General features: G+C 32.5%; 1 protein-coding gene across 1 annotated transcript; it reads right to left on the bottom strand.

The window, feature by feature from the left end:
* Positions 1-16,289: 16,289 nt before the first annotated feature.
* Positions 16,290-16,907, bottom strand: LOC142317738 (uncharacterized). The gene has a single exon (XM_075354286.1). The coding sequence runs from the start codon at positions 16,905-16,907 to the stop codon at positions 16,290-16,292; it is 618 nt and encodes a 205-aa protein (XP_075210401.1).
* Between the last annotated feature and the right edge of the window lie 127,272 nt (positions 16,908-144,179).

Below are 144,179 nucleotides of genomic sequence, written 5' to 3'. Positions count from 1 at the left end.
CAGAACCTGGACAGAGTCCCTTGCTGCTGGATCATTCTAATCGGGCTTTTTTTTTTTAAAAGGGTTAATTTTAAATAGCGGGTCTAATTTTTTCTAGTTTTGTTTATTATTATTTAGTGTTTTAAGGACGGATTTAATTGCATTCCAATCCGTTGTTAAACCAGCGTTATCGAACCCATTTTACGGGCCGACCGCGGAAGGCTAGGCTTATAAAGCCTGTCCTCCCGACGTAATTCCCCTTCAGACCGTCCACTGAAGTCCTTTCGGTGCTAACTCTTTAATAGGCTAGCAGGAATACGCCACAACAGGGCACTACCTGTAAGGAGGGAGCAATGCGTCCCCTTTTCCGGAGGAGTCGCAATTGCTGGGTTATTTTATCTTACTGTAAGTTTTGAAAAGGAGAGGTTGTGTAGAAGCTCTTCATCCGCTTCTGGTATGGCTGCCCTTCAGGACGCATCTCTGCTGGGCTCTGTTCCGAACTCCAGTCCGTGATGTTGAGACGAGTGGCTGGTCTTCCTTCTTCTTCATCTTCATCTTCTCCCTGTTCTTCTTCCGAAGACCTCTTCGTTCTTCTTTGGCCTGCACTTTCCAAGAATTGGTAGTAACCGAAGTTACATACCATTAACCTTGGAATTCCCGAAGCCCCGAAGGGCTGAACGGGGGAAAGTGCAGGTTTCTTCGTTCTTCTGTGCTGTCAGTGGCTGCTGGGCAGGTGTCTGCTGGGCAGGTGGCTGCTGGGCTTGTGACTGCTGGGCTGATGGCTGCTGGGCTCGTTCCCTCTTTCTTCTTTCTTGAAAGGAAGGGAAGGTACTTAAAGGAAGTACTTAAAGGAAGGTTTCTTAAAGGAAGGGAAGGGAACTTACAAATGGTGATACCTATTCGCGATCGCGGTTTTGGGGCGGCGATTTTCTGGAAAGAAGTAAACAGAAATTATTCACTCCACGTAATTATTAACCTTCAGACACACGTGTGTCTGAGAAGGGGTTGGACCTTTTTTTTTAAAAAAGTGTTTTTAAAAAAGTTGTGGTGGCTGTTGGTATCTGCAACAAAAAAAGCAGAACACACACACGAAAAAAAAAAAAAATAATAATTTTTAATTTTTACTTTTCTTTGGACTGGCAGGATGAGAAGAAGGAAAGGCCGTTTCCCAAGACGGCACGACGAGTCGTTCCACATCCACGTTTCTCCCGTTTCTGAAACAAGAGAAACAGAACAAAACACACGCGGAGAAAAAAAAAAAAAAAAAGTTTTGACCGCGTTTTTGTTTTATGCGCGACTTACCGTATCTGACGTCTTCAAACTATATAACTCGCGAAAACCATTCACTCGCGACCCCGGAAACGCGTCCGACGCACTAGTCCGTTTATGGCTCATGCGATATGGAGGCCCCTAAGCCTGGTTTGTCGATTTTCGGCTACCGCACCGCACCATCACGGTGGTTCGTCCAGTACGGCGTGAGGCCGCTTCCTTACAACTGTCGGAGTTGGGTCCTCTCGGCAGATCCCGAAGATGACTGTGTTTGGACACAGCCGCTCTCCCGAACAGTCTGCACGCCTGCGCCACCCCCACCTCGGACACGGACTGAAATCTCGCATCAGATCGGAGAGTGGCGTTCCTGACGAACCACGGAGCTCCAAAGATCGTCCGCAACGCGATGTTTTGGACGGCCTCGATCTTCTTTTGAAGCGAGGAGCTCAACATTGCCCCCCATGCCGGGTAAGCATATGTTAGAATCGGCAGTACGTACAGCCGAAAAATGCGAAGCTTAGTTGCCAGTGGGTAAGGGCTGGCACTGTTCAGCACTGGGTATAGCGAGGCTCTGGCGGCCTTAGCCCTCCGGGTCGCATAACTTACATGTTCGCCGAAGGTAAGCCGCCTGTCAAACACCACCCCCAGGTACTTAACTGTTTTCTCAAAAGGGATTTTCTCCCCTGAGATTTCCAGCTCTCTGGTCGGTTTTCGTGTCTTGCATGTGAACATCACGGCCACCGATTTTTCACCGTTGACCCTGATTCTCCACATGTCGAGCCACGGTTCCACTAAGTCCAGCTGCCTTTGGAGCCTCCAGACCGCGTAATCCACATTTGCGGATTCGTAGAAATATGCCGTGTCTTCTGCGTAAAGGACCGTTTTGACCCCTTCCGACAGCGGCATATCGTTCACGTACAAAGTGTACAAGAACGGGGAAAGTACTGCTCCTTGGGGAACCCCAGCGGCTATTTCTCTGGTAGAGGAAATCGTTTCCCCCACGCGCACGACAAAATGTCGGTCTAGCAGATATGACCGCATCAATCTGACATAGCGGTAAGGGATCGCCGATCGCGCTAGCTTATAAAGCAGCCCGCTATGCCAAACTTTGTCAAAGGCCTTGGCCACATCCAGAAAAACGGCTGCAGTCACCCGTTTCCTGTTCAGGCCTCCGACAAGGTCGTCTATTATTTTTACCAGTTGGAGGGTAGTTGAGTGACCCTCCCTGAACCCAAATTGCTCGGGCCGCACTTCTCCCTCCATGTATCGCCTCAGTTTTTCGAGAAAAATCCTCTCGAACAACTTAGACAATACCGGTAACAGGGAGATTGGTCTATAATTCCGTGGGAAAAGTAAACTTTTCCCCGGTTTGGGTAAACATACGACTTTGGCCGTTTTCCAACAATTCGGGAAATATCCAACGTACAAAATGGACGTGAATATCACCGAAATTGCTGTAATCACGGAGGCCGGTATGTTCCGGAATGCACGGGCGCTGATCCCGTCGACACCCGGGGCCTTGTCGGGGCTTGTGGCCTTAATGGCTGCGGAAACTTCCGGTTCAGTGACTTGGTCAATCTCTAGAGGGGCGTCCTCCACCTGTGAGAAATAATCTACAAGAAAGGATTCCACCTCGGTTGTGTGCTCTTCGTTCGGGGATGGAGGGGGTTTGGAGTGAACTGCTCCTCCAAGGTATCGGCGAAAACCTCGGCCCTCTCCGCCTCCGAATATGCAAGAAAACCTCGCTGCCCCACAACCGGATGGCGAGGCTTCTTCCCTTCTCGCAGTCTCCTGTTCAACCTGAACACCGAGGAGATGTCGTCAAAGACCGAGGCGAGGTATTCGTTCCACGAATCCTCTCGATGGCTTGTGAGCAGTTGTTTTACCCTGTCCGTTTGATTATAAAAGGCCCGCTTATCAGCGGGGGATAGGGTGATTCGATATCTCCTCCTCAGTCGTCGTTTCTCCGTTATGGCCTCGGAGATATGAGGACGGAGGTCGTTTCGAACAACTGCTCGAGTTTTGGCCGATGAGCTGCCTGCCAGGGCCTCCATCATTGACGACGTGACGCGCCCGACAGTGTCGTCGATTTCCTCCGGGGTGTTCAGGAGCTCAGGAGCTCAGGATTTACCGGCCTGTACTCCCGCTGGAGGGTCTCGTAGAACCTTTTCCAGTTAACTGACCTTCGGGGTATAGGCGGGGGATCTCGGCCACCCCCTGCCTGACCTAGTTCCAACAGGACAGGGGAATGATCCGAGCTGAGGTCTTCTATCGTTTCAATCATGACTGGGAGGGTACCCCCCTTCATGACTGCGATATCCAGCACGTCAGGCCTAAATCTGCCTGAGCGATGAACGAACGTGGGCACCTCAGGGCCTACGACGACCAAGCGGCGGGCTCTCGCCCTTTCGTACAGCAATCTGCCATTCGAATTTGTCAGACTGCTATTCCATGACACGTGTTTGGCATTGAGGTCGTCCATGAGTATCATGGGCCCATCCCAATTTTCCAGCACGGCATCCAGATCTGCGCCGGTTACCGCGTCGTTCGGCTTGCTATAAGCCGAAACCAGCCGATACACCGTCCCCAGATGCTCCACATGCACACACGTTTGCTCCATCACGTTTGTATGAAGAACAACGCGCGTATGCATGTGGCGTCTGTGGACTAAAACCGCAGTTCCACCAGAGGTGCGAATTCCGGGTCGAACTGGCCTATCCGTCCTATATGTAAAATAGTTCCGAAGGGTCAGTTGCTTGTTTGGGTTCAAGCACGTCTCAGACAACAGTATCACGTCTATCAGTAGATCCTCGGCCAGACGGCATAGTTCCTCCGTCCGGCCTACTACTGAGTTGGCGTTCCACTGCAAGAGTCTGAGGGTGGGCCTAACCATACCTAGACAGTACAGCCATGAGGCACTCTATTAAGGACTGAATACAGTCCTTGAGAGATTTTGCCTGGAGCAGGTGTGGCAAAACCATCATGATATCTGGCAGGATATCCTTCACTGTCATCTTGACAGGAAGTCCATGCCAGTGGTCTCCAACGGGGTAGCCGGTTTCGGATTGCCGCTGGAGGTGCCTTTTGGCGCGGCCGCCCTTTTGGTGGGGCGCGGGGCCACAGGGGCCGCGGTGTTTTTAACAGCCTGCTTGGCCTTCCCAGCCGGAGCAGGCTTTGCCTTTCCCGTTGAGGAAGGCTTGGCCTTCTTCGCCGGGGCCGGCTTTGTCGCCGCCTTTTGTTTCACCACCTTCTTGGTGGTTGCCGCCGGTTTTGGCTTGGCGGGTGTTGGGGAGGGTACCTCCCCTTTTTTCACGACCGCCTTGGCCACAGGTGCCGGCACCTCCGGTTTGGGGGCTGATATTCCCCCACCGGCAACACGGGCCCAGCTGCGGCCGTCAACAGTCGCGGGCTTTTTAATACCCTTGACCCTGTTGATTTGCTCCTTATAATAGGGGCAGCCCCGGTAATTGGCCGGATGAGGCCCCTTGCAGTTTACGCATGAGGCTGGTTCCTCACGCGGCTTAACGCATGTGGCAGTGTCGTGGTCCCCACCACACTTGACACATTGCTGGGCCCTCTGGCAGTAATTGGACGAGTGTCCAAATTTCTGGCATCTGTGGCACTGGGGTGGCCCCCCTCGTGACATAAATGCAGTCACTGCGACCTTGCAATAAAAAATATTGCTGAGGTCATAAATTTTTCTCGCGCTTGTGGTCCTTTTCAGGGCCACTAGGCAGGTCGGGGTTTCCCGACCGTCCCTGGTGAGGAGCTTCTTGACCGAAGTCACCTCAAAACCAAGGGAGGTCAGTTCCTCCCTTATCTCCTCCGGGATAGCCCCATAGGGGATCCCCCGTATGACAACCTTCAGCTCCCTGTCCTTCGGGAGCTGAAAGGAGTGGAAGGCGATTCCCTTCGAGTGCAGGAAACTCTGCACCGCCCGGTAATCCGCCTCGCTGCCCAGCTGCAGCCTGATCGACAGCCCGGTGCTTTTTGCCACCAGGCGCCCCCCGATCCGCGACTTAATGTCGCGCGCTAATGCTGGCCAATCCTTCGGGCAGTCCAGCATTATCGGCGGGATTTTCTCCCGCCTGACGGTTGGAGGCTGTGATGGGGCCCCATCATCAGCCTGCGGGTTGGCGGCTGCTGCAGCCTTGCTGCAGCCCGCTACGGGCTCCGTCTCCATAGGAGGCGCGGAGTCCCGGCGTTTCTGGCGCTTCCTAGCGCCAGACCCGCTTTCCTCTCCACCATCGGACAGTTCCGGGGTGGGAGAACGGGGTGGGGGAGGCCTTATTTTTCCTTCCATTGAGGAAAAATAAAACAGAAAAATTAAAAATTAAAATTAAAGTTAAATTAGCACTTCTTAATCTACATTTGCTGCAAAATAAAATCACTGACAAGAAAAATCAATTTAAAATAAAATTATTTTAAAAGTAGCACAATAGTCCTATAATAATAGGCTATTAACTTAATGTATTCGTAATGACTACAAGAGTTCACTTTACATTATTAGAAATATTGAATGATAATAAAAATAAAATCAAGAAAAGGATTACCCTTTTCTTAATGTAACTGGCCTGTAATCCAGGTAGCTGGCCACCCGGCTGATGTCCTAGCAGACCCTTCTCACATTGTCTGGCGACGCAGGTAGAAGCACTGTTGAACACCTGGCTGGACTGGTTACAACTGACAATTTACAGAGCACAATAAAAAAAAAAGAGAGAAAAGCTGAAACGTGGTCTTTGACGTATTCACTGTCATTGCGTTTTGCTTCGCCCATAGTTCCAATTTTATTACAGCCTTGTTTAAACAGACATCGAGTAAAGAGATGTATCCAGTGGTTCACCAGGAAAGTAGGTCGTCAGCATAAAGGAGTGCCTGGACGGTAGGTACGCTTCTTACCGTATCCAGGATATCATTTATCATGATAGTAAATACCGAACAGCTCAAGATGGCTCCCTTTGCTAGTCCGTGACGTTGAATGCGAAATTTCGATGTCCAGTTGGAAAACCGTACCCAGATCTTTCTTTGGGACAGGAACGACTTTACCCACCTAAATATGTTTCCAGAGATTCCCTGTCCGGCAAGTTTATGTATTACCATGTGGCGCCAGACTGTGTCATAAGCGGCCTTCAGGTCCACCAGTACTGCCAATGTTGACATTTTCCTGTGTAATCCGTCCTTAACATGTTGTGTAAAATTGGTTACGAGGTCCATTGTACTGCGATGCTTGCGGAATCCCGCCTGAGCATAGTCAATGAGTTTTCGTACTTCAACCAACTGATTCAGACGATTTGCAATTATCCTTTCCACCAGTTTACAGAAAGCACTCGTCAACGATATTGGCCGATAACTCTCCGCCTTACTGACTTCTTTGCCTTTTTTCAGTATAGGAATGATTTCGGCCTTTCTCCATTGTTGTGGCACGTGCCTTTTCCAAGTCAAATTTATGGCGGCTAGAACTGTTTTCTTAGTGGCATCGCCAATGTTAATTAAAAGCACGGGGAAAATGCCATCAATTCCTGCTGATTTCTTCTTTTTGCCCGCAAGAGAACACTCTCCAGCTCAGCTCATCAATATTAAAGTGAGCACCAGACAGCTCCTGAATTCTCTTGTCCAAGCACGAGATCAATGAATGTTTGGTCAGTGTCCTGGCGATAGCGATGGCTTTATCTCCATGGACACACCTCACATTCGCATAGTGATTGCATAAGGTATTGGCTATATTTATTGGGTCCGCAAAAAAGTGATTGGCACACTGCAAGGGTTGCTACGGCATTGGAGGGTTGTTGTTAAGCCGGCAGATATATTTGTGAGCTTGGGTACCGTTCTTCCTGAAATCCAATGTAGCAATAAAATTTCTGAAAGCAGAGTGCTTGGCTTTTTTTATTTCAGCGTGAAGCTCAGCTTGCTGTTTCCTAAGTAACCTGAGGTCCTCGGGTGTTTTGGTTCTTTCGGCTGTGCGGTGGCTTTGTCGCATATACATTTTAGCATAAGGTTTTAAATATTGTAAGTTAAAAGAATAAAAGTAAAATTAATTAAACCGAAATAATTATAAAGACTGCATAACGGTCGGTTGCTACACCGAACATCCTGGGCTTGATTCCCGGCTAGTATCTGTAAATTTTATAACGCTGTAATTGTTAACATCATCGTTAATGATCGTAGAAGTTGATGTTTGATATTATTGATTTTTAAACCTTTAATTATATGCATATTTTCATTTAACATATTCGACCATAACAAAGTTAAAATTTATTTTACTCGTAATATTTTCAACAGTTGTTAATTCTACAATTTTGCTATTTTGAAAATATTTTTCTATAGCCTAAAAAGTTTGTTTATTCATTTTATTAATAACTTCAAATTATTATTACGCAATGTTTTAAGTGGCTTTGTAAAATTCATTTCACGTACTTAATAAAATCATTATAAACCCGTGATAAAGACTTATTAAAATAAAAACGTAATGCCAAGACACGCAATAAGAGAATACTATTATCTAGAAATACTTATTTGTTTTGTTTACTTAGATAACGAATACATAGAATTTCCTTTTATCTTTACTGAAATTTTATGTAAAATGTATTGTTAAATTTATCATTTCCGTAATCTCACACACGCGCGCGTTCTCTTTTACTGACTATTTTACAAACATGGGCAAGCTTGGAATATTTCGTAAAAATTTTGCTAATATGCATTGCTACATATGTAAGGAGACCGCTTCTTCAATCCAAAGAAAGAATTAAAGAAGATGTCTTCATTTTATTACAAACATTGTTTATGATAAACTACAAAACAATTTTTTTATGAGTCTCTATTTTTTATTAAAATTTTAATTTAGTAAAAATGAAAGAATTGGTAATACTCATTACATGAACATTCATTTATTACCTAGTTATCATTTACAAAAAAAAAATATTTTATGATGTGAGTAAAATTCTATTTAATTATTTTATTTTCCCAGCTGTTCTTATTTCTGTCTTCCTGGAGTCCAATCAATACAAATACTTAACTCCTCAGTTACTCCCCCTTCTAAGATCGTTTCCTCTCCAATGCATCTATCCCTACTCATTTTTTATCGGTATAATCATCTACTATATACTCTCAGATGTGTTTCCAATTTTTGTAGCTAAATTTATTTATTTATAACAGGGATAAAATAAACATCATTAAAAAATATTATAGCATATTCATCAATTACAAATTCACCAATCTGACTAATCTGAGCAAGCAGATCGGCCTGAAAGATGCTGGTTCGCAGCATTGCCTCCTCTCCTTTCTGAGAAGCACAAGCCGGGCAGACTTCCATTCCTGTTACCATTCCTGTTAGTTGAATGCATCAACCACGCACAACGGAGCGAGTTTTACAACAAACTCGGCCGCCTCCAAGGGCACGCCCTCCAAGCCAGGACTATTACCGCGCTTGATATTACAACAGGCCACCAGTAGCTCTTTTGTGGTGATGAGTGGGATGTCAACGGCAGCTACTTCCTCGCAGTTTCTCATCGCATCTAGGAAAGAGAGGATCCGCACAGAATAGAGTAGCCCTGTCGAGTACGGGAAGATGCCTACTAAATTTTCTGGTAACAATTTCGCACCCGTTTCCTCAAATATCTACGTCGAGAGCATCGTAGAGTTCTCTCCACTTCTCCCACTTGATCCTCGAGATCTCGTGCTTCAGATTCTGTCTATTCCTTTTGAGCTTGTCCCGCTAATAATTACGGAGTTCGGAATCATTTCTCCAATTGGCCCTCTGTAGTTTTCGTCTGGCGTTCATCCAAGATCGTCTTGACCTATTTACCTCGGCAGTCCACCAATAGGCCCGTTTTCTATGGTGGATTGCCTGACCGCTCGGTTGAGTCTCCTTGATGGTATCAACTACAATGCACGAGAGACTTTTAGGGTCCGTGAGGTTGATATCGCCGCGATGCGCCAAGAATTTGGCCTGAAAGGAAGCCTAAACTTTCTGACTGACTACAGGACGAGAGGCCTTCTGCTGCCACCTTTCGAAACGACTGATAGCATACGGAATCGTATTGTGACCTGACAGCGTCTCGTTCTCCAGAACTTTCCATTCGTGGTTAGTACTCGGTCACCTGGGTCTCACGAATGTTCCATCAATATAGGAGGCGGACTCACCTCTGCTGAAAGCAGAGGCGTCACCTTGACTAAGGCAGGTGAATCTCGAGCGACCGCGGCGCTCACTCACCATTCTGACCCACATAGTTGATATGTAGCACTGTTTTAAGGATATCCAACTTTTCCGCAAAAAGATTTGCAAACATTTAGTTTAAAAAACCCACACAAAAAACAAGCAGCATTCGGATTCGAAGAAAACGGATTGTTCTAAAAATGCTTACTCAGATTTTTCTAACCTAAAAACTATGTATGGAGGACATCAGTAACACTGTATAATCTGATCTTCAGTCTTCAGAACAATAGTCTTTGAATGAAATGTAGTAGGAATTCTACGCATCAGTTTGATGGAATTTCAGTTACTCTGTGAATAACAGTTTCATTATATAGATTTAATCACTATTAATAAATAACGTGTTTTTTATTTAATCTCGTGGGTAACTACTTACTGATACCTTATTTAAATTTATCGTAATTTTATGTATTAAATTACGGTAAATTTTTATTCTCCTCAAATTACTAATTTGGCGTAGTAGCTTTTTTACTTTTCACCTGGAAATGTTTTGTTTAAATCCCGTCTAGATTGATATTGTTCACACACACCAAAATAAAAACAGATTATTTTTCTGATTTGCATCATAAGTTACCTAACTACATAAATGAATCGGTATTTTTAAATTACCTTGTGCTACCGAATGTTAGGATTATTTCATAATGCGCAGTAAAGTTCTATCGGTTTAGCAAAAATTTTAACGCACAATCAAATTTTGAGAAACCTATTACTGATCTTCATTCTCAGATCATGCGTATAAATTATACCTAGATCGTGATAAACTCAATAACATAGTTATTTAGAAAAGAATATTCCGAGTAGTTGTTTCAAACGTAAACTTAAACGTTAACCACTAGATGAAATAATGACAACGGCAACTATATACATATATTTGGAACTAGATATGCCATAAAGATTCAATCATCATTCTATAATTTGTTAGAAAATACTTTTTAATGTTAATGACTAATTTTCATATCCGTATGATAGAGAAAAGAAACAATATTTCAAAAGTTAGAAATTTAGTTTGTTTTATAAAGTATTATCATCAAAAAATTGAAAACATGAATTTTTTTTTTTAAATATTGGTTGACAAGTTTTAAAAAAAACATTACAACTATAGAAACATAATACAGAGGTACAGCTAAATAAAATGAGTCAAACCGCAATTTCCTTGATAAAAACGTATAATATGATATTTTTATTTTTACAAAACTTATTATCATAAAAGTGATTTCAAATACGTATTAAAAGTATGAAAAAAACTTTTTAATATAAAAACCAAAATATTTTATATAAATCATTAAAATTAAACGCCTAGAAATAATTCTAAATACAAATACTCTATTTTATATTAATTTTAAATAATAATAAATCTTGAAGATTTAATAAGTTATAAAATTCAAAATTTAAATGTTCCAATATTCAAAACATACAAATAATTTGCAGAATGTTTAGCTAACCAGTGAAATTATAAATGAACAGTAGTATTTCTTATAATAAACTCCACGATTATGAAATAATTATTTTTATTTGAATAAAATAATAATATTAAAAAATTGTAAAAAGATAAAAAAACAATACTTATAAAAACTAAAATTATTTTGTAAAACAATTTAAAGAAAATAATACTAATTTATTAATGTAGATGAAAATATTTTTTTTGTACTGTTTTGAAATTAAATATTTTCATTCAAAGAAGGTAATAATCCTGAGTAATAAATTTAAGGTTCATCTTCACATTCAACATTGAAATCAAAATGTACACCGAGACCTTTCAAACCATCTGTAAAATTTCATCCTTCTTTTAACCTCCCTAAAATTCTTAAAAACCGTTTGCCGGGTTAATTATTACTAATTTTATTTCATGGCTTCTCAATCAGTTCAGTTTGCTATATTCTGTATCGTAATTTCCATTTTCAACACCTTGAAACACTGGCGGTACGGATACAAATTATAATGAATTTATTCTTTAATATTTTATTCTTTCTACACTTTTCCTTCACTGTGGTGAAGTCGATGTCAATATGTAGACTGATCCAAGAGGAAAGGGAAATAATTTGGGAATTAATTGTAGAAATTGAAATAAGCAAAAAAGTTCATAATAAACATATGCCCGAAAACGCTTTGTTGTCGAGTTATAACTAGCGAAAAAATTTGCCCGGATTTCAGTTTCCCGGTGAAATGAGGTCACATTGAAATTTTTAAAACGTTATAAAGGGGGTAAACTTGATATTTTTTCTATGTTTTTGAACTGAAAAATCGAATAAAATATGTCCCAGAACTGTACCTCCCATAATTTTCATGATATCCAACATAAAATAAAACTTTTATTGAAAAATTAGATTGGAAACACATCTGCATACTTCGAAATTTATTTAAATACTACTCACTGTTGCAAAATTGTGAATACGTGTTAATAATAAACATTAGACGGTTTAGTTGTTTTTGACATAATTTTGATTGTGTGTAATTATTTTTTGAGAACCAACTTATGTAGGGTTTTTTGCTTGCTACTCTAAACTGTTCCAATTGAATTTGAATTTAAAAATCTGATGTTGACAACACATGACTTCCTCGTACGCCTATAAAATTATATATACACATTTTTTTTTAATGAAAAATACCCGTTTTTTTTAAAGTTACTGCTATAAAAAACACACGAAATTCACATCGGTGGTCTGAAGAAAACCCGTATGCTGTAGTTAAATCAAATTTCCAGCAAAAATTTCGGTCAACAGTTTGGCATAATCAACTGGTATGACCACCAATTAATAGACCCTTTCATAAAAACCCACCGGGTTGGTCTAGTGGTGAACGCGTCTTCCCAAATCAGCTGATTTGGAAGTCGAGAATTCCAGCATTCAAGTCCTAGTAAAGTCAGTTATTTTTACACGGATTTGAATACTAGATCGTGGATACCGGTCGGTGTTCTTTGGTGGTTGGGTTTCAATTAACCACACATCTCAGGAACGGTCGAACTGAGACTGTACAAGACTACACTTCATTTACACTCATACATATCATCGTCAATCATCTTCTGAATTATTATCTAAAAGGTAATTACCGGAGGCTACACAGGAAAAGAAAGAAAGACCCTTTTATAAAAGAAAATCATGTCACGGGGAGAGATTATCTGGAATTAATAAACAATGAATTTCTTACAGTGCTTGAAAATTTCTCACCGGCGAAATTATAAATTTTAATGACTTATTTTACTTTAAACCTAAAAAACTGTTTATCGTCACCAAATTTTTCTGTTTTACGTTGGATATCATGAAAACTACGGAGTGCAGCCTTCTAGGACCTGTTTTAATCGAAATTTCAGATGAAAAAATATAAGACATCATCTCGTTTACTCCTTACATAACGCCTTAAAAATTTCAGTATGACCTCATTTCATCGGAAAACTGAAATCCGGGCGAAATTTTTCTCTAGCCGTAACTCGATAACAAAACGTTTTCGGAAATACATTTATATGGATTTTTTCCCTTATTTCAAGCTCTCTAATCAGATCCCAAATTATTCCCCTTTCCTCCTGAATCACTCTGTACAGTAATCTTTACTGAATTTTCAATGTGCATTTTAAATCTCCAAATTCCGAATTACTTGGTAAATACGTATGCTACGGTACTAAAAATCGCAACTATATTTTTTGTAGAGACTGCCGAATTAACAGCCAGTATTTCAACAAGAGAATAAGTTTAATACTTCGATTCTGCCCCGTAAGGGTCAGACCACAAACGCAATTCATTGGCTGAGGTCTTATTCTTTTGTAGTTCTTAAGTAAACACTACCCAATTTCTTGAATTTCACACCCAGCTGCATTTTCACACCGATATCAAATACGCCTGTCTTTTTTCTTCAACAAGAATACAGGAATTGCATAATTTTAATTGACAACTAATTTATATTGCCAAGCAACATGTGGCACTTTGAACAAGTATCTTTTTAAACTTTAATTGAAATTATAAAAAAAACTGATTTATAATAGGAGAACCTAACGTTTAGCTGTTCAAGTCTCTCAAGTTCTTTTATTCTTTTGCTGACAACTTCGATTTTCGTAGTTTTTTTTTACTTCTTTCATTATTTCTTCTATGAATGAAATATTAAGAATGTATACCAAAAATGTTCTTGTAAGGTAGGAAAAGATAAGTAAGATTGAAAAAGTACTTGATACGTTACTGCAGTAATTAGATTTATAAGTAGGTAAATACGTTTTTACAGGTATAAAGGTTTCTTCAGAGAATTTATTAGGATCGATTTTTGAGCTCCGTAGATCTTTAAAATTATTATAATTTTTTTTTTTTAAACCACATCAATTGTTTCTCGATTGATCCGTAAAGTTCCTGAAAAGGTTATTTTACATATCTCTGTGCCATCGATTTTGTAAACCATTGTGTTTTCTCTTTTAGAATCTCCTTTTGTAATCATTCGTTTTTCTTTATTTCGGTGTCATGACCCATGATAAATACACTTCTCGCATCATACGTTCCAAAACTCCAAAATTGTGAAAATATTTTATTTAGCTTTTCTGAATGAACATCTCTGCACTTTTCAGTATACTCGTACATACATGAAAATATCTATCAAACATCTTAGGTGGAATATGTTTACCTTTATTATTAATAAAATTCTGGTTCATATTACAATTAATTTTTCTATCTAGACGTGACTGATTGGAACATTCCTTTTCTTGGTCGACTAAAAATTTCAATAGCTGTTGCAAAATTATTAATTCTACTATTTTCTTCATATGTTATCTCTTTGACAATAGCAAAAATACGACTCGGTTGCATTGTTACGTCAATAAATCTATTTTAATGAACGGTTAGAGGAAAATTCTATAAAAAATGGTCAGATGTTATAGCTAGTAGATAACGTAAATGAAGTTTGCAATAAGGCCATCTGGACGGAAACCAAAGTGGTTATGATTACACGCAACGACTGGACGAGACACATGTTCAATTTTATGAAGAAAAATCTTGACCAGACAGTAATGAACTGGAAAGTGAATATCAAACATTGAGAAGTCAAAAGATATGTATGAAAAAGTTCTTAAAAAAAGCCATTGAATGAATCCGTGGTAAACTTAGAGAACGTTACGAACCTTTTGGCGAAAAGAAAAGATTTTAGGTGGCAAGATTCTGTATAAGTCGTTGAGCAATAACAGAATAAAAATTGCTGCTCTGACTTCAAATCTACCGTACAGAAATTACGGAGACGGTCGTATATTTTTGATCGCTTTAAAATTTAAATCTACTACAGAGGATGTAGAAAAAAACACTGCACCGAGTTACCTTTTATTGGAAGAAATAAGAATAATAACAGCTGTTAAATTAAGAGCTGTCAGTGTAGAAAAAACTATTCTTGTCATTTCGCTCGTATTAAATAGCACTATCCTAGTGGTTTGTTCCTTTACTAAAAAAGAAAGAAGAACATCCTTCCCTACCAGTTTACCATAAAAGAAAAACGATTTATTTTTGTCGTAAGACAATAAAAATTTCATCATCTTTCTTTACCAGATACAAGTATTGTTGGGTAAAATAGATTTTTTACCGATCTTTTCTAGTGGATTAATCCATTTTTTAAAACCAGTTTACTCAGCCTACATATAATGCAGGTATAATGTTTCACTTTTTGCTCGACTATTTTTTGAAGTTCTAATTACTAATTGTAGTTAATTGTCAAGCAAATTAAATCGCTTTAATTGTCAAAAAGTCTTAAGGTTTTCTTTTTCAATTCGGATGACTTCCTCCATTCCAAATATCATTGACAAGGTTCTTTAATATGTGTTGTTACGCGTGCGAATAAGTGTTACGAACACTTTATCCCTTATGAGAAGGCAGAGAAATAATCAGCTGTAAAATTTATTTTATAATAATAATAAATGTTGAAAATGGAATACTCAGAATTTTAAACAAAAATGTAAAACACTCAGAAAGAGAACACCTTGCCTATTCTAATAACAGAGACTACTATGCCGTACGTATACGTTTGACCATGCGAAAACATGAGAGAAATCATAAGAGAAAACATAAGTTTGACCATAAATAAACATAAGAGTACAAAACACTTGTACGTGAAGTCAGTCAATGTTGCATTTCATAAATAAAACAGCCTAATGACGGCAAACCTCTGAGTTTAAGTGTTGTAACATTCTATCACTACAATTAACTATCTTCCGACATTATTTTCAGATACCTTTCGAGCTTCAGTATAGGCAAAAAAGAATGAAACTTTCGATGAATCTTTTAAGTTTCTTTTCCTTCTTTTACTACTTAATTTGGCTGAAATATGTGCAACATAATATTCTAGAATTTTCTTGTTTATTAATTCAATTCAATTTCTATACCAGTCCAATTTTATCATCTCTTAGCTTACAACATTTTAATAGAGAAATGTCATTCTTTAATATTTCAGCTAGAATTCTTGTTAACCATAACTATTTTTCTATAACATCCGAAATATCCTATTATCATACGATCAAATGCAATAACTTAATTAGAAACATACTATAAAATAAATTTAAAAAAATAAAAAATAAAGACAGTTGGCATAGATAGTTATTTATCAGAAATTACTGACCGAAGATTAAAATTTCAAGATTATTATTAACATTAGTGTAACATAATTTCATTAATTTCTCCTCCAAATATTTTTATGTGTACACTTTTACAAAGCAATGAATCACAGTTGTTATTTAGGAAGACAGAAGTAGGTATTTATTTCAAGAAACTTATTTAAAGTTGTACATCAAATCACCTTTTGCACTTGACGTTTAAATAATACTGATAGTTGACTAATTGTGAACAGAATCCCGGAATTATATATATATACTAGCTGTACACTGCTACGCCTCGCTGTGGCACAGCGAAGTTTCTGCGACGTTTATCAATTGATCGTTTCTTCGATGGAGAACAATATCTCTAGGTTGGAACTGATCTCCGACTATGACAATTGCTACTTCGTCTATAGTTGGAGCATTATATCTCCGGACATGTTCTCCAGCGGGCGTTTTGTCTGCGTGAATGACAATCTTGTGGGTATCTGATGGCATCATATCAATTGCCGTTTTGAACAAACCTACCAAATTGTTCCTTTCGTGAAGTAGCCTCTGTAGCTGCGAAATAATGGATCTTCTTAGCGAGGTATGTATTTCACAACGTGCATCGACTTCATCTCTATCATCACCGATGAAGTACATTTGAAGGAATTTATGGTCACTATCTGAGAACGGGAGCAGGGAGCCAGCTTTGTGATATATTTGCCCTTTGATTTTAAAAGTTGGCATGAATTGAGTGGTCACGATTTCCGCACCAAATGACGTCATTTGGAAGCAAGAGTTATATTTCCTGATGTTCGATAGGAAATGCTTCGATTCAGCGGTAGATCCAGCAAGTAGAGTTTTCAATGGCTCTGGTGGTGCATCAAGTTGAGGCAATTTGATTTTTCCGCCAGCGCAACACATCCCTTTCGTTTCATTATTAAACTTTAGAGCCTGTCAGTAGGTACAGACATGACTCATCTGGCCAATGACAACATGCCGACTTGAACTATAATCAACAGCTGGATTGTACCGGAATGCAAGACGATTGTATTGCAGATTCAGATCAGCTGTTCTTTGGGTTCGTGTTTCAGCCATCCTCACCCTGTCGCGTTCATTCCGTTAGAGAACGAACCAAATCTGTTGCTGCAGAACGCGACTGACATGCTCGCAATCGTGCATCCTCAAGCCTGGCTGCTCGTCTTTCTGTCGGTTCCACGTTACGTATCTGGATGGTGATTAGTCTGTTCCTCTCTCGTACGGATGCCCGCTCTTCCTCAGTCATATTCGAAAGCCTCTTCTTGATCCTTCCGTGTGGCGAGTGCGAAGGCCCAAATTCGATTTTTTGCGAGGCATTATTTCGGCTTTCATTGGAATTGAAGGAAGGGATAAGATTATAACCTCTTATGGCTCTCACAGCTCTAGGTTGAAAATCATTACAGAAAGGACAAAAAGTTTAATAACAAAAAATTTTCATTTTGAAAAGGCCAAAAAAATTTATTTAAACTTTTTTCACCTATCTCTCATAGTTCTCATAGCTGCAGCTCGACAACAATGAGACAAGGACAGACAGTATTGAAAAGTGGCTAAAAATGAATAATAAACTAAATACATGAATTTAAATAAATAAGTAAAATATTAGTTAAATGAAATAGTTAAATAATAATTATAAAAAATTAATATTTTTTCTGACCATCTCTCATATAAAACATAACCTCTACTTACGATTTGGTGAAAGGCGCAGCTCAATCACGTTACGATTACACAAAAGTACATCGATTAAAGTAAATATTAAATTCAGATTGTATAATAATCTAATCAGATGCAAGTGGATACGTTTTTTTTTGTTTTTTTTAATAAACAATGTAATTGGGAACAGGTATTGTTTCACATGTGACTGCGGTTGTCGTTAGCTAGTATGGCGAGTGTTCCCCTCGCTTCCGGCAGATGGCGCGGTCTTAGGTACACAACTGACCGTTAAAAAACTGTTTTCGCGGTCGCGGGTATGTGACTGATGCGAAAAATAGATGAAAACAATCTTTGATGCGGGTTATATATCGTGTGCAAATATGAGCTCAATCGGTGCAGAACATTTTGAGTTTTTGAAGCGTACACAAAAAGGGCTGTGAAAAAAGCCCTTAAGTCGTGCGAAAAAACACATCATTTTAAATGCTTACAAAAGCAGAGTAATGCTTACAAATTACAGAATAATCAAACGGCGTTGATTTCAGATGTTAATACTCGTAAACTGCTAACGTAAGTAGAAGTTGTGCTGCTTCAGTGTACAACGTGATTCTCGAGTATGAATCTACTAATGAATTACGGTCTCCAAAGAAAACAAAACCCCGCAGGTCAATTGAGAAAAAGGTGAGATTTTGATAAAAGCGCGATTCGTAAAAAAATTACACGAATTTGAATTATTTAGAAATAGTTTAGCGGTGTATTATGTCCTTTGGAAGAGAATTCGGTTATTGTTTTCGACAACGATTCTTATCATTAAACGAAAAGAATTCCAGCCGTGTTATAGAAAAATAATGATATCAAAATGTGGCTTAGTTCAAAAGGAATACTTTTTGAAGAGGTTTAAGTTAATGTTCAATCATTGCAAAGGGTTTTACGTATTAAAAGTAATTATAGTCCGTATAAAATTGGTTTGACACACAACGCCATATTGGTAAGTCGTGTTTTTATTCGGCTCCTAACGAATATGTTTGCCGGCCTCCGTGGTGCGAGTGGTAACGTCTCGGACTTTAATCCTGGTTCCGAGTTGGAATCTCGGTCAGGCATTGCATTTTCATACGCTATAAATCATTCATACCATCATCTGAAGAAATGCATAACGGTGGTTTCGGAGGTTAGAAAAAAAAAAAAAACGAATACTTAGTTGTGTGGTTTCAGTGTTACTATTTGTGAATTTTGTTCTTTGCTTTTACATAGCAAATAATGCTAAATGACCAAAAAACGATTGTTTGGTCATATATATGTAAAAAAATAACCTAACAAAGGATTTTTTGGTCATTATGCAGGGATATTATTTTCTGTGTATTTGGTTAACTCGACCTTTTTTTTTGCATAGTCTTAAGTCTATCTGGACTATAAGAAAGTTGGGTGTTTTAATTTATTTACTGTAAGTCATCTTTCTTGGTGGCTTTTCTTTTTGTTTTAGTGTTTTTTGTTTTTTTTTTTAATAAAATACAGATGTTTTAGCTGTTAAATATAATTCAAAGAAATTTGTTACTTAATCAGTTGTGATTTTGTTTACATTGGCAACGGCCATACGGATTCTTTGTGATTGGTCGTTGTGTTTGACAGCGGCCATCTTGCATTGATCTGATTGGTTTTCCTTTGTTTACATTTCCATCTGATTTATTAGCCTCTTATTTATTAAAAAACTGTTTTCTGGCAATTTTTTATAACACAATAATAACACAAAATTACGAAATATTTTTCTCAATTTGATCGCAGCACCAACTGTCGGGACAAACTAAAATTAAAATATAATATTATTGAATATTCGATACTGCGATGGTAGCGCAGTCTGCCGGATCCAATGTAAAACATTCCAAAATCAACAACTACTTATAAATAAAAAATTAATTAAAAAAACTTTTTCCAGTGGACCAAATTGTAAATCTAAATCATTCTCAAATCCCCTTGAACAAACACAAAAAATTTCATCAAACTCGGTCCAGCCGTTTAGGAGGAGTTCAGTGACATACACACGCACATAAGAAATATTTATATATATATATATATATATATATAATTTTATATAATTTTATATATATATATATATATATATGTCGGAGAATAAAGTACAGTGGAGTATCTTCCGACAAAACGATGAGAATATTCTTTAGAATATCTGTATTTTTAGTAGTTTTAAGAAATGTACTATTACTAGTAATATTTTGTAAAATAAGGTTTAAATTGTTTTATTGCGGTAGGCTTAGGCCTAGGTAGGCACATGGTTGTCAACGTAGTCGGGATCCCAGGACGATAGGGGTATCATAAAATTAATAAGGAAAAGGAAATATGCAGTAGGTATATTATTTGAGAATATGGAGAAAGGGTAGTCTTGCTTTGGAACCCAGATCGAACGGACGTCCTGGTGGTCGCGAATTCGTTATTTCCCTGAGCCTCGGTCTATCGCAAGTTGTTTTAGTATTGTTTGAGTTCTAAATTAAATTAATCTTATATTATGATTCGTGTACTGCTGAGTTATTGATGGGTGATAGTTATCATTTGTAATTGTTTCATTGTACGAGTTGTCTACTCATTTTTATTGGTTGAGCTTTATTATAGTCTTATATATTCTCCAGTTGTAATAATAAAAGTGAGTGAAACAAAAAACGTTGAATCCCTGACAAATCTCCTCGCCTCTCCGATATCAGAAGTGGGATCGTCTCCATCTGGTCCATCACCTGATCAGTGGAATACATTGTTTGAGTTTATGAAGTGTTGTATGCAAAAGCCATTATCGACAAAGAAAGGTGTTGCGTTACCACGATTTAATCCAGAGAGTGCGGGATCGGATTCTGTTGCTTGGTGCTCTGCAGCAGAACTGTGTCTATTAGAAAATCCTCTTCATCGCGGAATGTGACGTGTTTCAAATGTGGGGTAGCTGGTCATATTGCGCCAAACTGTACGGCTCCAGGTAGCAGCCGTAGCGGTCCAGGGAACAACAAGGAGAATGGTAGCGTCGAACGCCGTGTGAATCTTTGCACAGTTGCAGCTCCTACTGCTATTCTAAACCATCTTGGTGAGTCGTTTCCATATTGTTTTGATTCAGGAGCGGAATGCTCATTAATAAAGGAATCGATAGTGATTAAGTTTTCTGGACGTAGAATTAATGAATTAATAATTTTGAAAGGCATCGGAAATGTTGTAGTAAATTGTAGCATGCAAATTTTATCTATTGTAATTATGGATTTGTTTACATTAGAGATTCTTTTTCACGTTGTCCCAGATGAATATTTGAGTTATAATATTTTAATTGGTCGAGAAATTTTGAGCTTGGGTTTTGAAGTAAATATTTCTCAAAATAATTTTAAAATCTGTAAATCTAAAGTAGTAAATGAATGTAGTAAATTCGAAATTATAAATTTTGATAATTGCAGATACGGTAGAAGAAGCGTTTGAAAGACTTCGAGTGGTATTAAAAATTCTTATAGATGCGGGATTCTCATTTAATTTTTCTAAATGTTCTTTTCTCAAAACATCTGTTTCATACCTTGGGTATGAGATTCAAGAAGGACAAGTTCGTCCAAACCCTCGTAAAATAAACTCTTTGACAATGTTACCCGCTCGAAGGACCGTTACTCAGCTTAGACAGTTTATTGGCCTTGCAGCTAATTTCCGACGGTTTGTCCCTAAGTTTTCACAAATCATGAAACCATTATATGCTCTTACCTCAGGTAAAAAATATATTGAGTGGACTGAGACACATGAAAACGCCCGACAAAAAGTAATTCATACTTTGACCAACGAACCCGTCTTAATTATCTTTGACCCGGATTACCCTATAGAACTGCATACCGATGGGTACGGAGCAATACTCATGCATAAAGTAGACGGTAAAAATAAAGTTATTGAATACTTTAGTAAAAGGACAAGCCCAGCCGAGTCCAGGTATCATTCTTACGAACTCGAAACTATGGCCGTTGTTAAATCTATTAAACCTTTTCGGCATTACTTGCATGGACGACAATTTACTGTTATAACTGATTGTAATTCATTGAAATCTTCTCAAAATAAGATTGATCTTAATGATAGAGTCCATAGGTGGTGGGCTTATTTACAGGCTTTTCAGTTCGATATAGTTTATAAAGAAGGCAAGACCTTACGGGTTGTTAGTTGATGACAACGAAAATGAAATTGATATCTCTAATGTAAGACAACGAGCGATTGAAAGTATAGAGGAAAATGCTAATTATGAGAAGATTAGATTTGATAAAAATAAAGCGAAGGTTAATAAGTTAAAAATAGGAGATCACGTTTTGATTAAGAACGAAGAACGTAATCAAACGAAACTCGATAGGAAATTTAGAGGTCCATTCGTAGTAACAGAATTACTTGATACCGACAGGTACACACTAAAATCTTTAAGTAGTAGTAGAAGTTATAAGTATAGTCATGATAAGTTGAGAGAAATGCCTGAGAATTATATTCCTAATGAGTTGGATGTTTCCTCGGACAATGAAAGTTGTGCCGAGGAGACTGTTGATGTTGGTCCTGAAACAGGGACTATGGTTTAAAAAGAGACCACCAATGACGCAATGCACTAATGGCTGGCAGCAGGTCGTGGACCTGGCATTTTTATTTTTCGCACATGCATCAGTGTGTAGTCGTAACTGCAAACTAAATTAGTGGCTAATGTTAGTTTGATCAGGGCGCGATGGGCACCTGATGATGTGTCGGGCAGGTAGTTGTGGCAACTATAGAATATGTATGATACTGTATGTGGCATACAGGGTAGCCTAGAGATAGTGCAGAGGTCTATTGGTGGAGGAAATTAAATCTTATTTGACAGTTAAATGATAAGGAATAATGATTGATGGCTTTTCGATCTCTTGAGTACTGTACGATGACTATTTAGGATAATGAATAATTAATGGATTTCTGTTACTCGAGAGGACTTCTGAATCTATCTTTTGTACTTTAACTATTGTAAAACGCTTTATAATGACCGAGGTCAGTTGAAAACAAAAATTAAAATACCACTGTAACTCAATGTTTTAGATACACCCGAGGGCGTGTGATTGTCAGAATGGCCGTGTCGGAGAATAAAGTACAGTGGAGTATCTTCCGACAAAACGATGAGAATATTCTTTAGAATATCTGTATTTTTAGTAGTTTTAAGAAATGTACTATTACTAGTAATATTTTGTAAAATAAGGTTTAAATTGTTTTATTGCGGTAGGCTTAGGCCTAGGTAGGCACATGGTTGTCAACGTAGTCGGGATCCCAGGACGATAGGGGTATCATAAAATTAATAAGGAAAAGGAAATATGCAGTAGGTATATTATTTGAGAATATGGAGAAAGGGTAGTCTTGCTTTGGAACCCAGATCGAACGGACGTCCTGGTGGTCGCGAATTCGTTATTTCCCTGAGCCTCGGTCTATCGCAAGTTGTTTTAGTATTGTTAGAGTTCTAAATTAAATTAATCTTATATTATGATTCGTGTACTGCTGAGTTATTGATGGGTGATAGTTATCATTTGTAATTGTTTCATTGTACGAGTTGTCTACTCATTTTTATTGGTTGAGCTTTATTATAGTCTTATATATTCTCCAGTTGTAATAATAAAAGTGAGTGAAACACAAAACGTTGAATCCCTGACAAATCTCCTCGCCTCTCCGATATATATATATATATATATGTGTGTGTGTGTGTAACGTTGATCTGTATTATTAAGATAAGCACAAGTTGTTTATTATTTATCATATTAATAATAAGAAAATACTGAATAATAACATTTTTATGAATTTAATAACGAGAGGACACTCAATTAATTTCTGAAGTCAACAATCTGAAACGATATACTGAAATTTTTAAACACAGTTTATTTTTAATTTACTCAGCTTTATCACCAGAGGTTTTTAATACTTCTATGTCACACCACCAAATACTTGAAAACTTAAAATGGCGTTTCTTTAAGAGTTATTTTTTATTAAGCCACTCTAATTTGTAGTAGGCTACTTCATTCATGTAATTCTATCGTATATACGTCTGCTTAGTGTATAGTATAAATACTATATTAAGTCGCTTAATTAATACGTACTTATTTCACTTTAATTCTATAATCTCTGTAGTAAAATGTTATGCTCTGATAAATCTTCTTATTTTTAAGTATTTTTCCAAATTCAGGATTTTTATGTTTCAAGCAGGTATTTCAAACAGGTTAAAACACATAAAATCTTCTATAAAACCACGCCTATTTTCTTGTTTGAAAGTTAACAAACTACAAAGCTAGTTAGAGAATTCTTTGAAAACTAATGAAAACAATTTCTCAATAACATAGAATACAAACAATTTATTCATAAAAGGTGACAGAAATACAATAATCAAGTAAAAGGATTATTTTTTTTTCTTTAATGAATATTTTTAATTCACTACTTCACTCCCAAGGGGGCTGGGGGCCTCAATGTATGGCTTAAAACCTTCCCTAGGGTAACACGAATGTGTTTTGAAAATTTGAAAGGAATCGGTCGGTTGGTTTCCGCGTGACGTTATTACAAACAAACTCTGACACACTTCTGGAATTATGTATAATAACATTAATAACGGTAATTGAATAATTTAGTTTTACGATTTATTTAATCTTATTCACTGTTTACAAAATCTTAAAACTTTTTTTTAAATGAAGGAAAACTGCTGTGTCATAGGTTAAAAACGTTTATTATAATACATAAAAAATTACATATCAAACATGAAGTAAAGGTTTGTTTTCTGATTATCTGATTTTTGGAATGACCGGTTTGGAATAACAGATGGCAGTATCGTTGTGAGTTGTGATATGCCCCTCCTGGATCCAGCCGATCCTATCTTAACACGGAGAATCCGGCAACACTGTGATCCCTAACCCGCATCGGATATAAGGTTCGTTATATAATGAAGAAAAAGTATTTTTAAAACTACTCGTTTTAAGTTTACGTGAATATTTTATTTGTTACACTTTTAAGTAAACGATTAAACTATGTCGCATGTCTCTAAGTCTTGCATTTGCGAAATTTTCAAGACTTCATATAAAAAAAACGTAAAAAATAGAGAAGTATAAAGTTAGAGATCTTTAAGATCTTGTAAAACTATTTTAAAAACAATGCAAACAATCTTTTAAAGTTTGAATGGATTTATTCAACACTGTTTTAAACGATTTTTATCGTTATAATAATTTATATTACAGCTAAAATCATTATAGGACTTTAGCTGTAATATAGCTCTTATGACTGGAAAGTTTTCAACTTCTAATGATGATAACTAAAAAAAATAGCTATAATTAGAAATAGTGTTTGCAAGGGATATATATACTACTTCAATATTAATATGTAATCATTTTTTATATGCTCAATGTTAATTAATTTATTTTTTTATTCATATTTTCTCATGGATTTGGTATTTGAAAATGTCTGCAAATCTTCCATTTCTTGAGGAAAATGAATATTTTCTTAAGTTCCACGTAGTAGGCCTGTATGATATAATGAGGCAATGACACGTGTTTTTATTTAATAATTCTTCTCAAACATTAAGTAGAATGAATATAATTTATACGTGTAATGCTTACGTCCGTTTACGACGACTAGTGTATGTAGATTATATTCAATGTATTTTTTTTTATAAATGACACTTAAAATTTTTCAAATATCGTCTAATGTAATTCATTGTAAGTCAGGAAAAAGAAAAGATTCCATCATTAATAGTCAACCGTAAACAATACAAAATTATTATTACATATAAAATCAAACTTCTTTAGCATCAGGCTTCCTCATTCATCTCCTTATTAAATTAAATATTAATAAAAAAAAATTGTAGTTTTGTCAAAAACTAACAAAATTTTGCTCTTTTTTATTTCAATTCATTTAACGCAAGTAATTTAACGAGTTTTATTACGATAATGAAACTTCGTTCGACTGAAAGAGATACTTCTTTTTTTGAAAATAAGATGATTAAAATTACTTTGAGTTATTTTTTCAGACGATTATTTATTTAGTTGTACCTTTATCTATTTTACCCATAAGAGAGTTATGGTACTAAAATTTAGCTTATAAGTATAGAAAACCTGTATAACCGGTTTTTAATTTTGTTATTGTATAACCCGATTGTTAAATGTTTGTTTAAAGTGTAAGAGATCACGTCATTGGCTGGGTACCGAGATACCGCTTTGAAAATATGTCAATAAAACACATTTCAATTAACGAATAAATATAAAATTTTATTCACTGTTAAACGTTTTAGTAATTTTCTTTCTTTATTTGAAACGAATGCCGGAATTTCCTATGACAAATTTTCTTTTATTATAACCAGGAAAACATTTACTATTTTCTTCAAAAATTGCTTTTTATATAAATCATTTTTTTATGAATAATAGTAACGTCAACAATATATTTTTAAGAAATTCTATAATGAATTTTGTACACCACTAATGAGATAAAAATATTTAATTTACAAATAATTAAATTACAGACATTTATATTGTGTAATTGCATAACAATTGATTCAAACGGTGACGTAAGTTGAAACAATAAAATTTCCTGGTAAGTATAAAGTTACGGAAAGTAAAAAGTTAAATTAATGCAGAAACTTAAGTAGTATTGCTGATTTGCTATAAAGTTTCAGTTTAATGAATAAATCAAATTTAAGCGAAGTTATATATAATATGTAGAGATAAAATAACAATTAATTAATCCCTTCGCAAAATAAAAATGAAAATTGAAAGCTTTTAAGTAAATAAATAAGAATGCAGCTGTGAAAAAATAAACTGATTAATTAGGCACAGAAATGAAATAATTGCATTTAAAAATAAATAAATTAATTAAGTAATTATTACATTAAAGAAAAAAATAAGTAATACATTTCAGAAAAGTCTACTTCAGTTAAATGAATATATTTTTACAAATAGAAATAAGAAAAAATAATAATAAAACAAATCAGCAATACCTTTTGTAGGCTATCAAATTAAAAAAAATATTAGGTAATCAACGTCCACTAACAGGAATCTATCATTTAAAAACAAAGGAGAACATCTTTTTAAAAATATGTAAATAGAATGATTAATATTTTTGCTAGTTTCTGCAATGTAAGGAAAAAATCATTTTTCCGGTAATTCAAATAACACAGAAAGAACTCCTGGGCTGATGGCCATAAATAATTAATTAAGATAACCCACCTTGAAAGGTGATTAAGAAAACCACCTTTCAATTTCTTTTAATTTGTTAATACTGAGGTTATTAAAATGGAAGTGATTAGAAAACCTGGTGCAGAGAAAAATAACATTTTTTAACATTAAAGTAAAAAAATAATCTTAAGATTATTGCGTATTTCATCAAGTCTTTAGTACACAAGTATTAATAAAAAAATAATTAAGAATTGGTTTCTTCTCGAAACGAAGCGTCTTCAGGAATAGTGTCTGAAGTAGGCGACTTCATAAATTAAAAAATTCACTGGTATTTCTTAAAATCAGATAATTATTCTTTTTATTCGACCCTGATAGCGACTATTTGTTTCCATTCCAATTTGGTATATCTCATTACATGTTGATGTTATCAATCGAATTAAAATTAAAATTTGTCCTTCCTCTTTATCTCCTTTCCGCTATACCTACTTATCTAATACCTACTAATTTACCTTTATCCATACCTAGAGCTTCCATTTTAATATATTTCTTCTTAGTCAACGTCTGTCCAGTTTATGTCTTTATACTTTTGTCCAGTTTATACTTTTTTATGTCCTTTACGTGTCTGTTCTTTATTACCTTCACTATTTTTCTTTGTGCTACAATTCTATTCAGTGCTTCATCCTTTATTTTATTTCTCTACATTAATTTTCACATTATTTCTGACGCTCCTTAGTATTTTTAAATACCTTTTATTATTTCCAGTACAAGGAATCCCGCCATTATGACTTATAGTAAAGTTTATTTCTTCCTCTTCTTTCATATTATTATATAATAGTTATTCCCTCTGATAAGCGTGTAGGCATATTTGACATAAATCGAGAGTCGTCTACCTAATATTTTTTTTTTTATATCTAAAGCAAAGAGCTATCGATTGTTTGTTATTAATGATCGGGTTGAGTTGCAGCGGAATTCAGTTAACGAATAAGGTTATATCAAGGCCGAATTCCAGCTCCTGGGGTGGGGGAATAGAAACGGCAGAGTCGGGCTTGGTAACCCTACCTCAGGGGGTTGGAGGCAGACAGTAACATAAGATCCAACCGGCGAGCCAACCTGTCCTGTCGGACGTACAACCGGTAGACGGGGAGGCTCGTTAGAGTTGAAGGACACCCCCTTTGTGACGTTCTTCGTTGTGGAATCCGGTCCGGGGGTGAGGAAAAAAATAGGGTTATAAAACTCAGTAACGCTGGTTAAACAAAAAATCCTTTGGGAAAACCCAGTATAATAAGTCAGTCGTATTAAATACATCTATATTTATTTTTATCTTTAATAGAACGCTATTTCTTGTATAATTGTCCTTTTAGGAAAGCAAACACGCTTTGTAAATGTAATTCCTTTGTTTTCACAGGATAAGTGTTAGTAATAAAATCAAATTTCTTGAACATGCATTTATTTTTTATTGAGCTATTTTACATTAATTATTTCAAAATTAAATTTTCTACTACTTTTAATAATAAATTTTACTTATTTATCAGTCATTTAACAAAGTTTTTGTATTACAAAATTAAAACAACGTATTTTTAGGCAAGAAAGTTTTCTATTTTACGTCGAATATCATGAAAACTACTGGATGAATGGTTCTGAAACCTGTTTTATTCCGTTTTTCAGGTTAAAAACCATAAGAAATTATCAAATCTATCCCTTAATTTGGGTTCCTAGAATTTCATTAAGGTTTTATTTCACTCTTTGTCCAGGAATGGGGCAAAAAGTTTTCGTTAGCCGTAACTTGCTTAACGAAGCATTTCCGGACCCATGTTAATATGAACATTTTTTATTATTTTTGCTTGGAGAATGAGTCCAGAAACCATCGGTAACACGGTGAATCACTCTGTGTGCAACATATTATTATTTAGATTGGTAACTTCTTAAACTAAAACTAAGTTGATATTATTTCTTTTAAATTAAGACTTACTTGTATTTTCATAAAAAGTCATTAAAAAAATTTGTATTCAGAAGTAAAACTATTTTGTTAGTAAAAACCTTGTATATTAGGTTTTACTAACAAAATAGTTAATTTTATAATTAGTATTATAAAATATTATAGACTTTAAAATATTGATATATTACAGACTTTAAAATTGTTTCCTATAAATAAAAACTTTATATGAAAAATTTTATAGGGAGATATTATTTTTAATTTAAAACTAAATATTTTGTAAAAAAAAAGAATTTTATTATAGTGCCTTAAGTTCAATATTTGATTATGCAGTCCATAAAAATAGATCTTTTTAATTAGAAAATAAGAGAAATCTGACTGAACTATAACAAAAAATATATATGGACGTAGTGTTGTTATCGATGACATTCCCAAGTTTAATTAAGCCTTCTCTTGAACTGAATACCAGAAACCAACTGCAACATGCCTTCTTATGTACGGTGCTTGAATTGAGCACTGACTTCTAGCGATCAATTTTCACTCGAGAATCACTCAGATAACGACCAAAGGGACCAACTTATCGGGAGGTTGAACCTCGATCAGGCATATAGTTATTTTTGTTTTTTTTAATAGACTGTAATATAAAGTTTATTCTCTTAATCTCACTTGCTAATCCTTATTGAAATTTCTTGGAACTAGCCCGTCTGTCATCCATCGTTATTATTACATTCTCAACATATTTTTGTTATCTTAATTTCGCGTCTTCCATACAAAAAAAATCCCTTTCGGCACATCGGAAGGTGGAGATAAGTTTCACAGATGCGAAAAAGGAGATAAAAAAGATTTCCACCTTAAAATTAAGAAAAACTTCAAATTTACTCAATACGACAATGGTTGCATGTGAAAAAAAGTTTCACATGTTTAGCATACGACAAGCCCATCTTACAATTCCAGAAAACGTTTGGTCATCCCTTGGCGTAAGGGTTGGTTATATCAAAATTTGTTACAGACAAAGGTTTTAGGTAATATTTAAAGGACTTATGACCACTTTAAACCGATTCGATAATGTGCTTGTTAAGGGAGGTATGATCTTTTTGTCTTCAAAACCAAATTTTCTCAACCCTCTGAGCCAATAGTTGGTGATATCAAAAAACTTTACTTAGATACGTTTTAGGCCATTATCCATCAAATAGTAGGAACGCCAAATGAATTTGATATTTTCCTTAATAAGAAAGTTATAACAATATTTTGTTTTTTTTTGGAAAAAGCGCCCCCATCATCAATCCCAAGGTCCAATTTTGGCCGTCAACGAACTCGACCTAGATTTTCTGACGACTTATTTTTAAGGATCAATTTGAAAGTGATTGGCGCAAAATTACGGCAGATATGCGTGTATTATTCGTATTTTTGTTATAAATTTTGTTTTTATAAGATAGGCATTTTTAATGTTATTAGTTCTATTAAATGAAATGTTTTATCTCTTTAATTTTAAATAGATAATTTAATTTTTAAATAGCAAGTGTAATAATACTTTTTTATTACATTGACCGGAACACTCGTTTATGATTCTATTCTATAATATGTCGACATTAGAATACAAACAACAACAAATGTGTGTGTGTGTGTGTGTGTGTGTAACCTTTTACTTCAGGGTTATTATCTTTTTTTTTCTGTTTAGCCTCCAGAATTACCGTAAGGTAATACTTCATAGGATGAATGAGGTTGATATGTATGAATGTAAATGAAGTGTAGTCGACCATTCCTGAGATGCGTGGTAATTGAATCCCAACCACCAAAGAACACTCGTATCCACAATCTAATATTCAAATCCGTAAAAAAGTTATTCTTGCCTTTGCTAGCATTTGGACCGTAGAACTCTCGACTGTGAAACAGCTGATTTGTGATGACGAGTTAACCACTATAGACTAACCCGGTGGGTTTACCAATTAAGCCTGCTACTCTTCAAGATGTGCAAAATCTAATTGTAACAGCAGTGAGTTCAATAACAGCGACCAGTTACCAATAAAAATAATTTGGAACCAATTAAAATAATTAACTGTTATTAATAAATCTCGATTTTTACATCCTTGTGTGAAGTAAAGGAAGTATTGTGATCGCGAAAACTTACGGTATTCAAATTTCAACGGAAATTTCCATTTGACCATCTCTGAATCCATTTTGACTATTTTCGGCTTGACGTTTGAACGTACGTATGTGCGTATGTATCTTGCATAACTCAAAAACGATAGCCGTAGGATGTTGAAATATTGGATTTAGGACTGTTGTAATATCCAAAACATTTGGATTTTGGAGTTTTCTTTAACTGCAGCAATAAACCCTCATTGAGAGATTTTCAACGATATATCATATGTGGTACTTATTTTCATTAGTTCCAGAGTTATAGCCAAATAAAATTTTAATTAATGAAATATTTTGCTCTTATCGGTTCGAATCCGACTTCATTTCCTTTTTTTTTAATAAAAAGTTCATAAAATTTTATTTCACGAATAACTTCTGGTTTTTTCATATTTTTCTAATTTTCTTATTGTTTTTGAATTATTATTTATAGTAAAACTTTTTTTACAATCAGAGATTAATAATTATTAATAAATCAGTGTAATTAAATTTAAAAAAAAAAAGAGTTGAAAAAGTATTTCACCGGTTGCTAAGGAGGGGACAAAAGAATTCCACCTTATAATTAATAAAAACTTCAAATTTACTTAATAATGGTTATATGTGAAAAAATGTTTCACATATTTAACATATGACAAGCCCCATCTTACAATTCCAGCAAAAATTTGGTCATCCCTTGCCGTTAGAGGTGGTTATATCATAAATTGTTACAGACAAAAGTTTTAGATAATGTTTAGACAACTAACGACCATTTTAAACCGACGTAATACTCTGTATATTAGGGTAGATATGCATTTGTCTTCAAAACCCTATATTTTCCACCCCCTGAGCAATGGTTGGTGATATCAAAAAAAATTAATTATTTAAGTTTTAGGCCCTTATCCAAAAAATCGTAGGAACTTTAAATGAATCTGATATTTTACTTAATAAAAATGTTATAGCAATATTTCATTTTTTCGAAAAAGCCATCCCATTTCCACCCCCCATGGTCCGAATATTAGCCATTAGCCATTGGCCATTAGCGAACTCGACTGAGATTTTGGGTGGAATTTTTTTTAGGGAACAATTTGAAAATGATTGGCGCCAAATTACGGCAGTTATCGTATCTTCAAGAAAGTGAAAAATATGTATATATAAACTTTTGAGCTGACGGTGGTTTTGGGGTCTGGGGGATGTAAAACGCGAAGTTATGTCGCAATTTTCCGGAAGTCGAATCATGGTGCCCATTACAATAGGTAGCTTTCTTATGAAATCTACCTAAAATATAAATATGTGACGAAGGAGCACAGTTGGAAAATCAGTCATATTTTTTATTAATTATTCTTTATCTTCAACTAATTAACACGTTTAATGTGGATACTGCAAACAAAGGAAACGGCTCTTTAAAAACTTCTTTAACCTTTGTTTAGTATTGTTTGAATCATGCTACTTCTAGAAAGAAGTATTCCATGAAGATTAAAATATCTGAGTTTTAAAAAGTACTTGAATGAAATGTAAATCCCAGTGAAAAATTGCTTAATCTACTGAAAATTAACTTAGTGAATATCCGATATTATGAGTGGGGATGTTAAAAATTATTAAAAAAACCTGTGTAAACTAAAAATATTTGAATGCTATTAACTGACAAAAATTTGATGTCTGTAATTTATAAAAATTATTAAAATGTTTAATTTCCGTTAGTCAGTTTACACTCCAAAAGAATAATTAATTTGGTATGAAATATAAAATAAGTACGGAAACAAATTGTTTCTTAAAATAAAAATTTCATTTTTTTTTCATACAATCTTGATCCTTTGTGCAGATCGTTTGAGTTAACAATGACGAAATGGCAGTAGCGTAATTTATTAGTGGAAATATATGACGAGATTATAATGATTGTATGAAATCTATATTGTATCTATATTTTTAAAGGTTGATCATTAAAGATTCAATCAGAAGTTAGCAAACCTTACCTTACTGCCAGAAACAAAGAAAAAAACCTTAATAACAAATTTGACTTTGATGAAAAATTTGAAAATTCTTTAAAAATGTTTTTCAAAAGGCCTTCTTTATAACTTGCTGCCAGTGGCGGATTTACCATAAAGCAAATCAAGCAGCTGCTTGAGGCCTCACTTTAACAAGAGCCTCGAAGTAAAACCTTTTGCAAAATAAAAGTAAAATTAACAAAAAATAAAGAATATATTTATAATACTTTATATATTACTTTTATAACTTATGTATAATTGTAATTGCTATCTTCAATTATGTAAAAGCTTCATTTATATTTATAGCATAGATTATAATGACAGTATATTTTAAAACTGGTTTGTCATGCAAACAATTTTTTCCCGCGCGTCATTTCCATTGTAACAAAAAGATGGCGCCTTGGTCAAACGTTTTGTTTGTCTTTGTCTAAACCGGCAGAGATTCTTGAAGCATCTTGTTTCGTTTCTTTAGTCAAAGATACAAAGTATGTATTCGAATCATACTATTTAAAATTTCAAACGAAAAATTAAGGTCAATAAAATTCATTAAAAAATGTATCAGATTGTGTCTGATTATTTCTGTTATCATAACCTATATGTTTATCAAATGAAATTTTGTAGGATAATAGGCAATTGGAACTTCCGGGGGGCCTCAAAAATATCGATATGCTTGGGGCCTCGTCCAAGGTAAATCCGGCATTGGTTGCTGCTTAATAATAAATGAACTATTAAATATAAAGATAAAAACTTCTGGATTGCTAAAAGAATTGAAAAGAACTAAAATATCGAATTTAGTAGTTATCTAAAAATAGTAAAAATTTCCGTTAAGTTATTTTTAAATATAAAAGATTATAAGACTATAATTTAATACGTAATTTAAACAATAAATCTAAATTATAAGGGTAGTTATAGAAGTAAAAACTTGGAAATAAAACAGGTCAGATAACTTCACCAAAAATACAAAAAGGGTAGTAAATTATAAATAACAATAATTTCTATTATCTCATCCCCTATTCAGGTAGCAGAAGAGTGGAACAAATTCTTTTCCAATTTAAAAAAAAAAAAAACAACTATATTGATCCATTTCAATTAATTTTATTTGGTTGTTTAAGAATTAGTATTTTTATTTAGGTTGATATCCAGAAAATTAAAGCGTGTATTTTATATGTGAAGAGTAAATATTCATTTGAGTATTGATGAAATTCCTGCCAGTATTTAAGAAATTGTTGATCCTATTATTGTACATCGTGTAAATTTAAGGAAATTAAGGAATCTTTCAAAATGAAGTAATTCCCAGCTGCCTCAAGATTTTCTGTGTTAATTCTTTCCCTTAAGAAATATTTGGCTTTTAATTTACAAAATTATAGGCCCGTTTTGTTATTCTCCGTATTTTCTAAAGTGCTATTCAAAAAAAAGGTGAAAAGTATTTTATCAATATTTCTAGAAAAACATAAAGTATAAACAAACTTTAAGTACAATTTGAGAAAAAATTGTCCACTGACAACCATTTCCCAGTTTTTACGAGATAATTTTAATTCCTTAGAAGACAATAAGATTCCATTTAAATTTTTTTTTTAGCAACTCAATTAAGCAAAAACTCTTAGTGGCTACGGTATCAGAGGAGTTTCTTAAAATTGGTTTTTATATCTAACAATTGAAATAGATAGTTGAAATTTCATATTTTGATAAAAATACAATGTAAATATTAGGTCCTCACCCCCAAGGGGTAGAAAGCGTAGTGTCGCAGGAAATATTCTCCATTCCTTGCTTTTTTAACGTTTATTAATTATATTCCCCAAAATATTGAACCATTCATTATAACCCTCTCAGTAAATGACACAACTATATTTATATCTGAAGATAACTAACTATTTAACTACTTATTCCGTTCCACGTCGAGCCTTCCGGTGCTGCGATCTAGTGGGTGCTAGCGCTCACCGGAGTGTTCCGCTCGTACTAGCATTCGGCGCTCGAATCTAATCCAAGGCGGTCACGTCATACTCTTAGACCGGATGGACTCCATTTTTTGTTCGGATGAACGTTAGTTTTAATGTTTTATTTAATTTTTTTATTTTTATATGTCAAGTTATACGTTTTGTAATTCATTTCATTAACGGTCAAGACGACAATTCATTAAACCATTATTCAACAAGCAACAAGGCGTTGTCTTCATTCATCAGCTATGAACATACAGTACAACCTCGCTCTAAAATCTACCAGTACTTGAAAATATAATTCTGCGTTAGCATTTCCAGAAATTAATCATTGGACGGGTCGAAATCATCTAACTTAAAATATGGATAAAACGTTTGCATTATATTTCTCAGATAGATTTAACATTGCTAATCGAATGAATAAAATTTTCATCAATCATAACGACAGTTTTTCCGCTCCCCATTAAGGAAAATTTCTGGATGTTTTATTAAATGACTAATGCTCTTGAGATGTCCAAATTGAACAAAAAAATCAAACCTTAACGAGTTTGCTTTGAAATTCCTTAATAAAATACTACGCTTGCCATTATTTTTAATATTTAGGCTTATTATGGTTATGAATATTGCCGTCCGAAGTATAAAATCATCTCATGAGGCTCCTTCAAAAAATCTCAACAATTTTTAAGATACAAACATAAGATGTCTATCTAAAAAATTAATAATGTTACCTTGTTCTTGGGTTGATATTTATAAATAATCACTATTTCCAAAAAAGAGCAGTCACTTATTTTTTAATAATAATAATAATAGCTATCTGTTCCAAACTGACAGCAATTTTCGTGTAATTCAACGCAATTGAATTATACGAAAAAAGTATACATAATTCAAACAATAAATCTAAAATTATAAGAGTAGAGTATTTGATTTATTGTTTGAATTGCATATAATACTTTTCCATAAGCTCTTTTTTCGGCTTATGAAATAAGGGTGTTGTATATTACGCTTCAACTGTCATTTTTAATAAATAATTACCGACGACCTAAAACTCTTCCCACCAATCTATTTAAATTGTAATTAAAATATTTTCTTTAACAGAAAAAATATTACTCTGTCAATGATTTTATAAATATTAGTAATTTCAAGAAACACTGAATTCTCTGCATCTCTCTTCAAAATTTACATAAATGATTTTCATTAAAAATCTAGGTTAGATTAGTGGTTAAACTCGTCATGGCAAAATCCGCTTATTTTCGAAGTCGAGAGTTCTAAGGTTCGAGTCCTTGTAAAGACAATTGCTTTTATATGCATTTGAATGCTAAGCTGTGTATACTGGTGTTCTTTGATGGGTTTTTTTTAAAATTGTTTTTTAATTATAGTTTTAGTCGGTAGGGTGCGTGCTCGCACCCTACCTACTAAAACTCCTACTTCACCGTTCCTCTCTACCCGAAACCGGGTTTGCAATTAAGTATAATACAACCCTAAGGGTGCCAAAGAAGGGAGGCCCAGGAGTCTCACAGCTTCAATACCGCCACCCACCCGCGCAAGCACGGACAGACGACTGCTCCACTGAGGGCTGTCCCCCCCCCACCCAAACTATTGATTACTCTTCTGACTACTGCATTACGATCTAGAACTGCAAATGTATTCATCTTGAAATTGATACATACTTGTATATCACTCGACACATCAGTTGGGATACTGGTGCTACTCGCCGCTTGCTCAGGGGTTACTGGAGTCCCCCCGCTTCAACACCACCGCCCATCTGTGTAAACACAGACGAACGACAGCTCCACGTAAGGCGTCTTCACTCCCTTGCATTCTTCACTTTCCTATACAGCACACTGTATACAAAGGTGGACACCGCAGAGAATTTATCACTACATGTAAGTATTAAACCAATGACATTGCCTACGTCTATCTGACCAGTAATTATCATACATCTTCTATCTCTTTCCCATTTAACGTATTGGAAAAAGACATGTTCAGCTGTGTCCCTCTGACCACAATATTGGCACTCCGGATTATCTACCCTCTGTCTTCTGAACAGTTAGGCTCGGAATGAGCCGTGGCCGGTCAGGAATTGGGTGAGCCAATAATTCAGCTCACCAAATCCCCTCCCAACCACGGCCCGATCTCACCTGTTAAACGCCGGGTCCATTCGCCTTATCGTGAGGTGTTCCACCTTATCTGCCATTCTTCTATTAACTCACGTTGCGCGTCTTCCTTATTTATCCCTTCATCAATTTTTACCCGAGTTCGAACTATCTGCTATATAGGTAACACCCCAGTAATTACAAACAATGCTTCAGTTGACACCGGCGAATAGGTACATGCTATTCGTAACGCTATTTTTCGTTGTACTCCCTCTAAGTACCTCCTATTCCTCTCACTTCTCAAAGCCCTGTGACACACTATCACACCGTACAACAATATAGAGTTTACCGCATGTGAGTACAATTTCCTAATTCAGGTCCGCGGTCCAGTAGTTGTTCTTAATAGTCTATTTAGAGTTTGTACTACTTGTTCAGCTTTAGTACGAACCTCCTGTACACGAAGGAAGAGTAAAGGACCTTCTGTGGTCTAGCCACATTCCTAGATATTTTGTATTGCTGACGAACTGGACCGGGCCTTCCTCAGTCACAATCGGAATATGCCTTATAATTCGTCTACCCATCATAGAGATCGCCACCGTTTTATCGTGCGAGAGCTGAAGTCCTCTAGTTCTCATCCATCCATTCACCATATTAAGTGCCTCATTTGCTGCTCTCGCTACATCTTCCTCCTTCTTTGCAGTGACCACCAGCGCAAGGTCATCAGCAAAAGCTATTACTGCACTCCTTGTGGCTATTCTAAGCGTAAAATCCCATCGAACGTAAGATTCCATAAAATGGGTCCCAAAACTGAGCTCTGAGACACCTCACTTGACACTTTTAATTCAATCTCACTACTGCCTATTTGGTATACCTAAAATCTTTCTTGTAAGTATCTCTGTACAATTCGTCTGAGATATGGCGGTATATTGACCTTTTTCATCACTTCAAATATTGCTTCCCATCTCAGGGAATTAAAAGCATTGTATACATCCACAAAAATGACTACAGGAATTCGGCGCGTGCGCCAGGTGCCCTTTACCGCGTTATCAACCAATTTCATCACCTCCTTCACACCATCCGTCGCTGATTTCCCTGATCGAAATCCAAATTTCCACTGGCTAATACCACCCCTTTCTCCAGTATAGGCCTGCAACCTTTCTTCTAACATCCTTTCTAATAATTTACAAAAATTGCTAGTAACACAAATCGGTCTATATGGAATTGTAGCTCCCGACCTACCTGGTTTGTTTATTAAAACCAGACTTGATCTTTTCATGAAGTCGGTATAAAATCGCCTTTCAGCATATTGTTTATAACTTCCAACATTGTAACAGGCGCTTCTTGTTCTTCGATGGTTAGATTTCAATTAACCACACGTCTCATGAGTAATCGGCCTGAGTTTGTATAAGACTGCACATTTACCGGTACATTTACCCTGACACTCCAGACTGCGAACAGATGCTGTAACATCTCTGCAGAGTACTGCTGACTATGCTGTTACTCTGTAATCTGATATTACATAAATAAATAAAATTTACTTTAATATGGGTTTAAATTTTAAATAATTAATACGGGCTAAAATCAAGCCTATTTTTCAATTTTATAAAACGTACTTTGTGATTTTCTGATTAAAGTTTTACCTTGGGTTTCCTTCATCCACCCTGGTAAATGCTGGGGCAGCTTTTTGCTTTATCCATTGAATAACATATTCGCCGATTACCGACGTCATCTATACCTAATTTATTAATATATATACCGGTTAGAATGAATGATTCATTAATTTTACTGTGTACTTTTAAAATAATTTTTATTCTTTTATCTATCTTGAGCGACAAATCCATTTTTAATGAAACCCAGTTATATTTGATCTTAGAATGACCTTCACTGCAAATATATCAATACATCATCGTCTTTTATCTATCATAAACGGTTTTTTTGCCCTTTTCTCTTGAATGTCATTATCAGAACAAAAATTTAATCCAGTTTTTTACTCAAATGATCTGTAAAACGTTTACAATTTTTGAAATTTTTCGATTATAGTTACCCTGCTAATGACAGAGTTGAAAATTTGTTGCATCGTTATTTTTATTCCTCTAAAAAATATTAGTAATCAGGTAGAAGTAATTGAAATTAGAGGTTAATGATTGTCATTCATATTGTAGGTATCATTCTTCTAACGACGGTCGCGTAATTTATTTCAAGTATAAATACATTATTAATTACGCTGGTGTTTCAGTTTTTTAACTTTTTAGTTTTTTTGGATTATTAATCTTAACTGCATCCTGAACATTTGCAATAATTAAAAAATCTCCACTGAAAAAATAATCGAGTTAATATTTTCGACTCATACTGTTGAAATTATATCCATTTTAAACTAAAGGCGAACCAAATTTAATATATATTTTTATTAGTGAGTTTTAAAACTCATTTCATACAATTTTCTGTCGCTTTTGTCCCTTGTGGTGATCTTCGGACACTGGTATTGTTGTTGTTCTTGTCCTGCTGTTAGCTGATATTATAGGTGGTGATTTTTTAAAAATTATTATTAGATAGAAATTAGTAGAAAACGAATTTTTTTTTTAATCTGTATTTTCCCCGCCCCTCGGAACCGGATTCGCCACCAAGCATAAACTCAGCTCCAGGGAGTGCCATTGCCTCAAGCAACCTCAGTAGAAACAAAGTACCACCCAGGTAGTCGGGATACGGTCTTTATTTGCGTGCCATGCCTCTAATGAGGGGATCCCAATTGGGGCCCCCCATCGGGACTCCGGTCTTTATACCCTGCCTCTAATGAGGAAGTCCCAAAGCAATCCCCCACCGGGACTACGGTCTTACATTCCCTTCCCAAAGGTGCTACGAAGGAGTCCCCGGCCAATCATTGATGGTGGGACTCCCACCCCTCCTGGACGAGGCTGCCCCCCTCAGACATTCAGCAGTGCTAACCAGACGTCGCATCTTACGGCGCAGGTGAAGTCTTACATCCCCCCATCCGGGTGTATGCTCGTGCAACCTGCAGGAAGGACGTCGAGCCTTCCCGCCGGCAGTCCTTCCGCAGGTGACCGGCCTCACCATAGGTAAAGCAGTGGCCACTACGATCTGGCCCAGTACAGGAATTGGCTCTATGGCCCGGCTTCCAGCAGCGGAAACAAAGGTCATTAACTGAGCGCCTCATGACCCATCCAATACCCACGTCCAATACGGCCACCCATCCAATACGGACACGTCCGTCGACCAGTAATTTGTCTGCCAGGATGAGTGGCACGGCTACAGTGATTACCTACGTCTCATCATAAGTCGGTCGCATGGACAGAACGTCAATCGACACTGACTCCCCTAACCTTTCGAAGTTCCTTTACGAACTCCTCTAAAATAATCTATTTTGTTTGACGGTCTGCTGGGTATATTGTATACAGATTTTTTTTTTATTATCAGCTATTTCCATTGTAAGCACGCAACCTGCAATGTAATGTGTCTGACTTTTTAACTGTTTGAAAGCGTGTTTTTGTAGGTTGGTTTTTGTATCAATAAAATATATTTATTAATTGTGTTCGTATTCAGCACTAAAGATAAATTAGAGGTGTATTTTGTGCATGTCCAAATGTTTTTTGTTGCCTTTTTACAACGAAATGGTATTGTCAACGTATCTATGAAAATATATTTTTTTGTAATCATACATGCCGATGAGTATGACTGACTGTTCGTTCCCATATGAACTGTAGCCAGATTTCTAACACGATACAGAAAATAAAAAATCTCCTAGGAAACCCATTAGGTTGTATCTAATTTTTTTTTTTTTTAGGTTTTTAGGGGCATCGACTACTTTGGTCATTATCCCCATCGCACTTCAAAAATAAATAAATAAATAAATAAAATAAAAAATAAATAAAAATAATAAAAAAACCGTATCTAATATTACTTTGGAATATAATTTTGTTTTGTATTAATATCTAGAAAATATACTACCTCTTACACCTGTTTTGTTATTACTTTCTGCGTTTGAGTTTGTGTTTATTTTAAGAATGAAGAGTATTTTTTCTACTACAATGATAATGTATCGGCTAATTACATCAAATTATGCTTACGTGTTTGCTAACGAAGAATTTCTTTACTCAGATCTATTACTTTAAATACCAATTCGTAGATGTGAATATCTGTTCGCCCAACATCTTGTTATCATTTTTTCTCCTTGTCCCTCTTCGTTCTCAATTAACTTATAAATAGTCCACCCGAATATTATGGCTTAATAAGATTAATACAGATAATTTGATTAGTAATAAGTAATACAGCAGTAGTAAAAAATGTGTAATTCCGTTTTAGTCAGTATTTTATGACAAATTTCAGTAATAAAAAGTAACTGCGTAATTTTACAGAAACATTATTGGTAAGTAATAAATGACATCCTTAAAATATTATTTTTTTTAATTTGATACGAGTTATTAAGTTTCAAAATTATCAGTAAAGACATAGCTCAGCTAGCATTGTAACTGACGTAAACTTATTATTGTTTTAGTTAATTTATTTTTCTTCTAGGTCATTTGAGATAAAATTAAAAAAATTTATCCAAAACGCCGCAAAATTTTATTGTAGTACTGCAGCAAAAGTCCTACAAATGATAATAAGAAAACATTTTTTATAAACATGGGTTCGTTTTTCTTTATAGATGGTGAAAAATCTTTCCCTGATTTCTGCTTCAAGAATAAAATTAAGCTAAAACGAAATTCTTGGGACTTAAGGGACAAACTTTTTGATTGCATCTGGTTTTCAACATGAAAAATAGAACAAAATAAATCCCATTACTCTATCTTTTGTAAGTTAAGAAAATTTGTTTATAAAATGCAAAAAGTTGTTGTCGCAAAGTAATTGTTTAGGTTTGTTTTGTTGGCAATAACTTCGTTAATCTACCAGAAGTAAAATGTTGCTATGGAATTTTTGGGGAGTAATTCAGAAAAAACCTGCGTAAGAAACAATAACGAAATATGAAAAAGAATTTAAGAGATTTGGCTTTAATTAAAAACAATACATACCTATACGCGAAAGACAAATACTATAATACAATTGAAACCGAAACAAGAATCATTTTAATGTTGGTAAATATCTAGAAATAAACTCATTTATTAAAAACAGCTAAAAAAACATTATAAACTTACTATTAATTAATTTTTTTAAATCCTCCTTTAACATTTACACATTTAGCTCGATTAAAAATTCCTCGAGTGGCTTTTCTTAATGTACCAGAGCATATTTTTGTATAATTTCAACAGCTTAAAAATTCTTCACTAATTCTTGTTTTTTAATTATTTTTTGTTCTTATACTAATGATTTCATACGACCCCACATATAGTAATCCGTTGGAGTTAGGTCAAGTGATCTAGAGACCAGTTAATTGTTCCGCCCCGCCCTATCCAGTTGTTCTTAAATTTTATAATTAAATAATTTTTATCTTCTTGATAAAAATGAGGATATTTTCAGATAGAAATAATTCTTGTTTCAGTTTTAAATAATAATACTTAATTGTGTTGTACTTTTTGAGGTTTGTTTCGTTTTAAATACAAGTAAAATTACATAAATTCTTCTTCCAATTAGTTTACGTTACTTAGATTTTCGCAAAAATAAATTCTCTAAAAATTTTGTTTAATTACTAGCAATTTAAAGAAGTTATTGTACGCAAACTAAAAAAATTGTGTTTTATTATAATTTTTACAAAAATTACCAGACACAGTTCTGGGACCGGTTTTTTCAAAATTTCACGTCAAATACCACATAAAATCGCCAAATTTTCCCATTAATTTCAAATTAAATTCATTAATTTTATTCTTGGAGTAGGATTCAAGGTGAAATTTACAAATCTAAAATGTAGCGTTTCTGGACCCAAATTTATATGAACTATCTTCTTTATTTTCACTTTTAGAACATGTCCGAAAATTCTTTCCGTTTCTTTTCCTAAGTATACTGTTTGCATAAACAAAAACTATTTGTTGTGTTTGTACTATTTGTTGCAAACAAATGTATACACCTGCTAACATTTTATTTAGACCTTTTTGTCGAAGCCCCTCAAAATATTATGCAAAGATACAAAAAATAAATCGCATTAAATATAAAACTACGTCAAAATTAATCTACAAATAGCAAGAAATATTATATAACTAGTTAATAATAATTTTACCCACTTTTTTCCTGACCCATTATAATCGACGTATATATTTTCCGACAAGGGAAATCATCGTTATAAATCGCAAACTGTTATAGGCTGGTTCTTCTTAACCGCCCTAGTGATTTCATATTCTCTGTGATGCATTGTTTTCTTCGGTATATACTCTCTCCCTCATTACGCGTCATCTCTGAATACCTGCCGTCATTGTTTCTGCTGGCGTTAGCTTTTTCACAATTCATTTCAAGGCCTCATTTTGCACTCTGTTTGTCATAACCCGTATGTGTATTTTCAAGAGTTTCAGTATACTTTCAAGAGCAGACTAAATAAGTGCGGTGCTACCTTGCATCATACCTTTCCTAGTGTTAGATTTATATTTTACGGTCTTTTTGCGTACATATGCGGTGTATCTGTAAAATCTTTTATACGCGAGATAATTTTTTGTTCAAATTCATGTACTTTAATACCAACAATAATAGTTATCCGTTACTGTATTTACAGATGAAACTTAGTTTAAGGTACATAAATATCCAGTAACTCCTTTCCATAATTCCAGTTATCCCTGTCGACTGGATTAATGATAATATCTGATCAAATATCAATCAATCATTTATCTGTCTACATTCTGATTGTTTCTCCCGAACTCATTTATCTCATTATTATCTCTATCTGCAGCCTCTCTGTATTGACTTTGCAAAGAGACTGTGTGTGTATATTAGACTAACGTTACGAAGCGATAGTTCGACCATACACTGGGATCATTCTCTCTATATTTCAGTAATATTTGAAATACCGTCTCTTCTCTAAACACATCTTCATTTACAACATAATTCTGCTATTAAATAGTTGATCTACTTATGAAATAATAATTATTTTAAATTAAATAACTTCTACTCGTACCGCCGATATTTGTTTGAAGAGGTTCAAATATTTTAACAAGTAATGAATTTAATGGAAGTTTTATAAATTCAATACCACCAAAATGATACGACCACAATTATCAATTCGAAACAGACAATGAAATCTTTAACCGCATTAATTTAATTAACTAAAGTATTATTGAATAAATAAAACAATTATAGATAAATGTAATTCTATATGACAATGTATAATTTCAAAGAATTAATTTTAAAGTTACTTTATATTACTGTCAACAATTTTAATTAAATTATCTTAAGTGTAGTTTGATTACTTAATTTGAGAACAATAAATTAGTAATAGTTCACAAGAAAGTATTTTTGAAAATTATCAAGAGTTTGTAATTTTGTCACAATCTCACTTTATTACTCATTAGTTCATTAGTTGACTGGATTACACCCTCGGCATGATAAACGCAGTCATATCTTAATAAATGTCTAGGAATTAATGTGCTGTTGTCAACCTTAACGTTAGCTCACTAGTATGATTAATGATTCATTCTGACTGCCATTTTAAAGTAATTATTCAATGATGAACTGAGTACAATAAAGAAATATGTTTTTCAGACATGAAATTACCTTGAATAAATCACGTCCTTCAATAAAGTAGAATTATTTTTATAAAAATAAGAATATATTAATTTCAGAACCCTGAAACTAGAAGCACGCTCATGAATTAAACTTTACTTCAGTTTATGCACAGATGCAAAATAAAAAATTTCAAAATGAGAAGTCAAAATAATATTACTCTTCAGTAACTACAGGGCCGGTTAAAACTACCCTCCTTCAAAATTTTTATCATAATATTTTTAAATTTCTTCTCTTTGAACAGAAAAGGCTCAAAAACCGTAAAAAATTTAAAAAAATAAAATTTAGGTGGACGTTTTGATAGTTAAACAATCTGATCAAAGGATATGAAGGAATTATTAAGTGTATAAACATTTAAAAAAAAGGAAACATTTTAAATAAATGAGTATTATTTTTTTTGTAAACAGTTTTCAGAATTTTCTATTACGAATTTATTTTTATGACCTTTTAGCATTATTCTTTACATTTATTCTTTGTTCGCTTATCTTGATTATTTTAATTTACCGACTGATGGTAATGTAAAAGTTAATCGTTTTTCTCAAATCAAGACATTATTTCAAATTTTTTAAATAAATTATGTTATCATGATTATTTACAATGAACTTTTTATTCGATCCCATTTTACAATATCTTATTTACTCTTTTTTAAGTAAATAAGAATTTTGCACATAAAAATTAACAACTTTTCGTTTTGGTCAGTTTTAAAAAGTGAAGTAAATAAAAAATAGAGTAACGTATTTTCTCAACAGCATACGAGTTTTCTTTAGGACTTGAAAATAAAAAATAATTATTCGTAATATGAAGAAAATACATGCATATATATTGCATGTATTTATTTTTATTATACAATATATTAACATGCACATAATGGTTTTCTGATATATCAGAAAGACTCTTCTCCAAATGGACCGATTTTTGTGGTTATTTATTTTATAAAGCGAGTTATTTCTGATGTACCGTAGAAGTACTTTCTGAATAATTCACTCAAACGGAAACTCTTTTAAAGGAAAAAGTGTATAGCCTGAATAGACGGTTTAAAAATATATTTAAACCAAATATAAGCGTTGATATCATTATCGTCGCTTATATATTAAAATTAATATTTTATTAATTATAACATAAAATGAAATATCATAAAAATGTACAGATTAAATCTTTGATTATTATAAAGATTAGTCGTTAAAATTTGGTTAAAAAAAATTTCCTGCATTTGCCTTAACTCAAGCTTGTTAACAATCTTTTTACGTCGTGTTTCTAGATTCATTCCTTATTTGTCGTCTTCACGTCAAGTTTCTAGGGAGGAATTTTTTCACACACACAGAACTTTTAACTTCATCAAAATTTTAAATATAGTAAAATATAAAATAAATTTTTGTAAAACAAATAAAACAATTTTTTTTAAAGTCTCACTAAAAACTAATACTTTCCTCCAACTCATTTACAAATTTTGACCCTTGAAGTCGGCATCAAAGTCTTAGAAAATTGCTAAATTTGTTATGCCAACTTTTAAAAATCGTTGAAATTTTCATACCAGTTGTTCAGCTTATCTCCAAGACTTCCGACTAAAATCCAATTTATTTCGTAACAATTTTTAATTGTTCATATCTACTATATTTTGGCTATCCGGGTTTTTACAAAAGCCCCTGAATTAATATCGGGTAGGATGAGATCAATTTTAACCTGTTACGAACATTTAATTCTGTAACAGTTCAGTTTATATGCTTATATGAGGAAGTATAATTTTGATCATGTAGTTGTAATTTTTGCCTCGGTTTCAACCAGACCAAATTCCTACACAAAACTTTTAATTAAGGTAATAATCTATTTTCCCCTGCATTGTTTTTTTCTTAGCTGAAATACACTGAATCTTTTCGTTTAACCTTCCTATTTTCTTCAAAGTTTAACATCTAGATATTATTAATTGCTTACTTAAGCATGAAAAAAATAATTTTAATTTTCATTATTATCACTATAAAAACTGATTTATATAATTGATTATGCATAAATTATGCAATTTTTTATTAATTATATAATACTATATATTATATTAATATTTTTATTATATTTATCTACACTTTAAATTTTTTTTATTTATATTTTTTACTTCCTTGCGCAAAATAAAGAAAGTATTGTAATCGCGAAAAATTTCGGTTTTCAGATTTCAACGGACATATCCATTTTGACCATCTCTGAATCTATTTCGACTACTTCCGGCGTGACATCTGTTGTTGTATCGTAGTTGTAGTTATATAGTACGTATGTATCTTGCAAAACTCAAAGACGATTAGCCGTAGGATGTTGAAATTTTTAATTTAGAACTGTTGTAACATCTAGTTATACACCTACCCTTTTGATTGCAATCGACTGAACTAAAAAAGCCCAAAATCCAAAAAAATTTATGTTGGATTATTTTTTAACTGCAGTAATAAGCCCTCACTGAGAGATTTTAAACGATATATCATAAGTGATATTTTCAGTGATATATCATAACGATATATCATTATTTTCATTGGTTCCAGAGTATAGCCAAATGAAATTTTAATTAATGAAATATTTGGATCTTACAAGGGGGACGCACATCAGTTCAAATCCGACTTCACCTCCTTATTTTAAATTTAATTATATTGATTTATTAATAATTATTAACCTCCGATTGTAAAAAAGATTTTTACAATAAATAATAATTCAATAATAACAATAAAAAAAAGAAAAAATATTAGAAGTTATTAATGAAATAAAATTCTATGTACTTTTCATTTAAAAAAAATATTTATATGTAATTTAATAGGCGCACAAGGAAGTCATGTGGTGTCCACATCAGAATTTTAAGAAAAGTACCAGACTTTTGTCAGTAATCCAACTTAATTTTAATTTTAATTTCGAGAAGAATATTTATTTACAGTACTATTTTGATAGAGAAAAGAGGTTTTTCATTTTTTTTAAGAACGGGCATCAACTGCTTTGGTTATTTTGCCCTATGAGAATGGAAATTTGTAGCGCACGAAAAATGCTGTTTTATTCTGTGAGATAGGATTAACAGTTGTTAGATAAAGTAAGTTTGCGGAGTATTAAACTATAATAACACGCAAGCTACAATTAACACTATATAACTGGGTAGGCTATATATGTATTTACTTTTCTTCAAACTTACTTTCTGCATTCCAATAACCTTGATAACCTTCCTCGTCGTCTAAAAATAATATATAATTACTATTATTATTAACATTCTGCACCCGGAAGTGGAGGCAGCAATATAATTTTAAAGATGTTAATTTTTATTAAAAATTATATATTTTCTTTTAACGATTAAATTTTAATAAATATAACTTTCTTATAACGCTGTTTATTGTACTTAAACGTTTAGTAGAATAGTTTATTTGCTGCTTCAATATATGGATTAAATAATTTATGACATAATGTTCACCGGATTGCGATTGAAAAATTAATACCTGAAATAAATCGTTGCTAAAATACGTTAAATAAAAAATAAAAAACTTAACCTTGCCGTGAGAAGATTTGACCTTCTTATGAGTAGATTTTGTCCGGGATGAAGATATTTTAGATAAAATCTTCACATAATTTTAGTACATACTCAAGAAAATACTAATTGTTATAATTTACAATTTTTGTTACTTGTTTTATGTTTTACCAGTTTGACATATTCACTCATATCATGAGATTGCACTCGAAAACTGATGTTCTGCAAGCAATGAGCAATAAGTGCTGAAATACTGCAAACTTGTAGATGCTGAAGTTAAATAAAAGGAAATAAAGTTAAGTACCCGGTTTTGTTCGCTCCGTATCAAATTTATTACTTATTATTAATTTTTTTTATTCTAACATAAATTTTTTTTTTATAAATTATATTCCTGGAAGTATAGGACAAAGAATATTAAGATATGACTGAGCCCTTGTTCTTTAAAACGCCACATACAGATGGCCATGAAAAAAATATCACTTTTCAAATTTATCCCAATAACTTTAATAGGATTTATTTATTGCTACAGCAAATGCTGTTTTAATAAAAAATTGCTATTTTTTAAATCGGATAGGAAATTCGACTTATTAAGAGAATTTCTTGTTATTTCTGCTCATTTTGGATTGAACATAAATGAAATAAAAAGATGTGGACGAACATAATGTACTTCTGAACATAAAATATATAGCATTTTGCGATTTTATGCACACATTTTGGGTTTCCGAAAAGTTTAAGCGGTAAAAAACCTTTTTCGCTATTCGGATTTTTGTCAGCTCCACGTCTTCTCTTAACTTTGTTTGATTAAATTTAATGTAGTTTAAGTCTTCCCCATTGTATTTTTGGATAAACATCCGCAATGTGCTGGTTCATATAATTTTTTTAATGATGAATCTGATTGATGGAGCAATCTCGAATCAACATTTTGCGAGACTAAAACGAAATAGACGATACATTCTATTAGAAATAATAACTTGATGGATATTTAATAAATATCCATCTCCACAAAAGGAAACATAAAATAATATTTTATCAGATAGTACAAAAGATGCAGTTCATTGTTTCATTCTACGGATCAGAGTTACGACTATGTTAGATAATATCTATCTCAAAAATGCTCTCCTTCTAGTGGGAGAGCGTTCAGACAAACCATTTCGAGTTAAAACAAAATTTATGCACTCCTACTGATTTGCGTTGTGACGTAAATTTATTTCAAAAATATTATTTAGCTAATCATTTGGTACAATTTCTATTAAAAATTTTTAATTTTTTATAAAAAAACTGTTTTTATGTAGTAGCTTTTGGATGTGTAAAACCATATCTGAATCACTTGATTGAAAATTTTAATATCTTTTATCTGTTTCTAATTCTTCTTTTCCTAAAAAGTAAATGTATAGAAAATCAGCTTTATTTTGTGTTATAGCAAATAAATTATAAATTAAATGGTATGCTTCCCCCCCCCCCCCCCAAGATTTTAAAAAGGCTCATGTATGATCAATTATTTTGTTACAATCAAAAGAAATCATTTGAAATGCCGAATTATACAACACAGATTTGAAAGAAAATGATTTGATTTCAAATGAGTCAATAAAATTTGTATTTGTAATAGATCCGGTGGCTTTAGGATTTCAGGCAATTTATCTTCCTCAACAGAAATTGAATTCATATAAATGAGATAATTTTCACCGGTTTGAAGTCTATTCAAGACCAAAACGGAAGATACAGTAGTTGCGAAAACGCAACATGAGTACCAATCTGGGCGTCATATCAGGTATTCAAAAATAATATTCGTATGGTTGGCTTGCATTAAGAAATCCTTTAAGATTGCCGAATATCTCAATTATTTTGATCGCGTTATACAGATAGAAAATGTTAATCCAATGGCCTTTAGTTCAGGTCTTTGAATAGTAAAACATTTTGAAGGAAGAATGCGGATTGTGATTCAATAGCATTTAGAAATCTATTTAAAATAAAGTACCCGAGGTAGTAATTTTCGCATTCATCAGGAAATAAATTGAATTCATGAATACAGTTATCCGTTATTTAAAAAAAAATAAAACAAATAATTGAGGAAGTAATAAGCAAAATCAATATTTCAAGGTGGAAGTGAACAACAGTAGAATTCCCAAGTACTGTAATAATAAGGAAAAAAGTAAATTTCTGAGATGTTAGAATTTATTTAAAAATAGAGCATAAAAAGAAAAACAGAATTGCAAGAAGGAAGTGAAAAATATATATTTCAAGTACAGTAGAGAATAACGAACATAAAAAATGTTAATGCCTGTTTACACTAGAAGTTAAAACTGATTAGAAAGCAGAGCAGTTAGTTACGGTGTTTTAACAATATGAATTATATTTTTAACATTTTTTATGTAAAAATAATAAAAGCAAATATTTTGCTGAAAATTACCGTTATTAAATATATATTTTTGAAAAATACTGTTTTACACATGCGCGCACACTCAAATAACAAACAATGAAAGCAAAAGATATATCGAGAATTCAATGACATGCACATACGGACTCGCTTTATAAGAGAATAGGCTAGTAAGTTAAGCAGATGCGAAAGGAATCGCGTTTCACACAGCTCCTTAAGATAAGGAGCTGAAGGTTGTCGGCAGGAAACTCCCTTTTGGAGTGACCTGCCAGGAAGTAGGGAATGAACTCTCCTCCTGGTCTATGAGTTAGCGTTGTCAAGAAACTCAACACAAAGTTCAGCCGGGAAAGCCCTACCTTTCTCATTGCCGTAATATGGACACCGGCTCAACTACCTCAGCTGGGAGTCTATCTTCCGGGCACATCAGATTTTTTTCTGTTGACTTATCTCATATAGTCATAGTACTAATTAATCGGTTAATTAGATAAACGGTTTTAGCGAAACCTGTTCTAAATTCTGTCCTCTACTTTTCATTTTTCTTTTCGCTTTTTTGAAAGAACATCGTGGATAACGGATGATATGGTATTTTTTATTAAAGCTTTAACAAGTAAGTTATAAAATTCTTCATCATTGTCGACCAGTATGTGAGAATTTTTTATTTTTTCATTTTTTTTTTCGGAAGGAGCTAACTTTCTACTGAAAAAGTTACTAAAAAGGGAGGAAAAAATATATTAATGTTGATTTTTATAATAAAACATCCAAGGTACATCATTTTACTGATGTCGGGGAATTTTGATACATGCTAGGGCTAGCTTGTTGTGTATATCTTCTATCTTCTTGTTAGGTTTCAGTACTTCAACGTATAACATTTTGGATCTTAAAATGTAAAATATCGTTGGCAAATATCCATTGAATATTCATGCTGAGACAGCTGTGAACTGATTAGTCGTCTAAAATTTTACATTTATTACGAACTCGTCGTTTGTTCGTTCTTTAGATACAGCAAATCTAAATCAGTGTTTTTCGGGTTTCGTTATTTTTTTTTAATAAGAACAGATTATAGGCATTGTTGGATTTTGAAAATTTAGTAGCATTGTAAGATACACTGTTATGAAATAAACGTCACTGAAAAATATTTCATAAAAAAATCGTATTTTTCATTATAATATTATTGTTTTTAAGATCGTTTTTTCAATATTCAGAATTTGGGTCAGTTTTTACTAAGATATTATCGCATATTAAGAACAGTAAATATTTTTTTATTATTGATTTTTATTTTTTATTTTCTGACAGTTCATAGAAAGTTCGTTTATTGGAACATCTATGCTGGCCAAAGACCAACCTTTACCTAGAAAATCCAGCAGTTCTTTTTCGATTAATTTTTCAAATTCTGTCTCAGTAGCACCAGCTGTTTCGGTTTCCCTTGAATTGCAGCTTGTTTGATTTTAAGCAGAACATCTTTCTTCTTTAAATCTTCATTGTGTATCATCAACCAGATCGTTGCACTTTAATATTATTGTAACAAATTAACCTTTACGGATTCTTCAACTGCGGTTCTTTATTCAAAAGTTGAGTAGTATTTATTTGTTTAAAAGTAAATGAATATATTCATATTCAAAGTTTATATTTTTATAATAATAAATATTCAGGATACGTTTAAAAGCACCCCTTAATTAACAAAGCGATATGGATTGCAGTCGACTAATCTTGCACGTTTTGTCATCTGCCGTAAGTGTTATCTAAATATACAAGTTTAAAAATTATGTTGTCAGTGATAGTTGAATAAATTTGTTCATTCTCTTCTCTTTTCGATATTCCAAAAGTATAATATCAAATACAAAGGTGTAATGTCGTAGACTTCAAGGAAAAGAACGCTTGAGTTATCTAATTTAAAAAAAAAAACAAAATATATTTTAAGTGAAACAATTTTTTTTATATGAGTACAACCGTTTAACACTAATGAAAACTATTTTACTCTCGGTTAGTAAAAGTAGAACACTAGAAGAACTCTTGGTTCTACTCTTAACTGAAAGTCACGTGAAGGTAGAAAATCAACCATCGATAACATTGGACTACGGCTTATGAGTCACGTGATAGTTATGCCATCAACATTAGGACAAAATGGATCTTTCGGTCAAAAGTTAAGATTTTCCTAAATCCGCCATTCTACGTCTACTGGTAACCTTTCTTGTTTACAGATTGACGGCTAATATTTTGTCACTTCTCTCACTTCTCTTATCGGTGGCTTATTATTATCTTCAATTTTTCCTAGTGCCCGAAAAAATGTTCAGCACATTTAGTAGTTTTAACGCCTGCAGAATTCCACATGGATATATTATATTTAACTAATATTTTATTGATTTTAGGTCGTATCTTAACATTTGGCAAGTATTTTTGTCATTCGTAGATTAACATTATAAATGATAAGATATTAATTTAGTATAATTATTACTTAGAATTTATTTTCAGACTATATTATTTATTATCAGTGGTGTGACTTCTTAATTTTATCTAACTTAAAATAGATCCAGTCAGTCATAAATTCTTATCACGTGTGCACATTTTTATGAACAGTACAATATTTAAGTTGAATAAACAACTTTTATAGTGTAGAATTAATGATAAAATCTATTTTTGTATTTATATGACTATTCTATCTTTATAATAATTTCAGAAGAATACATTCATTACGTGACAGCTTATTAAAAATAGTTAATGCAGAAAAAAAATTATATCTATGTAAATAAAAATGTAAATGTTCGTTTGTTCATAATCTTAAATCTCCGAAAGTTCTTCTCCGATTGCTTTGAAATTTTGACTCGAAGATGCATTTGAATACGCACGTGCTTTTATTTACCTACTATTTATATACCTAAGATGTCACACCTGTGACAAATAAAAACATGCATTTTGAAAAACAGCGCTATCTGTTAGACGTAAAAGCAACACACGCTATACTAAATATTTTACGATTGCAAGTCAGTGTTTCCGATATGCGTGACCGCTATAGATTAAAAAACTACCGGGCCGATTTACGCGCGGTAAAAAGGGAAAAATCGGAAAAGGTAAAAGGGAAGAAGGGGAAAATGAAAAAAGGGGAAACGGAGAAAAGGAGAAAAGGAAAAACAGGAAATGAAAATGGAAAGAGGAAAGGAGAAAAAATAAAAGGGGAAAGGGATAAAGAGGAAGTAGAAAGGAAAATGAGAGAAATGGGGGAAGGAAAGTTAAAGGGGGAGGAAAGAGGGAACATTCGAAAAAAAGAAAATGGGGAAGGGAATATGGTAAAAATGAAAACGGGAAAACATGGTGAAATGGGGAAAAGAAAGGGGAAAGGGGAAAAGGAAAAGATTAGATTTTGTGAAATTCCGTACTGTTCATTTTGTTAATGTTTTATCAAGCTTTCAATTGTGTTCATTTAATCTATGTATATATATATATATATATACTCATATATATACTCAAATCCAACAGTAGCGAAGCATTACCGGGTCTACTAGTTAATAATTAAATCTCACTCATCGATAATGTTGTTACACTTATTATCATATATAATAATTATCTACAGAAATAAACATCAAAGTTCTTTAAAATATTGTCAGTAAGAGAAACTTTGAATCGAAGGTCTAACGGTTTGTAGTTCAAACGGTTGCTTCAACGACCACAAAATTCTAATCATGGGATTGTTCCTTCATGAAGCATAAACTTATTCTTAGATAGCTTTTTATTTGACAGACAAAATAGTTTTGTTTGCATATATTCGTGGAATGCTTGTTACGTTTAAGTTCGATACAATAACTTTTATATACATCGTTAAAAGAAATCTAAATTACTAATCACCATATACAAATAATAAAATCATTCTTAATCGTCGATTAATCTTTTTACAACTACTTCGTCAAATGCTTTACAGCTACTTTTTATTTAAAATCATAATAATTGTTTTATAGTTTTGGTATTTTTATCTATAATACAGTAAAAGTCCTGAGTTTGTGTCAGAGTTCAGATCCCATTGATGTAATCGGTTTTTGGGATTGATTTTTTTTTGTAGTAGTTAGGTGTGAGGTATAATTCAGGACAAGGTTATTTTCGGCCATGAAGATATATTTTAATGTCAAGAAAAATGTTTTAAGTTTGGCTTTATTTAGATCAAAGTTGTACAAAGGATGCGCGAGCATATAGCTTATTAGTGTAGTGTCTTGAGTAGCTGCCTTTGATTTTTGTTTGGCAATGTTATATGAGGAAACGTTTAAATTAATTCATGTAAAGTTTGATCCGTTTCAGGGAGTGTAAATAAATTTAATGTTTTTTACACCGTAAAATTATAATTATTTATATTTTATTAACCTCATTGTATCTAATACTTTATGTCTTATAACGAAATTGTACAACGAAATAGTAAATTAATTTCACTTGAACGTGTGTCCGCGTTTACATTCAAAAAAAAGCAATGTAGTAAAATTCATCTACATTAATCTTTTTGAATATTGACTAAGCAGTTATTTTAAAACCTCTCAATTTTATTTAAAAACACTTTAAACAGGTTTTATATTAAAATTTCTGTAAATTTCAATTACAGATTTATTACGTCTGATTAAATTGGTGGTATTTTTTCTTTATTTATTGCTAGAATCTTCCGTCAAATAAAACACTTCATTTTAAGAGTAGTGTGATGTATACGTGATATTCATAATAATAAAATTCTTATTATAGTTAACAATATATTTTTTTATCCCTTTTATTAATCTACGTTATTACTTATTTTAAATAATCGATTTATTTTCTATTCATTTCAAATAAAACTATAGCATAATATCCAATTTATATTTTTTTGACAAGACTTTTTCAAGATTTAGCTTAAATTTTCTCATAATTTTAAAGTGAGATTTTTTATGGGTTTAGATTTTTCACGGTTTCTTAATCCAAAAATTTGTTCTTCTTTACAAACATATACCGTATCCTTTTTTTCTTTTTTTCAGGTAATTCACCTTTTGAAAAGAAATTGCACAGTTAACTTTCGTAACTTACAAAATTAAATGCCGTAACTTTTACAGTCCTCTCCCAAAATTTTCATTCATAATTAAGAAATTGGTTTTTCTCTTAAGCAGATCTTATTTTTGAAGAAACTCAAATTACTATTAATAACAATCTAGTGTCATTATTATATATTCTCGAAAAATGAAATTTTTTCATATTTACCGCGTTGACTACAATTTATAAAATAATAAAATAAACATAAAATTAAAAAAATGTATATCTTAAAAACGAAATTAATATTAAATTTAAAATATAGCCACGTAAATTGAACAATTTTTTTTTTACTATAATGCATGCATTTTGCTGTTTCTGAGCTGCATCACGCTTAGTTTTAGCTCCAAACAATTAGTCAAACTGTAAAAAATCGATCAAGTAGCTTTCTCGAGCTAGCTTAGTATACGGGAAGAGATGTAGGAACTTATATTAATATTTAGTTGATATCTGAGGGACTTTTTTTACCAAGATCTCTCTCTCTCTCTCTCTCTCTCTCTCTCTCTCTCTCTGTGTGTGTGTGTGTGTGTGTGTTTACATCGAATGAGCTTCATTTCAACTAATAAGTTTAACAGTGTTATTTCAGTTTGTTTTATGTATATTTTGAATAGAAATCAATAAAGGTATTTCTAATCCTATATAAATTTTTTACAATTATTTTATCCTTTAATTTATCTATAATATCCGTTTGTATTTTACTGACTCGTGTTTCCTTTTAGGTATGGCTTTTTTCTTTTGTTTTATTTCCTTCCGCTAAATCACCTTTCATCTGAATATATTATTTACTTTTTAATATTATAATAAGAATTTGTTAAAGTTATGCAACTTGTATGTTCTTTGTGTTATTATATATACATAACTAATTGAATTGCAATCATTTTGAATTTCATTCCCTATTATTACGCGCATATTTTTTTATTTTTTCTACTTTAAAAATAAATAGCTCCTTTTATTCATTTGTTGTTTCATGATAATTTATACCCGATTTGTTATGTTTAATGAACGTTATAAGCTGCTTGTTTATTTATTATTGTATTATGTATTCCCTCCTTTATCTTTATGCTGTTGAAGTCTATTAAATACAAGAAAATGAAGTAAATACCGCAACAACAGAAACATCATTACAACTGAGATTTTCAGTTACCTATTATAATACATTATAATATGACGTAGAATTTAAAAATGCGTTATATGATATGAATGAAAAATATGAAAACACTTTGTTTGGTGTATTCAAAATAAGCTTATACCTGTGTTTATTTTGAAAACAGGGTCGGCTGCAAACTTGGTTGCTTCATTACGGTAAATGAGTTTATCAGTACATTTCTTTTATGATTTCCAAGTCAGAAAATATTGTTTTTCTTTTAATCATAATTAAATAATTGTATTTAATAAATTATTATTATTGTTATTATTATCCATTTAATAATTTAACTACTTCATGCTCAAATAATTAACAATCCATATTATTATTATTATCAAGAAACTTAAAAAAATTGAATATATTTTCTCCTTTACTATTGTATTATCTGTACGAGAGAACACAAAATACTCATGTAAGAACTAACGCAAACACAACGCAAGTACTAAAAACTATGTTGCAGTGTACGTGATAAATAAATACGCGAATAATAAATAAATGTATATCGGGTGTAAGAAAATATTATGTTGAAAAAAGAAGTTTAAAAACGTAAAGTTCTCATAAAACCCTTTTTTCTAAATTTTGTTATACGAGTATAATAAATATTTTCTGCGGCTGTATTATAACGTTTGAGTTGCAATACAGGTCCAACTGGAACCGGAATCATAGTGAGAGTCACTATGAAACAGATTTTCATTGTGATGTGTTCAACCAACCATTACTCTTTGATCAGTCATAAACGAGTATTGTTTAGTGTATCAGCCATTTTTTAATTTGATTTTAATCCGATTTAGTAGTTAGTAACCAGAGGTTAATTTGAAAGTACACCAATAGTTAACTAAGTTTCTGCAATACACTGTTTATTTTTGTTAATTTGTCGAATTCTAAGAAAGAAATCTCTTTAATACCCTAGTACCCTAGTGTAGTTTAATACCCTAGTGCAGCTTAGTTTTATGACTAATAACTTATTGCTATAGAAATGTACTTTTTGAAAAATTAAAAAAAATATTTCATAAACAATGTATTCTATCATTGATTTAAATCGATCATCCTAATATTTATCTTCTAGCGAAGTTTACGACACTCGCCAAGGCTCTTGTCGTAACTTACTTCGCACTCGTGCATCAATGGCTACATTGATGCATGAGGATTCGAGTACTGTATTTATCTTCTTTTTTTCTTTTTACTGCGTCAGATAAAGAATGAATCATTTGCACTGTAATTTTGATTTTATTTATGTAAAACAAAAAATATTTATACTGCGGATTTTTTATTTGAACCAGATGCCTCTATTATCAATGACCTATGACGTTTAATATTACTGAATGATAATATAATAATTACTTTCAGAGTATTTTCAGTTTAATGTGATATGCAGGGTTAGAGAAATAATACAACATATCTATTATCATATTTATTAATTGAGATATAGTTCAATATTTTTGTTATTTATATTCATGGTTCCAATAATTTAGGTTTAGGTCACACGTTCAAAACGTCATTGTACTATGTAGTACGAAAACTGAAGCCTGAAATTAGAACCAAGAACTTCATCGGTGAAAATTTATAAACCATTTTATCGGTGAAAGATTTTTGCATCTCACTGCAGGTAATGCAGTTATTAATCTTAATAGTATTGCGCATATATTGAGACTGAAGTAATCTTGCCTATAAACTCCAAGAGATGGCTTTCTTAATTCCAGGAACGTAATCTACTTATTTTTGTTTTTCCGGTGTAATCAATCATTCTAAAAAAAACTCCAGTTGTATAACTAGTTTAAAGAACCCAATAGACGACCTCCGTTAAAGCCGCATCATTGCTAGGAACGAAGGGGGTAGTGTGGCGATTGGGATCGTCACAAGGCGGGTGTCTTCCCCTTCGGGAGTCAGGCTATAAATTTATAAACCTCGAATGAAATATTGCCTTTCTGCTAATCCTCAACCGATTGCTTCTTCCTCAATTAATACTAACAGCAGCCATTAAGCTAATAAATAAATAAATAAATATAAATCTTCAGTGAATCATAACATATACAAATCTTCAAAAAAAAACTTTGAAGTTCTTAAATTAAATCTCTATTTAACATCTTATTAAAATTACACAATTGTATTCATTTTATTATTAATATGTACAATATTTATGTACAATAACTTCACGTAGAAATTATAAAATATTTTATAAATAAAACTTAAAAAAGAAATGGAATATCTTCCGTGATAACTTCCTTAAATAATTCTAACATACATTTTTAACGTTTTATTAATAAGTAAGAAACAGGCTTACGGTAAGTTCGTGAGTTGTTATATGAGTTATTATTAGAAGTAAAAGAAGCAGTTACACCCTACCTCGCTAGTCGATAAAAACTTAGAAAATATTTTACTTAGAAAGTATTTTGTCAATTATTTTCTAACATGCTACTATAATAAAAAAATTATTGCGTTCTTATTTTTCATTAATATTTTTATAGATGAGAAAAAATTAAAAATACCGCAGGTTGAATAATTATTTTTGTTATATAATAAATATACCTGTGTTTATTCTGGTTTTTTTCTCTCTTAAGTGTTATATGCTCAACACTAAAAGTCATACAAATCCCAATAGCGTATTTCACACATCACGTCGGTAACATAAAAAAAGATTGATTCAAATAAACAAATATTCGAGAACGCCTATTTGGGAGGATTTTCAAATCGCCTGAAAATGAAGCAGTGATATATTGTACTAAAATTACGACATAAATACTTTTATTACAATATACTAATTCATAAATAAGTTTGTACTTCGTTCAAAAAAGGAATTGAACTGGTTGTATTTTGAGAGCCATATAAGGCCGCTGACCTGGTGTAATCCATTAAACTAAACAGAGCTGTGGAAAATAAGGAAATCGATGGAAAAAGTAAAGCATTTGAGGTGAGGAATAAAAAAGTGCAGAAGTCATGGAAAGAAGATAAAATAATGCAAAACGTAGTTACTCAGAACTAGCCAACAGAAATAGCGGTTTACTGGGAACTAAAAATCATTGTTAGTGATAGATACACGTCGCTTCTGTAGAATATTGTGCAGAATTCTGTTCCATATAAGGAATTAAATATCTCATTTAAGATTCCATAAAAATCTCCATGGTGATGAATACTGATTATTTTGATTCTTCGCTTCACCTACCCTTTCCAGTAGCCGTGAAGAGAAGGTGGTGAAAACAAGGTTGTCTGCCCATTTCTTACAAGATGGTTCGCTTCTTACTTTATGCATATCCCGCTGGTATAACTCTCAGACGTAAGTTTCTATGAATCTTTACTTTCTATAATCTTTTTATTATTGAATGTTGGTGTAGTGTGTTGCTGTGTTTGTAAGGTATGGGAAGAAATGGGAAAATCTTGGCGGAAGCATATCGTTATGTGATTGTTAAGGTTCAGTAGCTATTTTATGTAAAAACACTGGTTATGACCAATATCCATGGACGTTGTATGACATAGTACCATTTTCGATGTTCAATTTTGTACTTATCGTTGTATTAATTTGTGCTAATAATAAGGTAAACCTGTTGGTAATGTACCTGTTGGTACATTGGAACGGGAGAAAGTGTACTGATAATGTGTGCTGGTAACTGCTCATATTGGCAGCGAGATATGGGGCAAAAGGTTTCATAAAAAAAAGGAGGTGAAACGTGGCGATCATTAGGGCAAGGGAGGTAGCCTTCATACCTTGGGTGTACTGGTTCGCTCACACACAAGAGTGAGTGGATCGGTGCTCCCCGATGATGGTATGAAGGATCCTCAAGATGTGAGAGGGTCGCGGGGTAGTTCCTGGCACGTGAAAAACGTGACGTAAGCAACAAGTTAGGGACGGGAAGGGTAGCAGCGGAGGAATGCGTCGGATGTCCAGAAGGGAGGTAGGCGTGTTCCGTTGAGGCTGGGGAACCCCGATTGGTGAGCCCCTTGCAAAAGGGGCCCAGACAGGAAGGGCAGAGACTGCTGCCATGACTGAGGTGAACCGTGTTATGTTTGGTGGCAAAGACCGATTGTTACTTTGGAGATGTAATAAAACGTTTCTATGGCCGAAAGAATTATCTTTCACCTTTATCGTGCCTCCATGATTGATCATCTAGTTTATTCGCCAGAGGAAGGGAAAGCTCAACCAGCCACCATCTACCCGCAGACGGTAATGTCGGGCTCACACCGACTAAAACCACCTCCCCGTTCATCACATAGAAACTAGACCTAAATGAAAGGCATGAACACGGTTCCTACGATGTATAGCGGGTACACCAACTTCAAGTAACAACCCTCCGAAGTAGTGGGATATTATGTTCCCCAGAAATCTTTGGCAGACACAACCCTGGAGGGGCCCCGCTTCCCATTCCCGAGGACTGACCTTCCCTTACTGCTTACCAGCTAGCTTTCCTTTGATGATACCCGTGTTCAACTCTCTACCGTTGCCCAATTCCTTCTAGACTCGAAGATATGTTCAATTATGTTACTAACATTTATTGATAAGTTTTCCACAATTCACACATTCAAAGACTGTATATTCTACGCTGCCCACACAGACAAAATAAATGCATCAGTCGGTGTTCCCTATCATACGACTTGTGTGGCCTAAAGCATTCGTGGCTCGTTAAGGATTGGGTTAGTTTACAATTCACTTCCCCAAACTCCCTCCAGACCCCGGTTGCTTCATCAGCCTCCTCGTCTATCTACCTTTTCTTGTAGCAACCTATCTGGTTTGCCATTGTACAAACAAAATATCTTATGACCTGTCTTCTCCATCCCTTGGTTCAGCTCATTCTCTGCTGAGCTAGAAGATCAATGGCTGGAGTACCAGCTACCACCAACTTTGCGTTCATTCAGATGGTTCTTTAGCCACAACAGATACGCAATGTCAGCCTTCTCTGGGTCCCTTCCAGACTTATGCTCGCACGCTGGACACTCAACCCTTGCAATCCAGTTGGTAACAGGGTGTTAAAGTTAACTATTATTCATTATTCTGGATAGCGAGTACACTAACCAGTCAGATCTCAGAACATCCTCCCTAGCATAGTACTGGAATGACCTCCTATTCAAGCACACTAGATATTTCACAGTCGAAGAAGGAAGGATATCCAAACCGTTTATTTGAAAACGAACAGGTTGGATACTTCTCCTACCTGTCATCAAAATGGGCTTATTTTTCTCAATGGCTATTTCCAAGCCCCTTTCCGCCATCCAACCCGTGATTTTTTTGAAGAATAATGTTCCCAACCACCACTTCCTCCACCGTATTCCTAATAATTACGATAGCCAAGTCATCCCCAAAAGCCAACGGATGAACCTCATCAGGGCAGTTAAGTCTTAGGAGCCCATCATAGGCCAAGTTCAAGAGAAGAGGCCCAGGAACATCCCTCTGATCTCCCCGGCTGATCTCATGCAAATAATCATCTTCTTTATTCGATCCAATCACCAATCATATCCATCTACCATAATTCTGAACGTCTTAGAAAAGAGCTCATGGATCTCATGTTGAGTTCCTCTTCTACCATTCCCCATTTTATGGTGTCAAAACCATTTTTAACATCAATTAATACCACAGTCAGGATCTTTCTCCCTTCAGTTGTTCACGACTCGTAACAAAATTATAACTCGGCTGATGACTGAGCCCTGAAGCCGAAGTGCCAAGGACTCAGAGCCCTCCTTCTGCTCCACTTCATCGTGCATCCTTTTGAAATAGTTTCCTTCTTCTCAAAAATGAAATAGCATCCTTCTTCTCAAATAGCTTAACCGAATTGTTTAATAAACAGATTGGCCTAAACTCTTGATGTCACCGGCTGATCGGCCTTTCTTCCTCAACAACACTAACTTGGCTTCTTTTCACTTTTTAGGAATTTCTTTCTGTAGAAAAATGCTGTTGAGAGCAAATCCTTGTATGGTGCTGTCTCCACGGCCAATTTAATCACCTCATAGGCATACAATCACGATATGGGATCTTTATTAGACTGTACTTATTTACAGCTGTCAACACCATCAACAGTTCCTGCCTAGTTAAAAAAAGGAATCTCAACAGCTGCAATCTTCTCCTTGGCTACTTTTGGACTCTCAAGGAAGAGAGCTGTAACGGCACTTAAGAAGGTCTTTGCACTCAACACTGGGACCATTCTTCTCAACTTTTGTTTACGATTTTGTAGACAGGGCCCCAAATGTCTTCATCCAGTTGGACACACAACTCCCATCACTTGATCTTTTTGGACATCTTAATGGCCGACTTAAAGGTTTTCTTAGCTTCAAGATGAACCAGAGGAAGCTGCTCTTTTCTATTACCATTATATTTGCACCGCTGGAAAGCTCTTCTTGCTTTTCAGTACTTCGTCCGGAGCACAGTAATTTTGGGCGCCCACCAGTAGATGCTGTTGACCACTTTCCTGTCACCAGAAGCCATATCTCTTCATAAATACTGCTGATGACATCAGATAGCAACTCCCGTGAAATACACCTAATATTGTTTAACCGTTCAGCTAACCTCCCTTTTATGACATTCAGGAGCCGCGATGATAGTCGCGACCTGAAGAAAGGTCAGTGCTACCTAGGTACACCAATATTCACTTCAAAAAGGTGCCACTATGGTCGCTGCGTACAATTTCTTCGTTATCCTGCAGTTCAGAGCTTATTACGTAATTTTTCTTTCGTGAAGGGAACGTCTATAGTCGAAAAACTTTGTTTCTACGGAAGATGGGCCCTCTCACACACTATCCTCATTCAAAATTCCTTAGTCAAGGTAAGCCATCGTCTCTACCACCACACATCCTCTAGTATCATTTCTGTTTCCGCCAATCTACACATGAAGTCGCCGGCCACAATTACCAACCTGTCACTTCAACGGTTCAATGTCTTCACCAGTTCGTCCAAATTTTCCAGAAAGCTCTCAAGAGTGGCATAAGGCCGAATAGAATCGCATCAGTCAACTCCACCCACCTATAAGAAACCGTTTCCAGTTCTAGAGTTTCTGGCAGGGAACTCACCTCTCATCCTTATAATCGACGCATGTTACCTTATTTCTGAAAATCACCTACACTCGCCCATAACGCTTTTACTCGGTTCACTGATCAAGAAAATTCGATAAGTTGATCCATACCTACCGACTCAATCTAGTCGTAAATCGTCAGGCTTATGTTTGCAATAATCTGCAGGATTCTCATTTCTTTGATTTCCCACAGATTTGACTTTCAAATCTATATCTCTCTATATTACATGCAGGACACCTGGCCAACTTCTTACACACATTTTTGGTCTCCCACACGGTCGTAGTTCTTCTTTCTATCAACCCTCTACATTTGACAAATATGTGTCCCACCTGCCAGCAGCCGAAGCACCTACGTTCTTCCTGTCTGGCAACCAACTTGCATAGAATCCAAGTAATCCTGAATTTTTGGCCAGTAGAGTGGTAACCCGCATCTTTTAATCACGGTGGCTAACTGTGACCCACCAAAAGTCGGTTTCAAAGAAGACACCTTGACGTTCTCACAAAATATAAGCAGACCGTCCAAAACATCCGTCTGAACAGACTCCATCTTAATTTCCAAGTCCTGATCTTCAATAGGCAGCTAAGCCAGCCTATCATCTCTAACTCGACAAATAACGTCCACACCCTTTACTTTTTCTCTAATAGTATCTTTCAGTTTCTCCGTAGGTGCAGATGACCCCTCAACCCTAATTTGGAGTTTCTCTTGGACTCCCTTTCTCAAAGAGTATACCTCCGTCGCAACGGTGCTCTTAATTTTCCTCAAGAGACCGGCGTAGATCTACCGTTAGCTTTAACCACCAACGTCTTGACTGGCTCCGACGGTTTTTCCTTAGCTTTGCTATCTGTTTTTACATTTTTCTTTTCAATTTTGACATATTTCATCAGCAGTTTAATTCTCTGTTAGCCTGTTGACCTAGGAACTCGAGCATCCTCATGCATTAGCTCAACCTGTCGCACCTGTCGTACCTGCCGCACCATAAACTACTCCCTCCTTATTGCTATCTACGGTATCTTCAACGCACGATATAAATCAACTAGGTATTTTTCTTCTGTATCATCCATATCGATAACAATAACAAAGTTTTTTAAACATTCCACCTCGACATTGTTACCCGTCAACACCCTAGCACTCAGGCCTCTGTGAATGACCTTCTAGTTTAAAAGTAAAGGTATATAAGTATAATCAAGCAAAAAAAGGTTTTGTAATAAATAAAATTTAATATTATTAATCGCAATAAATTAACTGAATCATAAGACTCGACGGGTTTTATACAATATTGTGAATCTTAAAAAGAAAACATACGTTTCTTATAAGCAAAGGATGAAATTTCAAATTATTATAAAAATTAAAACAATTAATTAATTAATCATGCAGTACAAATATTAAAACTTAAAGAAAGAAAAGGAATAATGTAGCAAACCAATCAAATGATAGATGACGAAATTTATATTACAAAAAGTGCGTATAATCATCGATTGCAAAAATTTAAGGTCCGAAACACGGTGGTAAATTATTATCTTAATAAATCTAAAAAATCAATTTAAATAGAAATTAAAATCGTTAGCGGAAGTAAGTAAATAAACAACCTCAAGTTTGTTGCGGTTTGGCAATTAAAATATTCTACGATAAATCTGTTGAAATAACATTAGTTGGAGCCAAAACCGAGTTGAGTTGTTTAGCATGTCATGTGGTTTAGAGGAAATAGAAATATTTCAAAGTAAAAAAAAATTTATTCTAGGAGTCATTTAAATTCAGCAGAAATCGTTATCATGCTAATCATATGTCTAAGAATTACAGTTATAACATATAAATAAGAATAAAAAATGAAGACCTTGCACAAATTAATACAAATAACAGTTATAGAGGTATTAAATCAATTCAATGAATTGCCAAACTAGATAGATAAATTCAATTATATATTTAAAAAATAGATCATTCATTATATAAAATATTTACCGAAAAGTAGATTACCAAAAGAAAATATAATCATATTAACATAAGAATTCAAAAACAGCCAATGTAAATTACATTACATTACATTTATATTTTGCAATGTGCAAATGTAAATTAAAATAATAATTTATAGTAAGTAAATAGTAACACTCATTAAAACATTAAAAAGATTTATAAAAAAAAAAAAACTCTTACATAAGAAAATATAAGAGATCCATTAAAATAGATCCATTAAATAGATAAGATCCATTAGCCGGATCTTATAGAAAGTTTGCAGAAAAACTTTTAAAGAAGCATTTATCAACCTCACTAAAAAAAGAAGTAAGATCGTTGCGCAATAAAATTTATAAAACATTTGTTGGAAATATTCCTACGGAAATAGCGCATCATACAAATCTTGGCAATTATTGAGATTCCATTCTTTGATATAATTAATAAAATTATAATTTACTAATAAAGATACACTTATCTATTACAAGCAGTACAATTTCAGTAAATCATAAAACCCAATTAATACACTAAATTAATTTATTAAAAATCGGATTATTAAATACATCCTTTCTTTCTTTTCCTGTTTAGCCTCCGGTAACTACCGTTTAGATAATTCTTCAGAGGATGAATGAGGATGATATGTATGTATGAGTGTAGATGAAGTGTTGTCTTGTACATTCTCAGTTCGACCATTCCTGAGATGTGTGGTTAATTGAAACCCAACCACCAAAGAATACCGGTATCCACGATCTAGTATTCAAATCCGTGTAAAAATAACTGGCTTTACTAGGACTTGAACGCTGTAACTCTCGACTTCCAAATCAGCTGATTTGGGAAGACGCGTTAACCACTAGACCATCCCGGTGGGTTATTAAATACATCCTGGTTCAAATCAACGCAACGCTGTGTCAATATGTTATACCCAAAGAGAGCTCCCCGAGATCCAAAGTTTTGTAAAACCGACCAACCGCTATTTAATTTCGAAAGAATACTTTTTTTCAATACAGTTTGAGTGGGTCATCACAACAGTACAGCTTCTTAACCGTTTAACCGAGTTTTGTAACCATTACTATATTTTTTATATCTGCCTTTTTTTTAGAATCCTGAAAAGATGGTTAGCTGATCAGCCACTCCTGTAATTACTTAAACATCCTGAACACAATCCTTAAACAGAATGAAACATTAGTTTTATGGCTTTCCTTGATTAATCTAATGATATCTGCCGGCACATTATTAACTTTATCTGTATTGTGCAAATTAAATCAAAAGAGTTACATTTTTCAAATAGCGATACATTCACAAACTCGTAATAATGATTACTTCATTATTATTTAGTGTTCTTTTTTATTCGCATTCTTTATTCGGTTTATCAAAACGAACATAACGAGTTTAAAATTTTATAAATGCCGTTCCTAATGACAACTGGAAAATCTTTGGTCATAAAATGCTTAAATATGATGAGAAAAATGAGGAAAAGATACTCATCAGGAAGTCTCATAAAAATAACTCTTTTACAATACCTTAAATAATGAAAGTATGATAAAAGCTAAAAATATCCTGTTAGGATATTTAAAATTTTTTTCCCCCTCCTCCACTGGGTCAGATCGACTGATTGGTATTTCACAACCCAGGGGAGTGTCCGTTATACTCTAACGGGCCTCCCGGCCTACCGGCTTAATATCCGGCATGGCAGGTCGGCCCGCCGGTCGGCTCTTTTGAGATTTTGTACTGAAATTGATGACCTCACATCAAACCTTGATCTATCGCAACGTGTGTCATAACATTTCTTTTATTTTTATTTTTTACCTACGCTTCCTTGGAGTCCCCAGCGAATCACTGAAATCGGCACACCTCAGCATGCCGACTCTCACCGCTGGGGCTGTCCACCCTTCCCTATTCTACACTAATAGCCCTGTAGTCTTTCATCTTTAAGATTCTTTTGATATAGCCTGTTACTTCATTCCATTTATCAATGCTTTGTAACATGTACGTGATTATCCCTCCAGTGTTTTTTTCAACAAAACCAGAATCTGTTCTGTATTAGTCCCATCTATTACAATCTATGAACGTGTGTTCCGCATCATCATCGCGTCCGCAGTACATAAGGCCGGCTCCTGCCTTCTGCCTATCCTGTATAGGTAATTGTTAAAATTGCCATGGCCTGTATAATACTGCGTCATGTGATAATCCATATCCCCGTGTCTCCTGCTGAGCCATGCTTGTAGATCTGGTATCAGCTCTTTAGTTCTGCTTGCCGGTCCATCCTGACTCCATCTGTCTTTCCAACTATTCAAAAGTCTGCTTCTGGCATCTTGCTCTGATCAGATCAATTGGAGGTGTACCGGAGAGCACGCATATCGCCTCGTACGACACCGTTCTGTACGTCGAAACCACGCCTATTAGCATCCTTCTATGTATACTAGCCATTTTTTTGTAATTCCTATTAGACCTTTGGATCACCTAACCGCACAGACCCAAAATTCGTAATATTTATAATCTCTACAATTATTACTGTGTGAAGTTGTTATATGCTTAAAATTAAAATTAAACTGAGAAATTCAACTGAACTGTTAGAGAATGGCCTTACTCGAATATATACTTCCCTTATTTCAAGTCCTAAATAAAAAAATCCTAGTAAACTACTTACTAATAAATAAATTGATTTAGTTAAATTGAAATTAAATTATAAAATACGACTGACGATCTACTGAATTTCATTGTATAGTATTTATGTTTCGAAAAACGAAGTATGAGATAAACCAAAGATAAATAGTTTAGATTTTTTCCTATTTAATTTTATCATGTAGGAATGTATCAACATAACTGTTATGAAGAAAAATGTTGAATTTTATTTATATTCACGTATAGTTAATCGGTTGTCCAGTTACAGTTGTAGCACACATATTTTAAAGCAGAAGATAAATCAGCGATTATACTCTGGAATAGAGTTATTAAATTTATTGGCCAAATACATTGTAAAATTCATTTTTTTGAGAATATTTCGAGTCTAGGAATAACAACGGAAAAATTTGAACGAAAAGAAACGCTGGACTGCAGGTAGAGAGGAATTCATTAATTCGATTCCTATTTTCTTTTTTTTATATTAGACTGTAAGCTCTGTTTCTTTCTGCGACGAATATTCAGTTTTTTCCAATAACTCATTCGTGAAATTAAAAGTTAAACTTTTGAAAATCATAATTACGTCATCTACCTTCGTTTCGTGGTTAACATTTGAAGTCGGGGTGGACCATTCAAATATATTAATTACGTTTAACAAACAGGACAAATAAAACATATTATTTTTAAAAATGTTTCATAATCAAGGAAAATAAATAAAATGACTGAAAGCAATCTATGAAATCTTTACACAACATCCTCGTTTCAAACAATCAAAATTATTATTATTTTTTTAAATTCGTCTGATAATTCTACCAGATTCAAATGATATTAATAGAATAATACTATTTCCGTTAGAAATTGTTGCGTCTGATGCTCATAAAGCACAGAATAATTTTTTAAAACGTCACAAAATTTGTAGTACTAGCACAGATCGTAACATTATATCAACTTTTACGTATAAAAAATAGCACTAAAAGGCTATCATTGAATAAACTAATTACATCAGAGTGATCAAAATCTTTGTAAAAAAAACATTAATGGCCGATTGCATTCACAGATTAAAAAAATGGCAGTAAATAATTCAATAATTATTTAATGAATAATTTAAAATAAAATTAAACATTAACTATTAATCAATCTGATTTCAATTTAGGGACGAAGATAAATTTATAAATTCAGAAGAAAATGTTTATACTTAAATCTTTCTAAAACACTATTCAGTGATGATTTAATTTCTTGATTTTGAATACGTTAAAATGAGGAAAATACTACTTTATTATATTTGCAAATACAATTACATTACATTATATTAAATGCACAAGTACTAATCAATTAAAATAAAAAAGTTATTAAATAAAAATAATCCTTCAAACACCTTGAAATATTAGTATATTTCTTGCAGAAAATATCCAGAACAGTTATACAATTTTTTTACTTACAAATTAAATTTCAGTATTTTAATTATTAAAAGAAAGATCTACTAAACCATTTTTCAAAATATAATATATGAAATTATGATAACTGATATATCTGTGTAAATTTTAAGTCTATGTTAAAATGTTACTTTTTCCTTGAAAAAATAACATTTCTTTAGAATTTAGACATTATTTAGAAAGTGAAATATTTACAGACTATAATATTTATATGAACTTAACAGAAAAGAAATAATAATAGTTTGTCATTAATTTATTATTTAAAAATACCTAAATATACTTATTAATCCTTTAATAAAACCTGGAAAACTTTCAAATTAATCGTACTTATTATGTTTTTCATAACCCATAAGTTACAAAAATTGTTTACTATTTTACTATCATTCTATAAAATATAAAATAATACTTTAGTAGGTATAAATATTACTATAGTTTTATATAAAATATGTATAAGCGTATATATTGTGAATATAAATATGTCATACTTGTATGTTGATGTACGTTTTACCGTATATTCAAAAATTAGAAAGTCAGATTATTTACAGTGAAGATCTTGAATAGTACGTCATTTTTTGACGTCACAAATCGAATAAATAAGTAAATCGTTTGTGTTAGTGCCAAAGTAAAACTGTCCTGGCACAAGAATGAATTTCTCACCAAGTCGGTAATATACTCTATAGATTAAATAAAATCATCTTGACTAGGGAAATTTAATGATTAATCTCATATATATAACACCTTTTTTCAACAATATAATTTAAAACTAAACTTTGTTTATGGTGCTGAATGAAAAAGAATACTATGTATATTATTGGAGAAATGAAAAGTGTTAAGTTATGAATGAAATAAATACAATTTTGCAAACAACCTTATTCTTGTTAGTATATTTTTTCTCAGTGAAACTTAAATTTATCTTGTATGACACTCATTTAATATATACACAAATGTTACATTTACACTACACCGACAATACTGTTGGTATTGAAAATGTTGGTAGATAGAAAATGTTCTATCTATATTCATATAGTTGAAGTATAATTACATATTCGGTATAATTTATATTTTTGAAAAACTTAATACAGTACAGTTAAACATTTTAACACCCCAAATAAAGTATGTTCTTATAATCCAGAAAAGTTACCAAAAGTAAAATATGAAAAAAGTGTTGCTACTTTTGTGTGAATCTGTCATTTTTATTTTTTTTTAAATATAACAACCATACCACAGAAATCAACAATCACTAAACAACAGTGGCTATTTTAAAAAGGCCTTGAAATGAAAGAAAGAAAACGAAAATGAACAAACGAGTGGGTAAACTAAAAGCGAACTATAGAATTAATACGATGAAAGAAAAGAATTTCTTACCCTGAGTTATTCTCGATGATTCTGTGGAATTCGAATGGTAGTTACAGAACAATCCACTTTTCTATCGGAAGGACAAATTATTTTTACCCTTGTAATCCCTATGCGTCAGTCATTTATAGACGTGGTGCAACACTTCTCTACTAGTTGGACTCTACTAGATGTTAACCGCTACTGAAATAAAAGTTAACCTGTTTAATAAAAGGATGTTCAGAATAGCGATGGGGAAAGGTACAATTGTAAATATAACGCAGTTTTCATTTGATAAAAAGTTTTACATGTCTAGTAATTTGATATCATACTATCATTTTTGAAAATTAGTTAAAAATCTGTTACGGGTTGAGATGGTTTTGAATTGTTGTGCGATTATTAATTGGTTGTGTCATTAATATGTCGACAAAATTTCCAATTAATTGTAAGATTAATTTTTTTTGTTTCTATTAAATAATAGAAAGGCTAATGTCATTAATTTTCGTATGTTTTATAACTGATAGAATAGATGCATGTACTTGTAATAAACTATGCCAAAATTTAATCTAGCATGAATAGTTCAAAAAAGCACACAAATGGTTATTTCTGTAATAAAATTTCTTATTTGAAGTGGTATTGTACTGCAAGGTACTGTATTATATTTTAGTGTTTTTCTCAAGAACTCAGAATAAGACGTTGATGTCGGATACCGTGTTCTTTGGTGATTGGGTTTCAATTATTCAGACGTCTCAGAAATGGTCGGCCTGAATTTGTTAACAACTACACGCTAATCCGTACAGTTACATTACACCGACAAGTGGCTAATGACTTGTTGATACGCCTATAAATAAAAATATTTTTAAGAAGAATAAATCATTATTCTTTAATTAATCGTCAAAGAATTGACCCGCTATCTTACTTTTATATTTTGTTTCACGAAAACGCGTAGTAAACGAAAACATAACAGTATGACGATTCTAGTTTAATTTAGCGCAACCCATCCGAGAAAACACTTCTATTTACTCAACATAAAATGAAGTAAAAATAATTTGTAATAAAAAAAAAATAGAAAATCGTGATAAAATTATATACTTATTTTAAAAATAAAACTTTTAGTAACTACATCGTGATATTCTTAGAAAGATCTGGAATACCTATAAAACACCGTTCAAAAACCAATTTTCACTTCCAACGAGCGTTACTATTAGTGGTTTACCTTTTCCAGCCGGGGTTTTCACCCCAATTGACAAACGCCGCTTTTATGAAAAGCGGCGTTTGTTATATGACAAAGCGGCGCAAACGCCGCTTTTATGAAAAGGGGCGTTTGCGGTCTTTCTTTCTTCATCCACCCGTATCTTTTCCTGTACATGCCCTGCATTAAACCAAGTTTCATACAAACTTCTGATGCGGTCCCTGTGTTCTTTCACTGAATTTCTGTATTACATTCATAATACTACGTAATTTATATCTCCCACAAAATTCTGAATTTTCCGATTTAGACGTAATTTATTACCCCAGGGTTTCGTCTTCATTTTTTGAAGGCGACTAACACTGATGATTTTAATAACCATCTTGTTTACGGAGCTCAATTACTTGTTCTGCCCTGTGATGTAGTGTTGAGAAAGTTAGGTTTGTCTTTCACCCAATTAGGTATGTCAGTTAGGTATTCACCCAGCTCAGGTATGCCTTTTCAACGATAGTGCCTCTACGTTTCTTTTGCCCACTAATATTTAGACTAACGTTAATATTTTCTTTTGAAGGCTCGTTTTTTAACTTCTTTAGTGCTCTATAAACAGTAATTAATAAGAAAAAGATTACAAAACTACCTAGAACATAATGACATTCCTAAAAAGCGACTAACATCCACCTTTTTTCTAGTCAATAGAATATATCTGTCGCAGAAACACAACGACTGTAACATCACGTTTTACGGGCTTGTTTATAGGAAAGGTTTTTCCTTATCGATTTAAAAATTTTCCCTACATCATTATTTCATTATATCTGAGCTCAGGATTTTCTTTCTTCTGTAGGACTCCAATCACTTGGTATGTATGATCTTCAACTGTTTATCTATTACTACTACATTCTTTCATCGATTCGATTTTCTGTACGAAAGTAAATGTTAATTAACAAATATTTCAATAAGAGTTTTGCAATCTTATTCGTTAGGTGAATCCATATATAATGATTTACACTGATCGATCTAACAAGATGTTTCAACAGCTTTGCATTCATAGTTTGTTAGAAAATATTTACATTAGGTTTTCTTCCCGAAACCAGCTTATTTACTGTTAAAGTTTAAAACATAATTATGTCCTTGAATCACATCACGGATGGACAGCCGCCATGTTTGTGAATGCTTCGATTAAAAAAGTGCAATTCAAGCACTATTTGATATAAATATATATAATATATATATACTACCCACCCGTTTTGATATTCGTGCATCAATCTATCAGCAGTCTAATAAAAGTAACAGTTTCTGTTGGGATCGTAGCCAAATCAGATTCAAGACAAAGAACTAGGTAGTGTAACCATCAACGTAGCCAGCCCTCAACCGTCCTTTGCAAAGCACGAGAATCATTCCTATATTTCGTGCTTTATGAAATGTTAGACGAAGAAACTGTCAGAAAGATATAGGTAGTGTAATAATTGTGACACTTTGAAGATACTGAATAGCTGAGAAAATTCACAGCGCAAGACAATGGTTGTCCTATTTCGATCTTCTTATGCCATCTGGTGATGATCAAATATGGTCCTTAGAAAATTATTGAGAAGTTCATTAAACATTCGCCTTAATTTCATGGTGTTGGTAGTGATCTGGGTGATGGTAAAGCCATAATAACCAAATTGTTTACATTTCTTCAGAGCTTGTTGACCATGTCTGAACTTTATACTTGTGTTGTTTTTTCTTGGAGTAACGTAAGATTCATTTACATCCTTCTCATATAATATTTTACATATACAATAGGTTTTTAATATTAATTTAAATACGTCTAGTAAATGATTATTTTGGTTTTTTCGGGGGGGGGGGGAGGGGAGTTTTCAGTGCGCGTGGTCTTTAAATACGTGTTTTTTATTATGAAAGTCTCTTTACAATCATACCACAATTTGCAAACTATTTTACGTAACTCATTCCATACTCTTTTCAGTTTTTATAAAAAAATAACGACAAACCCATTTAGTAAATGTGCACTGCAGCATTTTTCTTTTTTGGAGTTCGAGGGAAACCTAGTTAAAAGATTATAAATTATTTAGCGGCTATAAGTTGTTTGTTTTCTGATGTTCTGAGGATTCAAGTATGTTTTATTTCTAACCTTGAAATTTACCGAAGCTAAAATAAATTATTTCGAAAGCATTAAGTAATCTTTGTTTTTAATTTTTTTTTGTGATAAGATATGTCTGGTATTACCATTCAATAATTTTTATCTTTTTAAAAATAAAAAGTAGCGTAATTGATCAATAACAGGACATAAACTGTTAGGAGGCAATTTCTGGTTCTTTATTTAGTTATCAAAAACAATAATTTATTCAGTAATTTCAACGACTATAATAACTGTTATTAAAGTTGTTATGACGTGAATGTTTCGTATTTAAAAAAAAAATGCTTACGTACGAATTATTATTATTATTATTATTATTATTATTATTATTATTATTATTATTATTATTATTATTATTATTATTATTATTATTATTATTATTATTATTATTATTATTATTATTATTATTATTATTATTATTATTATTATTATTATTATTATTATTATTATTATTATTATTATTATTATTATTATTATTATTATTATTATTATTATTATTATTATTATTATTATTATTATTATTATTATTATTATTATTATTATTATTATTATTATTATTATTATTATTATTATTATTATTATTATTATTATTATTATTATTATTATTATTATTATTATTATTATTATTATTATTATTATTATTATTATTATTATTATTATTATTATTATTATTATTATTATTATTATTATTATTATTATTATTATTATTATTATTATTATTATTATTATTATTATTATTATTATTATTATTATTATTATTATTATTATTATTATTATTATTATTATTATTATTATTATTATTATTATTATTATTATTATTATTATTATTATTATTATTATTATTATTATTATTATTATTATTATTATTATTATTATTATTATTATTATTATTATTATTATTATTATTATTATTATTATTATTATTATTATTATTATTATTATTATTATTATTATTATTATTATTATTATTATTATTATTATTATTATTATTATTATTATTATTATTATTATTATTATTATTATTATTATTATTATTATTATTATTATTATTATTATTATTATTATTATTATTATTATTATTATTTTTTTTTTTTTTTTTTTTTTTTTTTTTGAGGTTTTTAGGGGCATCGACTACTTTGGTCATTAGCCCCGTCCCACTTCAAAAAAAAAAATAAAAAAAAGGTTCAAAATTTCACAAAATGATCAAAATTTTGCTTTTCCTTATAATTTCTGGTCCAATTATATCACTTTCTAGGCTTTCCTTTCGGCCAACCCTTTTTACACCGCTTTTCCATTCTGCGAACGGCCTCAACTTCCGACGACAGAGTGTCTGAGGCTTCGGACATGGCATCGTCTTCTCTTTCTGACGCCAATGACGTTCGCCGGCTTACATCAGGTGATGAAAGCTTCAATGGTGCTGTGAGCATCGTTGCAATTGAGTCTAAACTTGCACATGATGCACTTTCGGCGGCTGATGAACTCGATTCGATATCTAAGGCTGTGCTTGGGCCGGCTGATACAGATGCTCTCGCCACAGTTGTTCTCTGAGCTTTTGGGGCCTCTGTAGGTACGGTTTTAATATCGTCTGTGTCTGGTGCTTTTCCGATAGTTACTTGCACCTCCATTTTGGTTGAGGCAGATTTTTCCTGTACTCTTGTCACAGTATCCTTATCTATATGACTCGTCGTCGGGGTGATCGTTAGATCTTTGTTGGATAGATCAAGATTTTTCTTCATTACGTCTATTGCTGGAGTTATAATCGAGGATTTTGCTGGTTTTTTAAACTGCGCTGGTGCGGGTCTTCTGTCGGCGACGTCAGTCCGGGATTGAGCCTTCTCATGTTTACTTTGTTGTATCTGATGAGTCGACTCGATCTTGGAATCAATGATTCTTTCTATCACTGTCGCGAGACTTGGTGCCATCGTATTAAGCAACTGCTCCACGTTGATTTTAGGTGTGGGGGGAGCAGCAGCTGCTTCTGCGTATGAAGTCGATGGTCTAGGTGTACGTTGGTTTACAATCTTCTTCGCTTCAGGGTAGCTGACTTTTTGAAGCGTTTTAACCTCCTGAATGGCTGTTTCTGATTTGTATACTGGGCAGTTCCTGGATCGACAGTTATGGTGCCCTTTACAGTTAATGCAGACTGGAGGGTCTTTACATGGATCACCCTCATGAATCTTCGATCCGCATATACAAATTTCCTGCGCTTCACATCTAGCGGCAGTGTGTCCGAAACGTTGACATCTAAAACATCTCATCGGCTGCGGAATAAATGCCCGTACATCAAGCCGATGGATGCCAGCTCGTACCTTTTCAGGAAGACTTGGCCTATTGAATGTCAATACATGAGAGGCCGAAGGAAGAATCTCACCATTTCGTCTCATAGAAAGTCTGCGACAATGTGTCACTCCCTGACTAGACATTTCCTGCACTATTTCTTCTTCAGTACAGTTAAGAAGATCACGGCAAACAACAACTCCTCTAGATGAATTGAGTGTACTATGCGGTTGGACAGTAACCGCAAATTCACCGATCTTCTTCAACGCCTGGACTTTCTGACTTTGCATGTCGTTTATAGTTTCGACATGTAATCCGTTAAACGTCTTACGGATATCCTTGACAGGACCACCAGCACAATTTGTAATCTCTCTAGCAATTAAGAATGGACTTACCTTTTGGAAGTTACCATTCTCTTTTGTAATGACCAAAAATCTTGGTTTGGGAACATTATTACCAAACAAAGCTTTTCTCAAATCTTTACTGATTTTATCAGCATCTTTTCTAATTCTATCACTCTCCTTACTTTTTTTCCGCTTCGCTTGTGGCGAATCGGCGGTTTCAAAACGAGGGTGTTTACGTGCACCCTCTGCCACGTTAGTTTGTTCAGAAAAATTCATGAACAGTGGATCCCTTCTGTAGCAAGGCTAGCCGCCGGGGTACACCCCCACTCCAGGGCTACTAACCTTGGAGGTCCTATCCGGTACTCCGGTGGAACCGGCATATGTCCTGGCAGAGAGCGGATGCGCAGTCTCTGCACTGACTCCAGGCCCCTACACACCGAAGCTTTCAGGGCTCCCATGCTCCGAACATGGGCACCTTAACTACATGCTTGCCATCGCAGGGGGCATGTGGACAACGGAAGGGTCTCCGTTACACCTGCAATAACATTGACCCTGGCCGCCACATCGCCAGCTCTAAGAATGGTATGAATCCATTTCCAAAATCATATGTTACTCCATTTCCTGCAGGTAGCCAAAAATCCAGTCCGTTTAGTGACCTGAAGTTGGAACCAGGTCAAACTCAACAATGCATAACCGAGGAATTTACTCGGAACCCCGTTAGCCAGCTATATGTGATGTACAAAGGTACAGCTGTTGCCGCCCTGGACGTGGAACATAGATGTTGTGTTCCGGACGTGGGGATTATCTACCTCAGGGCATTATTATTATTATTATTATTATTATTATTATTATTATTATTATTATTATTATTATTATTATTATTATTATTATTATTATTATTATTATTATTATTATTATTATTATTATTATTATTATTATTATTATTATTATTATTATTATTATTATTATTATTATTATTATTATTATTATTATTATTATTATTATTATTATTATTATTATTATTATTATTATTATTATTATTATTATTATTATTATTATTATTATTATTATTATTATTATTATTATTATTATTATTATTATTATTATTATTATTATTATTATTATTATTATTATTATTATTATTATTATTATTATTATTATTATTATTATTATTATTATTATTATTATTATTATTATTATTATTATTATTATTATTATTATTATTATTATTATTATTATTATTATTATTATTATTATTATTATTATTATTATTATTATTATTATTATTATTATTATTATTATTATTATTATTATTATTATTATTATTATTATTATTATTATTATTATTATTATTATTATTATTATTATTATTATTATTATTATTATTATTATTATTATTATTATTATTATTATTATTATTATTATTATTATTATTATTATTATTATTATTATTATTATTATTATTATTATTATTATTATTATTATTATTATTATTATTATTATTATTATTATTATTATTATTATTATTATTATTATTATTATTATTATTATTATTATTATTATTATTATTATTATTATTATTATTATTATTATTATTATTATTATTATTATTATTATTATTATTATTATTATTATTATTATTATTATTATTATTATTATTATTATTATTATTATTATTATTATTATTATTATTATTATTATTATTATTATTATTATTATTATTATTATTATTATTATTATTATTATTATTATTATTATTATTATTATTATTATTATTATTATTATTATTATTATTATTATTATTATTATTATTATTATTATTATTATTATTATTATTATTATTATTATTATTATTATTATTATTATTATTATTATTATTATTATTATTATTATTATTATTATTATTATTATTATTATTATTATTATTATTATTATTATTATTATTATTATTATTATTATTATTATTATTATTATTATTATTATTATTATTATTATTATTATTATTATTATTATTATTATTATTATTATTATTATTATTATTATTATTATTATTATTATTATTATTATTATTATTATTATTATTATTATTATTATTATTATTATTATTATTATTATTATTATTATTATTATTATTATTATTATTATTATTATTATTATTATTATTATTATTATTATTATTATTATTATTATTATTATTATTATTATTATTATTATTATTATTATTATTATTATTATTATTATTATTATTATTATTATTATTATTATTATTATTATTATTATTATTATTATTATTATTATTATTATTATTATTATTATTTACCCTGAACAAATTAAAAAAATTGTATTAGAGTATTTTTTTTGTATGTTCTAATTTAAACTAAGAGGAAATTAAGTGAAATGTACAAGTCATTATTGAACTATGAGAGAATAAAGCTCTTGATATTTAATGAATGACAGAAATTACCCAATGTCATATTAGAGATTACATTAAGTCTTTCTGTAAAAAAAAGATGCTGACTTAATTTGAAATAAAGATAATAATGCTAATCCTCATATTTTGAACGTATTTTTACTTTTTAGTGTTATTATTTTTTTTTTTTTTTTAATTTAAATTAACGATTTTAGTATTACGCTATGTTTTTAAGTTTTCTAGATTATTTTGTACATGAATGTTTTTTCGTTTTTTTTTTATATTCTTATGATGACAGATCGCGTCGGCCTTGGATTGGCTTATCTCTAAATAAGAAATTTTATTTGAAACACTCATAAATAAAATTTGAATATAGACAAGCAACCATTTACCGTACTTCTGATAATCTCACTTATTTTCCAGAATGTCTGTGTAAATTTAAAATAATTATGCTTCTAAAAGATATTTTTTAAAGTATGTAGACGTATTAAATGAAATGTCTGCACATTATTAAATTACTTCAGACGCTTTAAAAAATCGCTCCAGATTTATCTTAAAATATTTGTCCTCCAAGTATAATCACCAGTTATTATTCAGTTATCATTATGTTAAGCTACCAGATCTAAATATTATCAAGAGAAACAAATTTTTAATTTTGTTAATATTTTTATTTAAGGTCTACCACCGGTCTAGTCATTTTGTGTCTTTAAATCGTTAAAGCTCAAAAGTTATTTAAATTGTACTTCTGAAATCAGACTATACGTACGATTAAATAAGCGCCCGCAAACTATCGTACGTATAGTACGATAGTTTGCGGGCGCTTACTATCTTTTTAGCTTCAAAGTAGCTGACTTTCTGCAGGGTTTTTACCTCCTGCACAGCTACTTCGTCTTTGCAGACAGGACAGTTTCTGAATCTACATGAATGCTGTCCCTTGCAATTGATACGTGTAGGAGGTTCTTTACACTGCTCTCCTTCATGCACCTCATCACCGCACGCGCATATTTGCGGTCTTTCACAGCTAAGAGCGGTGTGGCCAAAGCGTTGGCACTTGAAGCATCTCATTGGCTGTGGGACAAATGCCCGCACATCCAATCGATGAATCCCTACTCTTACCTTGTCCGGCAAAGTAGGCCGGTTGAAAGTGAGGACATGAGAGGCTGAAGGTGGACCTCGCCGTTCCTTCTCATGTTCAATCGGCGACACTCTATTACTCCTTGTGATGCTAATTCTTCAACAATTTCTTGCTCTGAACAGTTTAGAAGATCCCGACAGACTACAACAACCCTTGAGGTGTTGAGCGTGCCGAGGGGATCGTCGTATCTCCAATCTTTTTGAGCCCTAGGACCTTCTGAGACTGAGCATCATTTACAGTCTCCACATGAAGTCCAGTGAAAGTCTTCCTTGTTTCCTTAACATGGCCTCCAGCGCATTTAGATATTTCTCGAGCAATGAGAACAGGACTCACCCTCGAAAAATTGCCATCTTCCTTTGTAATTACTAAATATTTTGGCTTTGGAACGTTGCTCTTGAAAAAAGCTTTTTGCAAGCTTTTTCTAGCCTCAACTTAATATTCTTCGAGATTCTGCGCTCTTTCACCGTTTCGCCTTAGGCGAAACGGCCGGTTCTAAACAAGGGTGTTTACGTGAACCCTCTGCCAAGTTTGTTTGTTGTTCAACCTGCATTTTTTAATCCCTTCTGTAGTAAGGCTAGCCGCCGAGGTACACCCCCACTCCAGAGCTACCAGTCCTGGAGGTCCGTTCCGGTACTCCGGTTGAACCGGCATATGTCTTGTCAAGACATCAAGTCTTGTCAAGACCGTCATATGTCTTGAAAGCGGATGCGCAGTCTCTGCACTGACTCCAGGCCCTTACACACCGAAGTTTTCAGGGCTCCCATGCGCCGAAAAACATGGGCACCTTAACTACATGCTTGCCATCATGGGGGGCATGTGGACAGCGAAAGGCTTCCGTTATTCCTGCAATAACTTCGACTGTGGCCGCCACATCGCCAGCTCTGAAGGTGGTATCAATCCATGTCCTTAGTCATTGAAATTGTCGTATCTACAGGTGGCCGCAAAATCCAGTCCTTAAATAAGGCCTATAGATGTAATTTGGCCGAAAAATAACATCTCCGATAAGAACACTCGGAACCCCGTTAGCCAGTTGCATGTATTGCTGTACAATACATGCAGCTGGCTGCATGCCATGGCCCTGGACGCCCTGGACGTGGAACGTAGGTGTTGTGTTCCGGACATTGGGATTATCTACCTCAGGGCATTTATTATTATTATAATTTTTTTTTTTTTTAGGTTTTTAGGGGCATCGACTACTTTGGTCATTAGCCCCATCCCACTTCAGAAAAAAAAAAAAAAGGTTCAATGATTCACATTTTTATGAATCAAAAAATGTTCAAAAAATTTACGTTCTTCTAACTTCGAATCCAGAATATTACTTTCTAGGCTTTCCTTTCGGCCATCCTTTCTTGCACCGTTTCTCCATTCTTCTGACGGCCTCAACCTCTGATGACAGCGTATCTGAGGTCTCAGATATGGCATCGTCTTCCTCTCTTTCGGATGCCAGTGACGTTCTGCGGCTGACGTCAGTTGATGAAAGTTTCGTCGGTGGTGTTAGCATCTTTGCTAGGGAATCTAAACTAACAAGCGATGCACTCTCCGTGGCGGATGAGCTGGACTCTATCTCTACTGCAGTACTGGGTCCAGCTGAAATAGATGCTCTCACCGAAGCTGGTCTTTGCGCTTTTGGAGGCTCTGTTGGTACAGGTTTTATATTCTCTACGTCTGGTGGTTTCTCAATAATAACTTGCACCTCCATTTCCGTAGATTCAGATTTTCTTCTCACAATTTCTTTAAGCTTGTGACTAGACGACGGAGTGATCCATTTCTCTTTGCTAGATAAGTCAAGATTTTTTAATCTTACTTCAGTTGGTGGCTTAGTAATCGCAGGTTTAGCTGGTGATTTAAACTGTGCTGGTGCGTCTCTCATGTCAACGGCGTCAGACGGAGAGTGAGTCTTCTCATGTTTAGTTTGTTCCATCCGATGAGCCGACTAAATCTTTGAATCAATGATTCTTTCAATCATCGTCGCAAGACTTGGAGCCATCGTGTTAAGCAACTGCTCCACGTTAATTTTAGATGTGGAAGGGGCAGCCGCTGCTTCTGCGTAAGAAGTCGATGGTCGTGGTGTACGCTGATTAACAGTTTTCTTCGCTTCAGGATAACTGACTTTCTGAAGCGTTTTAACTTCCTGAATCGCTGTTTCTAATTTATATGTAGGGCAGTTTCTTGAACGAATTGTGAAACCCTTTACAGTTAACGCAGGTTGGAGGGTCTTTACATGGGTCACCCTCATGTGTTTTTTCTCCACATATACATATTTCCTGCGCTTCACATCTAGCTGCTGTGTGTCCGAATCGTTGACACTTAAAACATCTCATCGGCTGCGGAATAAATGCTCGTAGATCAAGCCGATTATGCCAGCTCGTACCTTTTCAGGAAGATTCGGCCTATTAAATGTTAAAACATGCGAGGCCGAAGGAACAACTTCACCATTTCTTCGCATGGTGTCTGCGACACTGAGTCACTCCCTGACTCCACATTTCTTGTATAATTTCTTCTTCTGTACAATTAAGAAGATCGCGACAAACAACAACTCCTCTGGATGAGTTCAGTGTGCTATGCGGTTGGACAGAAACCGCAAATTCACCGATCTTCTTAAACGCCTGGACTTTCTGGCTTTGCACGTCGTTGATAGTTTCGACGTGCAATCCATTAAAAGTCTTTCGGATTTCTTTAACGGGACCACCAGCACAATTTGTAATTTCTCTTGCGATTAAGAATAGACTAACTTTTTGGAAGTTTCCATTCTCCTTTGTAATAATTAAAAATCTTGGCTTAGGTACACTATAGCCAAATAAGCTTTTACGTAAGTCTTTACTGATTCTATCAGCATCTTTCTTGATTTTCTCACCTCTTTTCTCTTTTTCCTCTTCGCTTGTGGCGAATCGGAGTTTTCTAAACGAGGGTGTTTACGTGCACCCTCTGCCACGTTTGATTGTTCAATATTCATGAACCGTTAATCCCTTTTGTAGCAAGGCTAGCCGCCGGGGTACACCCCCACTCCAGGGCTACTAACCTTGGAGGTCCGATCCGGTACTCCGGTGGAACCGGCAAATGTCCTGGCAGAGAGCGGATGCGCATCTCTGCACTGACTCCAGGCTCCTACTCACCGAAGCTTTCAGAGCTCCCATGCACCGACATACATGGGCACCATTGCTACATGCTTGCCATCGCAGGGGGCATGTGGACAACGGAAGGGTCTCCGTTACACCTGCAATAACATTGACCCTCGCCGCCACATCGCCAGCTCTAAGAGTGGTATGAGTCTATTTCCAAAATCGTTTATTATTCCATTTCCTGCAGGTAGCCGAAAAATCCAGTCCGTTTAGTGACCTGAGGTTGGAAACAGGTCAAACTTAAAAAAAGCATAACCGAGGAGTTTACTCGGAACCTCGTTAGCCAGCTATATGTAATGTACGAAGTACAGCTGTTGAAGTACCGCCCTAGACGTGGAACATTCTACCCTCACTATTAAATATGCTACTCAGTAACTGCATTATTTTTTGGAAGAAATGAAAAAGGTGAATAAAGTTTTTTGATTAGAGAATAGTAAAAATTCAAATATATTATTATCTTCTACATAAATAAATTTTGGCTCGACGTATAACTGTTAACATGGTCGGAACGTTCGATGTTTCTCCTAAGTAGTCGGTGACGTTATTCAGCATTAAAGGATGTAAAGATGACATCTTGACCCGTTTCGTTTTGTTTAGAAAGAAACCGAAACGGATTTTCACTTAATCATACAACTTCATGAATATTATTTGGACTTTTTACCATTTACAGTACTGATTGATTATGAAGAGACTGCAGGTCTGAAAAAGTCAAAAATCGCCAAAGAATGAGGTTTCATTTAGGTCTAAGTTGGTAAGGAAGATCCAACAATTAATGTCATTATAAAATCTAATAGTTTTTAAAAATACTTCTTTGAATTGTCACATTTGGCGACGTGAACTGCTAAAAATGTCTTAGCAATCTATCCCAAAGATGACAGTTTAAGAAGCTTTACCGAATACATTTTAGAAACATACAAAATAGAAAATGCAAAATTTCTTCCTACGAAAACTTGAATTTTTTAAATCTTAACATTTAAAAATTTTTTCATATTTTCTTTATTTAACTTGTTCATAAACATGCATAGAATAAAGGAATTTAAAAACAGTTAAGCATTTAGATTATTTAATTACGTATTAAAGTTAACGAATCTACTTAATAAAATTTCCTTAAGGTTAGGTAAAGTTTTAAACAGGGATGCAATTTGTGTATATTTTTTTTCGTAGAGAAGCAATAGGTGTTCATCTTTCATTATAGGACGCAATTCGATGCAGCCATTTATCAAACAATATGTGCCTAAGAGAAAATAGAATATAAGAGTAAACATCATCCAAACTTCAAAGGTTTGTTTGGATCCTCCGATTTATTTCTTTTATTCAGTTTTTTTTACAATCAAACTACCTAATGGATTTGAACGATATATTCGTAATAAAAAAGTAAAAACACGTAATATTTACTCAGGCTTTTGTTTAAAGGTTTAAGACGAAATAACGTAAAAACAGTCTTTGTGATTCACACAAACCAAAGCAATCATAGATATTCGGAAAATCAGGAAACCAATTGTTTATTTTTTTTTATGAAAGTTCCTAATACTTTTGTTATTCAAGAAATAGAATTAAAATAGCGAAATCATGATTGTATAATTTTACACTATTTGAATAGATTATCCTTTTTATCTAAAAACACAGCTTCAGTTTAATACGCAGTATGTTACTTTTTCTTTATGAATTACCCAAGCAGATGCACACTTTAGTCCTGTATTAAGAAAGAGAAAAATTCAAAGGGAAAGGACATTAGAGATACTATCACAACTCGCTCACTGGTTTTATACAATAGCTTCGTTCTTATTTCTACATTTTTTTTTAATTACCATAAAAACTTTAAATAAATGTTGAAAATTATGATTTTGGAGTATTCTTTTTTGCCAAGGTCAAGTAGCTATAAAACTACGTGAAGGATACGGTGAGTTATTCATAACGTAAGCTTTAAAAAAATTATGGTTTATAATTTTCAATTTAATATCTCGAGCATTATTTATTTGTTTTGTCCCTTGTCCTCGAATAGTACTTGTATTTTATTTGTACACAAAAACAAATTAATATATGAATATTATGTTTCGATAATCAGTTATCGTACAACCCATTACACAATAAGACGGTAATAATAATAAAGTGATAAATTACATAACAGAAATAACAGCGACGCAAAACAAAACTTAAGTACAAAGAATAAGGGCAATAAAAGATATTATAAGAGAGACTTTTTTTTTTACTAATTGTTCCTATTCAAAAACGATCTATTTTTAAGAAAATACAAATACATATTACATAGTTTTTAAAAAAGAATATTTTTATGTAAATATAGAATTCTTACGTAGATAAAGTTGTAGGAAAAACAATCCACCAATTTTATCCGATATTCGCAATAGTAATCTACATCTACATTACAAATACAAATAATTATTATTATCCGCCATTCCACATCAAATCATTTGTCTAGAGAGCGCTCGTTATTGCAGTTATAACTTTCATATTTCACTAATATTTTACTTAAACAAATTCGTCTCCTTTAATATTTCGATTTCTCTACAAACCCCCTCTCCCCGGTCTATGGTTCTATCAGTTTCCCCATCTGGGAATTCTTTCAACATTAATTTTTCCGTGTCATAATGTTCTATACCTCTTTGTTTTATCATTCTCTCCTTTACGACTTCTTTTTTTTTTTGCTGCTACCAGATTCCAAGTAAAATGCTAAGGCAGGTATTAAGTCTTATCAGACAGTAATCTGAGTTTTCAGATAGATCGCTTCCAAATTTAAGACTATCTGTAATAAACGAATATCTTAATTTTATTTCTTATTAACTAACTGCTTGTTAGTTAACCAACAAGACTCGTTAACTAACTGCTTGTTAAAAATTCTTATGTAACAGAAAATTCCAATTTCAAATTATTTGTTTTGCTTAGATCTAAAAGGACGATCATAGTCCTTCACTCCTTATATCGGACCTTCCTTATATCGGATCTCCCATCGGACTTCCTCAATTTCTGCTTCTTTTATATCATAATTCTCCAACTCATACCTCAATACTCTTAAAATTTCTTGTTTATTCGACTGCGTACGCAGTTATTAGTCTCCTATCGAAGAATTAAATAAATATCTATAGAGATAATATACACATATATTTTAATTCGAATTTAAGCTATTATTTTTTTTTAATAACGTATAAATATTTTCAAGACAAATACTACTCTACAAAGTTTATTCACCATCAAGTATTAAAAAATGCAAGCTCCTTTGTTGATGTTACCTTCATTTTGAAATAACGAAACAAATTCACCTTATATCCTACTTACACGTTCAGTTGTATACACCTAACCCCGTTAATATAAGCGCTACATATCGACCAGCTATTAAAACAACTAAAGTTCAACCGATCGTTTTTGTCCCTGTATAAATTTATGTTAGAAAGTAACACTGCTAAAAATACTACAGCTGTATTAATTTTTTAATTTATTTTTTAAAGACGTATTAAGGTAATAAAACAAAATATTGTAATAAATTTATTACGTAACTGACTATGCAAAGAAAGTGAAAGGAATTTATGGCATAACAATGCAACTTATTATTGAAGGTTAAATTTGTTACTTTTATGCTATATAATTTTTTTCTATTGCGTTTTACTACTAATCTTAATTAATTTTCATGTTTTAACATAGATTGCCCAGGCAACTTATATTCGCATCTTAATAAGGAATAAAGATAATTGGTGATAATAATTACTACCTCCTCTATGAATCATGAGACCTTGCCGTTGGTGAGGGGGCTTGAGTGCTCAGGGATACAGAGTAGCTGGACCGAAGGTGCAACCATATCGGAGAGGTATCTGTTGAGAGCCAGACTAAGGAATGATTCCTGAAAGAGGGCAGCAGCTCTTTCAGTAGTTGTTAGGGGCGTGAGTCACAATGACTTAAACGGCCGTATCAACATCACTCAGTCCTCTGAGTACTGCGCAGCTGAAAGCAATGGAAAACTACAGCTGCTTTTTTTCCAAGAAAATGTGGCTCTCTGCATTTTCACATAGCAACAATGGAGGCGCCTTCCTTGGTAAAATATTCCGGAGGTAAAATAGTCCCCCGTTCGGATCTCCGGGTGGGGACTACTAAGGAAGGGGTCACCAGAAAATTAAAAAATAACATTCTACGAGTCGGAGCATGGAATGTTAGAAGCTTAAAAAAGGTTGGTAGGCTAGAAAATTTAAAAAGGGAAATGGATAGGGTGAATGTGGATATAGTAGGAATTAGTGAGGTTCGGTGGGAAGAGGAAGGCGACTTTTGGTCAGGTGATTTTAGAGTAATTAACTCAGCGTCAAATAATGGGCAGGCAGGAGTAGGTTTCGTGATGAACAAGAAGATAGGGAGGAGAGTGGAGTATTTCAAAACGCATAGCGATAGAATCATTGTAATAAGGATAAAATCAAAACCTAAACCGACAACGATTGTTAACGTTTATATGCCTACAAGCGCCCATGATGATGATGAGGTAGAGTGTGTATACGAAGAGATTGATGAAGCAATTAAACACGTAAAGGGAGATGAAAATTTAATAATAGTTGGAGATTGGAATGCAAGCATTGGAAAAGGCAAGGAAGGAAATATAGTGGGTGAATACGGGCTGGGCAAAAGGAATGAAAGAGGGGACCGACTTATAGAGTTTTGCACGAAGTATAATTTAGTAATTGCCAACACCCAATTTAAAAATCATAATAGAAGAATATACACTTGGAAAAAGCCAGGCGATACTGGAAGGTATCAGATAGATTATATCATGGTTAAGCAAAGATTTAGAAATCAACTCGTTGACTGCAAAACTTACCCTGGAGCAGACATTGATAGCGACCATAATTTGGTGATAATGAAATGTAGATTGGGGTTTAAAAACCTGAAGAAAAGTTGTCAGATGAATCGGTGGAATTTAGAGAAGCTTGAGGAAGAGGAGGTAAAGAAGATTTTTGAGGAGGACATCGCAAGAGGTCTGAGTAAAAAAGATATGGTAGAAAATGTAGAAGAAGAATGGGAGAATGTTAAAAAGGAAATTCTTAAATCAGCAGAAGCAAACTTAGGCGGAATAAAGAGAACTGGTAGAAAACCTTGGGTTTCAGACGATATATTGCAGCTGATGGATGAACGTAGAAAATATAAGAATGCTAATGATGAAGAAAGTAAAAGGAACTATCGGCAATTAAGAAATGCTATAAATAGGAAATGCAAACTGGCGAAAGAAGAGTGGATTAAAGAAAAGTGTTCAGAAGTGGAAAGAGAAATGAACATTGGTAAAATTGACGGAGCATACAGGAAAGTTAAGGAAAATTTTGGGGTACATAAATTAAAATCTAATAATGTGTTAAACAAAGATGGTACACCAATATATAATACGAAAGGTAAAGTCGATAGATGGGTGGAATATATTGAAGAGTTATACGGAGGAAATGAATTAGAAAATGGTGTTATAGAGGAAGAAGAGGAAGTTGAGGAGGATGAAATGGGAGAAACAATACTGAGATCTGAATTTAAGAGAGCATTAAAAGATTTAAATGGCAGAAAAGCTCCTGGAATAGACGGAATACGTGTAGAATTACTGCGCAGTGCAGGTGAGGAAGCGATTGATAGATTATACAAACTAGTGTGTAATATTTATGAAAAAGGGGAATTTCCGTCAGACTTCAAAAAAAGTGTTATAGTTATGATACCAAAGAAAGCAGGGGCAGATAAATGTGAAGAATACAGAACAATTAGTTTAACTAGTCATGCATCAAAAATCTTAACTAGAATTTTATACAGAAGAATTGAGAGGAGAGTGGAAGAAGTGTTAGGAGAAGACCAATTTGGTTTCAGGAAAAGTATAGGGACAAGGGAAGCAATTTTAGGCCTCAGATTAATAGTAGAAGGAAGATTAAAGAAAAACAAACCAACATACTTGGCGTTTATAGACCTAGAAAAGGCTTTCGATAACGTAGATTGGAATAAAATGTTCAGCATTTTAAAAAAATTAGGGTTCAAATACAGAGATAGAAGAACAATTGCTAACATGTACAGGAACCAAACAGCAACAATAACAATTGAAGAACATAAGAAAGAAGCCCTAATAAGAAAGGGAGTCCGACAAGGATGTTCCTTATCTCCGTTACTTTTTAATCTTTACATGGAACTAGCAGTTAATGATGTTAAAGAACAATTTAGATTCGGAGTAACAGTACAAGGTGAAAAGATAAAGATGCTACGATTTGCTGATGATATAGTAATTCTAGCCGAGAGTAAAAAGGATTTAGAAGAAACAATGAACGGCATAGATGAAGTCCTACGCAAGAACTATCGCATGAAAATAAACAAGAACAAAACAAAAGTAATGAAATGTAGTAGAAATAACAATGATGGACCACTGAATGTGAAAATAGGAGGAGAAAAGATTATGGAGGTAGAAGAATTTTGTTATTTGGGAAGTAAAATTACTAAAGATGGACGAAGCAGGAGCGATATAAAATGCCGAATAGCACAAGCTAAACGAGCCTTCAGTAAGAAATATAATTTGTTTACATCAAAAATTAATTTAAATCTCAGGAAAAGATTTTTGAAAGTGTATGTTTGGAGTGTCGCTTTATATGGAAGTGAAACTTGGACAATCGGAGTATCTGAGAAGAAAAGATTAGAAGCTTTTGAAATGTGGTGCTATAGGAGAATGTTAAAAATCAGATGGGTGGATAAAGTGACAAATGAAGAGGTATTGCGGCAAATAGATGAAGAAAGAAGCATTTGGAAGAATATAGTTAAAAGAAGAGACAGACTTATAGGCCACATACTAAGGCATCCTGGAATAGTCGCTTTAATATTGGAAGGACAGGTAGAAGGGAAAAATTGTGTAGGCAGGCCACGTTTGGAGTATGTAAAACAAATTGTTGGGGATGTAGGATGTAGAGGGTATACTGAAATGAAACGACTAGCACTAGATAGGGAATCTTGGAGAGCTGCATCAAACCAGTCAAATGACTGAAGACAAAAAAAAAAAAAATAATAATAATTACTAAACGCATAACGAAATTAATAAATAATGAATGAATTTATGAGAGAGCTGGTCACTCTCTTTGGCATTAGTTGTTAAAGCTAACTTGTTGACATTAGTTTTTCCTGTTAGTTTTACATTGTATCAATACCTTTAACTGGATTAGTCAACAGTAAAAGTCATTAATATTTAAGGTAGAATGAATCTAATACCTGTAAAATTCCCTAGAACTGTTATATATTTTAAATAGCTTTCGAGCAGTTCACCTCCCTTTTGAACGTTTTCCTTTCTTTTATTTTGTTGTTTTTCGAAGAAAAATTTTGTAGAAGAGACCACTGCTTCAAAAACTTTTAATTGGTTTCTTATGAGGAATACTAAGTGTCTTACTGCATTCTTCATGGGATATTATACAACATTTTAAAAATATTTACAAAAACGAAAACGTTTTTATTTAATTGTTGATAACGTAAAAAAATCTGTCAAAAATCAGATTTACGATCGATTTCGTTCTAAAGCTACAATTGATCTGCATAATAATCAACAGTTTTAAATCAGAAAACGCCCGGTTGATTGGCGTTCATTTCATAAATATTGTATCTTTAGAATTAATAAAATAGTTTCTTAAGATTGTATATACCCTAAAAAAGAAATAATAACAATAAAAAAATAAACAGGAATTTAGCTAGTAGAAAAACAGCAGCTGAGTAAACTTTGTTATTCACTTTCAAAGATATCCGTTAACCAAAATACAATTGTATCAGAAAATCGCAAACAGATACACATTTTTAAGGAAGTAAGATTTATAAAAAGAAAAAAAACAGTTTTTTTACCACTGTTTGGTAACAAATATTATGGTAATTACCTAACATTGACAACACAGATGAAATTATTTCTCCTCACTACAGTGTTTGTATTATAAATTTTAAGAAAAAAATACTATTTTTAAACATATTAATATGTTTTCCACCGGTTGAGAATACAAATCATTATTATTTTGTTATTTGCAGCATACCAATTAACCATCAAAACATAGAAGATTACTGTGTAACAAGGATGACCTTATGCGAATTTAATAATTTTAGCGTACTGAACATTGTTTGCCCTTTCAGTTATGGACAACAACGTCAAGGTTTGTTGGAATGGATATCCTTACTGTCTGTCATCAACGGTTTAGCATTCTTGTATCATTTCCGTACTTATTTCTTCCTTGGCTACTCGGTTAGAGGAAATGTTTTAATAGAATAACAATTAATTTAAGAAAAAATTGCTTACATCGCCTTAAGACAATGAAATATTACTTCCTTTTTAGACTTTCTCAATAATATGTTATACGATTTGCATGTGAGTGTATGTATTATTTTAATATGTGTACATTATTGTAAAGTATAATTTTTTTTTACTAGGCATGATGGTTTAACGTGATAAGAAACAGAAGAATATGTTTCAGCACTAATTTTAAAAAGAAAATACATACAAACAATCTTGGTGATTGTGTTGGTAGAATTTTCGCTCCAAACGGTAAATATTTAATAGATACTTGTGGTTTTAATCCTTTTTTTAAGCGGATTTAAAAAAAAAAATTTAATTCCATTCCTTCATATTCCCACCACAACCTATATTGACCATTTGAACAAATTTTATCATTTTTCAATTGCCAGATAAATTTGAGTGTAGTATAGATTTCAAGAAGAAAAATTATAGAAAAGAAAATTATAAACATGTTTGATGGAAACATTTTTTTCTGTTTATATCCCCTTTATTATTGAATTTTAGCAAAAGATTAAAAGAGTGAACAAAATTAAATAATGATTTATACATCTTTTACAAACAGGCTTGTTTGAAATTTAAACATCTGTAATAAAAGATGGACTCGGTGAACCGTGGTATATGTACTGTTCAGTCAAAAAGATTATAAAAATAATATTAACAATAGCATAATTATTCTGAACTGATGCAAGACATTAACGAGATAAAACTCATCATTTATTCGTAATTACAATATAAAATACTTTAGTTAAATTTATTAAATACTAGGAATTAAACAACAGGATAGTCACGTAGTTGTTAATACCAAACAACATTGATAATATTGTTTATTAAATTAACCCTATATTTGGTAAATTTTCCTTGAAATGATACTCATTTAAATTTAATTTTGAATTACAGATATAATGTCTAATTCATAGTTAATTTCACGTGGTCTGGCTGCCTGATCTGCCGTATAAGCTAAAATCTCAGCGATTTTACTTTGTCCTGCAAAATTATCTGGATAGGCGCTTATCCTAGGTTAAGTTCAGTCAGGAACTATCCGGGTTCTTCGATTCAAAGTCGCAACTTCCTCAGGTCTCTGTTCTGGGACCTATTCTGTATTAGATTTTCACATGAGACCTTCCTGCTCCGGGCTATTACACTGTCGCATCGTTTGCAGACGACGTGGCAATCCTAGTTGATGATGAAGATCCGAATCAAGCCTCTGCTAAGCTATAATCAGAGTTAGACGAGATCGGCTCGTGGCTCTCTTTTTCTGTTTAGCCTCCTAAACCATCGTGAGGTATTACTTCAGAGGATAAATGAGAATGATTTGTATGAATGTTAAAGTAATGAAGCGTCGTAGTCTTGTACAGTCTCAGGTTGACCACTCCTGAGATGTGTGGTTAATTGAAACCCAACCACCAAAGAACACCAGTATCTAAGATTTAGTATTCAAATTCTTATAAAAGATACTTCCTTTACTTGGACTTGAACCTTAGAATTCTTGACTTTGAAATCAGCTAATTTGCGATGACGAGTTCATCGCTAGACCAACCCGGTGGATTGGTCAGATCGGTACGTGGCTGATGGATGGAAAATGGAAAGTGAGGGTGAATCAGAACAAATCGAGCCGTGTGACACTTACGATGAGAAGAAGTGATTGTCCACGGGTCTACTTTAATGGCGTCTACATCCCACACGGATCGGATTCAGTACCTTAGCCTATACTTGGATCGTCGCCTGACGTGGTATAAAAGTGGAAATTGCTTAATATTAAGTATGGGGAATTAAACTGTTTGCTGGGTAGAAACTCACAGTTATCGTTATCGAAATAAATTGTTGATCTATAGAGTTATTCTTACATCTACCTGGACGTATGAGATCCAGCTATTGGTTATGAGTTACAGCAATATTGAGATAATTAAAAAATAAATTGGTGAGGACCATAACACAGGCGCCGTGGTTTGTTAGGAATAGAGAAATTCATATCTATCTAGAGTTACCTTCTGTTTCCGAAGAGATCCAAAAAATTGGCTCGCGGTTCAAACAGAGGTTAAACAAATATGTAAATTATCTGGCAGTAAATCGATTAAGCAACACCGATGACATCAGGCATCTGAACGTTTCCATATGCTGAAACTGGGAGATGTAACCAGAGGAATGACCTGGAGAAGGAACCTAGGAGTGGGATCACAAAATGTCTCTGTCAGTGACTAGTGAACGTCACTGGTAGTTTAGGAATTACAGCAATTTCTATTTACCGACGAATATTTGTTCTGTCTATATCGTTGCTTTCATATGTTGGTATTGATGACATTGTTTTTATTTTTTATCTTTTCTTCCTGTGATTTATTTCTAGTGCTATGTTAAGTATTGAACTTTACTTGAACCATCTACACAGGTGCTTTTCTTATATAGTAAGAGTTGAATCTTTGTATGCTTTAATGAGGGGTTTCATCAGGGTCCTCTCTTCACGTGATTTTCATGACTCAAATTTATTTATGGTCCCCCTATGAGGTATGACTGTAGATGCTAACAAACAGACAAAACAGAATTACACTTGTCTTTAATTTATTATCGAAGAACATCACAGTCTGAAATCTCTAGATATGAATAACAGAAACAGGAATGGACAGATTGTTTTAACAAAATAAAAAAAAATTCCTTACGGCTCCGTGTAGTCACAGCGCATAATTACGTTGCGTTTGTGTTTGTATATGTGTATGTGTTTGGCTGTGCTAGCAGACTGTTTATTTTCTGTAAAGCAGAAATTCCTGTTCTATCTCTGTTTATTACTGTAATGTAACATACGTCACCAGGTTCACCTCGTGTGAGTGGTATTTGTTCATTAACAGCCGTACACCCAGGTTGACTACCTTGGGTGAAAAATTATAAATAATTAGTACAGCAGTATGAAATACCTCAGAAGCCAGTTTTATAATATTTTTACGTGGTTGTACTATTTTCTTCCTCAAAAGAATCAAAGCTTTGAGTTTATTAACTGAGCCGATATTATATCTACACAGCTCGTTATGTAAGAAATACAAAACCCAATTTCGTATAATCATATGACAATAGTACTAATTTATATTCAAATTTTAATATAGCAGTATTATACATATAAAGAACAATGATTAAGATATGTAAGAGAGTTCTTTATTTATTTGCTAGAAGACCCGGCAATGCCTCGCTATTGATAGATTTGAGTACACATATAGTGTGTACATATAATGAACACAATTGAAAGTTTGATAAACACTAACAAAATGAATATTACGGAACTTCACAAAATTTAACCTTTCCCGTTTTACCTTTTATCCTTTCTCCCTTTTCCCTTTCTCCACTTTTCTTTTCCCCCATTCCTTTTCCCCGTTTTCTTTTTTCCTCATTTTCATTTTACCACATTCTCTTTCCTTTTCCCCGTCTCCCCCTTATGATTTCCATATTTCCCCCATTCCTTTTCCTTCTCATTTATTTTTCTCTTATTTCCATTTTCACCTTCCTCTTTCCCCTCTCCCCTTTTATTATTTCTCCTTTCCTTCTTCCATTTCCTTTTCCCGTTTTTCCTTTTCCTCGTTTTCCCCTTTTTTCTTTTTTACATTTTCCCTTTCTTCCCTTTTACCTTTTTCGATTTTCCCCTTTCTCCCTTTTCCCCCGCGCGTAAGTCGGGCCAGTAGTTTTTTAGTCTATGGCGGACACACATACATTGAAATGGAATTGTAAATATTTATTATAGCGTGTGTTGCTTTAACGTCCAACAGATAACGCTGTTTTTAAAAAAAAGCATGTTTTTACCGTCACAGATGTGACATCTTAGGTATATAAATAGTAAGTATATATAAAAACGTGCGTATTCGAATGCAACGTTGTGTTAAAATTTCAAAGCAATCTGTGAAGAACTTTCGGAGACTTAATATTTTGAACAAATGAACATTTACCCCTTCTAAATTCTTTAAACTCGGAATTTAAAAATATAGAAATTTTAAAAACTTCTAAAAAATTATGAAACGTTGATTAAGAATCACTCATGACATGTTTTATAAACAAAGATATCAGTAAATTAACTGTATATTAATTCCAATACTACAGCACTTTTTTTACATGAAATTACGTCTGACCTTCAACTAAACGTATTTTTAAATATTATTTTGTTTACAGAAGCAAAATATTGCTTTCGAGAATGTTTTTGTTTTGCTTTATTCACTTAATACTATTAAAAATGAAATAATCTTTCTTTCTAAATTTTAATCTTTTATTTTATGAATAAAAGATTAACACTCAAGAAGTTGATATTTATGAGAACATTTTAGCACTACAGCTACATCTGAATCATTGTTTGAATGTAATAAAAAGTTTTGTAATATATTTACCAGACGTCGGTAAATCAACACGATTGATCGGTGGACTTCATATTTGGCCTAAATGTTTGCTGTTAAATATGATCCATAGTTTTAGGACAAAACTGACTTTGAAATACCTAATTTCAAAAGTAGCAGTAAAAACATATAGGCAGGTTATTTTTATGTGCGCGCGCGCGTGTATGTATATATGTGTGTGTGTGTGTGTGTGTGTGTGTGTGTGTGTTTTCCATTTTACATAAAGGTTTTCTATAAAGATAAACGATGCATTCGGTATTTTGCAATTAAATTGCAAATTAATTTTTGAGTACACAAATTGAAATATACGACATAATTTACGCAACTGTATATATTGTTTTGTTTAATATTTGGTAAAAGCTGTGAATTCACAATGTAACATTTTCATATGTCCTTTGCATATGATTTTTATCGCTATCTCGTATAAAAAACCTTTTGATTACATATTCATTACTTAAATTGTTAAATCAATCACCAAAATTCAAGGCTTTCAATAAAAAGTTAAATATTTTTGTGATCGGTTAATTTTTTCAGTAAATTAGGTCAACACCTACGGTTCGAATTGTACAATAAGTTAATAAATATATACCTGACCGGTTTTTTTAACAAATTTATCCTTCTCATATCAGTTTGTTGTTAGAATTAATTAGTTTGTTTACTAAAATTACAGGTTATTGCTCCTGATTCTATATACGTACTTGAAAACATTCTAAAAAAAAATACCAGTCACAGCTAATAATGTATGTAGTCTTACTACCATTATCTTTTAGATATTCACATCTAAGTCTATCCCAAATCTGTTCTATAATAATAAAAATAACAAACAAAAACAAACCTATTTTTACATCTAGTTAAAACTTTTCCTCTGAATTACACAAGTATATATTGGAAGAAAACAAATATATACATACATAAGTAAATAATATATTATAATTTATTTTATAAAGCAACTCAAGAACAGTTTTTAGCCCTGTATCTTAAAAATTAGATGGACAAATTGCATTTTAAATTAAATAAACGCTTATTAATTTGTATATATTTTAAATTTTATTTTTCAATTTTCAAATTCGTCAGCACGGTTTCGAAAGCAGATGATTAAATACGGGGATTACGCCATTAGGTCACTCTGCGTTTGGAGGTTTATATATATTGACGAGTGTCGTTTCTTCGACCTTTACAGCTAGTGCAAAAATATCTTGTGGAAAAAAGTGGAAAAAAGTTATTGTTATATTTAACGTAGAATGTAAATCCAAAGTTTGTTCAGCGGGAAGTTTGAAAACATTTCAAAGATCATCTGATCAAACACATTAACAGAATATTGATCGAATAAAATGTGTCACTTCCGAGGTCATGTCGTCAATGTTACAGTAATTGATGCGCATACAAACCAACCGTTTACGGAAAAAATGAAGACTTTTTATCTGAATTAGATGGAGGAATGTAATGCCGAAAGAACTTAGGGTAAAGTCAGGAATTTCGGTGTTCTTCAGTTTATAACAGATGATAAAAGCACGGGTGAAATACTAGAAGAATGGACAATACGAGTATTAAATTTTGGACAGTGATTGAAAACAAGAGCTGTTCGGCGAGTTATTAGTGAACTGGAGTTAAAGTAACAGCGTTCTCTTCATTCATGAAGTGTACGGCAGCTCTTCTTTAAACAGTAAAAGTAATCAAAAAATTCATGCAATACAAGTGAATTTTAGATTTTTCTATTGTTAACTTATTGTAAATTCAATATTATATTTTATTAGTCATTATAAAGGTTTTAGTCAATCTTACTGTGTTTTGGTATTTAGAATTTAATTATTATTAAATCAATTTTTTTTTAATTTGAATTTTTATTTTATACATTATATAATTATCATTTATTTTATTGATGAATTTGAGAGTAATAAATTGTATTTATAAGAAATTTTTACGTGTGTCAGTCTTTCAATATTCTTGTCGAACCACGAACACGCGACAGTATAATGTTTCAATAATAATGTTTCTTATTTGCACAATGTCAATAAATCAAACTAAAACATTTAATTAAAATCAAAGATTATAGTAGGTATTTACCTTAATTATCAGTCATCAGTGCCCGGGTTTTCGTCATACGTAGAATTGCAATAACCTTCGTAATCACTTAACCACAAAAAAATTGTCCTTGTTTTCATCGAAAGCGTTTGAAGTACAATATTACACGAACGGTTTTTTAATCAAATCATCCGATATTTCTGACCGAACCACAACAATCAACTTCAAAATCTATATCAAAGACGGTTTCTTAATTTTACGAAATGACGTAGTGTCGAGTTGTCCAACCAGTTTGTTTAGCGTGTATGAATTTTGATTTTAAATCGTGATTTACATATCTAGAAGTTGAATAATAGATGTCTTCCATTAGGAATAATAATTACATGACCACACTTTCCAGCAATCACTCTTCACTTTACAAACATCGGTCATATAACCCCTAAAACTACCTGTTACAAGTATGGAAGGATTTCATAATAAAGCACTTGGAGGACACTTCCAGACGCATTTAATCCGGTTCAGTACTAATTCATTATTCATCCATCCCTTCTATTGTGGTCATACGACCAAATCGGGTGCAGATTTGTACCTTTCGGTAGATGTTTTCTTTTAAAAATTTCATATGGGAGTACTTTCTCTCCGTTCGAAAGTATTGTCAGTATCACTGAAAACGTTGTTTTTCGTAACCGGTAGTTCATATTCGAACACTTTAAACTATTGTTGATCGAATTTCGAAAGTCACCGGTATCTGGTCCGCACTCCCAATTTTATCTAGGGAATATTTTTTTTAAAGGAACCCTAGGGTTCCTTTATTTAGGATTCCTTTCTGTAAATTTAGGACTTATCTTTGAAAATTTATCAATTTATCTTCTTGTATTTAATTCAGTGTCGTACACTTTTGGTAGCCGCTGTGCTGCTGTGGTCCTTCTGAGAATAGAAAAACTAATGCCGGCAAAGAAATCGTCATACCTGACGATTAAGACGGTTAAGACTAGGTTTAAATTCATCTCTACCGATTTTTAATTTATTGGCGATTTCCAAGGCTTTCATCTGACACAATTCCGTTGAAATCACCTATCTAAACTGACGTATATTCCATACATGCGCTGCTAGTTTTTTTTCTATTTCCGGATATTTCACGTTTTTCCGCCGAAATGCTCTTTTGTTTTTATTGGTTACGAAAATTCTGTTTTCTCTCTTTTGCTACTCATGAATGCAGAACTCTGCTATATCAAATTTTCTGCCTGTAGCATGATTTCCATTATTCTTTGCGTAAAACATAACACGTAACTTTTTACAATAGTGGATGAACGCAGTCTCTGCGCAAAAATCGCATCGACACAACTATACTACAAGAAAGGTAAGGATATCAGAGTTCGAGAAACCTACCGAAAATATGTTTACTAGAAAAGGTAGCTATAAAAACACTGAAGAATTACGTGTCGACATAATTCACCACAATGAGGACAACGGATGCACCCATCGTATGAGATTACCAATCGTAATACTTCCGCTCGCCAAGTACTCTTCTGATCGTGCTGAACAAATAGATTTGAGTAATTTTTTACCGATCGTAACTCTTCCTGAGGTACACTTGCATTTCGATTTATCAGTCTTAAGAGTGTTCTGAATGGAACACTAGTAATGAATGTAGGAAAGACAGTGAAATAATATCCAAAAGAGTGGATCTGCTGTAAAACTGTTATTTGAAAAATAAATAAATAATTATAATTATAAGATCAAATTCTAGAGTGAAATGTAAAGGACAAAATGCATTGTATATTGAGTTGTATTAAATTACAACATAGAAGCGGAATTCATTATTTTTAATTAAGTAGTCGTGACTTTTTTTCCCAGGAGTTGACTCTAAAAAGGAAGTTTTTATGCAACGCATTTATTTCCGTAAATGAATGTTCGTAATTTATACAAATATACTAACCGTTCATTATTCTAATCTTCTTTTAACTAAAAAAAAACTTGCATAACTACGTAATAGTCCAACATTCAAGTACATATCTTTTGCCTTGACTTCAACTGAATATTATGAATTTTGTTATAATTTCCGTATTTTAAGGGCATCCGTATTTTTTTATTTTAATTTAATGACGAATTGCCGCATAAATAAGTTATTTAAATCTCAAAGCGATTTATACTGTAAGCCATATTAATCAATTAATAGAAAAAATATTCTATAGCCAATAAAAAAGTATAATTATTTGATTCACTAGTTTCCTACTGAATATGTATATATTTTTTAAATATAATATTAAAAATTATTTCTTCGTAATGAAATAGCTAATTTTTTTTAGTAGCCCAATTAATGCTTATATGTATGGCACTATAATAGGTTTAGTCCGGTCTCTACTAAAGAGGATTGGTTTGAACTACTCTGTTTTCTCAACAATAAAAAAAAAAACGGTATCATCCTGGCAGAGGCGGCTGGAATATCTGAAAAGCCGAGGTTTCGAAGAAACCTCGGCTTTTTACCGTTCTGATAAAGCCCATAAGGGCTAGCAACGGAGGGGATGGCGATCCCCTACCGGGGTCAGGATGTATGATGAAAATTATAAAATCTTTCGATTTGCGACTTCTGATTAAAATACAAGAGCTATTGTAGAATATCCTTGCGTTAATGGATCGTTACTCGTCGGCAAACGTTGAGCGATAGAACACGCAAGTGGTGGAGTAGCATCTTCAAAGCGATGAAGTACTCTACTCCTTTCTCTACTTATACTTTAGGAAGAAAAATTGAAATATTTTGGGTACACCGATCGGTTAGTGCAAGACTTCTAAAGACAGCTTTTAAAACTTTGTATACTGACTTGTGCATTCATGAAAAAAAACTTTTGACTACTTTCGGATGAATAGAAAACGATTTGATGAACTCAGCACTAGAATTGGAGACAAAATGCGTATTCGGGATGCCGATATAAGTAGTACTCGCTTCAGAGGAAATATATTAAATAACAGTGAAGTAAGCATAATTTCTACCATCGTCGAGTCAACGCGACGCTAACCTATAATAGCCTTTAGGCAGTTTAGCCGGATACAAACCTGATTTCAAACGCTGGTAATGCCAATCAGTATAATACCAAACTAAGCAGACGGCGTTGGTAACTTAGCAGAAACCCATTGTTATAGAGAACCCAAACTGATCAGTTTTATTTCCTGTACTAGGTATATACGAATCTTAGTCGTTCTTATACGTCCGTTGTTTGTAAACAAAACAATCTTAAACAATAGTTATTTAAAATTGTTGTTTTGAATAAATCACATGATTTACATTCTGTATAATTGTAGTAAATCACAGTGTAGTAGTTTGAAAACTGAATCGTATTAAAATCATTAATTAAAGATAATTAATTAATTAATATTAAAATTTTACATTCATGTTATCGACGAATCATTGAACTAGTAAAACGGTAAGATTTAATCCATCACGTATAAAATAGAACCACTTTTATTTTACTGAATTTTCGATCTAATATATAAAAATAAAAGAGTAAGAGTATGCCAAATCAACATAGAAGTCATCAGCTGCAGTAAAAGTGAATGCATGAGTAATTTAGCAATTATACTTAAACTTGACGGTATCACAATCCAGGAAACACACGCAGCTGACAGTTGCCAAATTCAATCACAAGGCTAAATACCAGGATGTAATTTCACTGTAGGAATATCAATAAATGATCCAAAATGTGGAATTGCTGCATATATTAGAATAGGTTTGATTATGTTTCGATAACCCACTTATCTTCCTCACAAGATATTTTTGCACTAGCTGTAAAGGTCGAAGAAACGACACTCGTCAATATATATAAACCTCCAAACGCAGAGTGACCTAATGGCGTAATCCCCGTATTTAATCATCCTTCTATATATACAGGAGATTTTAACTCACACCACCAAATTTGGGAATGTAATGACAACAATACGCAAGGCCTAACCCTAGAGAGACTGACAGAGAACTGGGTAGAGAGAAGCAACCTTAAACTACTTTTGAATGCTAAGCAGAAATTATCAGATGGAAAGAAACGCTGGAGAGGCTCAACTTTAAGCATAGCAGCAGGACAGCATGGCATTTTTGCACAAGCTGGAAACCGGACAAAAAACACCCTACTACTAACACTACGCCACCATTAATACTCCTAGGCCAGAAGACATAGCCAAAATAATTAAGAACCTATTGAAAAACATTATTGATAAGACATACAAGAGAGAAGTGAGGTAAAATCCGTAAAAGCCATCAACAGCTCCTCCCATTTACATAGACCATATCCCAATGGAAGAATTCAATGATGCAATCAATTTAACAAAATGTAGAAAAGCTGCTAAATTATACAACATATATTCTAAGTTTATTAAACAGATCGGTCCAAATACGAAAGGATGGCTTTTAAATCTTTAAAATAATATCCTACGAAGGGATAAGTTACCAAAAGTTTTCAAGAAAAGTAAAGTAATTGCCATTCCTAAGCCTAGAAAGGATATCGCGAAACCCGAAAGCAACAGACCAATAGCACTTTTAAGCGTATGTTTCAAGATCTGAGAAAGAATACTACTTGTGCGTCTAACACCCATTGTCAGTAATGGTATACCAATAGAGCCGGCTGGTTTTACGCCAGGAAGAAGTTGCTGCGATCAGGTCCTTTCGTTTACAACCTATATAGAGAAAGGATTTCAACAAAGGTTTAAAACATCTGTTGAGTTTATTGTTCTGAGTTCAGCCTATGATACAGTCTGGAAAGATGGACTTTTACTCAAGATTTACCAGCTTGTTTCTTGCAAATCGTTCGTTAACTTACTGACTGAGATGCTAAGTGATAGACTTTTCCAAATACATCTCAACGGAAAACCTAGCATTTTCTACAGCCTACAAAACGGCTTACCACAAGGATTCGTACTGGCATCTCCATTGTTTAATATTTTTATCTCAGATTTACCACCAACTACATCTAGAAAATTCATGTACGCAGACGATATTTCTTTCGGTTCCCAAAGGTCGATTTAGCCCAAACTGAGGCCTTACTGACAGAAGTCCGTGGCACAATCAGTAAATATTTCAAAAAATGGGGACTCCAGCCTAATCCAAATAAAACTGAAGTCACGACGTTCCATCTTAACAACAGGGAAGCTCAACGAACTCTTGTCCGTAACTATGAACGAGTCGCACTAAATCGTAACCCGCACCCGACATATCTCAGTGTCACGCTTGACAGAACACTTACCTTTAAACAAAACCATGAAAAATTATCGACTAAAGTTAAAACTAGTGCCAGCCTGGTTCAGAAGCTGGCCAATTCGTCTTGGGGAGCTACAGCTGAATCTCTAAGAATCAGTGCACTAGCCTTGGTACATTCAACCGACGAATATTGTGCTCCTGTCTGGATTAATAGTTGTCATATCAAGCTCGTCGACACACATCTGAACCAGGTTATGCGAACTGTAACTGAAACCATTGGAACAATTCCGTTCCAGGGCTACCATTGCTGGTAATCTCGCACCCCTAAACTAGATGACTGGCAGCCCTCAAATTACAGTTGAAAAAATATAATGCTAACCCATCTCTACCTATTCATGCCGATATAGATTTTCTCAAACAGCAGCACCAGAGACTGAAATCCAGACATCCAGCTGTAGTAGCCGCCGATCGGGTCAACGACTTTAACATAAAGGATCACTGGAAATCACTATAGCAAGATCAGAATATCACTAACTCTAACCTTTGACAGATCCAACTCAGAGGGTACCAGAATTTACTCTTGGTGACAGTGGTGCAACGTCAACAGGATTCCCACAAATCATGGTATCTGCAATAAGAGACTGATCTAATGGGAAGTTGCGGAAAGCCCACGATGCGACCGATATGGTGATGAAGAGCAAACGACCTACCTGTCCCTGGTTTGTCCAAATACATCTTTTAGAAGTTTTCTACAAGACATCCATGATCTTACTCCCGAAGCATTGGAATGGCTGATGCACTGTTATCTGTTTGTAATAAAAAAGGACAGTATATATATATAAAAGTTTCCCTATTATTATTATTATTATTATTATTATTATTATTATGTATAATAATTTTGAATAAATATTTTCGACCACGCTGAAACAAAGAAAATGTGAATTTATTGAGAAATTGGAATACAATCGGTATCGAGAATATAAGGAATTCTTATATTTATTAGAAACCTAAACGCTATCTAGAAAAAATAATCATTGGTAACATGCCGTCTCTTGATAAAAGAAAATATTACTAATATGCCAAATATAACACCGGTATGATGAGGAGAAGTCAGTATGAAGAAGAGAAGAAAAGTCGATCGATATCTTTCTCCTCTTCTGAAGAGACGGAAGAAACGTTGCCTGACTCCTTTCCAGGCTTCTTTTACAACGAATTTTACAGCTTCAGTGATTAACAAGACAATGGTAAGTTCCTTGCCCATGGCATTTTCCGTTCGGTTTTCATTAAGTTGACCTTTAGCTTAAGAGACTTGCTCTATAACATTATTCTGAAGAAAAAATTAATCTGATATTTGCAGAATAGTATGTATACGTTTAATTTTAATATTTTATAATTATGATTACACAATTTTCTCGACCTAACTAATATAAATCGCATTACGTCGATAGAAGCTTGTGATACACCTAACCTTATTATTGGCTGTATTTGTATTTTACATAATCATTTTAGGATAGGCTACCCGATGGTAACTTAATATAAACCCATTAAATGTAATGAGTGTAAACAGTGGTAAATGTTATTTCATTTCGAAACAGCTTTAGAGGTCAGAAACATTATTTATATATTTTAAATGAAAAGTAATAGAGTAAATTGCCAATGAATAATATTTATTAGGAAATTATATGATAGCGTAACCAAAATTAAACTACTCGCGGTTATGATTAAATATAGATAGTTAAATATAATTAATAAATGATAATAAACATGATAAATTGCTACAATCTCGTATTTTACGATTTATTTAGGATGTTTTTAGTAATTTCTTATTTTTTATAAATTAATTATTTAAATTTATTGATAATAAAACCTTCAATACAGACTGCATTTTATTGCTTGCGTATTTCACACAAAAAAAAATTCTTAAACTTTAATTTAACCTTTCCCGTTTGAAAGTGCAGTTCTTTATATGAATAGAAAATTGATTAAACATTTATCACGAAAACACGTGATTCAGTTGTGAGTTCTTTGAGAGAATTAATTCCCGTTTAATACAAATATATGTTGTTCTATCGCGATACCATTGGAACACATATATTTCCTTGCAGAAACCATTATTAATTTTACGCCAAATTTGTTTGTGCCTAAAATCCACTATAATAAATATGAAAAAATAACAAAACCAACATTTAACTCTAATTTTGGGCATTGTAGAAGAAAATGGCTGGTTATCTGCATTTACTAGCTGTATAGTTGGTGTGGCGGCCTTCTGTTTACCAAATCGATTAATCGAATTCAAGTTTCAGAATGGGTGGGGTATCTCTTTATCGATCATTTCATTAATTTTTTAGTCAAGTCCACGGTCATGTAATTAAGGTGTTATGTATTTACGTTTATGACTGTGGAAAACATTTTATATTTAACCTCTTAAAAAAAAATCCTAATCCATGTCCGAGAGAATAATTTTCGATTATTTTTTTGATTAAGCTTTTTAAAAATTTTCATTAAAAAATTTATTTTACGTAATAAAATATTCATAATCGTCAGATTGAATCTGAACCGTTACGGATACATCAAAAGTAGGCAATAGTAAGTATAGATAAAACTGCGTAATAGTAAGTGGACACCCATTTCTTAGATAAAATAAAGGATTTCAAAGTAAAAACAAAATAAAAAATAAATTAATTATTCAGAAAAAACTTTTACAGGTTCTGCTGAAATTTAATTTCAAGGGGTAAAAAACACGTCGAAAAAAGGCTAGATTTGAACCCCGATTAAATTCGCTACTTGTCTTCCTAGACACTAGATATTATTATTATTATTTTTTTTTTTTTTTTATAATAAAAAGTTCTTATAATTTTTTTTTAAGGTTCTTATTTTTCATAAGGAGATATCTTTGATTGAAATATAATAAAGAAAGAATTCTATCCCTAGAAATTAACAAATGGAAAGCTAATTATTAACAGAAATAAGTCTTTGTTTCTAAAATACTTATTATTTTCTTACGATTTTTAACGAAGATAACGCGTAGATTAAATATTTTTTATTCATGATCTCTCAAATAAGTCAACCTTTCTAAACAGTATTTACGTGATTTATACAGCTTCTACTTGAAAAGCACACACAAAGCTATAATAATTAATTAAGCTATATAATATAATTTAACGTATTCATTCATGCTTACTCCAGCGCCATTTGTTGGCATGTAAAAATGAAATAATAATCAATATCTTTATTAAACTTTCTCAAAGCAATGTCTATTAGTGTTTACACTTCCAAATCAGAAATACTTAGTATAGTAGTACAACCGTGATACTGTTGCTGATAGTAAGAGCAAAGAACATTTTTATAATGATTAATTGGCCGATAGTATATAAAATGAAGAACAGATATAATTCATTAGACATATTGATTATGTTGGCACTCCTATTGCAAGAAGAGTATGATGTTCAGTATAAATGTAATTTTTATATTAAATTCTTTTCATTTGTTTCTAAATTCTTATTATTATTTTTTTGTTATCCTAAATTAGCTCTATGAAATGCGATTTATATTTTACAAAATTAAATTCAAAAGATAGCCTTCTAGATATTTTTTCGGATGTCTTTTCAAAACTGTCCTTCCTCAATAAAGGATTTTTTTTAAACCCTTCCATAATAATGTTGCAGATGAAATTGATTATCTAATGGTGCTCTTGTTAAAACAATTAGCAGACTCGTTTAATTTAATATATTGGTTTCACCAAATTTAATTTTACAGTATATTTAATATCCTTCAATTATTCGGAGTGAGTAGTAAGAATTAAGTAAGACTTTCATGTTTGGGTATTGTGTTTGTAGGGCTGACCATTTTGTCCAAATTGATCAGCTGCAAACTGGTCAGCCATAACCTCATCTTTGTGAGGAGATATCCAAAGGTTGATTCTAATGTAAATACTGATTGTATTCCTTGTATCTATGGGCGAATATGCTTCGGGTCTGTCCAGTGGAATTATCAATGCGCCAGTTAATTTAATTTTTATTATACTGGAAAGTTTTGTTTTTTAAGGCAACTTTTATTAGTTTGTGGTTTGATCTTGTGTTTTTTTTCATATTTGTAAAACAACTCCATAGCTTTATTTCCTTCGATTGTGAACATTTTTGTAAGCATGTCGGATGATGTGTGGAATTTTTATGTATGTTCTGTCGTGAGATGTAGTTTTGATTGTATTTTGTACTTTATGTAAGATATTAATAATAATTTTACAAGGGTGACAGCGCATATTCGGGATTTTATTGTATTAATATCTTCTTAATAATAAATCATTTGATCAAAAAAGCTATTTTTATTCATATAATACTTTTTTATTATTGTAAGTTTATCTATCTTTTTTTTTACTTTATTTTTTTAGGAAGCTACACAGAAATTTGTTTATTTTAAAAACATGAAATTTCAATGATAATGATTTTCATAAATGCCGGAATAAAACACAAGCAGAAGTACTTAAGTCTACAAATCCCTGCATGTGTTTTAATACTAAATCTCAATTCTGCAGGCTTAGAGGATAAACTGTAATTTCTATTGAACTGGTAGACGTGTAGTACAGAGACATCCTTACGAGCATAGCCATCGTAAAACCATTGTTTTAAGGACCGTAAAAAGTAAACCATTTTTTAAACAGATTCAATAGAAAAGGTGACGTTTCAGTATTAGGCTTTTGATAGTATCATCTGGGCTTATGAAAATGATGTTTGCTTTTCCATTTTTTCTTGAATAAACGAGTAATGTCTTTTCCAATAAATTCTTAGCCTAATAACTCGTTTCTCAGTTAAGTTAAAAAATAAGAGATCCCATTTAATTTTTCATCACCTTCTGCTCACTCGTCTTCATTTTATTTCATTCATTATTTCTAAACTTTCATACCAAATGCTTTTATGAAAACAAAACCCTTTTTTGACAAATTTTTTTCACACCTCGATTTTCACATGAGACAGTTATCAAAAATTCCCGTAAATATGTCTTAATATTATGATTTTTTTTTAATTCTTGCTCAATCACAATATTTTTGACTAACTGTTTTCCTGTTACTGGTTCTAGTCAAGTAATCGCTATTGTAGGCATAATTGGTTATGATTAAATAAATAGCCAGTAGGGCCATTTTCAAAGCTGAAAATAAAATATACTTAGTGATTATAGTTATTGTTAGAAAGAAGTAACTTTTAAAAGTAAATATGATTAAATGAACTGCATCAGCATGGATTATGTACTGCTATTTCTGAGTGAAAATACCCAGCCTATCCCTCAACTGCTTGGCAATACAGTTCTAATACTATTATCAATTACATTTCTATTCTTCATTAAGATAAGATTAATTTTATAGTTTTAAAATTACTTCATACCGTAGTAAATAAGTTATCATCAAATATAAGCATATTAATATTCCATTAGTTTTAAAATTTAAAGTTATAGTTAAAATTCAAAGTTTTTTTTATAAATTCTGGAAGGTCATTTCTACAAATAAATATTTTATCAATGATTAATTAACATTTAAGGTAATCTTATTATACCGTTCGTCTGCTGATGAAATCAATATAATAATAAATCTAGAGTAATGTAAATTAAAAACACTGAAAATTAAATTTTCAAAAAAGTATGTTTTTAGATTAATGGTAAAAAAAAATTTGCGACAAGTTTTACTAGCAGTAAGATGGTGACAGAACAATAGACATGTAGGAAAATAAATATTTTAGTAAAATTATATAAATGTATTATTTAATATAAATACATTAGAAAAAAAATTGGAGTACACGAATGAAATACAATCTATATAAAATAAATATCTAACTAAAATAGAAAAGAATGAAGCAATGCAACATATCAGTTAACTGATTAATGAAAAATGAAATTCGAATTTAAACAGAACTTAGCATAGTAAATATAAATAGTCAGTTAACGTTATGTAATATAAATTAAAAGTATTAATTAAAAATAAATGTATATTATGCGACAAAGCCTACATTTTACTCAGAAAAGGCGGCACCGCTTATTCTTTGTTTAATTTTGGTATAGACAGATAGCCTTTTACACAGCGGAGCAGTAACATTTACTGCATGACTATACATTAATTGCGTCATATCTTTACTGATTTGGATGCTCAACAACTCGATTTATAATAACACTAAAAAATTTATAGGCATTATAATTTAACTCCTCATTATATTTTCCATTAACGTATATAATTTAAGTGCTTTAATTTGTCATTAAAAACTGAAGAACAGTACTTGAATTTATTATTTTTTTAAATAATTTGATTTAATCTCTACACATGAAAAGGAAAACAATTCTTCAAATGCCTATTAACTGCTTAATAATTTTCATAATTGTCTTTATCCAGTCTGACTTATGTTTTTTTTTTTTTTTTGACCAACGGTTTTCGAGTTATTGGACATTTTCATGAAAAAGCTATTAAAACTATTAAAGCCAGAAATGGTTATTTTAAAAATTAAAATACTAGGTTTTCATTAGCTTAAATGTATGTATAAATAGAAACAGAAAAATAACCATAATGGTGAGATTGTTTTTTAACTTTCTGGTGCATTAAATGATACGGAATACATAAAGTACTGTGACAATCACGCAACAGTACAAACTATCAGTTAGTAATGTAATCTGTCTTTCATTAGACGATTAATCGGGTAATGATATTCTTGCAAGAGTTATTCTTACCCGCTCTAGCGAAAAATGTTTTATCTCATTCTTTTCATTTTTTACAAATGAAAATGTGATAATAACAGATGAATAAGAAGTTATTCAACTTATCAAAGGAAAAAATTTTAAATACTCATTCCTGAACATAAACTTCAAAAGAATTTTTAAAAATATATTTCCTGCTTCACACTAAAAGAAATTATATATATATATATATATTCAATACAACGATTCTTCACCGTTTACTAAACGTAAGTTATTTTTTCTCACACTAGCAATAAGTTAGATCATTAATTCGTCAAAATGACTAATTATGCAAATTCATTAAGCATAGAATTTATAAAAATGTTCTACTAACTCAACTATCAGTTGAAACAAAAATTAAGTTCCTACAGAACTTAACTGTTATCTACTCAGGTATTGTGTCATTTATTTATTCATTAAAATAGCTGACATTCTCAATAAAATTATCCATGACAATAGGCGATTTGTTCAAGCGTAAAATTACATTATTATTTTTTGATTATAAATAAGTATAATAAATCTATATACTTCCGTTACTCTTTAATCTTCAGTCGGTCCATAGTCTTGCATTTTTGTTTCTATTTTTTACAGTCTTACGCATCTTCCTTCCCAGAATTCAGCCTTATATACACTCTCTAACACACTACACGAATAGAGATTTTTTTCATGGCTGTGCAGATTTTCTTATTCAGCATATGAAAACGAGAATATTTTAAAAAGTTTTTGGATGTTTTTCTCACGCTCAATCATTTAGATTGATTAGTTTATAAAAAACACGAATAATCAAACAAATTAATTAAGCTCAAAATTTATAAAAATGTCCAAGTAGTACTAAGTCACCAATAAGTAAAAGAATTATGCTCCTGCAGAGCTTAACTGTAGGAGCAATTGTTATTTACTCTACTATTAAACTATTTAATTATTCACAGATATAGCTTCTGAAACAGTATTGTTGTTTGGTGTTAATGTCCAAGAAATTAAAACGTGTTTCTGAATACAAACGGTAAAAAATCAATGGACTTTGATGAAATTCCTACGGTTATCTTAAAAAAACTTTTTGATGATATTATTGTCCCTCTTAAAAATTTTGTAAAGTACTATTTCCCAATTTTAGTTTCCCTGTTCTCTTAAGAGTGAAAGCAACATGATATATAGCTTACTGACGTTTGATAACATTAAGTCTTACATCAACAAAATAAGCTAAGGAGTATTTTTCGTAATATTTCCTCGTTATAATAAGTAATACTTTCTTTATTTTAAAAGAGAGTTAAAACTTTTCAATGAGTTGTTTATATACTTTCTTAAATTTTGATTTGTAGGAATTTAAATGATTATTTTCTTATCGATAACATGTACAGTGTTTTAAAGTGTTTATTTCTCAATAAATGTGCATTCGATTGACTTTAACGTGATCAACTATACGTAGTCAACGATTTTTGGTTGTTGTTGTTATTCCTCGACATAAGAAAGGTTCTTCGCATATTTTACTAAATGATAAGGCAATTATCTATATTATTGAAGAGTATTAGAAAAAATATTCAAACTATAATTTTAAAATTTCTTAAAAAACGTAACAGACACCTAAACGTTCTGCATGGATTTTCGTAATGTTATTATATACAAAACAATTTTTCTATAACGTAGCCTCTTTTAAACGTTTTAGAAGGTATTTAAAACAGCACAAAAGTAGTACGGAACTAGGAGTATGGCGTCAAAATTTAAGATAGTGGTCGTCCGAAATCTTGGATTCAAAGATGGCGGACGCCGCCATCTTGGAATGATGTCACGAATTCGCCAAGAAATTGTGAATGACGTCGCCATCAAGATGGCGATTATCGGCCATATTGTATTGTGACGTCATTGACGCCGTAGCCTGTCAGTGCCATATTGAAATGTTCCTTTTTCCCTATGGGAATTTCCCTTTTCCCTTAGGGGGATATTTGAAATTACACAGAGTTACCAACTAGAGTAATATATTCGCTTTGAATATTACTTATAATAATTAATTCAAAGGTCGGTACCGCTGGTGAACAGCTGTTGTGTACCGGTCAGTTTGAAATAATAAATAAATAATATTTGAAGTGAAAAAAAACTTGGTCGGCGAGGACTCGAACCCGGTGATGATGGGACGCGACTGACTGAATGCAGCCTTAAACCAATCGGCTGCAGTGGCTCCCTGGTGTAAAGAGTAAATAATGTTCTACATAAGCTCTGAATCTTAACGTCACATCAGTATGAACACTAACACACACTCACACCTACCTACCTACACACACCTACACCCACCCACGACCACCACCACCAACCCCGCCCACCTTCACACACCCACGCTCAATATATAATAAAATATATTATATATGTGTGTATGAACTAAAATTTAGACGTACCTCGAGGATGATCCTGGTCGTCGTGATCGTTGCACTGGGAGTTGTCACCCGCTACTCTAGGACCCGGACGTGGCTAGCTCAAATGGAGACGGCGGTGCTGCGGATGTGTTCGCGTGCGTGTGTTGACGTAGCAACACCAAGTTGTTGACAGTCCGAGGTGTGGCACGTGACTGAAGAACAGCTGACGAACATGGCCTAAGGTTGAGCGTCCTATTTTGAACAGCATTTACAGTGGTAGGCGCGAAAGCGCCACAACCTTCCCACCAATCACAGCGCCGGATTCAAGGCGGTTGCGCATGCGCCACACGTAGACCGTTACTGCTCCCCCACTACCACAGCTGCTGACATGTGCCAATAGAAAACACTAATAACAAACATAGGAATGTGCTGAATCATCGTAATGCAAAACTCTCTCTCTCCCTACCTCTCTCTCTGTCTGTGTGTGTGTGTGTGTGTGTGTGTGTGTACGTAAACTTCCACTAATATATCCCGTAAAAATTGACTCAGCATTAAGACATTGTTTATAAAAAATAAAATATCTAGGTGTGTGTATGTGTTAAAAGATTCCCATGATCGACAGTAGCGTCATACAACACACATACACACACTATATTCTAACCTTGTATTACTACAAATAAAGTAGTAAATTTACATCCAGAAATTAAATATTAATGATGAACAAAAAATTGCAACAATTAATTATTATCTGTTAAGCAAAAAGAAAAAATCTCTTAACGTCACCAACATCTAATATAAATGTGCTATATAACATGTATCATTGTAACAGAAGAAATAATTAAAAATTTTATTTTATTTAATTTAATCGATTAAGAAATAAAAAACTTGAGTTTATGCAGTATTAATAAGTTTATATATATATATTTATATATATAATGGAATTATCTTACAAATTTATTTGCACTAAAAAAAATTATTTCTTTAAATTTTATAGATCGGAAAAATAATTAATACATACCAGGCTGAATTGAAAGCGACCGTTACTGCTGCCACCACCATTAAGTAAGTATGGATGTACCTTGAGGGTGATCCTGATCATCGTGGCCGTTGCACCGGGAGGCGTCACCCGCTACTCTATGACCCAGACGTGGCTCGTTCTCCGGCAGGCGGCGGGTGCATGTGTGTTCGCGTGCGTTTACGTAGTAACGATGGGTTTTTGACAGTCCGAGGTGTGGCGGGCGACTGAAGAACAGCTGACGAACATGGTCTAAGGTTGAGCATCCTATTTTGAACAGCCGTTACAGTGGTATGCGTGAAAGTGCTACACCCTTCCTACCAATCACAGCGGTGGATTCAAAGCGGTTTCGCATGCGCAATACGTAGACCGTTACTGCTGCTACCAACACAACCATCTGAAATACAAACAAAAAAAACAAAGTTCGTTATAATTCAAAATAAAAAACCAAATCAGACCTACATTACCGTATGATGGATTACAGCGTTATTGCATTTCCACACCACCAGGAGGCAGCAACCGCGGCGCGTTGAGATTTTTTTAGAGTGTAACCTCTCCCCTAGAGCGCTACAAGCCACTCGTACAAAATTTAAACTTTACCACAAGCAAAAAAAAAAATAAAAAATACAAATTTGTTGTTTACTACAAAAATTTAGTTTACTTCAAACATTTACCACGAGTAGAAAGAAAATAAACATTTAGTTTACTACAAAAATTTACCACGAGCAAAAAAAAATAAAGATTATATACTATCATTAGTATTTTTGATTTAAAATAAGGTTTTCATAATTGGATCTGTTTTTGCTTTTTTCAGCGTTTGCAACGCTGAAGAAAGCGTTATTAAACGTTAGTAAACGGATTATAGCGTTTACAACGCTATAATCCGTCAGTCAGTCGCGTCCCGTTATGACTGGGTTCGAGTACTAGCCGACCAAGTTTTTTTTCACTTCAAATATTATTTATTTATTTAAACCGACCTGTACACAACAGCTGTTCACCAGCGGTACCAACCTTTGAATTAATTATTATAAATAATATTCAAAGCGAATATATTACTCAAGTTGGTATCTCAGTGGAATTTCAAATATCCCGCTAAGGGAAAAGGGAAATTCCCACAGGGAAAAATTGACGTTTCAATATGGCACTGACAGGCTACGGCGTCGATGACGTCGCAATCCAAGATGGCCGATCACCGCCATCTTGAATTTGTGACGTCATTTTATGATAGCGGACGTTCGCTATCTTGTAATTTGACGCCGTATCCCTATTTCTGTACTACTCACAGATAATAAAAAAAGTCTTAATATTTTGTTACCTTTGCATAGGATTCGATTAATTTGCATTTCTTAGTGACAAAAAATGACACTACGGTATTAGAGGAGCATTTACCATTACCATCGTACCTTACCAACCGTAACGAAATTGTTTAACTTTCAATTTTTTAATAAGGATGTCAATGTAAGATATCCTTGTTTTAAGATTTAGAAGATGGAATACCACAAATGTGTACTTGGCCTCTTACTTTCTTATTATTTTTAATTATTTCTTTCAAAAACTCAAATCGGTCATTCTTATTCTCTTTACAAATGATACAACTGTACCAGAAGATAATTATTTAAAAGGAATGGAAAATTCTACGTTAACAAAAAAATAGTTGCTAGATGGATTGCAACCATCTAGCTTTAAATCTGAAAAAAACTAATATTGTGCTTCTGAGGTTGACGAAACATTTCCATTTATGGGGTAGAATTTCCATTTATGTATTTCTGTTACCCGTATTTCTGTAGTGTGAAATTTCTTTTAGTTCGATTAGATAATGAATTCTGTTAAGATGTTTGAATTGATTTTTCGGAAAAATGTCAAACCATTATGCCCTTTATTGAAATATCTCGAAAAATTCCATGCTTTTATCATTATTAATTATTTACTATACCTATGAATATTCCCGTATAATACCATAGTATAATATATCTCAGAAAATATAAATTCAATGCTAAAGTTAGCAATACACATCGATATAATATGTGTATGTAAATATAACTCAAAGTCTGATATTATGTTGAGATATCCAATAAATCAAAATAAGACCTCTCAAGAGCATAAGAACTCATTTCACAGATCACAGCAGAAACGAGTACATTCTCTACTCCATAAAAAAGAAATTACTCTCAACCTAGACTGATCCACATAAATTGAGAAAAACCTTTGATAATAAATAGCAACTTCACGTTATAAAACATAATCAAATAAATAAGAAAAGTATAAAAGGTCATATTAGTACAGTATATTGTAACAAGAACAGTATAACAGACTTGGGTAACGGATTACGTCCAATTAAGAAGAATGTTTAAGAAAATAACAATAAAATGATTCCAGAAAGGGACTGAAAGGAATCCTTTTCTCAGTCTGTTGAAAGTTGGCGCTGATTTTTTTAATAATTTAAGTCTTGATTTCTTGTTATTATAAATAGTTTATTCTGATTTAAATATTGATTACATATATATATATATATATATATATATATATATATATATATAAAACATTAATTGTTTGAGTATGATTGAAACATAACATTAATTATAAATATTTACAATTACAATGAAACAGTTATAATTAATGTTATATTTCAATTGTAAATATTTCTGTAAGTGAAATGACTGAATAAAACTAGAACTGAACTAGTGTAGAACTGAACACTAATGTAGTGAAGAGCTTGCTTATATAATGTTGGTGGAGCCGCTGATTCGTCAGGAGCCGAGTCATCCGAAAGGAGCTGTGTGAATTGTCGCCTTAATCCGTTCGATTATACCAGCGTCATGAGCCGTGTGAACTGTAAAGAGCCGAGTTATGCCGTCAGGAGCCGAGTGAATCCAGCCGTAGCCGAAGATCTTTTAAAGTCCTATATTAAATAAAAATAAACGTTCCAACTTTTAAACATGAGCAACAAAAAAGTGAATATTTATAAGAGTATTTAAAATTTAAATAAATCATTTAAATAACCCTGAGTCTAAACACAGTCCTACAGGTCCGTTTAATTATCGTTTTTTTGTAATATTGCCAATGTCTCATCTCCAACACCTGCAGTTCGATGAAAAGGTTACCGGACCAGAGTTGAAATTTGTGGGAAAATGTAAAGGTGCAGACGATAATTCTCAGCTTCAACAGTTAAGATATGCGGCCGGTTCTGCAGGTCAGAGTACATAAACAGTGTTCGGAAAAGGGATAAAGTCAGTAAGAAACGAGATTAAGCGTGTTGTGCTGCAGGGTGTGTTTAATATGACGTTACAAGCATTCCAGTGTAGACAGCGGGTGAATTCAGGAAGTTGTTCGGTGAGACTTACTGATAAACAATTGGTGAAAGAGATAAAGTATTAAATGCATTCATAAATTGTTAGGGTAGTTCTATTTTAAACAGGAAAGGTATTTGCAGAGAATGGAATTGTATGAAGCTTAGACTGGTCTAATATTATCTTATAGTTAATAAATATTAGTCGTTAAAGGTGATATTAGCGTCCATTATAATGTATTTTGTCAGTGAGACTGTATTCTGGTTTTTATGATTTAACTACCTTTAAATAAATCCTACTCTTATTGGAAATTTTATTTTGTATGTAATTTATTGTTGTGGTCGTTATTCACTATTATTATTATTATAATTATTGTTATTACTATTATTATTTTTATTATTGTTGTTTGTTATTTATTTCCGTTTATTATTATCGTTATGGTCGTTATTTTCAATCAAAATTAGTTTTCAGTGAACATGTAAGTCGGATAGTCTCCAAGTCCAGAAGGAATCTCGGTTTCATTCTTTGGGTTAGTCGACATTTCCAGTATGCAAGCACCATCCTGCATCAATGAAAAACTATGGGTAGACCCATTCTTGAATAATCTGCTGCAGTTTGAAATTGTGTTAGAGACTAGGTGTAATAGCATAGAAGCAGTGCAGAAGCGACTATTCAATATGCTGCGTCTTCGTTGTAATATTTCTTCCTTTGAGAGATATTAGGAGTGCCGTTTTTTGGAAGATGCAGCCACTCAAGGTCAGGTTTACTGTACACAGACAAGCAAAGGCGAACTTGTCTTTGTCCATAAATGGTTAATGGGGTAATTGAATGCGATTTAAGGAACATAACTATACGTGTACCTTTTATTCGCTTTAATAGGCACTGTCTGTTTAAATAGTAGATTAACACCTATAGCTAGGTGTATTAGCAGGCTAAACGAGTATCGAAGTGTGGTCGATGTATTTCGTGTTAAATCCTGCGACATAATAAGTTTATTGGAGTAGAATTTCTTGTTAGTGCCTGGTTAGGTTTTTGTATTGTTTTTTTTGTGTATTTGTTTATGTAATTATATTTTTACATTCTCCTGCTTCATACATATAAATATAATTATATGAAATCATAATGATACAAGTTTATGAAAATAAATATATTTTTTGTTTGACAAATATCTTTATTTCAACAAATATTAAGACACGTTAACGTTGATTTATTTATTTTGCTTGATAATCTCACCACATAAGATTGAAGATTGTGCATGGGTGGCGGAAACACGTTTATAACGCATGAAAAATGCCATGCCTGATCGATCGGGATTCAACCCCGGAACCTCCGGATGAAAGGCTGAGACGCTACTTTATGAATAGTCAAAGGCATACAATATGCTTGCTGCCAGGTGTAAAAATCTGATGTGACACCCACATGACTTGCTTGTATTTTAATGAAAAGTACATAAAATTTTATTTCATCAATAACTTCTGATATTTTGTCATTTTTTCTTTTTTTTATTGTTGTTAGTGAATTATTATTTATTGTAATTTTTTTACAATCAGATGTTAATAACTATTACTAAATCAATTTATTTAAATTTTTTTAAAAGTTAACAAAAAAGGATATAAAATCGGATTCGAACCGATGTGGCTTCCCTTGTAAGATCTAAATATTTCATTAATTAAAATTTTATTTGGCTCTAACTCTGGAAACAATGAAAATAAGTACAACTTATGATATATCTTTGAAAAGCTCTCAATGAGGGCTTATTACTGCAGTTAAGAAAAAGTACAAAATCCAAATGTTTTGAATTTTGGGCTTTTTTGGACACTTTTGGTTCAGTCAATTGCAATCAAAAGAAGAGGTGCACAACTAGATGTTACAACAGTCCTAAATCTAAAATTTCAATATTCTACGGTTAATCGTTTTTGAGTAATACATACGTACGTACAGACGTCACGCCGAAAATAGTCAAAATGGATTCAGGGATGGTTAAAGTGTGTATTTCCGTTGAAATCTGAAAACCGAAATCATTCGCGATCACAATACTTCGTTTAAGAAAGTAAATATGTAATTATTATGTATATTCCGGCGGTAATGTATAGATATATAGGAGGGTATTACTTCTTTAATTGACGTAAGAATATATGTTTCTGCTTATGCCCTTGGTTAAAAAGGCATAATAATTTGTAATGTTTTAAAATTAATTAATTTTTTTAATACAGCAGTCTAAATACTCAAAATAACTTGGCCTAAATAATTCTATCATGGCTATACCTTATGTAGCTGCTTTAATTTTTGGATTCATTGAATCTTATGTTTACTTTTTATTTAGATACTTGTCTTAAAAGGTTTCGTTCGTTTTTTTTTTGTTTTTTTTTTAATCTGGTACACGGCATTATACATTAAAGTATAATATAAGATAAATTAAATATTATAACTTATATTTATATGTAATAAATGTCATTTTTACAACATGTATTATATTTATAATAAATATTATCTAAAGACATAAATGTTCAATATTTATATTAATGAGTTTATAATTATGCAACGATTCTTATTATTTATTTTTTCTCAGCTGATGAAAAGATGTATGAATAATTAAGTAGTTACGTTATTGTGTTTCTTAGATGAAAGATAGTTTTTATGTTACCCTTCATTGAAATTTAAAAAAACTTTTGGTTTCTCTGTAATAATTTAAAATTAAAATCTATATTTATAACTACTGTTGATAAAAAGGACTGTCTAGATGGTCTGTTGACCATAGGCATTAACCTGCTTCAATATTAGATAAATGTATACGATACCGGTAGATAGTATGTGTTTAAACCCACCAGGTTAGTCTAGTGGTGAACGCGTCTTCCCAAATCAGCTGATTTGGAAGTCGAGAATTCCAGCATTCAAGTCCTAGTAAAGACAGATATTTTTACACGGATTTAAATACTAGATCGTTCATACCGGTGTTCTTTGGTGGTTGGGTTTCAATTAACCACACATCTCAGGAATGGTCGAACTGAGAATGTACAAGACTACACTTCATTTACACTCATACATATCATCCTCATTCATCCTCTGAAGAATTATCTTAACGATAGTTACCGGAGGCTAAACAGGAAAAGCGAGAGGTATTATGTGTTTAGATAAAAATGTTTCTGTACCGTATATTTTGACCATAAAAAAAGTCAGTTTATTTATTTGTTTCAATTATTATTATTTGGATAAAGAAAGAATCTTTGCTAAATAAAACAACAATTTCGAAGGCATCAACTGAAAGATATTTGTGCAAATATTGTGCTCGACAAGCCAAGATGAAAAATATTCAGGTTTATTTTTAACAGTGTTATGTAAAGAAAAGGGCTCATCAATATTGATTTTGTAAAAGAAAATATTTTAAATTTTTTTCCTTAAATATGATCAATGTTTTGTTATCTAAAACACGGCAACGAAACAAGCTTTTTTCCTCATAGCCCGTAGTACTTTGCTGTGTTACGCGAAAATAATTCTATTACTTGATTTTGGTAAAAGTTGATATTCTTATATTTAGGCAATAAATTATTATTATATTTTTTTATAAAGACACCATCTTCGTAAATATAAAAGCACATTTATGAAGGTTTAATTAATAATTTATTGAATATCAGTTATACGCATATTATTATTACATATAGGAATCGAAACAATATTTGATAGCCAACTTTTACATCCTATGCTTTATAGAAATATAGATCGAAATATAGAAATATAGAAGTATATATCGTTCGTTAATATGATTTAAATCAGAACGGTATTGTTAGATTTGTTGAAGATAAAATCAATTTAGTCATCCACGACACTCATCTAATGAGACACCCTCAACTTTCTGTGGTCAACAGAAACATTACGTTTACATTTATTAGAAAACTATCCATGTTATCAAAATCGGGTAATGTGAAAAATTGCGTACAAGATAACAATCCGTACGATAACGATTCTTTTAACTGCTAATATAGAAATGGTATCCAGTAAATAACAAAACCGACTTGTAAAGTTAGGGTACTACTGAGGGAATATCTTACTTCACAAGAAAAGTTTTTTCATTATAAAAAACGAAATCTGATAATGACTACAGACTGATGCAAAAAAATACTTTCTAATTGATTACGGACTTGTTAATATACAACTAAAAAAGAAGTATTTATATTATCTATGCTGTATTCTCTTGAAAATACCACCTCAACCTTGAAAGAAAGATGGGTTTTTAAGAATGAAATTCAGGAGCCTCCAATTATTATTTCGAGTCGAGGAAAAGGTCTGTTTCGTATCCTTATGGTTTTTATTTTATTCCAGAAAGACAATATATTTTTAGTTCCTTTTATAAACTAAATCTGATCTGAAGTACCATGGAGAAATCGGAAAGCAGATTTAATAATTGACAAATAAAACCGCATTTGCATAAAAGTGCCTTTATGCAGAGTCCGACACAAAACTCATATCGGTAACATGGGATAAATTATAAATCACGTAACTTGAAGTAGCCAATCATTGCTACAATCACAGCTCACATACCGTTGCAGACAGGCAAAGCTTACCAAACTTTGTCCTTGGTTACAACGTTGCTTACATTTTTACACACAAAAAAAAATTTTAACATATTATACCTTATAACAATAAAAATGTCTCGAAATGCGTTGCAGTATTTTAACCATTTAGCAATTAACTTTAACGTTTTCTACTTTTACAGTTTTTTCTTTTTCATTCAGTTTTATAAATATCGTGTTTCAAAGATACAGACTGGTTTTTGTTAGCTTGTACATCATCATTAATATTCATAATTAAGCGTCAAATCTAATGGCCGTTTGAAATGAGCCTTAATTTTAACTACGTTAATTATGTGAGCATCTAACACCACCGTCCTACGTTGCCAAGTTCTCCGAATGTTACGGTCCCATATAGTCTCACTGAACACCTCTAAAAGCGCTAAAAACAATTACTGATTTTTATTAATCCATCAGTAACTACCGAACGGAACGTGTTGTACGGAGTAACCTAGTTGTACAACTGAGAGTTATTTTTTTCTTTATTGTATGAAAATTTTGAATTATTTAATATTATTTATAAAACATTTTCATCTTTATTATTAACAGTTTAATTTTGTATAGTTTTTGTCGTAATTCAATTTTCCTAACACGAGTGTATTCTAACATTACAGAAGTCAAATTTTATTATTAATTAAACACAATATTACAAAAATATAGTTATTATACTCTTAAATCATTATTAATCATTAAGATAACTCTTTACAACTGTTATTGACTTAATTGAAAATAACAACAATAAAGGTCAGTAAGAAATGAAACTTCTCATAAATAAACTAATTAATTATTAATTACATTAAAAATACATTATGCAAGAAGTATACATTTTTCTTTTACCACGTACAAAGCAAGCCTGAACAAGTTTTTTCTTGTTTTATTTCTTATTTCATTACCGCTGTATAAATAACTTTAAATTAAAATTCAATAGCGTTATAGTTACCTATTATCAGCCTAAGCACTTTTATTTTGGTATATATACTGCCTGAAATGACGTTATTACACATAAATTATGTTAAATAGTTTCTATTAACCTGCTTTAAGGAGGTACTTTTATAAGGTTTAATGGAGTAAATTTTTTAATATTGCTATTTATTAGTTCTTTATAATTTCTAAAAAATATCTAAGTTCTATAATAATTAATTATTTATAAGCGATGTATGACTTCATTAAATACACAAAAAAAAAAATTAGTAATTATAATAGCAATTCAGAGTAGTAGGTCATAAAGCATTGTTGTAGTAGGTGATTTTATTTTCAGTAGTTAAAAAATCTGATAATGTTTACAAATATTTTCAAAAGAAAATCTGATATTGACACTACATGACTTCCTTGTACGCCTCTTAAATTACTTATACACATTTTTAAACGTATATAAAATTTTATTTCACAAATTACTTCCGATTTTTTTAATATTTTCTTTTTATTGTTATTGAATTTTATTTACTGTAATTATTTTTACAGTCAGAGGTTAATAATTATTAATAAATCATTACATTTAAAATAAAAAAAAGTTAAAAAAAGAAGATAAATTCGGATTCGAACCGATGTTCCTTCCCCTTGTATGATCCATGTATTTCATTTATTAAAATTTTATTTGGCTATAACTCTGGAAATAATGAAAATAACTTATGTTATATCTTTGAAAAGCTCTCAATGAGGGCTCATTACTGCACTTAAGAAACAGTTCAAAGTCCAGATTGTTTGGATTTTGAACTTTTTGGACACTTTTGGTACAGTCGATTGCAATAAAAAGGGAAGGTGCACAACTAGATGTTACAACAGTCCTATATCCAAAATTTCAACATCCTACAGCTAATCGTTTTTGAGTTGTACGAGATACATACGTACGTACGTAGAGACGTCACGCCGAAACTAGTCAAAATGGATTGAGGGATGTTCAAAATGGATATTCCCGTTGAAATTTTTCGCTATTACAATACTTCGTACAAGGAAGTAATAAGGATTTGTAGATTTTTATTTGTTTACTACTACAATTTTTTTTTACCAAAATTTTACATATTTGAGGAAAATAGGCTGTAAGGATAGATTTATGATTTACATCGTAAGATAAAAATTAAATTCACAACTTATTTTTTCCGCGCATAACTAGTTTTGGTAAATGTTAATTTTTTCTTTTAAATGCAGCATAATAATAGAAGTAAGAGTACAGACTTGTATGCCAATGTCTTCATTATTAGAAAAGTTAACGCACTTAACTTGTGAACAAAGAAGAAAAATAATTAATTCAAGTTGTATCGATGTATCATTTTCTATTCCGGATAAAATAGGGTTAAGATTTCAGAAATCACTGAACTGCACGACTAGCGAAGTTCCGGTTCAACTTTGTATGTATAAATATTACTATAGAAGATTATTCAAAATGAAGAAAATTTAGCTAACTCCACATTTTAGAATAAAAATGTCTTACTTAGATTAAAGATTCAACAGAAAACTTTTGTTGTAACATCAGGATTATTTTTCCGTTCTCATGGAAAATGCACTTTAAGAAATTCCAAAGGCAATAACCTAATTTCTAATTAAATTTATAAAAACGTTTGCCGCTTTCCAGTACTCTTAATGAATAATTATTATCAGGTTAAATTTCTTGAAACTCATCTTTATGTAGTGAATACAATTTAATTTGGTTAGTTTCTTTTTATAATTCTTCAAAATAACATTTTTTTTAATGATGTTATAATTTAGTTGATTTAATAACTATAATCGAGAAATTAATTTTAAATTACATAACAGTGTCAGATTAAAGAATATTTACATTAATAATTTCTGTAATTTTTTTCTTTTTACTTACTTTTATTTTCATTATTTATAGTATGAACACATAATTACAGTAATAAATAATTACGTAAATGAAAGAAGTAATTATGTAATAGTTCAACAGTGGTTAGTAAAAATGAGCACCTCCTTACCATCAAAGGTTATGTTGAGATAACCAGTACTTTTGTTTATTGTACGTACATGTATTACTTTTGTTTATTGTACGTACATGCATGATAATACTAACTAAAACAGAGTTTAGATGTCATATATTTTTATTATGTATACAATCCCTCCTTATTTCTGCATGGGAAAAAAATTATTACGATAATACATTTATCTTTATCACATACCAAACATATTATTCGTGTAAATATAAATACGTATTATGAGTATAAAGAAGGAAACATTAATTTCAGAAATCAAATAAGTTTAACGTGTAAATTTAAGTTGATTATTATTAAAGATCAATGGAAGTAATAAACAAGGATTACTAATTCCGCTTAAATAATCGGTACAACTTACAATTATCAGTTATACAAATTATATATAGTTTATGGAATAACGCAATAATTATAAACTACTAGTACATATAACGCAACATTTTATTTATATGTTATAGTTTTCCTCAAGGTGAAGAAAGATTGTACGTGCGTGGAGGTTTTGAAATGTGACATCTTATAAGCACGCCATTCACCAGTCGTTATTTGTTTCATAAATATCGAATACTACTTTTAAGCCGGTAGAAGTTCCGCTCAGCCATGAGCAATACGTTAAATCTAAAAAAGGTTATGGGTAAAGCCCATAACCGAGCCCATAACCATTCGAGAGCTACGAACGGTGGGGGTTGCGGAAGGTGTCTTCCCCTACGGGGATCAGAGTATCAACTAACTTTATCAATCAAATAAATAATTTTAAGTCATTAAATTCCTATTTTTTTGTTGGCTATCTCTCTCTCACTCTCTCCCCCCTCTCACTCTCTCTCTCTCTCTCTCTCTCTCTCTCTCTCCCTTCTGTCATGATAAATAAAATTAATGGATTTCAAACCTGGAATTAAATGCAAAGAAAGTAATTAATAATGTTTAAACCTCTGAGACCATAATTAGTATAAACAACAATTTTGAACTGAGCACCAGGTGAGAATTCCTAAGATTTATTTTCTGGAGGAATGAAGTGGTTAACGGGCAGATAAAAAGTGAGATCTTAATAAAAAATAATAAGAAAGTAAACGCCTAAGAAGAGTTTCTTGTAAGAAGTAAAGCGAGGAGTACAAAGTTTAAAAATTATTTCCCCGGCATTTAAATACATTAGTATATCTTTCTTATGTTTTAACTCTAGTGCAATATAGAAGCAGCTCTCCGAGATTGTAAAATAGTTACTGTAATTTTATCGTAAGTGTTTTCACAAAAATAAAATATTACAAAAATTTTATTCCTAAGAATTAATTTATTTCTATAAAATATTATTAGGTTGGATTATGTTACATTTGTATTTAAACAAATATTCATTGTTTCTTTATTAAAAGTCAGTTAATAAATATTAAAAAAAATTCTTGTTTAGTTATACGATATTTGATTTTGTTAACAAATTAACGCGAAATACAATAACATTAAATTTATTTTTAAGATATTACTCATTTAAATAAGTACTAATTTTTGGAAAATCTCTTATTGTACGTGCATGACTTGGGACATTCAACTTACATCAAATGACTATACTAATGGTTTGATGTAACTGCTGACAAATCCAAAAGAAAACTTTTCCGCAAACTTACATGAATGATTTGTAAAGAAATATTTTGAGAACTTTATCAGCTTCTTAGAACGACAATTTTTTTCTGAATTACATTCGAGAAGAAAATTAATTACCGCATAATTAAAAGAATAAAAATTTTAAAAATAATAAATATTAAAAAATATGTTAATTTTAAAAATAACAATAATAAATTAACATTTGATTTTCTTACTTCATAAGAAAATGAAATATGCTCAATGACAATGCACGTCCACATACCACAAAAGAAACTTGTGAACTTCTCAGGTGTTCCGGATGGGATGTATTTGATCATCCACCGTACAGTCCAGATCTTGTTCCAAACGATTTCCATTTGTTTACATAACTGGAGAAGTTTCTAGACGGGAACCGCTTAGAAAGTGACGACGACATCAAGACAGCTAATCGTGAGTGATTTAATGGACTGGCGGCAAACTTCTTTGACGACAGCGTACAAAGATTAGTGAAAATTTGACAAACTTTTCAACTTAGGAAGCAATTATGTAAAAAAATAACTTAAAAAGAGAAGATTATGATGCATGTATTAAAGTTAAAACAAATACAATAATTTTTTTATAAAACAAATACTGTTTTAATGATATGTTTTAACATAAGTAACATAATTGTTTTAATATATAATTAAACAACAGTAATAATCTTGATGCTAATAAGTTGCTACAGAAATAACGAAGTAGAATCTGGTAAATATGATGATACAAAATATTTCTGTATGTATTTTAGTAACTGAAGAACTATCAAGTTGATATATAAGATAATTGCTATCCGCGAAATGTCTCTATCTATGCAACAATTAAACTCGTTATTATCAATACTAATTTTGAACACTATTTATAACTTTGGTAGATTATTAATTATTCGGCACAAGAATAGAGAAAGAATGAGGTACAAAATACAAGATCCTGATTGTTATTATGGGAAAGCAAATTCTGTTACATGAATAGCAAATTCTGATAAAGAGTGGAATAAAACATTGTTATAATAGCATCCTGTCACTACATTTAAACTTGTATGTACACAAGCAATAGAAATTTTATTTCATCACCTTCAACCTATCTCCTACATCCTATTCCTCAGCTATCTGTCTCATATTTTAATCATTGGTTCTTTTCCGTTTTTCCTCGCCAAACTCTTACTAAAACCAGATTCATTATCATTTTATCACTTAATTCTTGCTTTAAATTAGCCCACTAATCTTTTCTTTTATTTTTACTAGAAAGGCAGAGACGCTACCACTTTGCCACGGAGATCGCCATTATTGTTTTAGCGAAAATTAAACATGGATTAGGAAAAAGTACTGAACTTCATAGAATTACAAGAGAGGAATTCTGTTTGAAAATAAATGAAACAGAAATAATTAAATATGACAAACAGTAACAAATAAAATTGAAATAGAACTCATTATATCAAAAGTCTACAATTCAAAGATTTAGTGTTGATGATATCAGGACGCTAAATCAAGCACAGAGAGATTTTATGTAAAAACGGTGTCTGGTGATTTGTAAATAGTTTAAGATTATTAATGTATAGTCACTTGCAGCATAATACATGAAGAGATAAAAGAGAATAAAGAACGCGAACATAAAGAGAAAGAATAAAGGAGGGATTGCAAAAATGAAAGTCACGTTGTGATGTGGGAAAAAGTGAATGATAATGAAAAATTTACAGCAAAAAATACATTATTTAATTGTTTGAACTAATGAATAATGTACCAGTTTGATTTTTTCCTTTAAAAGTGAGTGTACATAGATAAGATGATATAAATTCTGTTGTTAAAACTCAACCATCTTTCATCTAAACTTAATCTCAACTTAGCATTCTACAAAAGTAAAACACATTAATTACTAAATTAGGGTATTATTTACATTTATTGTGTAAAATTAAGTATCTTGAAATAACACAGGATTTTATTCTTTTAATTGTTCACTTTAATTATTAAAAAAAAAATCACAGCAGTTAAATTGTTTTAATAATATCACTGTCTTAAAAATAGAATAACTTAATCTGCTGTTATAAGTATGTCATAATTTTTTTCTTACTGCACTTAAATAAAAAATTTAAATGAAGTTATTATCATCATTAGTTTTAAACTCATGATGATAATAACGTCATTATTATTATTATTAATCATCGTTCGATAAAATAAAATTATTTATTACTAATGATTTTGTTATTAAATATAATGGCTCGTCAAATATTTCTAGAATATTGCATTTAATAGTCATCTAGAAAAGTCGACATTTAATACCACAAAAGTCATACTAGTAGTTACGTATCTGGCATTCAGTTCGAAAGTTTTCTGATGTTTTCAGTTCGGATGTACGGATATTTTCTACATTCCTTAAAGCCTTTCAATGTCTATGAAAAATAGTTGAATGAAGTACTTAAAGCTCAATAATTTATTTAATTAACTCCATCGGAAGCTGATTGATAATTACTCGAATAAATATAGAGTTGTAGAATAAATAAAAAAAAAAGTCCCAAGCTAAAATAATTCGTGTAGTTACTAAATATAGTCAAGTCGGAAAATCAACAACATAAAATCTATATATATAAAAATGTTAAGTTCGTTTGTGTACGGCTTCAAAAACTCAAAATGTTCTGCACCGATAGAGCTCAAATTTTAGCACGATATATAACCCGCATCAAAGATTGTTTTCATCGATCTTTAATAAATTTATCTATCTATTTTTAATTTTTACATTTTTAATTTGCAAAATGTAAACAAAGGAAAACCAATCAGATCAATGCCAGATGGCCGCTATCAAACACAACGACCAAATTTCTTTGAATTATATTTAACAGCTAAAACATCTGTATTTTATTAAAACAAAAAAAACACCAAAACAAAAAGAAATCCACCAAGAAGGATGACTTACAGTAAATAAATTAAAACACCCCCAACTTTCTTATAGCCCAGATAGACTTAAGACTATGCAAACAAAAAAAGTCGAAATAACCAAATACACAGAAAATAATATCCCTACATAATGACGAAAAAATCCTTTGTTAGGTTATTTTTTTATATATATATGACCAAACAATCGTTTTGTGGTCATTTAGCGTTCTTTGCTATGTAAAAGCAAAGAACAAAATTCACAAATAGTAACACTGAAACCACACAACTAAGTATTTGTTTTTTTTTTTTTGTTTTTTTCTAACCTCCGAAACCACCGTTATGCATTGCTTCAGATGATGATATGAATGATTTATAGCGTATGAAAATGCCATGCCTGACCGGGATTCCAACTCGGAACCACGGCATTAAAGTCCGAGACGTTACCACTCGCGCCACGGAGGCCGGCAAACGTATTCGTTAGGAACCGAATAAAAACACGACTTACCAATATGGCGTTGTGTGTCAAACCAATTTTATACGGACTATAATTACTTTTAATACGCGAAACCCTTTGCAATGATTGAACATTAACTTAAACCTCTTCAAAAATTATTCCTTTTGAACCAAGCAACATTTTGATATCATTGTTTTTCTATAACACGGCTGGAATTCTTTTCATTTAATGATAAGAAGCGTTGTCGAAGACAATAACCGAATTCTCTTCTAAAGGACATAATACACCGCTAAACTATTTCTAAATAATTCAAATTCGTGTAATTATTTTACGAATCGTGTTTTTATCAAAATCTCACCTTTTTCTCAATTTTCTTTGGAGACCGTAATTCATTAGTAGATTCATACTCAACAATCACGTTGTACACTGAAGCAGCACAACTTCTACTTAACGTTAGCAGTTTATTAACATCTGAAATCAACGCCGTTTGATTATTCTGTAATTTGTAAGCATTACTCTGCTTTTGTAAGCACTTAAAATTATGTGTTTTTTCGCACGACTTAAGGGCTTTTTTTCGCAGCCCACAAATCTTTATATATATAAATGTTAAGTTCGTTTGTGTACGCTTCAAAAACTCAAAATGTTCTGCACCGATTGAGCTCAAATTTTAGTACGATATATAACCCGCGTCAAAGATTGTTTTTATCTATTTTTCGCATCAGTCACATACCCGCGACCGCGAGAAAAGTTTTTTTAACGGTCAGCTGTATACCAGTGACCGCGCCATCTGCCGGAAGCGAGGGGAACACTCGCCATACTAGCTAACGACACCGCAGTCACATGTGAAACAATACCTGTTCCCAATTACATTGTTTATTAACAAAAAAAAAACGTTACCACTTGCATCTGATTCAGATTATTATACAATCTGAATTAAATATTCACTTTAATCGAGGTACTTTTGTGTGATCGTGTCGTGATTGAGCTGCGCCTTTCACCAAGCTCTGAATTTATTAGAAAACGACCAACAGTGGGATATATGTATTAATGACGCGTGCAACACTGCACATCCAAACCAAATTCGCGCATTATTCGCAATTATATTGACCGCTTGCTTCCCTTCATCACCACAGAGTTATGGAAACCGGTAGTTCCGAGTTGGAATCCCGGTCAGGCATTGCATTTTCATACGCTATAAATCATTCATATCATCATATGAAGCAATTCATAACGGTGGTTTCGGAGGTTAGAAAAAACAAAAAAAAACGAATACTTAGTTGTGTGATTTCAGTGTTACTATTTGTGAATTTTGTTCTTTGCTTTTACATAGCAAAGAACGCTAAATGACCAAAAAACGATTGTTTGGTCATATATATGTAAAAAAATAACCTAACAAAGGATTTTTTCGTCATTATGTAGGGATATTATTTTCTGTGTATTTGGTTATTTCGACTTTTTTGTTTGCATAGTCTTAAGTCTATCTGGGCTATAAGAAAGTTGGGGGTGTTTTAATTTATTTACTGTAAGTCATCCTTCTTGGTGGCTTTTCTTTTTGTTTTGGTGTTTTTTTTGTTTTAATAAAATACAGATGTTTTAGCTGTTAAATATAATTCAAAGAAATTTGATCGTTGTGTTTGATAGCGGCCATCTGGCATTGATCTGATTGGTTTTCCTTTGTTTACATTTCCAAATTAAAAATGTACAAATTAAAAATAGATAGATAGATTTATTAAAAATAGATGAAAACAATCTTTGATGCGGGTTATATATCGTGCTAAAATTTGAGCTCAATCGGTGCAGAACATTTTGAGTTTTTGAAGCCGAACACAAACGAACTTAACATTTTTATATATATACATTTTTATACTCTCATAATTGTATAAAAAGAAACTTTCTTTCTAGCGTATAGAAGCCTAAACTTCTTTGTGATTTTTTTTCAGAAAATTAAAAAGAAACACTTATTACAGAAGTTTCATGACACGTCATTATTACAAATATAATGATTACACTAGATAATCTGTCACCTCAATCAGCATTTTACTACTCAGTCATGTTACTATTAACCACGGAAAACTTTGAATTAGTAGCTATTGTATTCCTATAAAATTTTCCTGTTATTGTTTGTTTTAAAACTGGTTTTTTATTGGTTGTTTTTAATTGTTATTGGTCAAATTTATCAAATAGTTAAGTTTAATATTGAGAAGGATCACACCATAAAAAGATATGTTGATGTTTGTACTTTTCGCCAAAGATCTACTAATAGACAGTATATGTATTATGTATATATATATATTTTTACTTATTTATTTATATGGTTATAAATAAATATTAAGATTTGTATGCTATAAATTTATTCAAACACAGAATGTGACAGAAAAGTATATCAGGCTATTCATTTTTGGATTCTAGATATCAAAATCAACGAAACATTTTCAATGAAAAAATAGTGAAAAAAATCTTCCTTTCACTTTTCTTCTGGCCACCATTTGAATATTTTAAATTAAAAGTGTATATCTTGAGATCTTGAGATTCAGACATAAATAGTCGTATAATATTTACTACTCATGCTTCCACCAACTTTCTCTAGTTTATGATAAATTACGGCTATGAAACACGTTATAAAACGTATTAAAAACGCATTAAACACGTTCACATATTTAAAAACTCCAGAAACTTCAATTTTTTAATCTTTTATATCTCGGTAATTAATTTTATCAAAATATAACTTATTCGATAAAGTGCTAAGCGTAAAAAATTGTAAACAAAATGACTCATTATTTTTTTTAAATCGTTGTACAAACAGCCGATTTATTCAATGATAACTTTCTGGCCGGTTTCATCTCTCACTATTAAATTATTTATCTTGATCAAGCATGAATTTTGTTCGTACTTTCGTCGCTAAATAATGTCTAATTATTGAAAATAGATGATTTTTGTAACATTATTTACACTGAAAAGTTGTGGAATTTTTTTATTTAAAAATAAAATATTAATTATTTATAACACGCTCTTCCTCTGTTTTTTATGAACCGTTGTAAATAATTGCTGGAGATTAATAATTGTTATGGGAAAACAATAGGATTTAATAAATTGTATGAAATTACAGTAAACAACAGATTTATTTAAATTTGTACTGAATTTAACAATATAAATATTCAACATTAAATAGACAAATAATTACATTCCAGTTTTACTTTCAATTTCCTTAAAGCAATTGTTAGAAGTGGACTCAATTAATAGCAGTATACTGTAGTAGCCAAACGATTCAACAATTATTTACCTCTTTCAAAAACGTCTGACGTAGCTGTGATATATTTAAAATCTTCTTTAATTCTACGCTTAAGATCTTTAATCGAGTGATAGTTTATCGTAAGCTATAGTTTTTTAAATGTCTCCAAAGATAAAAATCTATTGGGTTTAGATTAATCGCTTATATTTTTGTTCATAATATGGATTCAGCTATTAGTTTGGAAGAATTCTCCAGTCAAAATTAATCGCGTATTGCAATATGTTTTGTACTGGATTTTCAGAACCTTCCAGCAGTATGTTCTTCCAACTCCGGCATTCTGTTGTTTCCTCGATCATGAGCTCTAGGGGAAAATTTTCCTGATTTTCTTGACTTTTTATGCAGAATTACAAAAAAGTTTTACATGGCAAACACAATTAAAAATATACTCTGCATACAGGCAGCATATATTAGTTCGATTACAGTCTGCAATCCGTATAAAAGATTAATGTTTGTCATTCTAATATGAGAAGAAACTTCCATTTAAAGAAAACACAAATAAAGAAAAACTGGTAACAAAACAGTAAAAAATTACCGATTTTCAAAAATAGATAAAAATTCGATAACAATGAAAAGAAAAATAAGATAAATTAGTAGAATAAGAATAACTGATTGCTGTTACTAAGTGTAGGAATGTCACAATTCTGTAACCAACACGTTAACCGTACCGTACACAAGTTTATTACGATTTTCTTTTTTTTTTAGTATCTCAAATCATATTTACAATCAATTTCGTAGGTAAAAACCATGAGTAAATTTCATTGCAATAAGCACGACTAAATGAGTTTCCTTGAAACACCTTAATTAAATACTTTCTAAAACCATCAATAGTAAATCAAAAATACCATCTACAGTGATAAAGAAAACAGAATTATAAAACCACAAGGTAAAAAAAAATTAACATAAAAACAAATAACATTAAAAACTTAAATAATTATAAACATTAACATAAAATACTTAGATGATGCACAATTCTGGAATAGAAGCCTCTTCTTCATTTTCAGATTTATTACTCTTAGGTTTCCAGCTGTAACACATGTAGCCGCTTTAACAGGCTTCGCTATTGTCCAAGAAGTTAACAGTTAGATGGTTCACGTGGTCATGAGCTTTACTTTGTGCTTGACTGTCAATCGATAGATTTCTTCTCGAACAACGGTAATCCTATGTACTTATGGATTTCGGCGTTCCGAACGGACCATGGCGCCTGGGTTACGCATCTCGCAAATTTATTCTGAAAGCGCTGAATATACTTTACATTGCTGGTATTTACCGTATGTTAAATTTGGATTTTGTATGTCCAAATCGGTTTTATGATCACTTTGTATAATAATAGCTTTTTATATACGGGCAATTCCGATTTCCTCCATATCAACCAATAAGGCTTCTTAAATACTTTTACCTGCTTCCTTTTTTCTTTAAAATGAACTTTCCATGTCAGACGACAATGTAGGTACCGCACACTCTCAGCTCAGAGGATGTAACCCCGATCTAAATGAATCCCTGGGAGTCACCCCGTCTCAGCGAGAAAGTCATATGAACCAACTTTGCTTGATTCACCTGCATTTTCCATGTCATCTGCCACTCGGCTACAAGGTCTAATCTTGACTGCAATCTATCTGAGCTTGAGTTGGATCATTATCGACGGCCATGATTGCTGTGTCATCAGCAAACAATGCAATAGTGGTATCATCAGTCACAGGAATGTCCGCATTGAATACAGAATAGGGAGTAGGCTCCAACACTGAGCTCTGAGGAACATCGGAGGTAGTGTCAAAGAAATCAGACACCTCCTTATACTTAATCTGGGAAAAACGAACGTCTATGCAACAACGTAATATCAGAATGGTTGAGGTAGACTCGTTTTTAGATTTTATAGCAGACCAGGAACCAGACCTTATGGAACGCATGCTGGACATCTAGAAAAGCAGCAGAACAAAACGTTTTTCTTCAGTAAGAATTTGGTGACAACACAAATTATCCTATCTATCTGCTTAATTGTTGAGTAACCACCACGAAAACCGAACTAGCGGACAGGAATGACTTGCCCCTGATCTAAAACTGCCCACAATCTCCGAAGGAATTACCTAACTTTCAAATGCCCTGGACATAGTAGTAAATAGATATAATTGGCCTGTACGAGGTCACCTCATGCCCTGACTTGCCCGGCTTAGTGACCATCACTATTTGAGATATCTTCCACTCTGATGGGTAGCACGTCATTCAGACACTATTAAATAGTTGAGTTATATAAATTACACCCTTAGATAGGAGCGTAGCGAGCAATTTGTTGATAATTAAGTCAAAAGGTGCTTTCTGCACCTTAGGTCGCAGGTGCTTCCTGCGAGTTTCTCTCCTTCTCAATCACCTTTAGCATTTCTCTAGATCAAAAATTTCTAGATCGAAAATTTCTTCTCCCTAAATGCCACCGAATTGGCCTCACTCAGATTAAATGAAGTCTACTGTTTCTCCCTACGCCCGTACGGACTAGTATTTCATTCGGATCACAGCACTTTCTGCTGTTTATTTCTCTCCAGGATCTCATTATAGACCCTGCAACCTCTATAATTTGCGAAAAAGCAGAAGTACTTCGGATTTTTCTAGAACAGTCAACAGTCCTGTGTCCCCTTTATTAAAAATGTACAGCTATACTATTTTCTTACTGTTGTTAAATTTAATTTAATTCATTTTATTATTTATTAAGCTGTAAACAATTATTAATTAAATTTGTTAATGTATCTAAAATTATTATTACCAACTAATATTTAATTATTAAAATTCATTAATTGAAACAATTTTAATTATTTCAGAATAGAAACTTTTTATTAGTAGAGGAAATTACATCCACCTGAAAATTATGTAGAAAAGTTTCTGCAAAAAATTAGATTATATTCATCTAATTTTCAAAAAATAAATGAGTAGTACAGAAAAAGGGGTGTGGCGGCAATAGTACTCCTTGCTTTCGAAGCGAGCGCTAGTGTCGCCGTCCGCCATGTTTGTTTTTCCCTGTGGGAATTTCCCTTATCCCTTAGCGGGATATTGAAATTCCTCAGGGATGCCAACTTGAGTAATATATTCGCTTTGAATATTATTTATAATAATTAATTCAAAGGTTGGTACCGCTGAGGAACAGCGGTGTAGCGGTTGTGTAGCGGTTGGTTTGAATTAATTAAATAAATAATATTTAAAGCGAAAAAAAATCTGGTCGGCTAGGATTCATACCGTGTCATGACGGAACGCGACTGACTGACGCCTTAAACCAATCGGCTACAGTGGCTACCTGACATAGCGAGTGATTTTAGTTGTACGTAAGTCGTTGTCGACGACGAGAAAATAATTATAACGGGCCAGCCGCCATCTTGTGACGTTACACCTAGCGCACAATACATATGAATGTTTGACGATGTGTGTGTGAAATAAATATTTTTAATTACTATAATTTTGTGACGTCACACCTAACATATATATATATATATATATATATATATATATATATATATATATATTTGAATGTCTTTATGTGTGTTAAACTATTTTTTAAACGATAACAGTATTCAATTCGATTTCTATTTGTTTTGTAATCTTATATGATGTTTAGTAGTAAATCTACAAAATAAAAATGAAATATTCTTTTAAAAAAAAAAGTCATATATTATAATTACATTTCCACACCACCCAAGAGGTAGCAACCACGGCGTGTTGAGATGTTTTTTGTTAGAGTAAAATCTCTCCCCAGTAGACCTACAAAAACACTCGTACAATAGTAAATGATTTAAAATATAAGCTAAAAAATAAGTTGGATACTATAAAAATTACTCCCAACAAAAATAAAGAGAGACTTGTATTCTGTGTATAAAAAACGTAAAGAAAAATAAGTGGTCGCATTTTCACACCACCCAGGAGGTAGCAACTGCGGCGCGTCGAGATTATTTTTAACAAGTTAAAATTCTCCCCAGTAAGCCTACAAAACACTCAACAACAAAAACACCTTCATGATATTTCTTTACAAGACCGCAATATGATAAACATCAAAAGCAGATGATGGATAATGATAAACTTGTACAACACATCTATCTGAAAAACCCGTTAACTTTCATTTATGTATGTGAAACAATTTCAAGTTTACCAGTATCCATCATCTGCGTTTGATGTTTATCACATCATGTCTTGTAAAGAAATATAATGAAGTAACATGCAAAATGTTTCGCATACATAAACTGTATAAATTATTATTTAAACACTTTCCTCACCAATTGTAACATAATTAGTAGTGGATAAATCAAATATCATATCGTGTCAGGGCCTTGGAACCACTGAAATCAACAAATGTAATTAAATATCGTTTAAAAAAACAATAGTTAGTTACAATTTATTGTATGGAGGTTTAAAGTGTTTTTGTTTAGTGTGTGGGTGTGTGTGTGTGTGTGGGTGGGTGTGGGTGTGATTCTTATGTTGTTCGTGTAATGTGTTGTTGTCCTAAAAGGACTTTTTAAAATTCGGTTAAATTAAAAAATTCATTTCGATGAACGATGGTTTTCTTCATACTCTTCTTCGTCGATTTTGCAAACTGCATTCTTATACAGTATAAAATTAAGAGAAGTGATATGACATTCTCTCGAATACCGATTGGTTTTAACGTAATAAATTTGTGAAGTTTCATCTGTGACGTACACCACCAGAAGTGGTTGTGTATCATCGTCAACATTGGTAGAACAATCGGTCTCATCGCATCTTATGAAGAAATGTCCCCCGTCAGTCGCTGTATGAGAAACTATTCTTTTGTTTTTGTATGCTGTATACACATTTACAGCGATCACATTTTTCCGATAAGATTTATTAAGATCTTTTAACACCGTCTCGTCCAACGTCATATTCGCTGAATAATTTAATTTGAACGCCTTTACGTTACCATCGTTACCGTAGATTCCAGAAAAGAACACCTCTTTACTGCCTATAAGAGCGATACCGTTTTCACCGCATTCAATATATAATATTTCCGGTCACTTCCGCCATCATTGAAAACAAACTTTTCTTCCAAATTATCACCGTTTATATCAAATTTGTGATCGGATAAATCCACAATATAACTGTAACTCTATTTCAGTTTAAAACACGTAGACGATAGATGTTGATTAGCGACGCGTACGCGAACATCTTTTTCACTAAACAAATTCATATTAACAAAAACAGTACGTCTTAACACCTCGATCGCTTCTCAAGGAATAAACTATTTCATTCGTTTGCATTATAGTTATTAGCCCTCCTCACTACGCCCAGCTTTCAACCAATAAAAAAGCTTTAACAACATCCCCACCACAACCCAGTGAATTAAAAAAAATTCATCTCAAGCATCTCAGCCCTACTATCTTACATACATGTAGCACACACACACACGCACACACAGAGAGAGAGAGAGAGAGAGAGAGAGAGAGAAACCGTTACATTTTACGCGCGAAAAGTACGACACCCAACTTTATTAAGAAAAAATAAAACGTAATTTTGTTTGTTAAACACTCTCCTTACCATTTGTAACATAATTGATAGTGAATAAATCCAATATCATACCGTGTCACGGGCCTTGGAACCACTACATTCAATAAATGTAAATAATTATTGTTTAAAAACAATAGTTAGTTACAAATATTTTAAGGAGGTTTAAAGTGTTTTTTTTTATGTATTTATGTGTGTTTGTGTTGTTTGTGTTCTGTGTTGTAGTCCTGAAAAGGACTATTTTCATTCTCTGAACTATTTTTTTATTCAAAGATAATATTGTAGGTTTCCCTACAATCCCCTTGAATATTAATTTTGTTTCTAATTCCACCAACTGCTTTATCTCGTCATCGTCTAAGCGTTCAGCGAACCGCTTTGGTAAATATACCTTATGTTGTTCATCGTCACCCTCGCTTTGAATGGTGCATATAATAGCAGAACCGTATTTAGTATTCTGTTTATTGAAATAATGTAGTATTTCTTTTCAATAACAATTCACCAACACTTGTGATTGAAGTTACGTTTGGTGTAGTCTTATCATTTATTTTTTGAAGAAATGCTTGCGACATCTTGTATGTTGTGTATAATGATGGTAACGATGATGCGTACAAGTCAAGTGGTAGTGAGGGAATGAATAGGCAAACAAACTAAAACGTATCCCCTCCTGCAAAGCCTACTATCAGCAAACACATCCAGTGTACCCAGAATCAACGAAATAAATAATTATTTTTCCTTATCAACTACCACATCCGCTATTCCAAGAACAGATGCAAAAATAATTATTTTTCTCTCTGTAAAACAGGAAACGGTAAGTAACCACAAAGGAACAAGTTTGAACCTGCTTATCAGCAAACACATCCGCTATTCCAAGAACCGATGTGATAAAATAATATTTTATTTTATTTATAACAATGATGTTACCTATTGCAAATAATTTATTTTTACAAACGATGTTGACTCTTCAATAATTAGTAAAGAAATGACTAAATTTTGCTTTTGCTTTATATACACATGAAAGGTACTGATTAAAATGTAACCGTTTTTCTTAATTATCCATTTTATCCGACTCAGTTGGTTGTTCACAGTGTGAAGTGGTTTGATCCGGTTGTAGACATCACAGATCGAGGAGGTCGGTGCATGTGTCATTTTTTTGGATTTCAGACATTGTGATTGGTTTACAGCATGGCGGGTGATATATTACTCCACGTAAAGTCACATCATTGAGTCATTAATACAGTTGACCGTTGGATTGTACACGGTAAAGATGTCTGTGTCCGTTGACGCCCACACACACACGCAGTCATCGCACACTATGATTGGTTAACAGCATTGTGGGAATCTTAAAAGAACTTTCGCAATCGTCGTCTCCTGGTGCACGTGCCATGTCGGGGTCCTTGGGTGGTGGGTAACGGCTCTCGGTGATTGCAGCTACAACGGCAAGGATTGTCCACGAGGTACATATATCTTTAAAAAATAGTTTAAAAACCCACCAAGACATTCAAATATATATATATATATATATATATATATATATATATATGGTATGTTAGGTGTGACGTCACGAAATTATAATAATTAAAAATATTTATCACACACACATCGTCAAACATTCATATGTATTGTGCGCTAGGTGTAACGTCACAAGATGGCGGCTGGCCCGTTATAATTATTTTCTCGTCGTCGACAACGGCTTACGTACAACTAATTTCACTCGCTATGTCAGGTATCCACTGTAGCCGATTGGTTTAAGGCGTCAGTCAGTCGCGTTCCGTCATGACACGGTATGAATCCTAGCCGACCAGATTTTTTTTCGCTTTAAATATTATTTATTTAATTAATTCAAACCAACCGCTACACAACCGCTACACCGCTGTTCCTCAGCGGTACCAACCTTTGAATTAATTATTATAAATAATATTCAAAGCGAATATTTTACTCAAGTTGGCATCCCTGAGGAATTTCAAATATCCTGCTAAGGGATAAGGGAAATTCCTACACGGAAAAACAAACATGGCGGACGGCGACACTAGCGCTCGCTGCGAAAGCAAGGAGTACTATTGACGCTGTACCCTATTTCCGTACTACTTAAATGCCATTTTGTTTAGAATGAAGGCGTTGGCCTTCATTATTTGACCTTTCATTATCATATCAAATTATTAGCTAAAGCGTTGGCTTTAGCTAATAATTTGATAAAAACTACCGAAATAAAAAAATTAAATTATTAAAGGAGCCGCTATTCTGAAATTTGGGGACTTGTTCATTCCAGATAAAATGTTGGACAGGAGGAAAAGATGTAATAGCCATTTATTTCATAGAGAATTTTTTGTTTATTTTGATAAAAGAAAATCCAAAATTAATAGTCAAATACTTTTTTGTTACATTTTGTATAATACATACACATATGTGTCGCAAATGTAAGTAAATATTTTTTTAAAGAAATTAATTGTAAATTTGAAAATACTGATCGTCAGAAAAATTTTATTGTGGTGATGTTTGAAGATCAACTATTTATCAGGTATCTTTTTTATAATCAACGCAAATAAGACAAGAATATTCGAATTTTTAAGAATTATATTACATATACAGATACCGCGTGTTATATATTCCTTGTTTTTTATGGTTTTTCTTAGACCTTCATCATCGAAAGAGAACGGCAGTTTTGAAATCCTATCCTTTATCCCAAGTTTCCTTTATAAAATTAAATATTAACAACCTCTTTTCTCAATTTTAATTTTTCTGAATCGAGCACAAATTTGTAAAGATTTTTATTCAATTACCAATTTTAATTACTGTAGTTTTTGATCATTTTAAAAGTAATAAGAATAATCTGTTTCCAGCTATTACAATATAAAATTAGACTTATAGTTTCCTGATTAAGGAGAAAATTGATAGGTATTCTCTTATGTATGTGTAATATTAGTTAATTAACTGAGTATTAGAGAGAGGTTAGAGTAAAAAAAGAGATAAGCAAAGGAGTAATGCATCAACTCCGTTGATGCATTACTAAGGATAAAATGTAAAATGTTTCTTTATATTTTGTAATTTGAATATTGTACAATGTTGCCACGTTGTTTTCTTGTTTCTTGTATTATAATTATATTTCGTATAATCATGTGAAAACCTTCATTTACACCTTTGCATGAAAAAGTTAGAGTTGCAACCCATAAAAGATGGTTCAACATACATGATACCGCTGAAGGTGGTCATGTATATTTATTCACTATAATCTTTAGTAACTTCCTTTACAATTTAAGAGTAAAAAGCAGTCGGTAAATCTTTTTCCCATAATCTTTAAAAGAAGTAAAAGTGTTCACCTCTACAATACGGTTTCAGACTAATACGCTCGGTTCTTTCCTACCTACTTCACAATGAAAAAGTAATGAAAAATGACATGCAATGAAAAATTAATTAGCTACGTTTTATATTTTATTTTGAAGTTCTAATAATAAAAAAAACCAAGAAAAAAAGAAATAAATTATTTTGATAAAATTTAATTGATGATTTCGAATTGATCATATATTTATAATGTTCTATTAAAAAAATATTTGTCTTAAATATATTTACGAAATGAAATTTTTATTAGCAGTAATTTTATTTCTCTAAACACCTGTTTCATTTAACGTTGTAGTTGTTACTATTTAAATCTTGGGTAATATTAATTTATTAAGCAAAACGTTTTATCTGCTATTACATTTATCACTTACAAATCTGAAATTTATATTAATAACTGTTAACTTCTTTTCCTTTTACGCTAAACAATATTTTCTTAAAAATATATGTTTATTTACCTTTTGATTATTCTGATTACTAATAATATTCCCATTACTCTACTGGATTGACCCCATTTATGTAAAAATCTCTTCAGTGTAGAGTAAAACTCGTAAAGCCGTTTGCTATTTGATAATTATTATTATTTGATATTAATTTATAGGCTCCTTATACCGGGAGTAATTCAGTCCGTTCATACGTTTGCCCCTTTATATATTTTCTAGCAATCATTAATAAATATATAATTGTAGCCTCCACTTTATCAAGGAAAGGTGAATATTAAGAATTTCTCTTCACCGAATCTCAGTCCTTAAAAGACATTTCCTAGATTCTGTAGTTTTTTTTTTACAGAGGGTGTTCGATGTATGAAGTAATTATTTCAGGCACGATAAATTTCTTCATTCAGTAAAACTATTTTTTATGTTATTATAATTAAAACATTTTACAATACTATAGAAAAAAATTAATTAATGCAACAATTTTAGAGACATTAAACTTTATTTATGTTTGTTAAAAGAAAATAGTATGCTTGATATTTACAGTTTCTTGCGTCAAATGGATACTACACATGATAATTTTACGTTAGTCCAAAATATGCTGTAGTTTTAATAATACTCGTAGCTCAAGTAATCATATGTTGCCAACCAGATCAAGGTGACTAACTTAGAATAAACTGGCTGTGAATTGCTCGTGCATGACATTGTTAAACGTTTTTTTACATGTAGAGAGAGTTTATAAAAATACATACACAGAGTATAATTGTGCATCTGAGTCGGCTACACGGTTTTCATATGTTTTATATTTTTACTCTTACCAAACAATAAGTGATGACGTTTTAACCCTTTTTTTCTCAAAAAAAAAATTAATTTATGTAATAATTGAAACAATTGCAGAAATAATTTTCAAAATTTTTAAAAGAAGGAACAGTAATGAATATTTAAATTGAATTATTAATACCTTTTAGAAATGGTCTAACGTTTAAGAAATTATTTCCTACAGTATGTCTTTACAAGCTTTAGTAGAAGTTAAAAGATTAATATATTGCATAGTATTTGCAATTCTTAATAATATAAAATTGTATTCTTACCGCGATAACTAGTTTTTGCATTTATGTTCCGCTCTTACTTTTCAAAACATTTCATTAATTCTTCTGCTCTCTTATAGAGTATGTAGAAATTTATAAAGCTTTCGTCAACATATGTCGAGCGTATGTTACATTTTTAATTATTACCTAATCATTATCAGTATTAAAAGTTATTTGAGAAGAAATGGTTTTTCTGCAAATTGAGAATTTATTCGCAATATAAAAGAAGAAAAGTAACGATGAGCAGAGAGACTAAAGAAACCTTTTTTTTTGTTCGATGAGAGAAGAAAAATGTTATAAGGGAATCGGTAAAAGGATACAAAATCTGTCATAACTTTTGAATTTAAGTTTTGATATTTTTCACATTTAAGTGTTTTGATGTGTTTTAGGAAAACAAATTTTATACCCTAATCATGCGAACGTTTCCGTTAATTCATTTTTCTATCCTCCTCGAACTTCTTTTATATTGCTTAAATAGTTCTAGCAAAAAAGAAATCATCTTATGGAATTTATTTTCACATTTACAATAGCAAATTAATGGATGAGGACTTATAAAAATTTAAAACAGTTTTCTTTAATGACATTTAAAATTGGTAATATTATAGATTATTGTACATATTTAAGTTAATAATAGTGACAATATTGCGCATCCGCTTTCTGCCAGAACATATGCCGGTTCCACCAGAGTACCGAATTAAGGTTAAAAATTAACATAGAAAAAGCTTAGATAAACTTGAGAAGTCGACAAGCTTTTTTTAGCAATAGTATTTTCAGACCAAGGCATTTTGTGCCGTGAACGTTGGTCAAACCCAAAAAGTTCAAGATTCAAAGAAGATCGGTGAGTTCCCTGTGTTTGTTCAACCTTATGTCACTTTTAAATCATCCAAAGGAGTTGTTTGCCGTGATGTTCTCAATTGCACGGAAGAAGAAATAGTAGAGAAATTGTCAATTGAAGATGTGATACAATGCCGAAGGTTAATCATGTGGAAAAATGGTAAGGTTCTTCCTGCTGCTTAATTCCACAGACCTAATGTACCCAAGAAAATACTTCGCGTTGTGTATACGTTCCGTGTAAAGATTTGAGTGTATTCCAACCGAAACCTTTGCAATGGTTTTAAGTGCCAGCGTTTCGAACAAAATGCAGTCAGATGTGAATGATAAGACAATACTTGAGCGCCTTAGCTACATGCTTTCCATCGCGGGAGGCACGTAGACAGCGAAAGGACCTCCGTTACATCTGCAATCACTTTGACTATGGCCGCCACATCACCAGCTCTAAAGATGGTGTGAATCCATTTCCTTAATCATTTAAGTTTGTGAAATCTGCAGGTGAGCGAAAATCCAGTCCTTGTAGTACGGCCTGTAGGTGGAATCAAACCGAAGAAAATTCCACTGTCTGGTTTACAAAATTGAAACGGCGATTCAGAAGGTTAAAATCCACCAAATATTAAGTTATCCTGAAGCAAGGAAAATTGTCAG

Source organism: Lycorma delicatula, chromosome 1 (assembly GCF_047948215.1).
Source record: "Lycorma delicatula isolate Av1 chromosome 1, ASM4794821v1, whole genome shotgun sequence".
Taxonomy (NCBI): domain Eukaryota; kingdom Metazoa; phylum Arthropoda; class Insecta; order Hemiptera; family Fulgoridae; genus Lycorma; species Lycorma delicatula.
This window is presented reverse-complemented; position numbering and strand designations above follow the sequence as displayed.

What these genes read in the sequence shown, in the direction of transcription:
- LOC142317738 (XM_075354286.1), bottom strand. Translation starts at nt 16,907, where the DNA reads ATGTGTTGCGCTGGCGGAAAAATCAAATTGCCTCAACTTGATGCACCA.